This window comes from Theobroma cacao, chromosome 1 (assembly GCF_053813885.1).
Source record: "Theobroma cacao isolate CCN51 chromosome 1, ASM5381388v1, whole genome shotgun sequence".
NCBI lineage: Eukaryota > Viridiplantae > Streptophyta > Magnoliopsida > Malvales > Malvaceae > Theobroma > Theobroma cacao.
In genome coordinates, this window is record NC_142639.1 from 28499277 (window position 1) to 28643455 (window position 144179).

General features: G+C 35.3%; 2 protein-coding genes across 2 annotated transcripts; both read right to left on the minus strand.

Annotated features, from left to right (window-relative positions):
* Nucleotides 1-64305: 64305 nt before the first annotated feature.
* On the minus strand, nt 64306-64842 carry LOC108661395 (uncharacterized). Its single transcript, XM_018117855.2, has 2 exons — nt 64655-64842; nt 64306-64540 (listed from the first exon to the last, which is right to left on the minus strand). Exons 1-2 carry the CDS (start codon nt 64840-64842, stop codon nt 64306-64308), a joined length of 423 nt encoding a protein of 140 aa, XP_017973344.2.
* An 845-nt stretch (nt 64843-65687) lies between these two features.
* LOC18612964 (KDEL-tailed cysteine endopeptidase CEP1) lies at nt 65688-112732 on the minus strand. The gene is made up of 5 exons (XM_088808723.1): nt 112303-112732; nt 111159-111746; nt 105167-105717; nt 66141-66217; nt 65688-66027 (listed from the first exon to the last, which is right to left on the minus strand). Exons 1-5 carry the CDS (start codon nt 112730-112732, stop codon nt 65688-65690), a joined length of 1986 nt encoding a protein of 661 aa, XP_088664849.1.
* Between the last annotated feature and the right edge of the window lie 31447 nt (nt 112733-144179).

Sequence of the window (144179 nt, forward strand, 5' to 3'; positions counted from 1 at the left end):
CATTTCATAATCTATAGCTCTAATGTAAATTGACATCCTATTGCTCCAATAAGGATAGTTAGAGCCATCAAACAGAGGTGGTCTGTTTGTTGATTGTGCCTCAGCAACTATGGATTTTTGTTGAGCCATTTGGATCCTCCCAAAGGGTGTTAGACCTTAATAACAGGGAACTAGTTCTGATATCACTTGTTGGTCCCAATAATATGTGCTAGAGGGGGGGTGAATAGCACAATTTGGCTTTTCCAAAGGTTGTCACAAAGTCTAGATAAGGGCGAGACAAATGTAGGAAAGAAAATGAAACAAAACAAAGTAAATAAGAGACAGTAGAATTTAGAGTGGTTCGGTCCAAGACCTACATCCACTACCTTGATTATTCAACCAAGGATTTTCCCAACAAATCCACTATGAACTTGTGAAATTCACAAGCCCTCACCAAGCTTTACAATGGCTTTTACCAGGCTCAGCCAAAACCTTTTACACTAGTTTTTCACAGGTTAAACTAAAACCCAACACCTAACTTTTGATGGGTAAGTTAGAACCTTAACACTTTCAAGCAATCCTAGCTTGAAACAATCACTTAGAGTGACTCCCTCACTCTAAAAATACAAGAAAAGAAGTAAAAGAAAGTACCTATGATCACAAGTTGATCTAAATGGTACAAGGTTGAGTGCAGAATACAAGTACAAAGAATGGGCGTTAAGGTGCAGTAGGGTACAAGAGAGATTTTTTGGTTTTTCAGCTCTTATGTGACTCAAATCTCTCTAATTATTCTAAAAACTAGTTTTTAACTGTTAAGAGACCTTTTTATACTTGGAGAAACATCTCTGATGGGAGTTTGACAGTTTTTAGCCGTTGGAGATAGTTGGGAGTCGGCACTAGCTTTACTCTATCTTTTACTACAGATTTCAAACTTGCAAGAAAAATGCTCTTAGTCGACTAACTGATATCTTAGTTGACTAAGTCGTCTCTGTTTTCTGCTCCTTGTCTCTGGTAGTTCTGGTAGTGTGCACTTAGTCGACTAACCCATTTCTTGGTCAACTAAGTTGGTTCTGTCTCTCAATATTCTTCAGCCCGCCATTTCTCCAATTTAAACTTTAGTCAACCAACATTCTTCATTATTCAGCCAAAGATCTTTCTTCTTATTGATCAACCATTTTTCTTTATTTTTTATGATTTTAGATATACATATTTGAAGGGTTGATTCATTATATCCATATGACTTTTTGTCCTACACACTTAGATAGAAATGTTAGACATAAATGAAATGACAATATTTTATTATCATAAAAAACTAATGGAGCCAACAAATGAATTTTGGGCTTGTCAACTTGTTTGCACCAAGTATGCTTCTAAGTGACAAACTATTCGCCATGATAGATTTATAGCCTATATAAATCAACATATATGATTATTAGTCATTAACACAAATTATATACTCATAAAGACAAAGTTTTAAAATCTTATATGATTATTCTCAATATATTATCAAAATAATAGCCTTCCTCGACTATTTCAAGAAATTTAACCTTTAAACTTCTTATTAAGCTAGGACCTTTTTCATCCCACCATGACCTTGAGTGACTCAACAAGCCATAATGAAACTAATTAGGTAGGTAACTTAGCTTACTGATTGTATCTTATACAACTCCTAAATCAGTTAGATGACAACTTCTTGTCTAAACATATCATATACATTTTGCCTAACTATGCCTCTAATACTGTGCGGTTATGTGTGACACATCTGAACAACATGGTACTAGTTAAGTAAGACCCATCAATAACTCAAATGTACTCGTGTAAAAGTTTGGCCTTGAGTGACTCAATAAGCCTCCAATTAAAAAAGCAGCTTGGTTATCTTGTTATATGGTGAAAGGTAAATTTTTGACTCAATATATTAATGAGGGATTTTTATTTATTATTTCATTAATTAAGGTCTCATTGATTTGGCATTGTTGACATGCATAGCATTTATCGCATTTCACATATATCATATATATATACTGAAAAATAAATCTATCTTATGCCAACTACCAGGATGATTATGGACTTTACTAATTCTAATTTCCTCGAGCCATTAAAGAAATTAGTTGGTCAAATTCCTAGGGGATTTACACAAATATTGTCTTCAAGCTTTGCTTGTAATCTCCTTGAATCTCTATGGCGCCTTTGGATCTCCATCTTCAACTTACAAAAACTTTTCTATCCAACCCTAGTTTTACACTTTGATGTAACTAATTACATTTTATAATTAAGAAACCTCGAGTTACATTCAAGGGGAGTTAGGTGAGAAAAGAATTTTACAACTCAAAAAAAATAGAGATAAGGTGGGGTCCGCAGACCCTATTATAAAATAAATACCATAAGAAATAAATTTAACCATCCATGACCTAATCTTCTAAGGTCTAAGTTCATAATCATGCTCATGCTTTATAATCACAATCAATAGCATAGAAATAAATGCAAGCTCAATATCACTTGGTGGTCTTGTGTGTTATTTGAGAAAAGTATCAATTAATTCACTTAAAGTGCTAGACTCAAATTATTTGGTATTGTTTTATTTCAATTTAGTGTTTAAGAAATTCTTATTTTCAAAACACTTAAAGTAAACATTTTACTCCATATTTCTTATTAGAAATTCACTAAAATAAAACTTTCCTTTTTAAGACTTTCCATTTTAATTCTTTTCATAATTAAAACTCCTTTTAATCTTGGAAACTTCTTTATTTTAGGTAAACTTCGTAAAATATATCTAAGACAACATTTTAATTTCTAACATTTAGAACATGGATTAGTTTCCTAAATTGTATGTTGTTCAAGTTACCTAAATGGTGACTTAACAAATTTTTTGAAACTTCTAGTCAAACCAAAATTTTAAGGAAAGTTCAATGTTATCATATAACTTTAGGAATTTCTTTTGAAGTAGGAAACTATTTCCTATGAATTTCCCAAATTAAAAAAATATCCTTAATTTTAAGAATTTCTTTTAAAGTAGGAAACAATTCCCTATTTTATGAATCACCCAAAATTAAAATTCTATTATTAATTTTAGGAATTGCTTTTAAAGTAGGAAACAATTTCTTTTTTTGTGTTTTATGGATCACCCAAAATTAAAATAGATGGTATTTAAGTGCTTTTAAAACTCCATAAATCATGAGTCAAACTCATGAAAAAGCTGGTGAAAATTTCTAGCAAGTGTGTTTAACAATTAAACACAAAATTCATGAAGAATTAACCCACCAAAACCGATCATAGTTGTCCAAAATTTTCTGCATTGAATCTTTGTTGTTTTGGAACTCGAAAACATAATTTTTATGAACCTTTTTCATACTAAATCAAGTTTGGCTGAAACATGCAATAATTTCATTTGATAAAACTAGTTTTTAATAATTAAAAACTGCTCATAAACTTGGCACATTAGTCCCCAAAACACCTCAAAACTATTCAATTTTAACTTAGCCTTGCAAGCCTTTTAATCCATTCATTAATTCTTCAACTAAACAAGATTTTAAACCTTTTCAAACATGTTTTAATGAATTAATTATGTGCTGTCCAGATTTGAATTAAAAACAGAAAAACAAATTTTAAAGAAAACCTTTAAAATTGATATATACCAAAGCAATACACAAATCAATCCTATTGATTATCACCAAGAATCAAGCATGCTTATCACATGAAAACATCAAACATGGCTTTGATACCACTACTAGGATTCGACCTCGTGCTCAAACATGAAAATAATCAATAAATTAAAATTATAATGCAGCAGAATAATAAACTAGTATTAAATCAAAGAAACAGTCGAATCCTTCAGGATCAATGTTTGTGATTTCATGTAACTTTCAAATTAATTATGAACACTCATAAGTTTAAGAGTTACATACCTTGCTCTAGATATCGTAATCAAGAGCCAATTAAATCCAAAACTTTGCTTCTTCACCTTTAGGATTTGTCAAATCTTTAGCCACCCAAGTGTTTGGCCTCTAACAATAATCCACACAATGACTGAATAAAACCTTCTCAAAGGTAGGATTCTACTTGTGCTAGCAAGTTTTGTTTCTAAAACAAAAGGACCAAAAATTCTTGCCAGATCTTATTTTTTTCAGACAAAGAAAATTATTTTTCTTTTCTTATTTTATGAAACAGCTGAGAAGTGGTTTTAGGCTTAGTTTTTTTAGTTTGCTAATATAACATATTTATATAGCCAAACTAAGTTGTAACCTTAAATACAAGAATTGTATTTTAATTTAATTAAGTCTCTAAGAACTAATTAATTTGCCACTTTATTTTGGGCCTTTTCAATTAAGTCCAACTTAATTTAATTATCCTTATTTAATCCCAATCATGTCACTTAATATGTGTGACCCATTAGGCTTCTAATTTGTTGGCAACAAATATAAATCATAATCAAATATCAATTTGATAATTAATTTATATTTATAGATCATGAGCGGCATCTAGCAATACATCATGACCACCTAAATGTTAAAGAGTTAATTAAAAAATTTGACAAAGCCCTTCAGTGAAAGCCTCTCAGTGCAATATGGTCCTTTCATCAAATATCCCGGATATGTCATTAAGCATGGCTTGGTGTCTACTTATGACATTCTATATTAGTTCTCATAATTCATGACTAACCTTATGAATTTAGGAAACTAACTTTCCTCAAATTCATCATGCTTTGGCCAAAGACTTTATACAAGTTAATCAAGAATTAAGAACAAGTGAGATACATCCCCTCATATCACTTAGGGTGATGAATCCTCTCTTGACCACTCATTCACCTTAACATGATTCATGGAATACCTAAAAGCACCTTGTTTGGGCATCTGGTTGGTTCCAAACCGGTATGGGTGAAATCAAAGTATGTCATTCCCTATACAAGATGACCTAGTGTCTCAAGTCCAAGGACTAGTTACATGACTATCACATGAGAACATTTTCCATAGACACTTGAGTGAAATACCAAATGGAGTTCTCACAGCGGGTCATGTTCAGTGAACTTGTTCTTTAACAAGCACCTACATGTTATCCTCAAGTATCACATATACTTCAATCTATGAGATCAATTGCTTACTTCCCAAGTAAGAAGGCTTAACATGTACCAGTCTTTGAGCATTGTCAATGCCCTGTCTTGACAATACAATGACTAGGAACAATTTTAGGAACATGGCTTTGATGAATAGTGATCTCATAATTGTAACAACTTTACAATTCTCTTGGAAGGCCTTTATGTTCCATGGGCTTCATTCTATTAGTACTTAATAACTCTTTATTACTACACTAACATGAAGGAAAACCTCTATCACATATAATTATGCGATTAAATATGCATTAAACGAGGATATATATTCCTTGATCAATCCAATTAGCTCAAGGGCATATACCAACAATTTGATGTTTACTTTGTTTTCATTAATATTCTATTATATTTTTTTCATTTACAAATGATCTATAATAACAATTTTACATTAAAAAAAATATAAAAAAGCCAAACATGATCCAACAATTTCTATATGATTTACATACTTCCAGCAAACAACCATGATCAATGTTAGAGTAGTTTGTGTTTAGGAGTTGATAGACCTTTCTCAGCCACAGGCATTACTTAATCTTAATTTCCTAGCTATTGATGCAAAGGTAAACAAATATACTAGCAAAGTATATTATATATAAGTATTTAAAAAGTATTTCAGTTATTAACTATTGATGTTGTTAGCCCTAAAACGATTATTTCTTTAATAATGACAAAATGATCAAATTTTCTTAAATATTATTTGAGTGATCCTTGATAAATTCTTGAAAGAATTTAACTATTATACATGTGCTCTTACATAATTACAAACTTGATTGTTTTAAGTTGTGTGAATTTACATTCACTTTATAAATGTCTACAAGCTTGAATGACTTAGTTGTATGAGTGTCAAACTTGCTTGAATGATTTCTTTTCATGATCTCCTTAACAATTATTCTTGAGATGTTTGAAAGTGCAAAATAGATTTACAAGTGTCAGTTAAAATTCTACCTACGCAAGTATATGCATCGAAAATATAGTATAATAGTAAGTAGAGTATCAATCCCTCATAAAATTGTTTTAAAAATTTATTAAGAACTAAAATTAAAACAATTTATTTTTATTCAAACAATTAAAGTTTGGATAATTAAATAAACAAAAAATTAATCAACTAAAACTAAACTAATTAACAATAATTAAAAATTTAAGCAAAAATATAATGGAATAAAAATTAAATTGGAAAAGCCTAGGATTATAATATCCCTCACACTTTATTTAAATTTTACCTCTGTCTTATATCTTATTCCAATGGGTTGAATTGTTAACCTAGAGTCCTCAACTATTTATAATGCTTTCCCAAGTCTCTTATAAAAATATCTATTTTAACCAAAACACTATATTCCTATGTGAATTGAAATTAGAATAGATCCATTAAGTTCATGCTCTAATATTGGCTACATATGGCATACAGGTATATTCCTATTCTATACACAAATCAATTTATTCATCTAAGCAAATAAATATGATCATATGCTATTCTAATTTTAGTATACACTAAATTCCCTTTCCAAAATTTGTTTAGGTTTCTAGATCAATTTAGTTAGTGATGCGACAATTAAAAACATTAAGAGCAAATTGGTATAAAAAATTCAATTTCATTAAAAATAAGCTAGAAAAAGATTAAAAATTTAAACTACATGTCAGTTAAATTGCAATCTTAGAAAAATAAATTTAGCTACTCATAATTGCAAAAGTAAATAAAAACATATGAAGTTTAGCCATCAAGAATAACAAGAATAAAAGCTAAGGAAGAAAAATAAATAAATATTGGTAGCCTTGATCTTCAATTTTCAATCTCAACTTCTAGCTTCTTGAATCTCTCTTAGGATTTCTCTTCAATGTGTGTGTGGCTAACTTCTCCTTATGTAACTATTTATAACTAAAACTTAACCTAATTTTACCTAAACTAAACAACTTTAGCTTAAAAACTCTTAATATGGGTTTAAAATAAGTGTAGAGTCCAATAAGGACTTACTTAACCAAAAGCCTACTCTTTTCCACCTTGTTTCTTCAAGTTTTCCAGCTCGACGCCGTGGCACACACCATCTAAGCTATGGTGCTTCTTTTGCTTCATGCCTTCTCTTCTTGGCTGTTGCATTTTATCAACTTCCAATATCATTTTCTCTATCTTTAATGTAGAATTGGGCAAAGTAATTCCATGAAATTGTAGCTCTTTTTCTTATCTTTCCAATTGGTCAAGAATCGCATCATTTGGAGTTTTGGAATGAGAGTTATGCTCAAAATACCACGACATATATAAACAAGGGATGAACTCCGTAAACACCTTTCTTCACCCAATTAAGCCTTATTCTACTAGAGTTCTACAATAACATAAAAACTAATAAATAATAACCAAACTAAGATAATTAAACATAAAATTAGCATAAAAATAAAATAACTTAATAAAAATAAACTAATTAGAAAAATAACTAAAAATAGCTAAATTCTAACCTAAATTCAAGAACTTAGTTATCTTTCAAGAATAATTTGAGATAAAAATAATTCTATCTTATAAAATTAATTATCAACAAGTGGTGAAGTCTATCTTAAGGCATTAAAAAATGATTCATCTACACAACATCAAGCTTGTTTCAAGTAAAAAAGTTCATTCTCAACTCAACATTCGACTACAAGGAAGATACAACCAAGGACACATGCTAAAGTGTCAAGGAATCTTAAATAAACATAGATCCAATCTATCCAATGGCAGAATGTATGGAAAACTTAAAGAAATATTAAAGAAAACAAAGGCCCAGTCAATCTTAAAAAAGCTTTAGTCGATCCTATGGCAGAAAGGTCACAAAATCTCAAAAATGAACAGCCACAATTGATCTTAAAAGGGTCCCAATCGACCCTGAGGCAAAGAGGTCCAGAAAATTAAGATGTTTGGAAGCCCCAATCGATCCTCAAGGGCTCCTAGTTGGCTACTCAAGGCCAAAACTAAAAAATACATACTCTCGAGAATTGGTTCGAGTAAAGGACACTTATATTTGGTTATAGAAACCCTAATTTGAAGATTTGAAAAACCATAGTTAATCTTAGGAGCCTTGTAGTCGATCCTAGAGGCTAAACAATGGACAAAATTATATCAAACATGTGTCTAATGGCTAGATTCTTGTAAAAGTCATCTTCAACGGCTCCAAGACCTCTCCAACTATAAAAAAAACTCTTTAGAAGCATTTTAGCGGGTGGAAGAAAGTGAGAAAGAGGCAAAATCTTGAGCATCAAAATCTTGAAGTGAAAAGACAGAAAAACCAAGATAAACCAAGCAAAACAAAGTATTCTTTACTTGAGCAGAAATTTCATGTGTGCTTTCACTTCAATTTTTGTATCCATCATTTTGGCATTATTGCAACTTAGTACTAAACTAGCAAAATCCACCTCTTAGAGGCATTCTTGCTATTCCTTGTTTTCATCCTTGTATAGGTTCTAACTTAGCCTTGAAAAGTTAAAGTGTGTTATGGTTGCACCCATTTATAAGGAAAATTTGTGGTTCTGCTTGATCTCATTAAAAAGTGTTTGTAAGGGTTGTGGTTGCTTTCGAAAAAAGCTATTGTAAGGGTCTAATGCTTGATCCCGTTAAAAAGCACATTTCCTTAAGTGGATTTGAAACTCACTGGTGAGCCAAGGTAGAGGATGTAGGCATTTGAGAAAGCTGAACCTCTATAAAATACTTATGTCTTCATTTTTATTTTTGTTTTGGTTTTTGGCATTTCATTTCAAGAAAGACTAAATTGCTTGTGTTTTGACCTAAACAAACTCTTCTCATATTAATTTGCTTCTTATCAATTAAATTTCTACTGACGCAAGTGTACATATTGAAAAGATAGTATAACGGTAAGCAGAGTATTGATCCAATAGAAAATTGATTTAAAATTTTACTAAGTACTAAAATTATAACAATTTAATCTTATCCAAACAATCAAAATTAATTAATTAACTAAAACTAATTAACAAAAATTTAAACTAAAATGAAAAATCAAAGTAATAATAACTTGAGTAAAAATCAAATCAAATAAGCCTAGGATTACAATATCCATCACACTTAATCTAATTCTTAACTTTTTCTCTTAACTTATTTCAATGGGTTGAATTGTTAACCTAGAGTCCTCAATTATTTATAAGAGTTTCCCGACTTGTCTTATAAAAATATCTAATTTAATCAAAACATTATATCCCTATGTGAATTGAAATTAAAATAGATTGATTAAGTTCAAGCTCTAATCTAGCTACATATGGCTTATAGGTATATCCCTATGCAAATCAATTAATATGATTATATGCTATCACAATTGTAGTCTACACTAAACTCTCTTTCTCAAGTTTGTTTAAGTTCCTAAATTAATTTAATTAGTGATCAGACAATTAAAAGTATTAAGAATAAATTGGAATAAACAATTCAATTCCATTGAAAATAAGCAATAAAGAGATTAAAAATTCATATTACATGTGAGTTCAATTGCAATCCAAGAAAAATAATATTAACTACTCATAATTGCAAAGATAAATAAAAATATATGAAGTTTAACCATTAAGAGTAACAAGAAAAAAAAAAAACCTAAAAAAGAAAACAAAACAAATGTTTGCACCCTTGTTCTCTAAGTTTCAGCCTCAACTTTTAGCTTGTTGTATCTCTTAGGGTTGGCTCTAATTTCTCCTAAAAATATCCTATTTATACTAATGATCTTAACCTAAAAGTCTCTAAGTTAACCTACTGACACTAACTTTTGAGTTTAAAAGTGTAATGGGGTCCAAACATCAAATATCATCTTCAAAATTTCCATTCCAACAGTAGTACACCTTGTCATCTTTCGACATGATTGTCTTTATCTTCAAGGCAAAACTTGGCAAAGTATCTCATGAAAGTTGTTTCTTTGTCTCTTAGCTTTCCAATGGCATAAGAATCGCATCATTTGGAGTTTTGTAGTGAAAGTTATGGGCAAAACATTGAAGCATATGCAAGTAGAATTCTAGTGCCTTCAAACACCTTACTTTTCAAAATTAAGCCATATTTTATTAAATCCTACAAAAGCATAAAAACCAATAAATAATAGCCAAATTAAAGTATATAAACATAAAATTAAAATAACTTTATAAAAATAAACTAATTATAAAAATAACTGAAAATAACTAAATTATAATTTATAACTAAGGACTCTGCTAATATTTAAAAACAAAATTGGACTAAAATAATTCTATAAAATAGAGTTATCACTTCCTTGTCAAATCCTTCTCTACCATCATTACTTGTTTATCCCTTGGTAAAATGATTTCTTGAAATATTCTTTTTGAGTTACTCTTGCTTGATTTACATTTGAAAAATATTTTAAGTATTTCATAAGTGATCATTTGCCTATGTTTGATTGAGTATACTTACTTAAGATTTGCATATTCATCAAAGTCTTCTTTGGAACTTCTCTTATACGCTTTGAAAATGATTTTCTGATCTAGGCTCGATAATTGAGCCTTTGTATTTGACTACTAGTTTGTTTTTAACGACTTTGGAGTTGGTCTATCATAAGAACCACAACCATAGTTGACTGGAAGTTCATCATAGTTGACTATATGTGAGACCCTGTCAAGCTCGATTAAAAGACGGTATTGTACCGAGTGGTACAACTAAATTAAATTGAGGCTTGAACTAGTTCAAATAGAAATTGTAAGAGGAATTTGAAAATTTTGAAACCCATAGAACGGCTTAGAATAGTGATTCGGAGTTCAAGGTCCAGTTTGGAATCCATTAGAAAAATTAACCGATTAGGGACAAAACAGTCATTTTATCATTTGATTATAAAATGGAGATTTTTAGCCAAGATTTGATCACATTTGACCAAAAGTAATTATATGAGATATAATTATGATTATTGGAGTATAAAATGATGTTTAGCAGTGAAAAATTGTGATTCTCGGTATTTTTAGAGCACAAGGGCAAAATGGTAATTTTACCACTAGAGGACTAAACGAGAATTTTTATATAACGATTTTTGCCCCATTTGGTTAATATTGATAAATATTAGTGTTATTTGAGGTTGAAAAGTAGAAATAATGTGATTTCGGTACATTTCGGAGTATAGGGGCAAAATCGTAATTCTTCCGCTCCGAGGGTAAATCGGTAAATTGTTCACCCCAGCACTTGTCAAGACCAAGGAATTTTAATTGTGGTAGGATTGGATAAGTACCAGAATATTTGTGGTGGAAAATTAAGAAGAAAAAGTCAAAAACTTAAAAAATTGGGCCAATAAGCATGTGACACGTGGCATGCTTGATTATTTTATTATTTTCTATAGAAATCAGCCCATTAAATCCCCAATTCTCTCACCATATTCTGCCTAGGCAACCAGCAACAAGAAAAAAGGAAGAACAAAGGGAAAAACAAGAAAACCTAGGTGAAAATTCAAAGAAAAAGTGAAGAAATCAAGGAAACAAGCTAGGTAAGTTAGAATTTCTTTAATTCTCCTTGATACCTAGCTTACCCATGCTTTTGTTCTTGATTTCCATGGTTGAATATTGAGTTATCATGATGAATTCAATTCTGAAAAATGGGTATGGCAGAGGAATTGTTATTGGAATAATTTGATTTTAGACTATGTTAGTGTTTAGGGATAGTTAAGCATGGTTATGAACAAAAACACAAAAGAAATATTCAATTTCTCTAGGGTTCCTTGTTGGTCGAACCATGAGGGCTGAATATCAATGGGGGATTGTTTTTATTTAAAGGAAAATGGCTTGGAAAATGATGAATTAAGGTGAAATGGTTATGTAGAAAAAATTTCGGTGCTAGTGCACCAAATGATCGAATTTTTCTATAAGGAACTGTGAGGGTTCTAATGCTAAATTTGGCTTTATTTAAATGGTATGTGGTAAATTAAGGTATTAGAGGAGAATTCGATTAATTTGGAGGTGATTTGGACACAATCGCTAATTAATCGGGTGATCGGTTGAATTTAATCGATACTGCGATTAAGCTGTAATCGGACGTATTTTTGCATTTACATATCAAGCATTAGTAATTTAAATTAGTTTATATCAATTTACGGACAATATAGTAAATTCCTCGACTTTGTTATTTGACAAGGTAGTGAGACGTTCGGAAAAGGCAAAGGAATTGCGCCTGAGAACTATTAGTTCGAGTGCACTCGGAATCCGAATTTTCGACACTTGTGAGTGAATTTGTATTTTAAAATTTATTTGGGAATTCTAATTAAGTTGAAATGAAATGCGTGACTGATTATATCTAATTCCCATTGAAAAATGAATCTCAGGAACGAGCCTTTAGTGAAAATATTTCTGTGACGTTAAATATGATTGCGATGCATTTGTGTATATCTGTATGATGCCTACATGTATTATTGAGAAATTGTGTGAAATTAAGTGTACTAAATCTGTGTACCTTTATATTATGCTGATATGCATTATGAATAAATTATGATGAAATTGATGCAACAGTGCATGTGCGGAATGGGAAGTGCAATGCCAGTTGAATGACAAAGGATGTGATAATTACGACCGTGCATGGGCGGAGTGGGAAGTGCAATGCCAGTTGAATGACAAAGGATGTGATAATTACGACTGTGCATGTGCGGAGTGGGAAGTGCAATGCCGGTTTAATGATAAAGGTTGTGGGGATGACGATACGTAACGCCCACAATTTCCTAAAAATTCAGAGGTGTGCAAAAAGGGATACTGAGTGATAACCCTTACCGAGTGCTCCGATAGTTATTTCTTTGTACCACTAAGAATGGTGAAGACTTGGCGGTGTATATAATTGCTCATATCTTTGTGTATATATATTTGATTGTGTGGTATGTGAAACCCTTGTTTGTGACGGTTTGTGATAAACCGTTAATTTTGCTATCTTGCTTGATAGAACAATTAGTGAATGAAATTGTACGTGATACATATGCATATATGAATCGTACGGGTTGTGAAACCCTTATTGTGTGATGATTTGTAAATAACCATCAGTTTTACTACTTTGCTAGAAGGATCGGTGTAAATTCAAGGATGTTTAATCCTTGAATGCGTAATAAATTTCTAGGTAAGGGAAAAAGGTTTGGAATAGTAGTTAGATGAAAATGGCTTTATTTTCAACCGGTGCATCATGATTATCAAATTTCCTGGTTGAGATTGCTTGTTCCCTTCTAATATTCACTCACTGAGTATTGTACTCACGTTTTATAAAAATTCATGTTTTCAGATCAGGTGACTGTTGGATCCTAGATCGAGGAGTCCCGGTAGTGCATCTCCTGGGTATGTGTCCGACATTCGATAGTAATCCCTTTTATTGTAAATGTCTCCACTGAAAGTCATGGGTCCTTTGTATTATGAATACAATCTAACAATGTGAATATGTGTATGCAATGTAAATTGCTAAATACATGATTGGTATAGTGCATGTATATTATTATCGATAATGCCATTGTGTTTTGGCTATGTTCACACCCGGGAAAAGGTGTGTCTGTATGCATGATATGATAAATTTGTTAAGCAAAGGTAAATGGATAGGCTTGCTTGGGCTTAGTGAGCTATGCTCATTGAGCTCATGTGCCGGTCATGGCCCGAAAAATTAGGTCGTGACATTATAGCTAGTTGAATTTCATTCTGTAAATTTTTTAAAATCCAGTTCACTCATTTTTTGGATATTTTTGTCACTTATTCATCAAGCTAACATATCTAACATATGTTTCTTTTTTTACATTCATAGAAAACCACCATGCACTTCATTATTAGAAATTTTGATGCGAAGTTGTTTTATCTTATCCTAACATTAGGGACTAACAATGATGATATTATACTATATGTTTGATTTCATTGGACTTTTTAAATTGATGACTGATGTTCAATATGTTCGCTTGAATAACAGAACTAATGATGTTGATAAAAGTGATTTGTACATAGAAGATTTGACGTAACTAATAATATTAGCAATAATGAGGTTTAAAGTTTTTTTTTTTGTGGGCTTTTTTAGCTAAATTTAGTAGATCTGATTATGGGTTTTGATGCACACAAAGTTTGGGTGTTGGGAAAATGTGGGGAATTAGAAATTAGTTTGAATCTGAAACTTTCCATTTTGCTCTTGCATATCTTTAGATTTCTATTTCTATTGCTTTGGAATCTTATATTTTCCATTTTTGCTATAGCTTTTATATACTTTGGATTGGGATATTTGGTTTGCATATATTGGATATGGGGAAATGTAAAGGTTGCTAATAGAAATTTAGTTTGAAATGTAACATATTTTGTTGCCATTTGATTTCTAGGAATGAAGCAGATCATTAGGCATTCTTTGAATTTTGAATGTTGTTTTTTTCCTGATTTTTTCTCTAGGTGTATTTGATTAGATATGACTTTGCTCTTGCTTCATGTAAATGCGTTAAATTTCATACTTGAGGCCATAGTGTTCATTTTTTAAAATCTTTAATGACTTTGTCCAAGTCATTTTCATTTTTCTCAACCGATGTGTGCACAAAATCCAACTTGCAGTCAATTCAGCAACCTAACTTGAGGTGCTAAGCTTCGATACATACTTCTTAAAGTATTACATTAAAGCAAATTATAAAGGGATTTTGGAAATGTTGAGGTGAGAAAAATACTTTTTTTTTCCTTCAAGAATGTTAGAGATTGAGTCATCTTAGTTTTTTCATTTTCTTTTTCTTTTCAATTTTTTTCACCCATCTGGCATGGTAAGATTAATTTATAACAAACCAGCCAGTGTAAATAAGCAACTGATACAAATTATACAACTATAACGGCTAAGTAAGCACTTGAAGATCTGTTGCGTTTTGAGCCCCACGAAAGATCCAATTTAACAATCTTTCTTTAGAACCCAAGAAGCACCACAGTAGCTTCATGCTCAGTTACCAAGATCTACATTGATTTAGATATATTAGAAACATTGGTTCTTCAAATAGGTAAGACTTCAATGCTTGCAATGAATGTAGAATAGCCTTGCGATTTTGTGTCGATAAATATTAGTCTATAAATCACGATAAAAAAACTCCACTACTCACATAAGCATATTATTTCTTATGTTTTCCTCGATTATCTCTTTACTTTTTGAAGTCAACATTTCAATTCTTTCTTGAATATAGTTTAATGATTTCTATATAATTTCTTTTGTTTACATTTTGTAACTTTTTATTATCAAATGACATGTTTTATCTATTACCTTACCTTAGATAGAATTTTAATTGTATATATGCCAAGTTGTAAAGGAACTTTTCCCAAAGCCAGCACTAGAGAAAAATCTCACTCCTACCTAGCAAAAGAATCATCACTCGAAAGATCCAAAATTTGGTATGAAAACCTCTAACTTAAATATTTCCTTTACATCACCATTGAAGAAATATAACAAGTTATTCTTTACTACAATATAGGATAAACTCAAGGAAACCATAATGACAACCCACCAAAGTTGTCATATAACTTTTTGTTGTCTTTCGATGTTTGGAGCGTTGCACAGAATTCTTTTGTTATTTTTTGTATATTCTAGCACACTTTGTACATAGCCCTTCTATGCTTGTTTTTAAATTTTCACCAAAACTAGCACCGTCAAATAGGGCAATGTGAAGAAATCACATGCTCATAAGCCAACAAACGCTGATGCTAAATATGTAGTTGCTAAACTAAATTTGATAATTGATTTAACCTGAAGAATATCATTACTCACATTTCTATCTACACTTAAAATATATTTTATGTCTCCACTTTCTTATAGGTTTCTCTTTAAATATCAAATCATAATTATAAATATTTACAACTAATATGAATAACAAATTATTTCCATCCTAAAGCAATGCATGAGCCACATTCTAGTTTATCATTAAATCCACATTTTCTATCAAATATTTTAATTCGAAACTATCTGAGTAAATCTCAATTTCCACAATTCAACTCCAATAAGCTTTTAACTTCAAATCCACAATCTTAACAACACTATTTAACAAGTCTTTACTTTTGGTCAGCAAATTCGAGGAAAAACCCATCAAAGCCCTTAGTTGAAGGTTAGATAGTAATTGTAATTGTTGCTATTCTTATTTTTTCTTTAACCGTAGCAAGATCACCCATTCCATGAGGTTTGACTTTTGTTGTTGACATAAAAACATCCTTTTCCATGTTAGATAATAGGAATTCTTTACTTGTTTTACTGTTTTGTTATCAGATTTGTAGTTTCACCCTTTTTTTTCTTCCTCTTGATGTGATGCAAATTGGAGTTCGCCTCTGTAACACCCCATGACCTAAAACGGTAGTTAATACGACTTTAAGGACAAGATTAAGCCCAATTGAGATTAATTAAGGAGTTTAAGAGAGTAAAAGAGGACAGGAATATTTTGGAATGAAATATTCCATGCGTAATAAAATAATCATATTTTATTAAGGTCATCGTTATGAGTAAAAAGGAGCGATGGAGCTAAACCAGGATAAATTAAAATGTTTTGGAAACTCGGAAGCCAGATGAAAAATTTTGGAATTAATTAATATTTTATTAATAAAATATTATTAAAATAATATTGAGATATTTCTGTTGTGAGTGATGGACAAACCCACATAATTTGAGCATTGAACTTAAGTGGGGGAGTTATAATATAATTTTGATGATTTGATGAATAAAATATTATTTTATTGATTCTCGAATATTAATTTAATAAGTGAAATTTTATGATATAAGTATTAATAATAGTATATGTGAGTTTGGAAGGAATGGAGACATGGAGAATTAATTGAGATAATGAGGATATGTGGGACAATGAAATGTGCATGTGGATTCATTGTTACATTGTGAGACCTCGACCTCTATAGGCTTGTAACTAAGTGTAGACGCAACAACACGGGCCAAGGGTAATTTCGTCATTTCCTTAGTGAGCCCCTAGAAGTAGGCTTTCAAACATTATTAAGACCTAAGTAGGCCTAAGGCATAAATGAATGATGAAAATAAGGGTAAAATGACAAAGGAAATAAAAATAAAATAATGATGATTTTCAAGGTAGGGGCAAAATGGTCATTTTTCATCTCGAGTCAAAATTTTAATTTTTCGTGAACCCGAGTATTTCTAGACTATTATGGACTTTGTCCTAGTGTCAAAAGAGTAAAATGATTGCACCAAGGATTGGAGGAGAACAAGCCAACTTGTTAAAGGCATTTTCGTGATTTGAGTAGAGATTGGATAAGCTTTAGCTATAAATATCATTTTTCCAGCAGCTTCTTTATTTCTCCAGCAGCTTCTTCTTCTTCTTCCTTCCATCTCACGTTTCTTTCATCCTCCATGGAAGCTTGTTTTGGAACCTCCATAACTTCTCTCAAGCTAGCTCCAACTTTCATGCTTTTGTGCACCCTTGCATAGAACCTTTTGTGCTCTTTCACTCTCTCACTTTAAAACCCTTGAAAGGTCTTACTTCCATACTTCCTCTCACTAGCTAGGTGTTTTAGAGAGAGAAAGAGGGAGCTTCTATAATAGCTTGAGAATTTTGAAAGGAAATTCAATTACAAACCCACCAAGGTGAGTGAACTTGCATTCAAATGTTTTGGGATTAGGGCATATATGTTTGATTAAATCCATTGAAATATTTTATCTATCTTTCTCTAAAATATGCATGGGAACAAGCTTCTAATGAAACATTTTGCATTGTGGAATGCGATTGTGATGAATCCATGTGCCTTGTGTTATGTTGATATATATATATATATATTTAAATATATATGATATGTATTGATAGTAATATTGTTTGTAATTAAAACCGAGCATGTTACTGATGTGGGGGAGCACATGCCGATGATGACGGGTGCGGGAGTGTGGATGATGATATTGCCTGTGCGCGATGTAGGGGATGCACATGGCGGTATTAATTGTGCACGATGTGGGGGATGCACATGATGACTCCAACTATGTGTGCGATGTGGGGGTTGCACATGAGCTGGGTGAGGCGGTGGTGGTATTGGTGGTTATGTATGTATATATATGTATATATATTTATGCAATAAAAAGTTCATGAATATGGTAAATGGTTGTAATGTATGTGAGATCTTGCATGTTGAACCTTGGAAATTGTTGAGTATTTTCAAGTTGATTTTTTCATTGCAGCAGGATGGCCTTTGCTTGACATAATGAGAATTTTTCTTGGTGTTCTATTTCTCGCTGCAGCGAAAAACTCTCGGGTTGGGAGGCTAGCTGCAATGAGAAACATTCTGTTATGCTTGTTACCTTGTTTGGTTGCTGCCCTATTTTCCACTTCTTTAGCACCATAGTTGATCATGGACTTTCAACATCAAGGAATCAATTAATTAAGTTTGAAATGAGGGGTTTTAATGAGAAACCCTCGACTAGCGAGAATGCCTTTTTGCTGCAGCGAGGACCCATCATTTCACTTGACTTGCTTGAATGCTACTAAAGTTTTCACTCTTCAAATTCTTTGTTATGTATGGATCCTTCATCATCAAGTGATTAACCAATTAAGGGTTTAATAAGGGGTTTTAACAAGAATTAAACTAAATTGGATTGTTTTTGAAAATAAGTGCATCATGATTTCTTAAAATTTTCTTATCGTTTGCTTGTTCCCTTCCTTTGTTCACTCACTGGGTTTATACTCATTGTTTTGAACTTCATGTTTTCAGATTAGGAGACAGTTGGTAACTAGGTCGAGGTGTCCTCGTAGATTCATCTCTTTGGTAGGTATCTCGACATTCAATAGCTGTACTTTCGCCCGAGTCTCTCCCCTGGAAGTCGAGTATCCCTTTTGTTGTATATAGACAAACCCAATGTAAATTATTAAGATGTATGTTTTAGACGATATATGTATATTTTGATTGGTAATGCCACTATGAATTGGCAATGGTTAGTATTATTTTGAATTGGAATTATGAAATGTGACTTTAGCAACTTTTGATGGAATGATGAACAGGTCATATAAATAGGCTTGCTTGGGCTTAATGGGCTACATCCATTGGGCCTATGCGCCAGTTATGGCCCGAATATTAGGTCATGACAAACTTGGTATTAGATCCCTAGGTTGTTTAGGTCCTAGGACTTCCTTTTGTTGGTCCAGTAGAGTGTCGGGTCTTTATGTGGAAACTTCGGTTATAATGTGTGAACCGCGGCACATTTTACAACCAAGGGACCGCATAGATTCCCTATCTTAGAAATCACCTTCTTCCTTAGATACGATTATATTACAAAATGTATTTAATAACAGGTGTTTGACCCTTGTGCACAAGTGAGCTCTAGCTAGAGAATCTTTGGGTCGTCGATAGGCTGTTAGACGTGGCTAGGCCACGGTTTGTGATATATACGCGGCAAGGCCACTGGTTGATATATGTGGCTAGGCCACAAGTTGATATACGTGGTTGTGACCACATGATTTTTTCGATATCGACCAACATCGTCGAGACTGCCATGGTTGTGGGAATCTAATAGAGAGGGGCCTCTCGGATGTTATTACGTGGAAACGGGTCCACAGGTTTATTATTTATGATTACCTACTCGAGAGTGATATCTCTTTGGGTTTTGAAGTACATATTCTTTCGCACGGTAAAAAAATTAGTTTTTTCGCAACTCCCTTATTTAGATGATGGTTTTGTGTTTAATACCTCAAGTATGAGTTCATTCATATGCTTGCGTATAAGCATAGACATTGCTTGATTTTATATGAGCATGCGTGCTTATGTTAGTTCGATTTTGAGTAAAGGACATTAAATGATTTCATCGGTAGAAATCTTTTAATTGCACTGATTTTAATATATTACATGAAATGGTTACTTTGCATCACAATTCTTTGGTATTTATGTAAGGCACAAATGTTCCATTTGAGTTCAAATTATTTATATATTCATATGTTTTTAATATTCAAAATTTCTATCCCTGGCTTGTTTCCCATCTGCGCCCTGTTCATGGAGCCGATGATTATTGAGTCTGTGAGACTCACCCCCTTATCTTCCCCTTTTTGCAGATAAGTGATCAGCTCACGTGTATTGCCTCAGCGTATTTTGACTCGTTGAGACATAGGTAATGGCTTCTTTTAGACTTCCACTCCAAGTTGCTCCACTGCATAGAGGTCATGTTTGTGTAGGATGGTTAGTTGTATAAAAAAAATTAGTTTATCGGAATTGTATCACCGAACAACCTTGATGTTGTGTATCGGATGCTAAGTGTGATGTTTGAATGTATTTAGAAATTTGTTAGATTTGGAGATTGATATCTATTTGCCGATTTTAATTGAAGCTTCTTATTTGGTTTAAGTAAATAATCATATTTATACAAGTTAGTAGAATTTTTAATAGTCGTCACAATGTGGACCGTTATAAGGAAATTTGAGCTGATTAATTTACACATTAAAATGTTCCATTTAGTTATCAAGAACCTCAACTAAGGCTTGTTTAGGATTTGACGGGTTCTCTCGTAAGTCTAGGACGTCGATAACGATTGGGAAGAGGGTCGTTACAACCTCTTACATTTTTATTGTTTTGTTTTAATTTAGGATGAAGTCAAAGAAGGGATGTTAAGAATCTACCAACCTTGTCACAAATTATTTTGTCAATACATAATTATGAATTGAGTGTTGTGTAGAACTTTTTTCGTTGTTCTTGACAAAATACATTACTCACTATAAGTTATCCATTGAAGCTGTTTTTAATTTTTTTTACAAAAGTAGCACTCCTATCTAGCAAGCCTCTTATGATATTTTTTTTGAAACACTAATGTCCACATATTGCAGCACTAAGTTTGTTTTCAACCTTGAAACATGCTTTGACATTTTTGGAAAGCCACCACTATGGTCATGCTTAGAATAGTCCTCTGAAAATATATGTTAGTATCTACTCTGATGGATTACAATTTTAAATACATTAAATAAATTTGTTTGTACATATACTAATTACAGAAATTTATGTTAAACTCACTTTAACACTATTATTTTAGTGCACATTCTACAAATTTCCTATTCGATTTTCATGTTTATTAAATGTAAAAGCTTTGTTATATCACTTTGATTAACGTCCATAGAATAGCAATTTCCCACTAGCATAACACGCAAGAAACACACCGGTGAGTATAAAAGGTGTCCTATTATGAGAAATGAGAAATAGACTTGTTTTTTGTTAAAGCATTCATAATAATTTCATTCATAGCAGTTGGAGTATACAACTCCCTTTACAGCCATATAGCAAGTAACACAACCCAGAAAAAGAAATATCAGTCAGTATTCCCTTTGTTGCTTGTGGCATACTATCACGACCTAAATCCGGGGGGTCCGTGACCAGTGCACAAGCCCAGCAAGCAAATCAGAATCCGATGACATTTATCTAAGCCTTTCCAAGGCTATCTCACATTGTATGCAAATCAAATCAATGAGTGGTCCTCCCTTGGACATAGTTAGATCACGCTCGGCGGCCAACTGGCAAAGAATTAGATCATGCTCAAAGTAAAGCCACTAGCAGAGAAATAGATCACATGCGTGCCAAAGCAATGGGCGGAGAACAAGTCACTCACAGTGCCGAAGTAGTTGGTGGAGAATAGGTCACACATAGCACCGAAACAACTGGTAAGGAATAGATATTGACTTGGTAATCTCTTGACGTTGGCATCACCTAGAGTAATCTCAACGGATGGCATCAAAGTACAGTAAGCGGGAATCACAGGCAGGATTAATGCCATCATCCTTGCTTACCACCATCCCTGCAGGCACACACATAGCCACAGGGGGATAAAAATCCGCTCAACCATAAATCAGATCAATGTTCGAAATTCATCCTTCGAACGGAAACACAAATTCCACAAATAAGGCCATCATGCCTTTTTCATTCACATTTTTTCTCATCAAACCTCAATTCACAATTAACGAGCTTCAATCATCTTTAAGCCTAGTTAGGTTCTAAGTGCCTCTAAATCTCTAGGGCATCATTCAATCAAATCATCTCAACATAACACTCATCTAGGGTAATCCATTCTAGGAGTTCATCATAGCCTCTAGACGTCTTAGTCTACGCATACACAGCATAGGCCACCCAACATAGCACATAATCACACACAATTCACATATGTAGATATACACATATATTATTCTCTATCCTAGGTTTATTTGTCTAGGCACACACATTTCATTCTCATACCAATGCATCGAATCTTTCATGTGTCATGCATTACATGCATATAAAGCTAAATCCACTCATAGTGACAAATTAAAGATAATCCCACCGTTGAGCTTAACTTTAGCCTCTAATCGTTCTCTAGCTCACCAACAAGTCCACTTACTTCGTTTCCTCCTTAGAACACATAAAAACATCCAATTGTTAATTAAATCCTAACTTTTGAAAAATGCCAGCTTTCCCACAATTATCCAATTCTTAGCAATTGAACTAGTTAAGCTTAAATTTTTCATTAACGAGCTAAACCCATACCTTAAAAGCTGGATTGCAAGAGTCTTAGCTCTAAATTCCCCAATCCAAGCCAAAGAGTGGAAAATAACAAATCTAGAAAAGATTGAATTTCGAAGTTATTAACCAATTAAATAGAAAAATAATCAGTAAAAACGTTAAATCTTACCTCTAGGATGGTTTCCAAAGCTCCAAATGGCCTCAAACAACTTAGAAATTCAATTTATGGTTAGGGTTTTTGGTTTCTAGAGAAAGAAAGGGAAAGAAAAAGCTGAAAGAAAAATATAAGGTGAAATGGCCCACAATCCCTTTTTATTTTTATCTTTCCTTTCTGATGTATTGATACATTTGCCCTAATTTTAAATGAATGTATTGATAAATTGGGGTAATATATCGATACATTTCAAGCAGAATACTCCCTACCCAAACATGTATTGATACACATGCAAAACTTATTGATACGTTTCCCCTTGGGTGCTCTTTGTTTTAAATGTATCGATTCATGTTCATATTTGGCCAAATCTATTGATACATTCTCAAAAGTATCAATAGAATATTCTTCCTAAGGCCTTTGTTGTTCATCCTGCCATGAATGTATCAATACATTGGGGTGTGTATTGATACTTTCACCCCTATAAGCAGTTCTAAGCTTCCAAAAAAATCCAAAAATCCAAGTTTAACATTTCAATATTATTCCCGGTTGATATTACACCTCAAATCATTAATTAAACTCAATTCCATACACATAAATTCATAAACATAAAATCAAACCTTGATCAAGACCTTAAACTATGGGATTTATCATATATTTCCTCAAAGTTTTGCCTAAGTGTCAATCTATACGCTCTTAAACACTTGGTGTACATAGCATATCATCAAAGACCTTAAAACTTTACACATTCATAAATCATCTTTAGTTTACATAAAAAATAAGGGGTGTTACATTCTCCCCTCCTTATAAGAAATTCATCCCTGAATTTCAAATCATGTACCTCTAATTAAATTACATATATCAAACCTCAAAAAAATGTGGGGATCGTTGTCTCGCATATCCTCCTCGAGTTCCCATGTGGTTTGCCAAACCGAATGGCTTTGCCACAATACTTTCACCATAGCAATATCCTTGGAGTAGAGCCGTCTTACTTGGCAATACAATATGGCTATGGGTTGCTCTTCGTAACTAAGTCCATCTTGTAACTGGACTTCATCATATCGTATTAGATGCGGAGGGTGTAGTGTAGTACCCCGTATTTTGATACGGTAGCTAATAAAGTTTACGGATGCTAATTGAGGTTGATTATTGAGTTAAAAGGGTAATTCAAAAGTGAACCTATGAAATCTCGATCTTCATAGGCACATAACTAGAAGTAGACGCGATAATGAGGATTAGGGGTAATTTCGTAATTTCTCTTGGTGAGCTCCTACTAGTGGGTTTTTTTTATGCTATTAAGGCCTAAATAGGCCTAAGGAATGAGTGAATGATGTTTATGATGGTAAATAAATGAGAAAGATAAAAATAATGATAATTTCCACGATAGGGGCAAAATGGTCATGTTGCATCTCAGGTCTAAATTTTTATTTTTTCATGAACCCGAGTATTTTTAGACTATTATGGACCTTGCCCCAGTGTCAAAAGAGTAAAAGGTTGCACAAAGGATGAGAGGAAGACAAAGTCACCATGTTAAGGGCATTTTGGTAATTTAAGTGAGAAATGGATAAACTTTAGATATAAATATCTAAAGCTTTAGCAATTTCCAACGGCTTCCAACCATTTCTTCTTCCTTCCCATCTCACGTTTCTTCATCTCCATGGGAGCCTCCCATAAAGCTTCCATAACTTTCTCTCTCTAGCTTCAATTTTCAAGCTTTTGAACACTTCTTCATCAAAACCTTTTGTTCTTTTTTACTCTCTCACCTTAAAACCCTTAAAAAGTCTTTGTTCAGCACTTTATCTCACTAGTTGGAAATTTTAGAGAGAGAGAGAGAGAGAGAGAGGGATTTTCCATGATAGCTTGAGTATTCTTGAGAAAGAATTCAACTACAAATCCACCAAGGTGAGTAATGAATGAGGATTGATTTTAGGTTGTTGATAATGGCTAGTAATTGGAGTTGTGAGTTGTTTTATTATTGAGGTTTGTTTATTTATTTCTAGTGATACTAGAGTAGAGAGAATAGATAGGTAATCAAAAGGTAATTGGAAGCTAGTTAGGAATAACAAGTAGAGCTTCATTTAAGAAATAGCTTTTAGAAATGTATTTATGCAAATTGGGTTGGTAGTGATGTTGTGTGTGTGTGTGTGATAGGTTCTAACGAGGCCTCACATGTCCGTTTGAAGCAATAATCGAAGTTAGAATCGATTAAAGAATCAACAAGACCGGTGAGTGAACTTACATTTCAAAATTATTTTGGGAATGTGAATGTATTTGCACAAAACATTTGAATGATTTTAACCAAATTTTCTTTAAAAATGTGTGCCGTGGAACAAGCCCTTGATAAAATATTTTGATGTTGCTAAAATGTGAAATGTGCAAAAGGATGAATCCATGTGCTCCTATATTATGTTGGTATGTATATATATATATGAATATATGTTGTGCATTGATGAATAATTTTGTGTGATGATATTGACCCTGCTATGTGTGAGTAGGGAGTGCGCATAAGTCGATGATGATGATGACCTGGCTATGACAATGAATGAAGTGGGGTGGTGTACTTGTTGATATATGTTTATATATGTATATGTGATAGCAAGTTTATGATTATAATATGTCATTGTTTTGAATGTTGATAACTTGATTATTGTCAATGTGTTCACTTTGATGTGCAATATGGTAGGGATGGATTTTGTGTCATGTGAAAACCCATTATTAGTTAATTGCCCTGAATTTCGCTGCAGCGAAAATAAATCTCGCTGTAACGAGAAACTCTCAGGTTCTAATGCAGTGCTTTCACTTTGATAAAAGTTTTTACCACCTTTCCATCCAAACTGGTAAAAGTTGTAAACGTCAAAGTTCTAACCCTATCTCTTAGCTTTCTAATGGTCCAAAAATCAGGTCAATTGGACTTCTGTAACTGGAGATATGCTTGAAAAACTAAAATACATGTAAACTGACACTAATTCTCACTGCTGCGAGAAACTTTCTGTTTTGGCCCCTCGAATCTCGCTGTAGTGAGAATGAATTTCGTTGCAACAAGAAACTTGCTGCCATGCTTGCTACCTTGCTTGATTTTGACCTACGTTTCACCCATTTAACTTCATGGATTGATCATGGGTTTGTGAAACACTATGAGGGTATTAATCAAGGTTTGAAATAAGGGGTTTTTAGTAAGAAATTAAAGCAAGTGCATTGTTTTTGAAACAAGTGCATCATGATTTCCAAATTCTTCCTATTGATTGCTTGTTCTCTTTTTATGTTCACTCACTGAGTTTCATACTCACGTTTTTAAAATTCATATTTTCAGATTTGGAGGTAGTTGGGACCTAGATTGAGTCACATACATATGCTCGTCTTCTTGGTAGGTACTTTGGCATCTCAGTAGCTGTATCTTCACCCAGAGTCACTCCGCTGACGATCTTGAGTCTATTACTTGTGAACATGTATATGTAATGTAAACTACTAAGAGTCATGTTATAAATGAAGTATGTATATGTTGGATTGATGATGACAGTACTTTAATATAATATAAAAATGAATATTCAGTTGTTATAAAATATTACTAGAACATTTACTTTTGAGAGTTACAACACTTCATTTTAAAGATGATGAATGGGAATGATAATCGGAATTTCATAAAGAGGCTTGCTTGGGCTTAGTGGGCTATGTCCATTGGACCCATGCGTCGGTCATGGCCCAGGAATTTGGGCTGTGACATGTAGAACATACTTCCTAAGCATGGACACATGAATAGTCGAATGGACATTAGACAAACCAGGCAGTAATGCCAAATGATAAGCAACTATGCCCATGCACCCTAATAGCTCAAAAAGTCTGATGTATCTAGGGCTTAACTTCCCATTCTTTTCAAATCTCTTTACTTTTTTGGTCAGCAAAATCTTCCAAAAAAACATGGTTGCCAACTTGAAATTCCAAAAGCCTTTGCTTGTTATCCACATAGGACTTTTAGCGACCTTAAGTTGTTGGCTCCATTAGTTTTGATGATAATAAAACATTCCCATTCATTTGTGTCTAATATCTTTACTTGAGTGTGCAGGAAAATTAATATATGAAATTAATCATTTAACTCAAAGAGTATATCAAAAGAAAAAGAGGAATAAAAATAACAAGATTTAACTATCTAACAAGGAGGAAGCTTATTAGTGAAACAAGGAAGAATGTTGATTGACCAAGTCTCAAAATTGGAGGAATGGTGAGCTAAAGAGTTTGAGAAACAAAACCAACTTAGTCGATCAACTCAGTCGACTAAGTGCTCTCTACCAAGATCTGCAAACCAGAAATAGAACCAACTTAATCGACCAAGTCAGTCGACTAAGAGCTCTCTGTCTGCAATTTGAACCTGAGCACTACAAGACAAATTAATAGTTAGAACTCATCCTCAACTGTTTCCAACGGCCATAAACTGTCAAACTGCCATCAGAGTTGCATCTCCAAGTATAAAGGACCTTCCAACAATTAGAAACAAGTTTTTTAGAAGCCTTGAAAGGGATTTGAGCTATAGAAAGTTGAAAAACGAAAAAAGCTTCACTGCACTTGTCTGCACTTAAATGCCTACTCCTTGCATTTGTATTTAGCACTCAATCTTGTACCACTCAGATCAACCAGTGATCATTGGTACCTTCTTTTACTACTTTTCTTGTATTCTTAGGGTGAGGGAGTCACTCTGAAGGGTTGTTCAAGCTTGGGATAGCTTGATTGTTGAAGGTTGTGGTTGAGCCTTAGAAAACCGCTGTAGGTTTTAGATGAGCCCATGAAAAACTAGTGTAAAAGGTTTTGGCTAAGCCTGGTAAAAGCCATTGTAAAGCTTGGTAAAAGCTTGTGAATTTCACCGGTGTTTAGTGAATTTGTGGGAAAATCCTTGGTTGGATAATCAAGGTAGTGGATGTAGGTCTTGGACCGAACCACTCTAAATTGCTGTGCATCTTATACTCTTTTTGTATTTTCTTAAGTTTTGAAAATTAGTTTCCATCATTGTTAAGAGCCAAATTGTGCTATTCACCCACCCTATAGCATATATTATCGGGACCAACAATTGGTATCAGAGCTAGTTCCCTGTTATTAAGGCTTAACATCCTTAGGGAGGATCCATATGGCTCTCCAAAAATTAGTAGTGGTTGAGAGACAATCAACAAACAGACCACCTCTGTTTGATGGCTCTAATTACCCTTATTGGAGCACAAGAATGTCAATCCATATTAGGGCTATAGACTATGAAATGTGAGACGTCATAACTGATGGACCTTTTATGCTCTCAACCGTGAATGTAGTGACAAATGAGTTGATGCCCAAGCCAAGGTCTGAATGGACTAAGGGTGAAACTAAGAAAGTTTAAATAAATTTTAAGGCCATCAACACATTGCATTGTGAATTAACCCCCACTGAATTTAACAAAGTCTCAAGCTGTACAATAGCTAAGCAAGTGTGGGAAAAACTTAAAATAATTCATGAAGGGACTTCTTAGGTAAAGGAGTCCAAAATTGCTCTGTTAACCCATAATTATGAAATGTTCAAAATGGAGCCTGGTGAAGACATCACCAGCATGTTTGATAGGTTTACAAACATCACAAATAAATTGAGTTAGCTAGGCAAGCCTATTCGTGAACATGAATTTGTAAAAAGACTATTTAAGAGTCTACCAAAAAATTGAAAGCCTAAAGTGACTGCCATTAGAGAAGATAAAGATCTGAACATCATCACACTTGATGAGATTTGTGGTTCTCTTCTCACTCATAAGCTGGAGCTTAAGGAAGAAGAAGAAGAAGACTAAAGGGAAGCAAAGGAAAAGAAAAAGAGTATTGCACTTAAAGCCAGCATCCTTGAAGAAAAGTTGGAAGAGCTTTCTTGTGATGATGATGAAGAATTAGCTTTGGTTGCAAGAAAATTTAGAAAGCTAATGAGCAGAAGAAACCGAAAGCTAGCTAGAAGAGGTTTCAGGGAAGACCAAGGTGCCTCGTGGAAAAACAGAAACAAAATTGACTCCAACAAAAAGGAGGAGCTCATCTGCTACGAGTGCAAGAAACTTGGTCACTTCAAGTCTGAGTGTCCATTGCTGAAAGATGAAACTCCCAAGAAAAATAAGAAATCTAAGAAAGCAATGGTGGCAGCGGCGTGGTTAGACAGTGACACATCAAGCTCTGAAACTAATGATGAAAAATCAGAGGAAATAGCAAACATCTGTTTAATGGCACAAGATGATGAAATAAAGGTATCTTCATCCCCTTGCATTAATTCTTATGATGATTTACAAGATGAGTATGAGTGCCTTTATGATCAATTTGAAAAACTTTTTTGAAAATACAAATCATTAAAGAAAAAGGCTGCATCACTTGAAAATGATTTGGAACAAATCAAACAAGAATTTACTTCTGTTTTTTAGCAAAGAAATATTTTGCAAGTTGAGTTAGAACACTCAAAAACAGACTTTGAGGTTTTAAAACAAGAGCTGGAAAACAAGTCTGAAGCTTTGCAAATAATTCTTGATGAAAACACAGCTATTAAATGTTTGAAAAATGAATCTTCAAAAAGGAATGTATACCACAATAAAAATTCAGCTAAACCATTACCTAAATGTTATAATTGTGGTAAACATGGTCATTTATCATATAACTATTTTAAGAAAAGAAGAGTGCAGAAAATGAAGAAAATTTGGGTTCTTAAGGGATCTTTTGTTGCAACTAACACTCAATGACCCATCAAAGTATGGGTACCTATAAAGAAAAACTGAAATTCTATTTTGTAGGTTGAGCTGGACTTAAAGGAGACATGTTAAAGAGCTCAACTCAAGAAGAAATAGCCTTGGTACATGGACAGTGGCTGTTCACGACACATGACAAGACATGAAATGCTGTTTGCTTAGCTGGATAAGAGAAAAGGAGGAACCGTATCCTTTGGAGATGATTCAAAAGGAAGAATCCATGGTATAGGTACAGTTGGTAAGAATTCCCAAACTCAAATTAGTCATGTGTTGTTGGTTAAAGGCTTAAAGCATAATTTACTAAGTATTAGTCAATTATGTGATAAAGGATTTAAAGTATGTTTTGATTCAACTAAGTGTGAAGTAATAGATATGAGTATAAAGAAAATCTCATTTATAGGAAAAAGATTGAAAAGTATGTATGTAGTTTTTCTTGAAGATCTTGAAGTAAATAGTGAGGTATGTCTTGTTGCAAATGCTGAAAATGATAACTGGTTGTGGCATAGAAGATTAGGACATGTAAGTTTGCATATTATGTCAAAATTGATTAGAAAGAATTTAATAGTTGGGTTGCCGGATTTACAATTTAAAAATGACAGAATATGTGATGCTTGTCAACTAGGAAAACAAGTTAGAACATCCTTTAAGACTAAGAAGATAGTGTCAACATCTAGACCTCTTGAATTGTTACACATTGATCTATTTGGTCCAATAAGAACAACTAGCTTAGGAGGAAAATCTTATGGCTTTGTAATAGTTGATGACTATTCTAGATATACTTGGGTGTATTTTCTTGCTCATAAGAATGATGCTCTACAAGCATTCTTAAGTCATTGTAGAAAGTAGAAAATGAAAAAGGACTAGCTATAGTTAGCATAAAGAGTGATCATGGAGGATAATTTGAGAATGATGAGTTTGAAAAGTTTTGTAATGAAAAGGGCTTGGATCACAATTTTTCTGCACCTAGAACACCCCAGCAAAATGGAGTTGTAGAGAGGAAAAATCGAACCTTCAAAGAAATGGGTAAAACTATGTTATGTAAGAACAACCTACTTAAATATCTTTGGGCTGAGGCAGTAAATACAATAGCTTATATTCTTAATAGAGTCTCAATAAGACCCTTGATTTCAAAGACTCCATATGAACTTTATAAAGGTAGGAAACCAAATATTTCTCACCTTAGGAGTTTTGGTTGTAAGTGCTTTGTATTGAACAATGGAAAACAGCCCCTAGGGAAGTTTAATGCAAAGAGTGATGAAGCAATATTTTTAGGATATGCCTTAAACTCAAAGGCCTATAAAGTTTTTAACAAAAGGACCTTAACCGTTGAAGGTTCAATTCATGTAGTTTTTGATGAGTCAAATGCTTTACAAAAAGAAGTTCATGATGATGATGATGATGTAGAAGTCCTAAAAAAACAAATGGAGGAAATGGGTTTAGAAAAAAACAAAAATAATGAAGAAAGCTCACCTAGAAGAGAAAATGAAACTCAACTTATAGAAAATCTGCAAAGAGCAAAAAATCAGCATGATGATTTACCAAAGAGTTGGAGATTTGTAAGAGATCACCCACAAAATCAAATAATAGGTGACAATTCACAAGGAGTTGAAACTAGGAAATAAACTAGAGACACTTGTGAGTTTTCAGCTTTTATATCTCAAATTGAACCTAAAAACTTTGAAGAAGCTGAAAAAAAGGAAAGTTGGATAATGGCCATGCAAGAAGAACTTGATCAATTCACCAGGAGTCGTGTATGGTCATTGGTACCTAGACTTTCAAATCACCTTATTGTTGGTACAAAATGGGTATTTAGAAATAAGGTAAATGAGAAAGGAAATGTAGTTAGAAACAAAGCTAGGCTGGTTGCAAAAGGATACAACCAAGAGGAAGGAATAGATTATGATGAGACCTTTGCCCCCGTTGCTAGGATTAAAGCCATAAGGTTGTTGCTAGCTTTTGCATGTTTCATAAATTTTAAATTGCTCCAAATGGATGTAAAAAGTGCATTCTTAAATGGATTAATTCAAGAGGAAGTATATGTGGAACAACCACCTGGTTTTGAAGACTTTGAAAAATCTGATCATGTTTTCAAAATTCATAAAGCCTTGTATGGATTGAAACAAGCTCCTAGAGCTTGGTATGAGAGGCATTCAAAATTTCTAGTTGAAAAAGTGTATGATAGAGGCAACATTGATATTACAATGTTCATTAAGAGATATCTAAATGATTTAATTATTGTGCAAATATATGTAGATGACATTGTATTTGGTGCAACTAATGAGGCTTTATGCAAGAACTTTGCTAAGGAAATGTAGGGTGAATTTGAGATGAGCATCATGGGAGAGTTGAGGTACTTCCTTAGTCTTCAAATTAAACAGAGTGAGGAAGAAATCTTCATCAACCGAGAAAGATACACTCAAGATATGCTCAAGAAATTTGATATGCTGAAGCTGAAATCAATTTCCACACCAATGAGTCCAGCCACCAAACTCGACTTAGATGGAAAAGGTAAGGATGTAGATCAAAAGCTCTATAGATGTATAATCGGCTTCTTTTTCTACTTAACAGCAAGTAGACCAAATATTTAGTTTAGTGTGTGCTTGTGTGTTAGATTTCAGTCACAACCTAAAAAAACACACCTAACAACTGTTAAGAGAATTTTTAGATACCTCATGGACACTCAAGGACTAGGAATATGGTACTCTAGAGACTCAACTCTTAGCTTAGTTGGATATTTAGATACTGACTTTGCTGGGAGCAAAACTGATAAGAAAAACACTAGTGGAAGTGTCAATTTTTAGGAAGCATGCTTGTGTCTTGGTCTAGTAAGAAGCAAAATTCAGTGGCACTATCTACAACAGAGGCTGAATATCTATCATTAGGTAGTTGCTGTGCATAAATCCTTTAGATCAAGCAACAATTAAAAGACTATGGAATAATTGCGCATAATGTACCAATATATTGTGATAACACAAGTTTAATCAATATATCAAAAACCCATGTGCAGCACTTTAGGACAAAGCACATAGAAATTAAACACCATTTTATTAGAGATCATGTAGTGAAAAATGATATTAAGATAGAATTTGTGAATACTTTACATCAATTAGCAGACATTTTTACAAAACCTCTGAGTGAAGATAGATTCTGTGAGATTAGAAGAAATTTAGGGATGATTAGTGTGAAGGAAGTATAGGAAAACCTTTGGCTCACACACAGAAAACAAAATGCATTCAGTCGACTAAGGAAATCTTAGTCAACTAAGAGTGGTCTGACAACATTAAATAATAAGTCTCAGTGAGTTTAGAGAAAGAGGAGTAAAATGAGGTAAAAATTTGGTTTACCGAGTGCCAAACGAAAGAAAAAATACTGCCAAAGGTAAATAACCAAAATTTTAGAGGGAATTTTGAAATTATAAAGAATGAAAGTAGGGCAGCTCTTAAGGGAAGGTGAGTAGTTTTTCTAAGAAATAATTGCTGACAACCTTTCTTCTTCTCTCCACTGAAACTTGTTGCTCTAAAAACAAAAATCCAAATCTTCCTGTTTGCCTCTGAAATCGACTTAAACCCTCAAAAATTTTTGGAACCAAAATGGCTAGAAAATCTCAGAGTAAAGAGATATCAGAAAGGAAGAAAGGGAAAAGGCCAATGAAGGAAGAACAAGAATAGAAAGTCTGAAGAAGAAACAGAAAATCATGCCTGCTTCAGTCAAAGAAATATCTGAGAAACTAAGAGAAAAGAAGCAAAAAACTGACAAGAAGAAAGAAACAGAACCCTTACTTCGCAAAGATTTAGGAAACTTGCTAGAAATAGAATGCAAAGAAAGAGAGTATGAGCTCGCTGAAAAATATGATCCATCCTCATTGTGGGAGATCATCACTAGAAGGAAAGAAAAATATTCTTCAAAAAGCAATTCAGGTCTGATAATCAATCCTCATATTAGGATTTTACATTATTTTACAATAGCCAACATTCAAGGTAGAAGTAGAAGCCTTAGCTACATTAGCCTCCAAGACCTCTAGCTGATGGAGCATGCCTTCCACGAGGTACCTCTGAATCTGGGAAGATTTATGATTAAAAAAATGAGAAGTGCCTACAGATTTGATAAGGTTAATCTACCGTATGGGAATATAATTACATCGTTTGAGCAGAAAAAGGGAATATGGGCAAAAAGGTATGATATGGACCTGGTAAAAACAAGAGATCAAGCTATTTATTATGGGAGCTTGGTTAAAATGGGGTATATACTCGATGGGGAAAGATTCATTGAGACCCTCAAGATTGGTCCAAGAAAAGAACACAGCCTACCTACTCAACCTGAAGAAGCCCCTTCCATATTCTCAAACAAAGTTATTTTTTAATTTTCTCATGAAGATTGATGGAAAGCTAACTGACCAAGGAGAAAAGATACAAAAAATTAAAGAGAAAATCACTGAGTTGGAAAACAAGCTGAAGGAGAAGGAAAGCATTCCATCTGAACCTGTGGTTGCAGACAACTTTGCAATATCTAGCACTGCACCAACACAATAAGGTGTTGAAGGTTCAACTAAGCTAGTAGAAAAATCTTCTCCTCATGTTGAAAGTTCTAGCTTTCAAGCTAAAGGTTCTACTTATAAGTCTGTCAGTCCTGTTCTGCAAACTGAGGACTCTCCTCAAGGGGTTGATAAGCCAGCCAAGACATCCTCTCTTGAACCTCAAAACAAAAATGATTCAGAACAAGGGATAGAAGTGGTTGGTTCAAAGACAAAGAAACAACAAACCTCTCCTCCAAATTCAGAGGAAGTTTCCATCATGGATATCTTCTACCAAATGGTTAAGGAGAGACAAGCTGAAAAAGACACTGCCAGGATAGAAACTCAAAAGGATGGTGAAGATGTAGGAAAAGGAAAGAAACTTGCATCAGCTACCAAAGTAAAGGCAAAAGCAGAAAAAGCCAAAGCCACTACAGCATCACCAATTGAGGCAAAACCACCAACCAAAGGCAGGAAGACTATGGCAACCAAGATAGCTTTTTTCAAGAGAAGAAAGTCTTCTCGGTTGCCAAAGAAATCCAGATAGTTTCAATCTCTTCTCCTCAGAGTCCAATCCCTAACTCAAACAAGTCCTTATCAGAACCTTCCTTTAGACAATCATCACCTCTCCGAGAGCCCTTTCCTTTTCCCCTAAACCCTTTCTATGACACTAAATCCTCACCCTTTGACACATCAGATGAATAGAAGCCCCTTCCCTTGATGTTGACAAAAAGGGAGAGTAGAATGGGTACAGGAACCAGAGAATGGGTGCAGGAATTAAAAAAAAATGTCAGGGTGGAGGAACTAAGAACCTAGGAAAGAAAAGAAAGTAGAATCAAGAACAGGAACTTAGAAAAATAGGAGATAGGAAGCAAAATTGTCTAGGGGCAATTTTAGAATATTTTTAATTAACTACTATTTGTGCCATAGTTGTGATACCCCAACTTCTATAGGCTTGTAACTAAGTATAGATGTAATAATATGGGCTAGGGGTAGTTTCGTCATTTTCTCTAATAAGCTTCCAGAAGAAAGTTTTATGATATTTTAAGGCCTAAATAGGCATAGGACAGTATAAATGATGTGTGCTGATGAAAACACGAAGAAAACTAAAAGTTTTAACAATTTTCATAATAGGGGCAAAATGGTCATTTTTCACCTTGGGTTAAAATTTTAAGTTTTTATGAACTCGAGCATGTTTAGACCATTATGGATATTGTCCCAGTGTTAAAAGAGCAAAAAGATTACATAAAAGATTAGAGGAGAGTAAGTTAATTGGTGGAGGGGTATTTTCGTAATTTTAAAGGAGAGGATAAGATTGCCTATAAATACCTTGAATTTCTAGCTGCTTCTTGAATTTTCCAGCAGCTGGTCTTCTTCTTCCCTTCTCCTCTCTCACATTTCTTTAAACTCCATGGAAGCTTGATTTTTAAACTTCCACAACTTTCTCTCTCTAGCTCCAATTTTCATGCTTTTGGTGCACCCTTCCATAAACCCTTGTGCTATTTCATCTTCTCACTTCAAAAACCTTGAAATATCTTGTTTTCATACTTTCTCTCATTAGTTGGGCCTTTTAGAGAGAGAAAGAGAGAATCACTCCATTGATTTAGAAGCTATTGGAAGAGAATCCTACTACAAAGGAACCCTAGGGTGAGTGATGCACCAAGTTTGATTTTAAGCTACAAACAATGGCTAGTAATTGTGATTTATGAGCTATTTTATTGTTTAGTATGTTCATTACTTTTTAGTGATTAAGATAGTGAACATAGATAGCCATTTAAAGTGGTAATTGAAAACTAGCTAAGAGATAGCTTTCAGAGTTCATAGTGTGTAAATTAATCTATTGTTTATGTTAATGTGATCCTAGGTTTTTAAGGAAGCACCATCATTCTAATTGGATCATTAGGGGAATTTGAGTCAACTAAAGGTTCTACAATGAATTGGTGAGTGGACTAGCTTCAAAACTGATTTTGGGAATATGATGGATTTGACAAAGTGTTTGAATGATTTTATACAATTTTTCATGAAAATGAATGCCTTGGGAACAAGCTTTTGAGAAAAGGTTTATGTTATGAAATGTGATTATTATGGATTTCTATGTGGCTGCATTATGTTGATATACATATATGCTTGAGTATAATGTTATGTAATTATATTGACTCGGTTATGTGCGAGTAGGGAGTACGCATAAGCCGAGGATGACCCGGTTATGTGCGAGTAAGGAGTACGCATAACCCGATAATGACCCAACCATGTGCGAATAGAGAGTGTGCATGAGCTGGTGATGATGATGATGGGATGGTGTGATGATGATGATGGGTATATATGTATATATATATATATATGTAAATATGTGTGTTATAGGAAATTGATGGATAATGGGTTATGGTTGTAATGCATGTGAAACTTGACATGTTAAACCTTGAGAAATTGTTATGTGTTTTCATGTTGGTTTGGACCTTTTGGCAGGGTGGTTTTTCCTTTGAGAGAAAGGTAAATTTTGCATTGATGCCCTGTATTTCGCTGCAGTGAGAAACTCTCGAATTTGGAGGGGTACATTGGCTGAAAACTCGCTGCAGCGAGGATGCATTTTCGCTGCAGCGAGAATGAAACTGTAGCTTCTCGCTGTAGCGAAATGCATTCTCGCTGTAGCGAGAAACTTTCTGTTTTCTGGGTTGCAATTTCACTGTAGCCAGAAACACTCTGTTTCTGGGTAGAAATTTCGCTGCAGTGAGATTGAATTTCACTGCAGCGAAAAACTTTCTATTTTGGTCTCTTATCTTGTCCAATTGCTGCCCTATCTTTCACTTCTTTGCTACCATATGGGAGCATGGACTTCCAACATTAAGAATTAAAAGAGTTAAGTTTAAAATGAGGAAGTTTAGTGAGAAACCCTCGGTCAGTTGAGAAACCCTTGTTCGGTTAATAACTAAATTCCAACGTCGCTGGAACGAAAATTCATTCTCGCTGCAGCAAGAATGCCTTTCCGCTGCAGCGAAGATTCGTTGTTGTATTTGACTTGCTTGTGCAATATTGAAGCTTTCATTCTCCAAATGATTCGCTATGTATGGGTTCATGATTTTCAAATGATTAATCACTTAAGGGCTCGATAAAGGGTTTTACTAAGAATGAACCAAATTGCATTGTTTTGAAACTAGTGCATCATGATTTTAAATTTTCCTTTGTTGTTGCTTGTTCACTCACTGGGTTTATACTCACCATTTTCAAATTCATGTTTTCAGATCACGAGGTAGCCGGTAACTAGGACGAGGTATCCTTGTAGACCTGTGTCCATATTTTGGTAGGTGTCTCGACATTCAATAGTTGTACATTCATCCGAGTCCCTCCGCTGGAAGTCAAGTGTTATTTTGTTTTGTATAGACAAACTTCATGTAAATTATTAGAATACATGTTGTAGACATTGTATGTAAATTTTTAAGGAGTAATGCTAGTACGAGTTGGCAATGTATATCACTATTTGATTCAAAAGTATGAAATATGACTTAGCGATATTTGATGGAATGATGAGTAGGATAAATCGATAGGCTTGCTTGGGCTTAATAGACTATGTTTATTAGGCCCTTACGCCGGTCATGGCCTAGAAATTTGGGTGTGACAATAGTGGCACTTGAACACTTAAGTTTAATTCTGTTGTTTATATTGTTGTGTGTGAAAAGTGAATGTTGAAATGTCTATGTTGTTTAACTGCTACAAATTGAAGTCTGCTGATATTTTGTCATCTTGGCATTTTTACTGTCATGAACAAAATCTGCTAATGCTATGCTGATATTGATGCTGATAAATGATTTTTGTTATGGCATTATGAATATTTTTATTTTTGTAAATAGATATAGATGGGGTGCAAAGTATATCAATTGAAACATGAATGATGTAGACAAAATTTGAAATCAATAAACTGCTGACAGTTGCTGGAACATTTATGAAAATCTGTCTACACGTACTGCTGAAAGTTTAATGATGATCTGCTAATACTTACTTGCTGCAAATCACTCCATATTGCTGCACATATGTACAATGTCATTTTCTATATGACAAAAATAAAATTTGATGGAATAAAGTAAGCAAAATATGCACATACTTAGGGGGAATATATACTTAAGGGGAGCAATCCTCATTTTCTGTAGAAAACAAAAAAGACTAAAAGGACACTATGCTGTCAATCAAGGAATGTTTTGTCATCATCAAAAAGGGGGAGATTGTTGGCTCCACTAGTTTTTGATGATAATAAAACATTCCCATTCATTTGTGTCTAATATCTTTACTTGAGTGTGCAGGAAAATTAATATATGAAATTAATCATTTAACTCCTCGAAGAGTATATCAAAAGAAAAAGAGGAATAAAAATAACAAGATGTAACTATCTAACAAAGAGGAAGCTTATTAATGAAACAAAGAAGAATGTTGATTGACCAAGTCTCAAAATTGAAGGAATGGCGCGCTAAAGAGTTTAAGAAACAGAACCAACTTAGTCGATCAAGTCAGTCGACTAAGTGCTCTCTACCAAGATCTGCAAACCAGAAACAGATTCAACTTAATTGACCAAGTCAGTCGACTAAGAGCTTTCTGTCTGCAATTTGAACCAGAGCACTATAAGACAGATTAACGGCTAGAACTCATCCTCGACTGTTTCTAATGGCCATAAATTGTCAAATTGCCATCAGAGTTGCATCTCTAAGTATAAAAGGGTCTTCCAACAATTAGAAACAAGTTTTTTAGAAGCCTTGAAAGGGATTTGAGCTATAGAAAGTTGAAAAACCAGAAAAGCTTTGCTGCACTTGTCTGCACTTAAACCCCTGCTCCTTGTATTTGTATTTAGCTCTCAATCTTGTACCACTCTGATCAACCAGTGATCATAGGTACCTTCTTTTACTACTTCTCTTGTATTCTTAAAGTGAGGGAGTCACTCTAAGGGGTTGTTCAAGCTTGGGATAGCTTGATTGTTAAAGGTTATGGTTGAGCCTTGGAAAACTACTTTGGGTTTTAGTTGAGCCCATGAAAAACTAGTGTAAAAGGTTTTGGCTGAACTTGGTAAAAGCCATTGTAAGGCTTGGTGAAAGCTTGTGAATTTCACCGGAGTTTAGGGAATTTGTGGGAAAATCCTTGGTTGGATAATCAAGGTAGTGGATGTAGGTCTTGGACTGAACCACTCTAAATTACTGTGCATCTTATACTCTATTTTTATTTTCTTAAGTTCTGGAAATTAGTTTCCATCATTGTTAAGAGCCAAATTGTGCTATTCACCCCCCTCTAGCACATATTGTTGGGACCAACATAAGTTGTTAGCATCCTAACTCTAATCACATGGATTCCTCGCTCTGTTTCTTTGACCATTTTTGGCCCTAAAAGTTTTCGTTCACCAACTATAAACCAACCATTAGGTGACTTACACCTTCGCCCATACAAAGCCTTATACAGAGCCATACAGATCTTGGCTTGATAGTTATTATTATAAGCAAACTCGGCCAAAGGCAAATAATGATTCCATGATAGTCCAAAGTCGAGCACAATTGCCCTTAACGTATCCTCAAGCATGTGAATGGTGCACTCGGATTGAACATCTGTCTATAGGTGGAAGGCTGTACTAAATTCAATGTTGTGCTAAGGACCCTTGGCAATTTCCTCCAAAATTTGTTCATAAATTGCGATCCTCTGTCGGACATTATCGTTACTGGAACACCATGTAGCTTTACAATCTCATTCATGTAAATTTGGGCATACCGAGCTACTCGACCCTTAGTCATGAGTGGTAAAAGGTGAGCTGACTTAGTTAGTTGATTAATTACCACCCAAATGGCATCATAACCACCTTTAGCTCTTGGTAAACCCATCACAAAGTCCATTGCTACATGTTTCCACTTCCATTTGGGGTATCGGTAACGGTTGCAATAGTCTTGATGGTCTCTGATGTTCAGCTTTCACTTGTTGACATGTCTAACACTTAGAGACATATTCTACCGCATCTCTCTTTAATCCTGGCCACCAATAAATAGACTTCAAGTCATGATACATCTTGGTATCTCCACGATGTATCGCATAGGCTTCCACATGTGCCTCTTCCAAAATCTCATTCCTCAGATTATCCATATTCGGCACATAAACTCGTATTCTATATCTCATCAAATCATTTGTGTCGTACATGAAGTCTCGAGTTTTGTCTTTACTCATATCCTCAAATATTCTTATCAAATATTCATCTTGATCCTAGGCATCCTTAATTCGATCTAGTATCATGGGTCGGACTCTAAAGTGCACCATCAAGGCATTTGAATCATTGACCTCAAAGTGTACTCCCATGTTACCCAGATCATACAACTCTATACCAAAGACTGTTTCTCTATAGTCACATGTGCCAAACTCCTCATCGACTTCTGGCTTAAAGCATCCGTTGCTACTTTAGCTTGGCCGGGATGGTAAAGTATGGTGCAATCATAATATTTTAATAATTCTAACCACCTACGCTGTCTCAAATTCAAATCACTTTGCTGAAATATATACCTTAAGTTCTTATGATTGGTATATATTTCACAAGTTTCACCATAGAGATAATGGTGCCAAATTTTCAAAGCAAATACAATTGTGGCCATCTCTAGGTTATGTGTAAGGTAATTCTGTTCATGCCTCTTTAATTGTTATGAGGTGTATGCTACGATGTTTCCATGTTGCATCAACACGTAACTTAATCCAATCTGTGATACGTCATAATACACAGTATAGCCTCCGAATCCTCATGATAAGCTTAACACAAGTGTGAAAGTGAGACAAGCTTTAAGTCTCTAAAAATCGACCTCACAATCATTAGACCAATTGAATTTGACTTCGTTTCGAGTTAGTCTTGTCAAAGGGGATGCAATCTTAGAAAAATCTTGCACAAAATGTTTGTAATATCCGACTTAACCTAAAAAACTTCTGACTTCAGTTACAAATGTCTGCCTTGGCCAATTTTCCATAGCTTCCACCTTATTAAGATCCACTTGCACCCCTTGCTCAGACATAACATGTCCCATGAAACTGACTTTACTCAGCCAAAACTTACATTTCAAAAACTTAGCATATAATCTATGCTCTCATAAGGTCTGTAACACAATTCTTAGATGCTGTGCATGTTCCTTCGGACTCTTAGAATACACCAATATGTTGTCTATGAATACGACCACAAATTTATCCAAATACAACTGAAAGACCTAGTTCATCAAATCTATAAACGTTGCGGGTGCATTAGTGAGTCCAAATGACATTATTAAAAATTCATAATATCCATAACGTGTGTGGAACGCTATCTTGGGCACGTCACATTCTCTTATTCTCAACTGGTGATATCCTGAGCACAAATCAATCTTAGAGAAGTACACAGCTCCCTGTAACTGATTAAACACATCATTGATTCTCAAGAGTGGATATTTGTTCTTCATAGTGACCTTATTCAATTGCCGATAGTTAATATATAACTGAAGTATCTCTTGTCGTCGTCATCGTCAGATGTATCTTGTCATCGTTACGTACCTTTAGCCTTCTTACCTTTGCATCGATTTGGCAGTTACATCTAACACAGCTCCTACAAACATTAGGCTACCATGCCCGTATATCACAAATGAAGGTTTTCTTGGAAATTTAAATTTCACCAATTTACGGTAGTAATCTACCTTGGCAAAATAGGACGTTAGCCAGTCCATGCCCAAAATCACATCAAAGTCCAAAGTTAGAAGCCACACTAGGTCTGCTAACGCATTTTTGTCCTTTATACGGACCACACATAATTTATATACATACTCCACCATAAATATCTCCTTTAAGAGAGTAGTCACAATTAGGGCTTCCTCCATATTACTACAAAATCAATTTAATTTCGACACAAAGTGCGGGGACACAAAAAAATGTGTCAATATAGGATCAAACAGAACTAATGCTTTGCTACCACATATAGGAAATGTACTTGTGACCACTGCATTGGATGTCTAAGCATTTTGTGCTGTTAAAGAAAATACACGTGCTTGACCTCCACTTTCATTACTTGGTTGTATCAATCTACCATGAGATGATAAGGCCACATCCTTGCCTTTGCCACCTTTGGCATTCTTTCTAGTTTGTGTTGTTTTAGGCAAGGTAGTCGCCATTTGTCTCACATAACCATGTTCACCTTCTACTGACTACCTCTGTATTGGGCAATCTCTTATCAAATGCCAATCTAACCATATCTAAAACATAATCCTGTGGCCTTGTGGCACAATCCACCATGTGCCTTACCATAATAATTTCATAAAACACCCCTCTGTCTAGGGCTTAAACTAGATGCTCCGCTAGACTGCTCTAATCTAAATGGTGGGCTAAACGAATCATTATTCCTTGGTGGCCTACTCGTAGGAGTAGTTCTCTCACAACTCTGATGGTGTATGAATGTGGGACTCCTAGTTACGCTAGAGTCTCTTTGACCTTGATGGCCTTGTGTCTGAGCTGTTCAACCCCTACCTCCTTCCATTCTAGATTTCAATATCCTGGTTTCAATCATTCTAGCCACATCCACCACTACTACATATGAGGCAAACCTCTAGGTTGCTAAGACTCTAAACAGTGGCTCAATTAATCCTCAAATCAATCTCTTGATCCTCTTTTGTTTTGTTTGGACCAAGTCAAAAGCATATCTTGACAATAGGGTGAAACGAACATCATACTTTGTCATCGTCATGTTTGGGGTTTGTCTCAAAGTCTTAAATTTTTGTACCTTTTCGTTTTTCACATTTTCAGGCAAGAAATGATCTAGAAAAGCTTGGACAAATTCCTCCCATGTTATTGGGGATGACCATGATGGTCTACTTTTCTTAAGTGTGATAAACTAGATTCTGGCCACATCTTTAAGTCTAAAACCCACCAATTCCATTGACTGATGTGTGGAGCATCCCAACACAAAACAAATACACTCCATATCTTCCAAACATCTCTACAGATCTTCCTCCGCGTTTGAACCAGTAAATGATAGTGGCTTTAATTTCATAAATTTTGCCAAAGTGACCTTCATAACCCCTCTCTAGTGTCACATTAAGGCATATAGTTTGAGTCTTATGAACTAGAATTGACCCATTCCTCAGATGGAGCCTCACTTCTATTGCGAAGCTCAGTAAATCCATGAGCCCAACTTTGCAACCCTGTTGCCAAATCCTCTAGAGTGGCACCTCTTCTTGTAGGGTAGTCATCTCCAATTCCCAAATTTCACTCATCAGTGTACATATAGCTTGGTTTCACATTTCAAGTGCATCTCGTCCTTCTACTTCTACCACGACTTCTTGATGTTGACACTCGTGGTGGTTCCATATGCTCATCCGAGGCATCTTGCTTTCTTGTGGCCCTTGAGATAGCTCTCGTCTTAGGTTGCATCTTGTACCAAGACAAGCAAAAACATGTTTAAAGTCATAATTCCAAAATTCAAAGGGTAGGCTTACTAAAACTTTAGGAGTTCATGCAGCCTCTTGTTCATAATTAGTGTTGTAGTTACTAACTATGAACAAGACTTTACATTAATCCCTAACACTCCGCTAACACATAAATTTACCTAGGACTCCTTAACCTAGGTGCTCTAATACTTACTTTGTCACGACCCAAATCCGAGGGTCCGTGACCAGTGCACGAGCCCAACAAGCAAGCCCATTAGACCCGAGCAAGCCTTAGAGTTCACATCCATATAACTCAAAGCCAAGGGATTACATAATCAAATATTCATAATAAAACCAAATATATTACATTATCCCTAGCATATAATTCATACAAATATTTATAGGGCCATATGTTGGCCATCCAAGACGAGTTTGTACATAATAACCATTACATAAGGTCATATGGCACATCGTGCCTACATACACAACAAATTAAATACGGAGCAAAAGTTCATGACAGACGCAGGGGAGTAACACAATGAATGGGAACCTACAGGATGCCAAAATCGGCTTGTCATTGGATGACCTTTACAACTTGGCTCTATGGCCTATTTATCTACACATGGTATACAAATGGGGTTTAATATAATACTTAGTGAGTGGTGTAGATAAAAAAAATCATATATATTTATATAAAATACATATATAAAATATATGCACCTTCCGTGCAACTAGATGTTCTAGCAAACATCTCCAAAATACAAGGCATATCATTATCCCTAAATCTCCAATATGAGGGCATGTCATCATCCTCAATGTCTTCAAGGATCATTGACATATCATTAGGCTTACCCTCGAAGTGAATCAAAGTCATTTAAATCATTCTCCATGGCACACTTTAATTGCTAGAGTATCACCTTTATCTAAGCCTCTCCACAGCTATCTCACGTTGTATGCAAATCAAATCAACGAGTGGTTTTCCCCTGAACATAGTCAGATCACTCTTGTCACCAACCGATAGAGAATCAGATCATGCTTAGGGTGAAGTTACTGGCGGAGAAACAGATCATGCTCATGCTGAAGCAATGGGGGGAGAACAGATGACGTACAACATTGAAGCAGCTAACAGAGAATGGATCATCAACTGGACTAATCTCTTGACATCGACATCACTCAAAGTAATCTTAATAGATGGCATCAAAGCACTGCAAGCGAGAATCATGAGCGGGATTAGTGCCACCGTCCTTGCTTACTAACATTCTTGTAGGCACACACATAGTCACAAGGGGACAAAAATCCACTCAACCATAAATTAGATCAATGTCTGAAATTCATCCCTTGGATAGAAACACAAATACACAAATAAGGCCATCTGCCCTTTTCATTCACATTTTTCTTCATCAAACCTTAATTCACAATTAGTGAGCTTAAATCATCTTTAAGCTCGATTAGGTTTTAAGAGCCTCTAAATCTCTAAGGCATCATGCAATCAAATCATTTCAACATATTACTCACTTGAGGTATTCCACTCCTAAGGGTTCATTGTAGCTTTTAGATATCTTAGTCTAGGCATACACAGCATAGGCCACCTATCATAACACACAATCACACATAATTCAAATATATACATATACACATATATTATTCTTTATCCTAGGTTCATTCGCCTAGGCACACACATTTCATTCTGATACTAGTGCATCGCATCTTTCATGTGTCATGCATTACATGCATATTAAGCTAAACCCACTCAACAATGACAAATTAAAGGTAAACCCATCACAAAGCTCAACTTTAGCCTCCAATAGTCCTCTAGCTCACCAACGAGTCCACTTACTTCGTTTCCTCCTTAGAACGCTTCAAAAATCCACTTGTCACAATCATCCAATCTTAGCAATCTAACTAGTTAAGCTCAATCTTTCATTAATGAGCTAAACCCATATCTTTGAAGCTGGATTCATGAGTCTTAGATCCAAATTCCCCAATCAAAATCAAAAGAAAGAAAAATACCAAATCTAGAGAAAAGTGGATTTCAAAATTATTAATCGATTAAATAAAAATAATCAGTAAAAACACTAAATCTTACCTCCATGATGGTTTTCTAAGCTCCAAATAACTACAAACGACTTAGAAATTCAATTTGGGAGTTAGGGTTTCACGTTGCTAGAGAGATAAAGGGAAAGAAAGAGTTGAGAGAAAAAGATAGGGTGAAATGGCCCAAACTCCCTTTTTATTTTTACCTTTCCTCTTTGATGTATTGATACAATTGCCCTAATTTCAAATGAATGTATCGATAGATCAGGGCAATGTATCGATACGTTTTAGGTAGAATGCTCCCTGCCTAAACATGATGCTTTTTACTTCAAATGTATTGATACATATTGATAATGTATCGATACATGTTTATCTTTGGCCAAATCTATCGATACATTCTCAAATGCATCAATGAAATATTCTTCCTAGGGCTTTTGTTGTTCATCTTGCCATGAATGTATCGATACATTGCGGTATTTATTGATACTTTCATCCCTATAGGCGATTCTAAGCTTCCCAAAAACTCTAAAAATCCAAAACATTCCAATATTATTTTGGATTGATATTACACCTCAAATCATTCATTTAAGTAAATATCATTGTTGTTAAATTTTCTACCCATGCAACTATACGTATCGAAAAGATAATATAATTATGAGTAAAGTATCGTTTCCACAGAGAATTGTTTTAATTTTTATTGTTAAGTACTAAAATTGGCACAAAATAATTTTATCCAAACAATTAAAATTATAATTAAAACTAATAAACTAATAAACTAAAAACAAAACTAATCTAAAATCTATTAGCAAATTTACTTTATTAAATTCGAGTGACTACTAGACCTAAGATTATGATATCCCTCAATACTTCATCTGATTATTGTCTCTCTCTCTCTCTCTTAACTTAGTTTAATGGATTATGTTGCTACCTTAGAGTCTTAAATTATTTACTAGCCTTTGTCAAGTTTCTCATAAAAATACATTTCCTAGTTAATTTACTATATGTCTATACAAATTATATTGAAGAAAGATTCATTAAGTTCGTGCGCTAATTTTGGCTACGTATGGCTTATAAGTGTATGTCTACCCTATATGCAAATCAAATCACCTAATCAACTAAGTGTATTCGATCATACGCTATTCTATTTAAGGTCTACCTAAATCTCCTTCATCAAGGTTTAACCGAGGTTTCCAATTCAATCTAATTGGTGATCAGGCAATCAGAAGCATTAAAAACAGAATAAAATAACAGCTTTTTTTTTTAAGTGAGAAATTCTCGTAAGGCCCAACTACCCTGTAGTCATTTTATTAATAATCGAAAAAATTAAGTACATTAGGGAGGGGGACATAAACCGAACCTCCAAAATTACATGAGATCGAGGAGAGTTTAGAAAAGTACCTAAAGTTGAAAGTTCCATTCTATGTGCATAATTATAAATGCTATCATAAAATGGAAACCTTTCCCTATTACAAGAGTCTAAATAATCATCAAAATAAAAGTAGCAAGAATAAAGTAGGAGTACTACTCCTTTACATTTATTTAAAACGAACATAAGGTAAATTTATTTTATTTAATTTGAGAATGCCTTTAAGCTGACCTTTTGCTTGTGAAAATACTTGTAGGTTCTAATGTGTATGCCCTTGATTAGAGAGATAATCTGCAGCCTAGTTCCCTTCTCTATGAATATACAAAATCTGAAAAGAAAAACCACTCAAACATCTACGGATGGAAGCCAACATGTACTGAGTCCGAGAAGAAACTTAATGTCCCTCATGTATCATTTGTACTACTACTTTTGCATCCATTTCTATCCAAAGTCTAGATACATTGTACTCAATACATAAAAGCAAACCCCTTTGTAATGCCATCAACTCTGCTTGTAAGAAATTATAAGGTCCAAAATTTTCAAAAAATCTGAAAATCATAAGACTTGTATGGTCTCGAAGAAGTCCACCTCCCGCAGCATTTTGAAAATTATGTTTAGAACTACCATCAACATTTAACTTGAACTCACCTGCTAATGGTTTGTGCCAAGACAATATTTTTGGTGGAATTGGGGATGCCTTCTGAAAAATTAGACCACATGCTTGAGTAATCTGTAAATCACCCTTCCATTACCATCGTTGGAATCACCTCCCATGGAATAATTGGTGAATAAGCTGTAAAACTCTCCACACCACTCTATTATAATACATGCCTAGGTTCATATGCTTCGCATCATTTCGTTCAACCCATAGAAACCAAAAAATAAATAAAGGCATTAACGTACGGATGTGCCCTTTTTTCATATAATCACCAGAGTAAAACCATGCCCAAATAATCTGATGAACATTCTTTGGATGAGTAATGTAGATTTGAAAGAATTTTGCAAAATACTTCCAAACTTGTGTAGCTATTGGACATTCCCACATGACATGCAAAAAAGACTCCTCTGAGTTGCAATGTTGGCATTTGGAGGCTGATTGGAACCCCTCGGTTTTCAACCTCAAATCAACTAGAATCCAATCCTGTATAACCTCCAAAGGAAAAAAGAAATAGTAAGAGGAATGCTTCTATGCCAAAGTAAATTAAATACAGGATTTACTGCCTGGCGTTATTGTATTATCTCCCAAGAGGATTTAGTAGTGAATTAACCATTCGAAGTGGGGACCCAATATGCCATATCTATACTAGATGTGTCTATCAAAATTTGTAGAATTTCCGTCACCACCTCTTTCGGTAATACATTATTCAGCTTGTCTACATCGCATGCACCATTATCATAAAAATAGCAAAATCGTGTTATAGAAAATGCGAAGGATGGAAAATGACTGACCAATGGTTCTTAACCCATCCAACAATCATGCCAAAAAAATAACTCACCCTTCCCAATCCACCACCTTATGTGTTGTTCCGTAACCGGACAACAAGCTAACATCCGTTTCCAAGTTTGTAAATCATGGGGCTTCAGTTTCACATACCTTGAAACTTGACCAACACAATATCTAGTTCTCATGAATTGCGACCAAATGCTATTACAAGTCTAGAATCTCCACCAAAGTTTCATGCTAAAAGCCTCAAATACATCACCTAAGTCTCGAATGTCTAATCCACCCTCAGTAGACGGTAGTGTGATTTTGTGCCAAGGTGCCCAATGGATTTTCCTAGTACCTGCCGAACCTCCCCATAAAAAATTATGAAACATTCTTTCAATTCTTTCAATGAAACATATAGGAGGTTTAAGGACCTGAAGCAAATAAATAGGTAGAGAAGATAATACAGTACATAGTAGACTAATTCGACCACCCGAAGATAGAATTTTATTATCCCATCTACCAATACACTCCTGAATCTTTGCCACAAGATCATCAAATAAAATTACCTTTTTTGGTCTTTTGTATAGAGGCACCCCCAAATATGTGTTTGGCAATAACTTATGCAAGAATCCAGTGACTTGAGAAATGATCTATTTCCGAGAGTTTACCACATTTCGATGAGTAATGAAGCAACTCTTATGATGGTTTATTCGCTGCTTAGAAATCACCTCATATTTCTACAAGAACATTAAAATTTTCTGCAAGGCGGATTTCGCACCATTAGTAAATATAATAACATCATCTGCAAATGCCAAATGGCTTACTGACATTGAGCAATCAAAAAAATAATGACGGGATGCATTTTAGTAAACAAAGCATTCAAATAAAATAGCTTAAATCCATCAAAATAAGTAAAAGAGAGATAAATAATTCAGACTACATATTGAGTTTAATCATAATCTTAGATAAAAAATTTAATTCCTCATCAAGTCACACATCATAATCAAATAAAATTTAAACATTAAAAGAAAAACTAAGAAAATAAAAGAATAACGAAAAGATAGAAAAACTTAAGAATTGCATTCTTGATCTCCAAATCTCCTTGAATCCTTCAAATTCTTTTTAGTGTCAATGACTTTGTGGCTTGACTCTCAATTGTCCATCTAGTGTTTCATTTTTTTTCCTCCTCTTTTTTAAAAGTCTTCCGAAAAGTTATTTTTATAGGGCTTTGAAGTTAGGCTTTGTTGGGTGAATAAAGGAGTCAAATCCAATTAGGATTTCCTCATCAGACTACGTGGGCCACAACCTTGCCCAATTAATTAACAGAAATCGTAATTGCTCTAGGACTACTATAGTGTGTCAACTTCGATATAATTTTTGACCACCTTCCAGGTCAAACTGGACAAAGTGGTAATATAAGAGTTGTAGATTTTTCTCTTATCTTTCCAATGGTCCAAGCATTATCTCATTCGGAGTTTTGTAGAGAGAGTTATGTTTGAAAAACCGAAACATATGCAGTTCAAGTCTATACCTTAAAATTGCTCTCCTTCTTGCATCAAACACCTACAAAAGCACAAATAAATTAGTAACAACCTATCTTAACCACATTAACACCAAATTAAGGATAAAATTAACTATGATTAGATTGACTCACCTAAAATAACTAATTTAAAATAATTAAATAAAACTTACTAATTTCTATGTATTACTATAACAAATAAGCTAAATTACTATCAAAACTAAGTCCAAATAAATCTATATCATCGAGTTGTCATACCCCAAACTTAATATTTTGCTAGTCCCCGAGCAAAAAATAGAAAAGAAACTAACTTACGAAAATAAATTCAGTTGATGAAAACTAAAATAAATATAGTTACTACTATTACTACTATTACTACTACTACGACTACTAGAGATAAAGTGCACCAGCTTAATGATTCCACATAATTTCGTCAAAAGTATGTCTATCAATCATTAACCTAAGGGAAAATATAGGCATCATTTAAATTCATGTTTCAATTTCAATGCAAGCACATTCTTGAATGGATTTTCGTGTGTGTGTGAAGTCTTTTACTAAGAATATCATGACATCCGGATGAGTTTATTTATGCCAACATGAATTTCAAACTAGTACTAAATTCCATAGGTTTACTTTTCATCTCTCTCTCCACTGATGTAGACTAATACCAAGCTAGGGATTAATAGGACTTTATAAAGCTTGTAATATATGGCTACGGTCAAGGTATGATAAAGGATATTAATGTGGCTCAAATCAACCTAAGCACATAATTATTCTAGGACATATATATAGATCTCTATTTTCATTCTCTAAGTACACCTTTTCTTGCACATTTGAACTTTTTGTTTTCTTTCAACATATTTTTTTTCATAATTTCACAATTTCACACCCCCAAACTTATTTTCTTTGTATTGTAGGTAGTGGGGTTGTTTATCATATTTTGAATTTTTTTTTCACATCAACATCACCTTTCCACCTTTTTCAACATTTAGCTTAATTTAAATTCCTAAAACAGTATACACGTTCAGGAGTGAGGGTTGCAAAAATTAGAAATTTTATTTTAAGGCTATGCTAAATTATTATATAGTTAAACAAAGAAAAGAGAAATTAGGCTAAAAAGGGGTATACTAATGATAAAAATTTATCAAGGTTAGCTTTTTAGGCTCAAACAGTCCCAAGATAATCTAAATCATCTCCCTAACTAAGTATTGCCTAGGATTTTGCCTTGAGAGAAAATCAAGCAAATTCTAGAATTCATGACATAATCTAAATTTACATCAATATAAACCTTTTCTATATATTCAGAATAATTCAAAATAAAAGATATAGTGCTCAAAATTGTGGAAATCACATCCTAACAGTGATACTTAAGAAAAGACTTTAGCATGAATCCAAAAAAAAAAACTTATTAACCAAAAGCTAAGAATTCAGGACAATTAGTTATCATCATTGGATAGAGAAATCATAGAAAAAAATTAGCACAACTTTACTCTAAATTCCTAAAATTTAAACAAGAAATAAATTCATTTACCAACTAATCCTAAATTATTTATAAATGTAGATATATATGCAAATAAAATTAACTCTAAAACTTCCACAAAATACTCACCACCAGAAACTAAATTCACCCCCCAAACTTAAACTAAACATTGTCCTCAATATTAGTAAAAAAAAAAGGTAAATAATACTCCCTTGATTATTGGATGAATTTGGTGAAGCTCTAGTCCTCACCTTCGTCCTCATCATCCTCATTGTCAATTGTAGGAGAAATTTTTTTTACAGAAAAAAATAAATAGAGATTAATGAAAATAAATAATTAAATAAAATAAGAATAACTAAAAAATAAGAGTTTCGAAAGCTTGGGTTGCCTCTCAAGAAGCGGTTTTTTATAGTCAATAGCTTGACTTTGATTGAGGTTTGAGTTTGTATGGAAAGAGCTTGAAGTGTGAAAGTAGCCTCCTCCTAAAATGAGGTTGTAGTGCCTTTAACTCAAGATTTGATGCTTGCTTAACCCAAGGTGGTGGAAAAGGCTGACTTTTATTCAACTTCTCAAATTGATTTCTTCTTGAAGAATGCGCTTTTGCTATAACCTCCTTAGGTAACTCATCAACTGTATCCAGAAAAGGAATGGGAGGCACATATGGCTTGACTTGTGGTGATGTAGATATTTCCTCTTCTAGCTTAATTTCTTCATCTTGAACTTGATTGCTAGAAATAGTTCCTTGATTTACTTTATCTCCATCATTTTTTTTTCTTCTGAAAGATGAGTTTTTATTGAAGATAAACTATAATGCCATGAGGAGTCTTAAACGTGGAGACTCTTGTTAACATAATGCTATCTTAAGAAGAGCATGTTCTGTACAATTACAAAAGTAGCAGCTGTTCAAAGAGCACTTGGCAACATCTCAACATGTATAATCTCAAAAGACAAGCAGAGTTCTGAATAAAACCCCTAAACAAAAGTCTAAAACTAGTAAAACTCAACCAGAGTGAAAAATGGTGAGTAGCCTCTGTGCCCCAGACCAAGAAACTCCCTATTCGAACAAATGAATTATTTCAGTAGAAACCCCTACGAGTCATCAAAGGTAGGCAAATAGGGATCACGCCAATAAGCCTCCAAAAGTAATCTTCCCTTTTACTTTCTTGATATTCTACCCTTATGTGTCCCACGAATAGCCATGAACCTAACTTCTCCCAACACACCCAAAGTTTCCTCCACAGTGTGTTCTCACTTTTGTTCTTCGGGCTCATTTTGGCTGACCTAGGGATCTCTGATCATCTTTGAACTATCATGAATTCTAAGGAATCAACATGGAGCACTTCCACCAAAAACACAAGGAAAACACAAGACAGTCGTTTCTAAAGCGAAACAGGAAAACAAGACAAAAAACACAACGAAACAAGAAAAAAACATAGACCCCCCTTCTAGTGGAAGATCAAGCAGGGGAACGAGCACACCAACGAAATCATGAACCATAACTTAACACATCGTTCACCCATTGATCAATTAACAAACCTTGCACATACCAACTACCAAGAAAACCAGCATTTCATTTTTCAACCATCATGGATGTCTTTAATCATCGGTTATGTGTCATGGCTCCCTCAAAAAGTTCACGAACCTTGAGAGATAATTGCCTCGCACAGCTTCTTTGAAGTGCAGCATCCAGAATCAAAACCTCCACAAAACGATGACGCGCAGTCTAAAGCAAACCGTGAGACTCAAGTAGGAGGACCACAATGCTTGATAGGCCAAACCTTGCCTTGGACTATTCAAATTGAAACAGTTGGGTTCCTTTAACACACACAAAGAGCATAGTGGCTTAAGGAAAATGATAAGGATAAACTCTTATCTTTATCCCTATCCATTCCACTCCTCTTCTTATTTACTTTTCCTATCTCTTTTTTATTTATTTTTTTATTATATTATTTATATTTAATTTTTTTACTTCATTTTTTTCTCGTTTTTTTCCTTTTTTTTCCTTTTCCACTGTCTTTCCTTCCATTTGATCATAACAAATTTTTCCTCTCCCTTTTTTCTCTTTTTTTCTCTCTCTTTTCTTTTTTTTTATTTATTCTTTTCCTTTTCGTTTTATCCATCCCAAGAGCTAAGATACCAAAGTTGTTGACACAGTGTTTATGAACTAAAAAACTCTTAACCTAATCTCAACCTCACCTTCAGGAAGACTAAGATAGAAAACTAAAGCAGAAAACGAAAAAATCAAAAAGTAGGTAAATCTCTCATAATCCCACTCTCCCTATTAAACCACAGCAATTGATCAAACAAGACTATCCTCTCCACTCCTAAACTTGGAGGAATAATCCATGACAAACAGACAACACAAAACCAAAAGGAAGGAACTCAACCCATAGAACCACTCACCTTTCCCAACCAGACAAACACTCCCGCAATGAGCTCGAACCCCACCCTAACTCACCCACTTACATAGGAAAAGATATGGGACCCTTTCAACTTTGCCCTGAAACATTTGTAACTTTTCCTATTCATTTTCTTTTTTTCTTTTTAATATCTTTTTCTTTCTCTTGTTTTTTCATTTTTTCCTCTCCTCTCTTTTTTTTTTTTTTTTTATCCTTCCTAGTTGTTTTCCTTTTTTTTTTCCAAGACTCTTTATGCCATATTATTCCATAGGAACCATCACAGAAATTGGAAAACTCTTTTAAGAATTGGATCCAAGTGATAAAATCTCCTTCACCCAAGGAATTGCTTCAGATAATAAAATCTTCTCCACCTTGCCAAAGAAAGAGCTTGGCTCCTAGCAAACCACCTTCACACATCAGCCATGTTAGAAACTACACACCTGAGCATGGTAGGAAGAAAAAGAAAAAATCATAGTACGAAAAAAGGTAATGGAAGGGAAAAAGAGTTAGCAAACTAAAAGACAAAAAGAGAAAAAAATAGGTGTGAAGCAAACCAAAAAAGAACCACTTCCTCCAAAAACCTTTCCTTATTCTCTAACCTCCTTATTCGTAAAAAAAATAGCAACTCCTCTTCCCTCGTAACTCCTAACTTTGCCAACTCATCAGCCATGCTATTATTTTCCCTACTAATTTTGTTGACCTTACACTCACCTATTCTCCTCTTAATCCCCTCTAAGATCAACAACTCCCTTCTTAACTTCCATGGTGCTTTTTTGGGGTTGTGGAACCAACTCACTGCATTACTTGAGTCACTTTTGACAATTAATGCATGACTCCTCACCCACCTAGAAGCTCCAAAAATCTTAAAGGCCTCTCTAATTACAAGAACCTCTACTGTGTTTGCATCCGCTATTTCAATAGCTTTTGAGAACAACACTTTGATAACCCCCAATTCATCTATAAGGACTCTTTTATAGCTGCTTACCCCGGCATACCCCTTGCTGCACCATCGACATTAAACTTGAGGGATCCCTTGTCTGACGGTTGCCACATCATCTTTTCTTTCTTGTTCTCATTTCTAATTCGAGCTTTATCAAGATCAAGGTTCCTAGAAAGTTCCACTGTTTGATGGTATTCCACTGGCCATTTAGCCTTTGCCCACTAGTGACTCTAGTCATTACCAAGTCTAAACATTGCTCTTTATCCCAAACCTTACCTTGGAAGACTATGTCATTTCTCATTAACCAAATAGTCCAAATAATGGCAAAGAAAGCTAGATTCCAAATTCTCTTATCCCCATTTCTAACCAGCTCTCCCCAATCAAGGAAGAAGAAATAAGCCTTTGAGTGTGTTGCCCATTGAATCCCCCATTTACGCCCTTATTCAGTCCAGACTTTCCAAATCTCTTTGCATTCGAAGAAGAGGTGATCAACTGTTTCCTCCCTTTTTTGGCGAAGCATACAAAGAGCTAAATCTTCTCTTAATAACCCTTTCTTCACTAGTTCAGCTTTAACCACTACCCTCCCTCTGATTACCCTCCAACAAAAAATTTCAACTTTCAATGGAGCAACTCCGGTCCATACCTTTTTCTAAATATCATCTGAGGTTCTATCCCTATATGCCATTGCTCTATAAAATAAGCTCACCGAATACTCTCTGCTTGTACTCCTTTTCCAAATCACTTTATCATCGTACCTATTTATCACTGGGTTCTCCATTCTAACTTTCAATAGATTTTCCCACTATTCTTTCTCCCACTCAAATAACATGCGTCTCAATTCAATTCTCCACTGCCATGTGCCATCAACCCAAACACCAAACTCTTTCACTCTGCCCTCTTTATTAGTAGGAATGCGAAAATCCTTCAGAAATCTTCTTTCAAAACCCTCCCTTCTATCCATTCCTCCATCCAAAAACGCACGTTTTCACCATCTCCTAGAATGAAGCTAATTCCTTCCCTCAGAATTCTATGCTCATCACCTTCAAGTGTTATGGGCTTTGTAATGTTTCCCCAGATATAGGATTGTTTGCTTGCATTTCCTCATCCAGGGAAAAGGTCACCATGGTCGCCACCCTTTTTGTTTACCAAAACCCTCCTCCACAAGTTGTCTTTCTCATTGTCAAATCGCAAGATCCACTTATTGAGCAAAGCCTTATTTTTAAGTTGTAGATCGACCCACCCTAATCCTCCAAACTCCTTATAAATGCAAATGGAAATCCAATCAATATAATGGATCTTTTTAACATCTTGGGTCCTACTTCAGAGAAATCTTCTTTGTATCCTTTCCAATTCCTGTCTTACCCCTATTGGCATCTGAAAAAGAGACATGTAAAAGTTAGGAAGGCTAACAAGCACAGATTTGATAAGTGTTACCCTACCCCAATCGAGAGCATTTTGCCTTTCCATCTTGCAAATCTGGCCTCAAATTTCTCCACCACTAGTTTCCAAAGTTCTTTTGAGTTACTTCTAACTCCCAAAGGTAAGCCTAAGTAACTCGAGGGGAATTTTTCCACTTTGCATCGAATCCTACTCACCCATTTAGCCACCAAGCTTTCCTTCATTCCTACTCCAATCAGACTGCTCTCTTGGAAATTTATCCTCAACCCAAAAATTAATTGGAAACTCATCAAGATTCTTTTGATGTTGTGTACTAACTCCCACTTTGGTCTACACATAATAATCGTATTATCTGCAAATTGCAAGTGAGAGATGACCAGTTTCCTATGTCCTACCTCAATTCATTTGCACAGTCACAAACTCACTACATTACTCATCAATACACTAAGGTTACGTTTGGTATAAGGGATGTAAAGTCACATTCCTTGCAATGTGCCCAATTAAATTACATTACAGTGTTTGTTTTGTAACAGACCAATGCAATGTAAGATTGCAATGCAATCACATTGCAGCCAATGGATGTAATGTGATTACAGTCCAATACCAATGCAATCACATTATATTGCACTCTGAAATGTCTTTAAGGACATTTTTACCCATCATCTTTTAAAAAAATTACTCAAAAACCCGAAGCAAAATCATCGTTTTTTGGGTTTCTGCTGCTTCTTCTCCATTTTGCTAAAGTCGCTCATCCTTATTCTAGCTCTACTTCTTCATCATCTGAAATTGTGGGTTAAAATCTCCCATTCTTCTTTTTCTTTCTCCTTTTTTAATCTTCTTCTTATATTCTTTAATTTAACTTTTTGTGTTAATTTGGGTTTTCTTCTTATTTGTATTTTAGGGTTTATCGCTGAAACAATTTGGCCCTTGATTGGCAAGAGAGGTTGGATTTTTGGGCTAATTTTCAACAAAAGGCAACGGTAATTGTGATGAAATGAAATGCTACGTGTTTGGTTGCAATTTTTGGTTTTTATTCCCTCAACAAAATATGGGTAATCAAATAGTTTTCAAGTTCTATCCAATTAGAAATGCTGAAAGCAGCAGAATTCATACCTAGCATTGCCAAATCCATGGATCTTGGCTTTGAGCAGAACTCGTACCTAGCATTAACGTGTAATAAAATGTTTTTGAATATGTCGTGTAACAATAATATTTTTTCAACATGGCATGTAACAACAATATTTTTTTTTTCAACATTGTGTGTAACAACCTTTTTTAACTATGGAGTGTAACATGTTTTTATGCATGCCGTGTAGCAACAATATTTTTTTTCAACATGGCGTGTAACAACCTAACCATGACTTGTCACATGTTTTTGTATATGACGTGTCACATGTTTCTGTATATGGCGTGTCACATGTTCCTTTACATGGCGTGTCACATATTTTTATACATGGCGTGTCACATGTTTTTTTACATAGCGTGTCACATGTTTTTGGCTTGTCACATGTTTTTGTACATGGCGTGTCACATGTTCTTGTACATGGCGTGTCACATATTTCTGTATATGGCGTGTCATATGTTTCTGTACATAGTGAAAACATCTTATCTTTAAAAATGCCCCGTTGGTTTATATAGGAATCTTTTCCCCTACTCAACTTCAAAAGGTCGTAACTTTGCGCTCGGTTGTCCGATCGGGGTATTTTTGTTTTGAATCCATGTAACTTTTCGAGATCTACGCATTGACAAATAGCCGAAGGCGGTTTGCTGCCGTTTTGACCCCAAAAAACCTAATTTTAACCCTGAATTTGAATTTTTACTCTTTTTTTACCTTTTTTTAAAGATTTGACCTCCCATTTTTTTTATTTTCTTTAGGGTAAATTTGGTCTTGACAGTAGAAAACCATTGCAATTTTTTTTTAGATTTTAGGGTGCAAGAAAAGAGTGCAAAAAGTTAACTTAAAAATAATGAAAATGTATTTATATAATGTTTTTATATAAATTGAGTATTTGTAAGGTGGACATGAAAAGTTAACTTTGTGCTTACTATATGCTATTTTTATATAATGTTATATTTCATTATTTTAATTATTTTTTTATATTGTTAGTTCACACAATGGAAGGGTTTTCTCAAGAGCAAACTGCAACGATCGTGTTTGCTATTGCATTAGCCATTGAGCTGTTCAACATGATACTTTTAGCTAATACTTTGGTTCAAGGATGTTATCATATTTTAATGTATACTAGAAAGCGTAAAAGATACAAAACTAATACTTGTAGGAGACATATTATTAGGCAATTGAATTTTAGGAGAATGGTGTTTGATTCTGATTTAACATGCATTGAAAATATTAGAATGGATAGAGCTGCATTTTATAAACTATGTAATATGCTTCAATGCATTGGTAGAATTACACTAACAAAAAACATGAATGTTGAGGAAATGGTGGCTATCTTTTTGTACATCATTTTTCATCATGCAAAGAATAGGATCATAAAGAGAGAATTTGCTAGAAGTGGTGAGACAGTGAGTAGGCATTTTGGTTTAGTTTTGAATTTTGTTTTAACATTGTAATCAATACTACTAAAGAAGCCAGAGCCTATACCCGAGAATTCAACTGACTTCAGATGGAAATGGTTTAAGGTAAACTAAAATTTCTTAAACATTTATAGCTTGAGTATAAGAAACTATTAAAAATGCAACTAAAGGATAATTTTTGTCATTATTCTATTGGAAACAATAGAATTGTTTAGGTGTTTTAGATGGAGCTTACATTAAAGTCAATGCCCTGGAAATTGATAAGCCTAGATACAAAACAAGGAAGAATGAAATTGCTACAAATGTTTTAGGGGTATGTTCACAGGATATGCAATTCATATATATCTTACTCGGATGGGAGGGTTCTGCTTTAGACTCTAGGGTTCTTCGAGATGCAATATCTAGAAGAAATGGATTGAAAGTCCTAAAAGGTATGAGGAAAATATACATTCAATTTTTAACTATTTTAGAGTGATGGACTAAAAATAAATTTTTTATCATAGGTTTTTTCTACTAATGTGATGCTGGGTATACAAATGGAAAGGGGTTTTTAACTCCATATAGAGGTCAGCGTTATCATTTGAATGAATGAAGACAAAATTGCACTCCTCGTTCAAAAGAAGAATTGTTTAATTACAAACACTCTGGTGCTAGGAATGTTATTGAAAGATGTTTTGGATTCCTTAAGATGAGATGGGCAATACTTAGAGAGAAGTCTTGGTACCTAGTGAAAACAAAATTATCATACCCTGTTCTATAAAATAATTACGACGTCATTTACATGCTCAATAGAATGGTTGCATATTTAGGAAGTTTGAGAAATCGTTAAAAGACGATATTGCCCCTAATGGTATCATTAAGTCGATTAAGCCTCGAACTAGTTCAAATAGGAATTTTAAGGTGAAATTAAGAGTTTCATAGTCCAGGGATGACTCAAAATGGTAATTCGGAGCTCGAGGATAGATTTGGAGTCAAACCGAAATTTTCACTATCTAGGGGCAAAATGGTCATTTGCCACCTGGAGATAAAATGGGAATTTTAGAAAAGATTTTTTGGCCCCATTTGACTTATTGGAGTATGATTTGAGGTTTATAAGTGAAAAATTTTAATTTCGATATATTTTGGAGTATAGGGACGAAATGGTAATTTTGCCACCTCGAGGGCAAATCTGTAAATTTTCACCCCCTACACTTGTCAAGACCAAGAGATTTTATTCATCATAGAAATGGATAAACATGAGAAATGTGTGATGGAGAATTAAAGAATTAAAAGTCAAATATTTAAAATTTAAACCAATAAGGAAATGGCATGTGTCATGCTTTTATTATTTTATTGTTTCTTTATAAAAAAAGGCATAAAAATCAGCCCATTTCTTTCATATGGCAGGCCAAACCAAGAGCAAAGAAGAACAAAGGGAGAAAAGAAAAACAAAAACCCTAGGTGGAGAAATTTAAGGGAAAATTGGTGAAAATTCAAGGAAAAAAGTGACAAAAGGTAAAATTTCTTGATTTTGACTTGTGATCTACCTTTCCCATACATTTCTCCTCATTTTCATGGTTAAATTACATGTTTTCATAATGAATTCATGGCTGGTTGGAATGGGTATGGAGAGAGAATGATGTTAGATTGATTTGATTATAAGTTATGTTAGTTAAGCATGTTTAAAAACAAAACAACAAGAAAAGAATCCATTTTCCCCATGAACCTTCAATGGTCGAACCCTATGTGAAGTGTAGAAGTAATAAATTGATTTTGTGATCAAATGAATTGGTTGAAAAATTGATGAAATGATGATTTATGGTGAGAAAATGGAATGGGAAAATTTTTAGTGATAGTGCACCACAATGGCCGAAATTTTCAAGAAGAATTGTGAGGGTTGTTTGGCTGAATTTTAGATTATTGGAATTGTATTTAGTGAATTGAAATATTAGAAATGAAATGGAGCAATTTGGAGCTAAATTGGACATAATTGTCATTTAATCAGGTAATAGGCCGAATTAAGTCAGCACCGCATTTAAGCGGTAGTCAGATAAGTTGCATATCATATCATGCATATACACCGAGCCTGAATTGATTTTATAATGGTCAAGGATTAATGTGGTGAATTATGTATTGTACATTGTGAATAAGTGGTGAGTAAATTATACTGGTAAAAGTACAAAGATTGTGCTTGGAGACTGGGATTAGGAGTACATCGACTCCTAGAACTGTGAGTAAACTTATTATCATCTTAATTATCTAGAGTGATTTTATACAATTGTGTGATTTTATAGAAAATAGGTTTAAATGGTAAATTGCTATGTTTTAGGTGAAATTGTTATTTTATAAAATAATTTTATAAATTTTCTAAAAAATTGAATACTGGTTTTGAAAATAGAGTAATTGGAGACTGCTTGCTTGTGTTGTAAATTTATGGTTTTAAATTGAATGGCTTATGACAATATATGAGCATGAATGGCTAAACTGATTTTTGGTGTTAGAATTATTTGTACTGTGTATTCAGCCTTGAGAGGCTAGGTTGCGATAAATTGTCATGTCATGCAGAAAAAGATTTTATAAATCAGGTGGTAGATAAAATAATCCATAGTCACTGCAGTGGTGGGGGTTTCCGTGGACTGCCTATGAGAGGGGCACAGTAACCCAATTATATATTTACCTCCGAGGGGAGATGTTGGATGAAGTATCTCCTGAGGTAAAGATTTGAGTGCACTTCACATGGACCACCGCGTGAGAGTGAGACTCAGCCAACACCAAGGCATGGCTAAAATTTTGGATGTAAAGACGTTTAACAGCCTTGGCGAACTTGGTTGGGATAACCCTCGATCAAGGTATCCCTGATAACTGAGTATGAGAATGATTTTTGGCACGAGCCAAGCTTTTTAAGAAATCATAAGCCTAGTTGTTTATTTGGTTGAAATGAGTTGAAAGGTAATGAAATTACAGTATGATGACTCATTTTAATTCGTCTCCATTTACTCGCCTTTAGATAGTTTAGATGGTATATGTTTACTCACTGGGATTTTATAATCTCACCACCCTCAATTCCCCACGTTTCAGGCTCGGGATAGCCGGTAGATAGCCGATTGCATCAAGGACTTCAGTTAGCCTTGCATCGACAAAATTATAGGCTCACAGACTTGCACCTTATTGGTTAGTTGGGGGCCCATGTGTCACTGTAAAAGTAATTTTATACTTCAGTTATCTGATTTAAAGTATGGATGAACATATTTAGCTTTTACACCATGTTTTTGGCGGGTTTCGATATTTTTGAAGAAAAATGATGAAAATGCCCCTGTGAGCCAGAAAATAATATTATATCGTTTTGATTTGGAAACGACTTATGATTTCTTGAAATGTGAGATTTAATAACTGTCGCTTATTGGGGAGATGCGAAAGCAGATGTTAAGCTTTGCGGGGTTCCAATCGGCATTTCGGGTAATAAGTGCCTATCGGGACGTCGTGGCAATTGTCATGGGCCCGATGGGAGTTTCAAGTCGTGACAAAAATGTAGAATTATCTCTGCTTGTGCATTGTTACACAATCACATTAGGAGAGAAATGACACATGATCGACTTGAGGATGAAATGGATGAAGAGTATACGGAATCAGAAGCGATGGAAAATGCAGATACGATCCAATACATTGAGACATCAAATGCATGGACTACTTGGAGAAATAACTTGGCACAAGAAATGTGGAATGTTTGGATAGCTTCTAGAAATGAAACTTAATTTTTTATTTGGTTCAACAAATGTTGTATGCTTTATTTGTAATAACTCAAATTTGTGTTGATTGAGACATATTTGTATTTGTTCTTAATTAGATAAGTTATGTTTCTTCTTTAATTTTTAATTAACTATTGTATACTATATATTTGTTATTATGTCGTTTCTATATTATGTTTTATACTTGTAGATGGAAGTTGCATCATCTCAAGGATTAAGGAGGACAAGCAAAAGATCCACCCATCAGTGGACACCTACTAAAAATGGAGTCTTAATTGACTGCTGCATCAATCTTGTGAATGAAGGAAGTTGGGGTAGAGATAATGGAACATTCAAGCCTGGTTACATGCAACAACTTGAGCAATGGATGAAAGAAAGGATCCCAAACTGCAACATAAAGGCTATCCCCCATATTAACTCTAGAATGAGGTTGTTGAAGAAACAATATAGGGAAATTGCTGAAATGATATCGCATTCCGCTTTTGGATTTGGTTGGGATTATGTCAAGAAATGTGTTACTTGTGATGACGATGTTTGGATTGGTTGGGTTAAGGTAATGATTCTAATTTATTTTACAACATTGTTATATTCTAAAGTTAGGCATATATTTAGTTGTGCATGGTTTTTTGATGCCTTGTATTTGGTTATAGATATAGAGTCACCCAGCTGCTGCAGGACTTAGAAACAAGCCTTTCCCTCACTTTGATCAATTAGCCATTATATTTGGGAAGATAGAGCAACTGGGGAAGGAGTAGAGTCACCAGCTGATGCAGTGGAGAACATAGACACTGAGGAAGTTGCATTTGCAGCAACAAGGGTAGCTTCAGAAGCTTTCAATGCATTGAATGTTGATCAAGATGACAATGGTGATGATGATGTTTCTCCTGCTCAAGCTACCAAAAGTGAGGGATCCACTGCTGTTAGAAGAAGGACTACAGAGCAAGGTGACAGAGAGGTGAGTCGTAAAAAAACTAAGACAAAAAGTAATGGTGACAACATTGTTCATGCATTCCAATCTAGTGTGGATAAAATTGGAGAAATCTGTCAAGGTGCAAGGGAAGGAATTGATAAATTAGCAAGTTGTTTTCAATTCATGGTTGAAGATGCGAGGTTGAAAAACCGTGTAATTGAGATAGTTCAGGGAGTTGAAGGTTTGACTCCCGAAGAAATTGTTAAGGGTGGACATATCATCTCTAGTGATATGTGGAAGATAAATTATCTATTTTCATTGTTAGAGGAGTTGCAGAAATTTTATGTGAAGGCTTTGCTTAGTGGCTCTATCTAAATGATGGGTATTGTTATTGCAAAGAACTAGTTATCAATTTAGGGTGAACTTTAACAGTGTTATTAACTTTGAACTCTTTTGTATTTTAACAATGGTGTGTCCATCCTTTAAGTGACTTCAACTTTGGTTTATTAGAACTTTATGACTTTTGATTTAGAGCATCAATCAAGGAACTTCATTTATGATTTTCAATTATATTGTTTTGGTGATGTTATGCTTGATATTTTGTTTTAGCTTGATAGCAAGTTATTTTGAATTTATGATATTTTCAAAAGAAATTAATTGGAGATTGAGAATTATGGGTATTTTATTGCCAATTTGCTATTGGTTACAAGAGAGGAAGCTATCACATTAATGTATACATATAAAACGTATTAAGAAATAAAAATAAAATATTATCTTCTAAAGAAAAAATTTAAAATAAAATATACAATATAAGAAATTATATTAAAAATAAAAATAAAATATATACTTGTAATAAGAAATGAAAAAAAATATATTTAATTAAAAATATATTTAAAAATGACATTATATAAAAATTAATAATAAAAAAATACATGTTAAACTTGTATTTTAATATATAAGGGTAGTTTTGGAAATTAACATTACATACCTTGTAAAGTACTTGTAAAACAAACACTGCAATGTTATCTTCTCTGTATTTTAATCATTACATTACTTATATATCAAACGTTGCAATGTTATCTTCCCTGCAATCACATTGCTTGCAATCACATTACTTATAATCACATTACATTGTAAAGTACCAAACACTACCTAAATGCCGTAGCGACACAATTGAATAAAAATGGTGACAAGGGACATCCTTACCTTAAACCTCTTTTCATCCTAAATCGTCGTGTCGATACTTTGTTAACCAACACGGATATCTTGGCAGTGGAAATACACACCTTTATCCACTCTCTCCATCTCGCCCCAAACCCCATTTTACTCAAAATGAAATAAAAAAAACTCCAACTCACTGTATCATAAGCTTTTCTTTAGTCCACTTTAAAGAACACACCTCCCACTTGATCTTTTCTCATGATATCAACAACCTCGTTTGCAATGAGCGCACAATCCACCAATTGCCTTCCAAACATGAAAGCAAATTGTTGGTTCCCTATCACCTCCCCTATTACCTTCTTCATCCTATTGGCCAACACTGTAGTAATGATTTTGTAAATGTTGCCAACAAAGCTGATGGACCTACAATCCCTAATGCTCTCAAGGGAACTACATTTTGGAGCAAGTGTGATGAAAGTTGTGTTGATGCATCCCTCAATGAACCCTGTCTAGAAAAAGTTTTCAATAAAGCTCATTACCTTCCCTTTTATCACCTGCCATTACTTTTTGGAGAAATTCAAATTAAAGTCATATGGCCTGGGAGCCTTATTCCCGTCACATGACTCAATGGCCTCCCACACCTCCTTCTCTATCGTCGCTCTTTCCAACTCCTTTGCCTTTATTTTGTCAAGAACCTTAAACTCACCATTGAGTTCCCTCACATTTGTAACTTTCTCCTCCTTGTAAATCATTTCAAAATACTCAACTATTCTGTCTTTGATTTCTTGCGGTTCCTCACAAACCCTACCTTCTACTTTTAAACTTGAGATAAAATTATATCTCCTCTTACATAAAGCTATAGTGTGAAAAAACCTGGTGTTCCTATCCCCCTCAAGGTACCATTTTATTCTTGATTTTTGGTGCCATTCTCTTTCTGTAATCCTGTGCACTGTCCACAATTCTCCTCTTTTATTCGATATCACCTTCTTCCACCTATGATCCCTACCCCCTCCTTTAATCGCTTCTTCCTCTGCCTTCTAAATTTCACTTTCAATCTCACTTATTCTTCTCTATGACTCTCATAATTCCTTTTGTTGCCAATTCTTGATGGCCTGTTTGACTCCTAGTAGGCTCCCCTAAATACCTCTACAGCCACTCCCTATAACTTGCATCTTTTCCCATGCTTTCAAGAATATAGAGCTAAAGGACTTCTCCTCCAACCAATGGTTGAAGAATCTAAAAGGTTTAGGTCCCCACTCCATAATAACTTCCTTAAGAGGATTGGATTATGATCGAAAAGTGAAGCAGGTAGCCTTTTTTGAATAATCTCTCTAACTTTGTCAACCAACACCCTTGACATTAGAAACCTATTAAGTCTACTAAAAGCCTCATCTTCGCTAAAGTTTCTATAGGTGAATCTCCCACCTTGCATAGGTAAGTCCATAAGCGTCGTCTCTTCAACAAAATTTTTTATATGAGCCATTTCATTAAGATGTTCATTCCTACTAATTCGTTCTCCCAAGTTGAGTGTAACATTGAAATCTTCTCCTAGGCACTAAGGAACCCCTACCAAGTTCATTAACCTTTATAGCTCAACCTAAAGTTCTCGTCTTTCATTTCCTAAATTTGGAGCATATATGTTCTCGAACCCACATTTGAGATTCAATTTCTTAATGCATTCCACAAGCAGAATAAAATGGCGGGATTCAAAATAGTACTCAAGATTAAAGAAGTCAGCTTTCCAAACACTCAAGAGTCCTCCTGAAGTTCCTAGTGACTGGACGAACTTGATCATACATTGTTCACTACCCCATATTGCTCTAATCACACCAACTTCTAACTTTTCTAATTTTGTTTCCTGAATGAGCAACATATCAGGTCTTTCTTTTCCAACTAATTGCCTAACCACTCTTTTCTTTTCTCTACTACCCAAGCCCCTAATATTCCAAGTAATAAGCTTTATTAAAAAAGAAATAGCAACAAACACAAAGAAAAGAGCAACTAACCAGCCCAAATTAAGGGTCAGCCATTATCACTGTCTCTCCTTCACCTCTGTCCAAGTTTTCCATCACTACTATGCTTTGCAAAACTGTTTCCTTGTCCTCTTGAAAGGTCAAACCCAAATTCCTGCTCATTTCCCAGATTTCCTCAACCTCACTCTAAAAAGTCGGATGGCGATGTCTGTAGTTTAAGTCCTTCATTGGGCTTGTGTCATGGACGTCCTACTCCATATCTGTGACTCCCTCTTCCTCATCTAGCATATCCCTTATCCCACTTCTTCTATCTTTCATCTTGCTGTACTTTGAAGAGGTAGTTCTGACTTTCTTGGTTAATTTAATTTTCTTTACTCTATCTTTCCATTTTTGTGAGCTCCCTTGACTATTTTCTTGCTCTAGTGAGTATTTTCTATTACTACTTCTTCCTCTACAACTCCTTCTCAAGTTGTTGGCCGACCATTCCTCTCGATTTGTCTCAAAACCCTTGACTTCTTCCCCATATGCCATTTATTCTCTAATCTCCTCACCCTTCATCCTGTTTATTTCATTTATCCCTAATCTGCTCTCTTCCTTTCCCGTGACATGTTCCCTTTCCTCTTGGTCCTTCTGTGACCTTCCCTTTTTTTCTTTTTTGATTCCAACCCATCTTTCCCCTATCGATTCACTATCTTGTTGTATTTCTACTTTGCCATCCACTGTCATGGGGACACATCTTGGAGGGGTTCCTTCATCTTGAATTGTGAATTTGTTTTTTTCAATCATGGAATCTGCTATTTGTGTTATTACTGGGCTTCTAAAACCTTTTGGTGGCTGTGGGCTTTCTATAAGTTCATAATTTACACATGGGCTTCTCTCACTAAAATGCTCCCCTAGTCGATGCAAAATAGGCCCTAGAACTTCAAAAACTCCTAGTTTATTGGCCCAATCAATTTCAACATTGACAACTGCCTTTTCTTTTTCTTGTGGACCCTTTCTTTGGTTTGAAAAGTGAACTTCCTTTTGCTTTTGGCTATCTATTTGTCTTTCAATGACCAGTTCGCTTATCTCTCCATTTTCTTTTAACTTGTAGAGTTTGACATTTCCCTAACCAGGACTTCTTTCTCTGTCCACTTCCTACTATGTTTCCACTTTTCTGCTCTAGTGTTATTTTACTTGTAATTTTTCCTTCACCAACCTTTTCTATTTCCAAATTTTTTTCCCTCTCTGTCCACTTGCAGGTTTTTTTCTTGTTTCTGCTATCCTTGCACCCCGTTCTTTTCGTACAACTATTACAATGGTAAACTTTCTAGGCTATTGCTTCTGTCACATCCTAAGTTTTTCTTTAATTTGAACTCAGCTGACATAACCGTACCTCCATCTCTCTTTCCTAGGCTGCTCGTTGCTTTGGTTTGTACCTTTCCTTGCTGTACCACCTCTGTGTTAGTTCCATCATGCCTTTTGCCGTGTTGCACTTTTCCATGGGCTGGCTCGCTTCCCTCTTGCATAATCTCCTTGCCTTTTAAGTACTCAACTAGGTCATCCACACCTTCTCCACCCACGATGCTTACTCAGATGGTGTACAGCTTCCCTCTTGCTTCAATAGTCGCATGGTTGGGGATTAAAAGCCTGCTTTTCACTAACACCAATACAAAAGCTTGGTTTAGTCTTTCTTTCTTGTATGTGCTTCTATCAACTCCCTTGAACACTCCCTAACACTCTGCAACCGCCTTTAAGGTGTTAAAGTGCTACAGTTGAAATGGTACCTCTTCAAGTCTTAACCACACACATATGTCTCTTTCATTGTCAACTTTGTCTGCTGGTGTGAGGACTTCAAACAACCTTTCAAAAACTTCCTAGTAGTTCTCTATAAGTGTGGTCATCATATCGTAGTCTTCAAAGGTTACCAAGGTTGATAGTCCATCTAGCACCCTAACTTGTGTGGAGATACCTTCTTTCAAAGCTTTGACTGGATGATCTCAAAACTAACCTTTTGGCGTAATCTACCGATTGCACTACTTTTTGTCCATAACATTTCTTCATCCTAGATAGTTGTGTTGATCGTAATCTTCCTACTTCCTTGTTGAGCTTGTTGCCTTTGATTGTTAGGGGCGTTAATTGGCTTCGGATCCAAAGCCACGTTATCTTGTGCACTCACCACCCCACGACTATCTCCCTTCTTCACACGATGCATTTCACCCCAATACCCCTAGTTTTGCCCAAAACAACATCCTTATATGTCTTTTTGTAAAACCCGACCCTATAAACACATATCATGACATACATGCATTGAGTAGCATGTTATTATGCTAGGAAAGCCCTTAAGAATAGACGAAACCCGGTATTATACCTAACGGTACACTTGAGTTGATTTAACCCCGAACTAGTTCAAATAGGAATCATAGGATGAAATTTAATATTTTACAGTCAATGAATGATTAAAAATGATTGTTCGGAGTTCAAGGGTTCATTTAGGGAAAAATTAAAAATTTTGATGTTTAAGGGCAAAATCATCGTTTTACCACCAAAGATAATAATTTGATCATGAAGTAAAATTTTTGACCAAGATTAACTATTTGTAGTATAAATTAATGATAGAAAGTGAAAAATTTTAATTCCGGTAATTTTCGAAACATAAGGGTAAAACGGTAATTTTATCGTCCTGGGGTAAAACTATGAGACCTTGTCAAGCTCAATTAAAAGACGGTATTGTACCGAGTGGTACAACTAAGTTAAATCGAGCCTTGAACTAGTTCAAATAGAAATTCTAAGAGGAATTTGAAAATTCTACAACCCACAGAATGACTTAGAATAGTGATTCGGAGTTCAAGATCCAATTTGGAGTCCATCAGGAAAATTGACCGATTAGGGACAAAATGGTCATTTTACCATTTGATGATAAAATGGAGATTTTTAGCCAAGATTTGATCACATTTGACCAAGAATTATATGAAATATAATTATGATTATTGGAGTATAAAATGATGTTTAGTAGTGAAAAATTGTGATTCTCGGTATTTTTGGAGCACAAGGGCAAAATGGTAATTTTTCCACTAGAAGACAAAACGAGAATTTTTATAAAACGATTTTTGCCCCATTTGGTTAATATTGATCAATATTAATGTTATTTGAGGTTGAAAAGTAGAAATAATATGATTCCAGTACATTTCAAAGTATAGAGGTAAAATCGTAATTTTACCGCCTCGAGGGTAAATTGGTAAATTTTTCACCCCAGAACTTGTCAAGATCAAGGGATTTTAATTGTGGTAGGATTGGATAAATACCAGAATATTTGTGGTGAAAAATTAAGAAGAAAAAGTCAAAAAGTTAAAAAAATTGGGCCAATAAGCATGTGACATGTGGCATGCTTGATTATTTTATTATTTTCTATAGAAATCAGCCCATTAAATCCCTAATTCTCTCACCATATTCGGCCTAGGCAACCAGCAACAAGAACAAAGGAAGAACAAAGGGAAAAACAAGAAAACCTAGGTAGAAATTCAAAGAAAAAGTGAAACAATCAAGGAAACAAGCTAGGTAAGTTAGAATTTCTTTAATTCTCCTTGATACCTAGCTTACCCATGCTTTTGTTCTTGATTTCCATGGTTGAATATTGAGTTATCATGATGAATTCAATTCTAAAAAAAATGGGTATGGAAGAGGAATTGTTGTTGGAATAATTTGATTTTAGACTATGTTAGTGTTTAAGGATAGTTAAGCATGGTTATGAACAAAAACACAAAAGAAATATTCAATTTCTCTAGGGTTCCTTATTGGTCGAACCATGAGGGCTAAATATCAATGGGGGATTGTTTTTATTTCAAGGAAAATGGCTTGGCAAATGATGAATTAAGGTGAAACGGTTATGTAGGAAAAACATTTCGGTGCTAGTGCACCAAATGACCGAATTTTTCTATAAGGAACTGTGAGGGTTCTAACGCTGAATTTGGCTTTATTTAAATGGTATGTGGTAAATTAAGGTAATAGAGGAGAAATGAATTAATTTGGAGGTGATTTGGACACAATCGCCAATTAATCGGGTGATCGATCGAATTTAATCGATACCGCGATTAAGCGGTAATCGGACGTATTTTTGCATTTACATATCAAGCATTAGTAATTTAAATTAGTTTATATCAATTTAGGGAGAATATGGTAAATTCCTCGACTTTGTTATTTGTCAAGGTAGTGAGACGTCCGAAAAAGGCAAAAGAATTGCGCTTGAGGACTACTAGTCCGAGTGCACCTGAAATCCAGATTTTCGACACCTGTGAATGGACTGCCTTCAAAACTTGTTTTGGAAAATATAATGAAATTACCACCCATTGGAATGAATTACCAAGCTTTTCATGAAAACAAGTGCCTTCGGAACAAGCTTTTGAAAAATGGTTTTATGTTGTAATATGTGATTGACATGGATTCATGCACTATTGTATTATGGTGATATATATATGTGTGTTGTGCATGATGAATGATATTGTGTATAATGACTGTAACCATGTGTGTGCATGATGTGAGAAATGCACATGCCGGTGATGATGGTGACGTGAGAGATAGATGATGATAGTGCCCGTGTGCACGATGTTGGGGGATGTACACGATGGCACTGATTGTGCACGATGTGGGGGATGCACATGATGGTGTCGGCTATGTGCACGATGTGGGGGGATGTACATGAGCCGGGAGTGATTATGATGATATTGATGTTTGTCTATGTAATTATGCATATCTAGATTTATGACATGAAAGCTCATGAATGTGATATATGGTTGACATATATGTGAAATTTGACACATTGTACTTTCAGAATTTTCATGAGTTTTATGTTGATTTTGTTAGTTTAGCAGGATGGCTTTTTGTTGAGTGAGGGAAAATGTTTCTCTTGTTGCTTTATTTTCGCTGCAGTGAAAGTCATGCTCGCTGCAGTGAGAAACTCTCGGGTTTAAGGACCTTTCACTATAACTGGTTCTCGCTGCAGTGAAAAACTTTCTATTTTGTCTCCTATCTTGTCCAATTGCTGCCCTATTTTTCACTTCTTTGCTACGATATCTGAGCATGGACTTCTAACATTTAGGACAAAATGAGTTAAGTTTAAAATGAGGGGTTTTTAATATGAATGGAACTAAATTGCATTGTTTTGAAACAAGTACATCATGATTTTAATTTCTCCCTTGTTGTTGTTGCTTGTTCCCTTCCTTGTTCACTCACTGGGTTTATACTCACCATTTTCAAATTCATATTTTCAGATCACGAGGCAGTCGGTAACTAGGACGAGGTGTCTTTGTAGACCTGTGTCCATCTTTTGGTAGGTGTCTCGACATTCGGTAGCTGTATATTCATCTGAGTCACTCCGCTGGAAGTCGAGTGTTATTTTGTTTTGTATAGACGAACTTAATGTAAATTTTTAGAATACATGTTGTAGACATTGTATGTAAATTTTTAAGGAGTAATGCCAGTATGAGTTGGCAATGTATATCACTATTTTGATTCAAAGTTATGAAATATGACTTAGTGATATTAGATGGAATTATAAGTAAGATAAATAATAGGCTTGCTTGGGTTTAGTGGATTACGTCCATTGGACCCTTGCGTCGGTCATGGCCTGGAATTTGGGTCGTGACAATGTTGGTATCAGAGCCCTAGGTTTGTTTAGGTCCTAGAACTTCCTTTTGTTGGTCCAGCAGAGAGTCGAGTCTTTATGCGAGAACTTCAATTGTAAAGTGTGAACCGCGGCACATTTTACAACCAAATGACCGCATAGATTTCCTATCTTAGAAACCACATTTTGCCTTAAGTATGATTATAATATGTGTTTAATATCAGGTGTTTGCTCTTGTCTATGTAAGAATGCTGCCTAAGACACAAGCCGCCTCAAGACAAATGAGGGAGCAAGATGCTCCTATTGAGATGGCAAATAGGCCACGGGCATCCACCCAGAGAGGCCGAGGTAGACGTGGCAGGGCCACTAGGCTAGTAAGGTCGGATACGCCTGTGAGTAGGTAAAATGAGGGACAGTCCTCAGGTGATGTAGATAGACACCCAGCTGGGGGTATTACTATTGAGGATTTAGCTGCAGGCCTAAAGGGAGTTAACCGGGTTGTAGAGATGATGGCGACCCGTATGGAGGATATACAGAGGGTAGTAGAGGGGAGACCTACAGTACAAGAATCTTCTAGCTCCCAAAGACAGGCCGATCGCCAATATCGTGAGGTTGAGAGGGGTCATTTAGAGATTTCTCTTCCCGATTTCCTAAAGCTTAAGCCTCCATCATTTTCAGGGTCTGATGCATTAGAGAAACCCCAGGTTTTCTTGGATAAGATGGAGAAGCTATGTAAAGCTTTGGGATGCTCCAATGTTCGGTCAGTTGAATTAGCCGCTTTCCGATTAGAGGATGTGGTGCAGGAGTGGTATAGCTCTTTGTGTAGAGGTAGACCGACGGATGCAGCGCCATTGGCTTGGAGTGAGTTTAGTGCAGCCTTCTTGGATCAGTTCCTACCACTCAGTGTACGTAATGCTAGAGCTCGGGAGTTTGAGACTTTGGTACAAACTTCGAGTATGACGGTGTCGGAGTATGACATCAAGTTCACACAGTTGTCTTGGTATGTTCCCTACCTCGTTTCTACTAAGGAGATGAAGATTCAGAGGTTTGTGGATGGGTTAATAGAGCCACTGTTTAGGGCTGTGGCATCTCGAGATTTCACTACCTATTCCGCAGCAGTAGATTGTGCTCAACGCATTGAGATGAGGACCAGTGAGAGTAGGGCTACAAAGGATAGAGCAAAGAGGGCCAAGACAGAGGGTTATCAAGGCCATAGAGATTTCAGTAGTGGTGGTTTGTCTTCTAGCCGTCAGGGTCCACAGAGAGATTCACGATTATCCCAGCAGAGGAGTGACCTGCCTAGTGCTAGTGTTGGGACGGGACAAAGAACTTTCAATGCTAGGAGGCAACAAGATTCGAGACAAAGTAGTCAAGTTATCCACCCTTGTAATATTTATGGGAGGAGACATAGTGGACGATGCTTACGTACTGCGGCCGTTTGTTATGGGTGTGGCCAACCCGGGCACATTAGGAGGAATTGTCCGATGGCTTATCAATCACAAGATTCGGCACGTGGTTCCACCCAGCTAGCTTTGTCTGCTCCTTCAATTGCTGCCTCATCTGGCCGGGAGACTAGTGGATCAAGAGGTAGAGGTGCTGGTACTTCCTCTCAAGGTAGGCCATCTGGGTCCGGACATCAGAGTTTTGTTAGTAGAGGCCAGGCAAGGGTGTTTGCTTTAACACAGCAGGAGGCCTAGACATCCAATGCCGTGGTCTCAAGTATTCTTTCAGTTTGTGATATGAATGCTCGAGTCTTATTTGATTCTGGTGCTACCCATTCTTTTATCTCTCCATGTTTTGCATCTCGATTGGGTAGAGATCGTGTTAGGAGAGAGGAAGAATTAGTGGTGTCTACTCCTTTAAAGGAGATATTTGTGACCGAATGGGAATATGAGTCCTATGTAGTACGAGTCAAGGACAAGGACACTTTGGTGAATTTGGTGATGTTAGACACCTTAGACTTTGATGTGATCTTGGGGATGAATTGGTTATCACCCTGTCATGCTAGTGTGGACTGTTATCATAAATTGGTTAGATTTGATTTCCCTGGTGAACCATCATTTAGTATTCAGGGGGATAGGAGTAATGCTCCAACCAATTTGATATCGGTCATTTCTGTCAGAAGATTATTACGACAAGGTTGTATAGGTTACTTGGCCGTGGTAAGAGATACTAAGGCGAAGGTTGGAAATGTAAGTCAAGTGTCGAATATGAAGGAGTTCATGGATGTATTTCCTGAGGAGCTACTAGGTTTACTTCCCGAGCGGGAGATTGAATTTTGCATAGATTTAATTCCCGACACTAGACCTATATCCATACCCCCATATAGAATGGCACCAGAAGAGCTTAAAGAGCTTAAGGATCAAATAGATAATTTGTTGGATAAAGGCTTCATCCATCCTAGTGTATGCCCATAAGGAGCACCGGTGTTATTTGTAAAGAGGAAAGATGGGTCACTTAGGCTGTGCATTGATTATCGACAGCTTAATAAAGTGACGGTGAAGAATAAGTATCCTCTCCCAAGGATAGATGATTTATTTGATCAACTACAAAGAGCACAATGTTTCTCTAAGATAGATTTGCGATCTGGGTACCATCAGTTGAGAATCCGAAATGAAGATATACCCAAGACCGCATTTCGAACAAGATATGGGCACTATGAGTTCTTGGTGATGTCATTTGGGCTCACAAATGCTCCTACAGCCTTTATGGATTTGATAAACAGAGTGTTCAAGCCTTATTTGGATAAGTTCGTGGTGGTGTTTATTGATGACATCTTGATATATTCGAAGAGTCGAGAGGAGCATGAGCAGCATCTTAAGATAGTGCTTCAAATTTTGAGAGAACATCAATTGTATGCCAAGTTCTCCAAGTGTGAGTTTTGGCTCGAAAGTTTTACATTCTTGGGGCATGTGGTATCTAAGGATGGGATACAAGTTGATTCAAAGAAAATTGAAGCAGTGGAAAATGGCCAAGGCCAACATCAGTTACGGAGATTAGAAGTTTTGTGGGTTTGGCTGGCTATTATCGTCGCTTTGTGAAGGACTTCTCCAAAATAGTCGCCCCTCTGACTAAGCTGACACGTAAGGATACAAAATTTGAGTGGTCTGATGCTTGTGAGAATAGCTTTGAGAAGCTTAAGGCATGTCTCACCACAGCTCCAGTGTTAAGCCTACCGCAAGGCACGTGGGGTTATACGGTGTTTTGTGATGCATCAGGGGTTGGTTTAGGATGTGTATTAATGCAACATGGGAAGGTGATTGCGTATGCATCTAGGCAACTTAAAAGGCATGAGCAGAATTACCCCATACACGATTTGGAAATGGCAGCAATCGTGTTTCCTTGAAAATTTGGAGACATTATTTGTATGGTGAGACTTGCGAGATATACACGAACCACAAAAGTCTGAAGTATATATTTTAGCAAAGGGATCTTAACTTGCTGCAACGTAGATGGATGGAGTTGCTAAAGGATTATGATTGTACTATTCTTTACCATCCCGGTAAGGCCAATGTAGTGGCGGATGCCTTGAGTTGAAAATCAATGGGAAGCTTGGCACATATTTCTACTGATAGGAGATCATTGGTTAGAGAGATCCATAGCTTGGGAGACATAGGTGTGCATTTGGAAGTTACGGAGACAGATACATTGCTAGCACATTTTAGAGTGAGGCCTATCTTAATGGATCGAATCAAAGAAGCACAAAGTAAAGATGAGTTTGTGGCTAAGGCCTTAGAGGATTCTCAGGGAAGGAAAGGAAAAATGTTTACCAAAGGCACAGATGGAGTGTTGAGGTATGGAACCAGACTTTATGTGCCTGATGGTGACGGGTTGAGGAGAAAAATATTGGAGGAAGCTCACATGGCAGCTTATGTGGTACATCCAGGGGCTACAAAGATGTATCAAGATTTGAAAGAGGTGTGTTGGTGGGAAGGACTTAAGAGAGATGTAGCTGAGTTTGTCTCCAAGTGCCTAGTTTGTCAGCAGGTTAAGGCTGAGCATCAAAAGCCTGCAGGGCTACTACAACCATTACCAGTACCCGAGTGGAAATGGGAACATATTGCTATGGACTTTGTAACGGGTTTGCCTCGAACCAGTGGGGGATATAATTCAATTTGGATAGTAGTAGACCAGTTAACAAAGTCAGCTCATTTTCTTTCGGTTAAGACTACTTACGGGGCTGCCCAATATGCTCAAGTTTATGTGGATAAGATAGTACGACTGTATGGTATTCCCATTTATATAGTATTTGACAGAGGAGCTTAGTTTACTAGTAGGTTTTGGGGAAAATTGCAGGAAGCATTGGGCACTAAGTTGGATTTCAGCATAGCTTTCCACCCTCAGACTGATGGACAGTCTGAATGGACCATACAGACATTGGAGGATATGTTGAGAGCTTGTGTGATAGACCTTGGTGTCAGATGGGATCACTATCTACCCTTAGTGGAGTTTGCCTACAACAATAGTTTCCAAACTAGCATCCAAATGGCACCATTTGAGGCATTATATGGACGGAGATGTAGGTCACCCATTGGATGGCTAGAGGTGGGAGAAAGGAAACTTTTGGGGCCTGAATTGGTGCAGGATGCAACCGAGAAAATACGCATGATCCGTCAGAGGATGTTAACAGCACAAAGTAGACAGAAATCATGTGCTGATAATCGACGGAGAGACTTGGAGTTCCAAGTAGGAGATCATGTATTTTTGAAAGTTTCGCCAACTAAAGGGGTAATGAGGTTTGGCAAGAAAGGGCAGTTAAGTCCTCGGTATATAGGGCCATTCGAGATCTTAGAAAGGGTTGGAGCGGTGGCTTATCATTTGGCATTACCACTAGACCTTTCAAATATTCATCTCGTGTTTCATGTGTCCATGCTTAGGAAGTACAACCCGGATCCATCACATGTAATACGGTATGAAACCATTCAGTTGCAAGATGATCTAACCTATGAGGAACAACCGGTAGCTATCCTTGATAGGCAAGTTAAAAAGCTTCGTTCAAAGGATGTAGCCTCAATGAAAGTGTTGTGGCTGAATCACACTAGTGAGGAGGTAACGTGGGAAGCTGAGGATAAGATGCAGACAAAGCATCCACACCTCTTCAATATGTAAAGGTAAGCTACTCTACATTGAATTTAAATTCGAGGATCGAATTTTTATTAGTGGGGGAGAATGTGAGACCTGTCAAGCTCGATTAAAAGACGGTATTGTACCGAGTGGTACAACTAAGTTAAATCGAGCCTTGAACTAGTTCAAATAGAAATTCTAAGAGAAATTTGAAAATTCTAAAACCCATAGAATGGCTTAGAACAGTGATTCAGAGTTCAAGGTCCAGTTTGGAGTCCATCAAGAAATTGACTGATTAGGGACAACACGGTCATTTTACCATTTGATGATAAAATGGAGATTTTTAGCCAAGATTTGATCACATTTGACCAAGAATAATTATATGAAATATAATTATGATTATTGGAGTATAAAATGATGTTTAGCAGTGAAAAATTATGATTCTCGGTATTTTTGGAGCACAAGGGCAAAATGGTAATTTTGCCACTAGAACACTAAACAAAAATTTTTATAAAACGATTTTTGCCCCATTTGGTTAATATTAATCAATAATAGTGTTATTTGAGGTTGAAACGTAGAAATAATGTGATTCCGGTACATTTCGAAGTATAGGGGTAAAATCTTAATTCTTTCGCCTAGGGGGCAAATCGGTAAATTTTTCACTCCAGCACTTGTCAAGACCAAGGGATTTTTATTGTGGTAGGATTGGATAAATACCATAATATTTGTGGTGGAAAATGAAGAAGAAAAAGTCAAAAAGTTAAAAAAATTTGGGCCAATAAGCATGTGACACGTGGCATGCTTGATTATTTTATTATTTTATATAAAAATCAGCCCATTAAGTCCCCAATTCTCTCACCATATTCAGCCTAGGCAACCAGCAACAAGAACAAAGGAAGAACAAAGGGAAAAACAACACAACCTAGGTAGAAATTCAAAGAAAAAGTGAAGCAATCAAGGAAACAAGCTGGGTAAGTTAGAATTTCTTTAATTCTCCTTGATACCTAGCTTACCCATGCTTTTGTTCTTGATTTCCATGGTTGAACATTGAGTTATCATGATGAATTCGATTCTGAAAAAAATGGGTATGGAAAAGGAATTGTTGTTGGAATAATTTGATTTTAGACTATGTTAGTGTTTAGGGATAGTTAAGCATGGTTATGAACAAAAATACAAAAGAAATATTCAATTTCTCTAGGGTTCCTTGTTGGTCGAACCATGAGGGCTGAATATCAATGGGGGATTGTTTTTATTTCAAGAAAAATGGTTTGGAAAACGATGAATTAAGGTGAAACGGTTATGTAGGAAAAACATTTTGGTGCTAGTGCACCAAATGACCGAATTTTTCTATAAGGAACTGTGAGGGTTCTAATGCTGAATTTGGCTTTATTTAAATGGTATGTGGTAAATTAAGGTATTAGAGGAGAAATGAATTAATTTGGAGGTGATTTGGACACAATCGTCAATTAATCGGGTGATCGATCGAATTTAATCGATACCGCGATTAAGCGATAATTGGACGTATTTTTGCATTTACATATCAAGCATTAGTAATTTCAAATTAGTTTATATCAATTTAGGGACAATATGGTAAATTCCTCAACTTTGTTATTTGTCAAGGTAGTGAGACATCCGAAAAAGGTAAAGGAATTGCGCTTGAGGACTCTTAGTCCGAGTGCACTCGGAATCTGGATTTTCGACACCTGTGAGTGGACTGCCTTCAAAACTTGTTTTGGAAAATATAATGAAATTGCCACCCATTTGAATGAATTACCAAGCTTTTCATCAAAACAAGTGCCTTGGGAACAAGCTTTTGAAAAATGGTTTTATGTTGTAATATGTGATTACTATGGATTCATGCACTATTGTATTATGATGATATATATATGTGTGTTGTGCATGATGAATGATATTGTGTATAATGATTGTAACCGTGTGTGTTCATGATGTGGGGAATGCACATGCCGGTGATGATGGTGGGGTGAGAGATAGATGATGATAGTGCCCATGTGCACGATGTGGGGGGATGTACACGATGGCACTGATTGTGCATGATGTGGGGGATGCACATGATGGTGTCGGCTATGTGCACGATGTGGGGGGATGTACATGAGCCGGGAGTGATTATGATGATATTGATGTTTGTCTATGTAATTATGCATATCTAGATTTATGAAATGAAAGCTCATGAATGTGATATATGGTTGACATATATGTGAAATTTGACACATTGTACTTTGAGAATTTTCATGAGTTTTATGTTGATTTTGTTAGTTTAGCAAGATGGCTTTTTGTTGAGTGAGGGAAAATGTTTCTCTTGTTGCTATGTTTTCGCTGTAGCGACAGTCATTGTCGCTGCAACGAGAAACTCTCGAGTTTAAGGACCTTTCACTAGAATTGGTTCTTGCTGCAACGAAAAACTTTCTGTTTCTGGGTAACAATTTCACTGCAGCAAATTCATTCTCGCTGTAGCGAAAAACTTTCTATTTTGTCTCCTATCTTGTCCAATTTCTGCCCTATTTTTCACTTCTTTGCTACCATATCTGAGCATGGACTTCCAACATTTAGGACAAAATGAGTGAGTTTAAAATGAGGGGTTTTTAATATGAATGGAACTAAATTGCATTGTTTTGAAACAAGTGCATCATGATTTTAAATTCTCCCTTACTGTTGTTGCTTGTTCCCTTCCTTGTTCACTCATTGGGTTTATACTCACCATTTTCAAATTCATGTTTTCAGATCACGAGGCAACCGGTAACTAGGACGAGGTGTCCTTGTAGACCTGTGTCCATCTTTTGGTAGGTGTCTCGGCATTCGGTAGCTGTATATTCATCCGAGTCACTCCGTTGGAAGTCGAGTGTTATTTTGTTTTGTATAGACGAACTTAATGTAAATTATTAGAATACATGTTGTAGACATTGTATGTAAATTTTTAAGGAGTAATGCCAGTACGAGTTGGCAATGTATATCACTATTTTGATTCAAAGTTATGAAATATGACTTAGTGATATTAGATGGAATTATAAGTAAGATAAATAATAGGCTTGCTTGGGTTTAGTGGATTACGTCCATTGGACCCTTGCGCTGGTCATGGCCCGAAATTTGGGTTGTGACAAAAACCGTAATTTTCACCACCCAAAACTTGTCAAAATCATAGGATTTATTTATTTTTGGTATGAATAACTATGGTATTTTAAGTGGTGAAAAAAATTGAAGTTTAAAGGACAAAATTTTAAAAACAGGTCAATAGAAAAGTGATACATGGCACTTTTTAATGATTTAATATTATTTTAAAGGAAAATCAGCCCATTTAAACCCCACATCAGGTGATGGTCGGCCATAAGGAGAAAATAAGAGAGAAAATAGAGAGGAAAGGAAGAAAAGAGAAAAACCAAAGGAAAACTAGAAAATTCAAAGGGGAATTCGCGTTTTTTGTCTATTTACGCGTCTAACGGTAAGATTTTTCGACTTTAGCTTGATTTCTACCTTTCCTATGCCTTTGTTTCCATTTAGCATGCTTGAGGAGAGAGATCAAAAAGTGATACTAAGGGCTGGCTGAATTTTAAGGGGAAGGATTTTAAAATTTTTATGTTTTGATTCTTAGTTAAATTGGTAGTTTTAGTTAGTTAAATGTGTATAGAAATCAAATAAGGCAAGAAAGCATGAAATTCTCACAATACCCACCCTTGGCCGAATATTCAGTGATGTACAATGATGATGAACTTATTTTTATTTTAAGAGAAATGAAGAGAAAATGATAAAAAATGGTTAAATGTGATAGAAAAACAAAGTGGAAAATTAACCGAGTTAATATCTCATTTTTTGACCGAATTTTCCAAGGAGGAAAGTGAGATGATTTTGGTGATTTTAGAGGGTTATTGGCTGATATTTAATGGTTAGAAATGTTGGAGAGAAAATGAGACAATTTATAGCTAAAATGGAGCGCGTTAGCAATTTATCGGGTAAAGTGCCAAAAAAAGGTTAATACCGCGTTTAAGCAGTTTTAGGCTATTGCATTTCATACCATGCATTAGTATAGGATTTAAATCAATTATATAGTGATTTAGCATCAATGTGGTGAATTGTGTAATTTTTGCAATGTGTCTAGGAGGAGAGCCTTCCGGTAAAGGCAAAGAAGTCGTACCCGACGAACAGTGATAGGGGCACTTATAAAACATTTAATTGTTACAAACTGTGAGTAAACCTATTATTATTGTAAATTATCTAGAGTTTATTTTTAAATGCTCTTTATGTATTTTATGAAACGAAAATGAGATTAAAATGGGACTTTTGATGTTTTAGAAATAAATGTGACAAATAAATATATTGTGTTGATTATCTGAAATAAGAAACTTTTGATCATGAAATTGAGTAATTGGAGGCTGTCAATTGTCTTGAAAAATATATTTTCCTATGAATGGCTTATGATATATGAGTATATGTGGCTATATTTTCTAATTGCATTGGGAATTTATGTAAGCTGTCTTTTACTATGCAGGCTAGATAAATAAATAAAAGCCACGTTATACTGTCAAAATTTTATTAAAATTGGTGGGTTTAGTCACTGCAGTGATGGGTTTTCGTGGACTGCCTATTAGAGGGGTACGGCAAACCCGGTTGGATAGTTACTCCGATTGTAGAGGCGATGAGGGTAACTCCTGGGGTAGTGTTAGAGCTCACTTCACGTCGAACCCCCACATGAATATGTAACTCAGCCAACGCTAAGGAACGGCTTGTTTCCAAAACTAACATGTGTTTAACATGTAAATATCTTAACAACCTTGGTGGACTCGGTTAGATGCCTCGGCCAAGGTATCCCCGAGGAATAGTTTTTGGCTTGAGCCCTGTTTCTAATAAAAGTCATAAGCCTTAACAACTGTTTTGGTAAATTACAAATATTTTATGGTTTAAGAAATAAATTGAAAACCTTATGAAATGATTTGTGATTTGTTGTTTAAACTTGCCTCCATTTTACTCGCCTTTAGATATTTATAATAATGTCTGTTTACTCATTAGGATTGTAAAATCTCACCCACCTCTTTTCCAAATATTTCAAACCTGTGATAGCTTGTAAATACCCGATTTTGTTGAGGATTCCAGTTGACCCTTCTATCTCACAAACAGTAGATTACTATCACCAACACTTGGTGTATTTATGGGCCACTTGTCATTGTAATTATTATTGTACATTATAACTTTGTAAATTATTGTATATATGAATTTATTTTACTTCCACGTTATAAAAGATTACTTACACGTGTTTCTATAAATATTATTTTATATAAAATACTATATTTTAATCAATATTTTGAATAGTAATTGTTTAAAACGGAATGTTTAACAACGATTGCTCACAGGAAAGGCAAGAAACTAATATGTAAGCCTTGCAGGGTTTTGATTGGCATTTCGGGTAATGAGTGTCAATTAGGATGTCGCGGCGGTTGTCATGCGCCCGAGGGAGGTTCCGGGTCGTGACAATTCGGTTGGTATCAGAGCTTTCGATTTAAAAGCTTATGGTTTTGAAAGAAGTTTTTGATTTTTAAAGTTCTTTGATTTAAAGTTATTTTAAAAAAATTTACAATGTCATTGTGGCCCAGTTAAGATTAGTTAGTTACATGTAGTTGCATATAGAGTCTTAAGTCGTCTAAACCAATTTCGTTCTTTTTGTAGATCATTATGCCTCCTCGACGTGAGCTACCACCTATCACTAGATCTACCGGTAGGGGAAGAGATTGCCCTAGACAAAGTCGACCGAATTCTATAGAAGAGGAGTCGGCTGGTTCTCTTTTTAAAGCAGCTCCTATTGTTGAGTCTACTGACATTCTTGTACCTCCTCCACCACCTGTTGCTGCTCCTGGCGTACTTGCCATGTCACCCGAGGTAGCTCAGGCATTAGTGGCTTTCTCTCTACTCTTACGGGTCAGGCTCAGGCTGGTCCAGTTCCACCTGCTGTTTCCCCTGTAACATCCCCAGTACCACCACCTCTTATTCTACCCCAAACACCGGACGTCTCTATTTTTAAGAAATTGAAGGAAGCTAGACAGTTAGGTTGCGTCTCGTTTATTGGTGAGTTAGATGTGACCGCAGCTAAGGATTGGGTTATTCAGGTATCAGAGACACTAGCAGATATGGGATTAGATGATGAGATGAAATTGAAGGCAGCTACACGGTTATTTGAGAAGAGAGCCCGTACCTGATGGAGTTTAGTAAAATCTCGCTCTCCTATACCGCTGACTTGGATGAATTTCCTCCGAGAGTTCGATGGTCAGTTCTACACCTATTTCCATCAGAAAGAGAAAAAGAGAGAATTTCTAAGCTAGAAACAAGGGAACATGACCATTGAGGAGTATGAAACTCGTTTTAACGAGCTGATGTCTTATGTACCTAAGTTGGTGAGATTGGAGCAAGACCAGGTAAACTACTTTGATGAAGGACTCCGTAATGAGATACGGAAGCGTATGATAGTGACTAGCAATGAGTCATATAAGGAAGTTGTGCAGATGGCCTTACGGGCTGAGAAGCTCGCCACTGAGAATAGACGGATCCGAGCTGAGTTTACAAAGAGAAGGAATCTACTTACGTTGCCGGGTCAATCTTCAAAGAGAGGCAGAGATTCGACATCTACTGCAGGAAGTACTACCTCAGCGTCTATGGCATCCACTAGACCTCCATCTCAGTAGTCACAGTTGAGATCTTCTAGATTTGATCGGCCAGTGATGAGTAGTCAGGGGGGGACTTCAGGAGGATTGGACAGATGCCGTAATTACGGAGGATTTCCATGTTGGGTCATGTAGAAAGCTTGTAAAGTGTTTTCAATGCGGCCAATAGAGGCATATCAAGAGAGATTATCCTCAGTTAAGACAGGATACAGTAGCTACTTCTACTTCTCTGACTCGTCTTAGTATACTGCAGAGAGACACTTCAAGATCACAGTCCAAACAAGGCCTAGTGATACGGTCAGGCATGGGGAGTAATGCCCTAGAGTAGCCTTCTTCCAGATCACAGCCCCAGATTTCGACCAGGGTTTTTGCAGTGACTGAGGATGAAGCTCGGATTCGACCTAGCACAATGACAGGTACTATGATTGTGTTTGATAGAGATGCACATGTTTTGATATATTCGGGCTTCGATAGATCATACGTGAGCATATCATTTGCATCATTCTCAAATAGGAACCTGTCACCATTAGAGGAAGAGATTGTAGTGCATACTCCTTTGGGCAAGCGATTAGTAAGAAATACGTATTATAGAGACTATGGTATTAAAGTTGGGGAAGAAGAATTTATGAGTGATTTAATCCTTTTGGAGATTCGGGACTTTGATTTAATCTTGGGTATGGATTGGTTATCCACTCATCGAGCAAAGGTGGATTGTTTTAAGAAAGAAATGATTCTCCAGAGTTTAGAGGGAGCAGAAGTTGTATTTACGGGGGAGTGTCGAGTATTACCGTTTTGTGTAATCTCGGCCCTCAAAGCTTTCAAATTGGTGTGAAAGGGATATCCGGCATACTTGGCTCACGTGAATGATATATCAAGGGAGGAACCTAAGTTAGAGAATGTCCCTGTAGTAAGTGAGTTCCCTGATGTATTTCCTGATAAATTACCAAGACTTCCTCCCGATCGTGAGTTTGAATTCACCATTGACTTACTTTCGGGTACTACCCCTATCTCTATTCCTCCATATAGAATGGCTCCGGTAGAGTTGAAGGAGTTGAAAGTACAGTTGAAAGAGTTAGTGGATAAAGGTTTTATACACCCTAGTACATCTCTATGGGGAGCACCGATTTTATTTGTGAAGAAAAAAAACGGTACACTTCGGTTATGTATAGATTACTGACAGCTTAACAAAATGACCATTAAGAACAAGTATCCGTTGTCGAGGATTGATGATCTTTTCGATCAATTACATGGAGCTACAGTGTTTTCTAAGGTTGATCTGAGGTCTGGGTATCATCAGTTGAGGATTAAAGAACAGGATGTACCCAAGACAGCGTTCAGGACTCGGTACGGTCATTATGAGTTCTTGGTCATGCCTTTCGGGTTAACTAACGCACCGACAGTTTTTATGGATCTCATGAATAGGGTGTTCCACCCTTACTTGGACAAGTTTGTTATTGTATTCATTGATGACATCCTGGTTTACTCGAGAGATAATGATGAGCATGCTTCCCACTTGCGTATAGTATTACAGACTTTTCGAGAAAGACAATTGTATGCAAAGTTTTCGAAGTGTGAGTTTTGGTTACAGGAAGTGGTATTCTTGGGACACGTAGTATCGGGAGCTAGAATATATGTTGATCCCAAGAAGATAGAGGCAATTTTACAATGGGAGCAACCTAAAACAGTGACGGAGATTCGTAGTTTCCTCGGATTAGTCGGTTATTAATGGAGATTTGTTCAGGGGTTTTCTTTAATAGCAGCTCCTTTGACCCGTCTAACTCGTAAGGGAGTTAAGTTTGAGCGAGATGATGTTTGTGAGAATCGATTTCAGGAGGTAAAGAACTGATTAACCTTCGCTCCCGTTTTAACACTTCCTGTGAGTGGTAAGGGATTTGTAGTTTATAGTGATGCCTCAAAGTTGGGGTTAGGGTGCGTACTGATGCAGGATGAAAAAGTTGTGGCTTATGCTTCTAGACAGCTAAAGAGGCATGAAGCAAATTACCCTACCCATGATTTAGAGTTAGCAGCTGTGGTGTTTGCTTTAAAAATCTAGAGGCATTACTTGTATGGTGAGCATTGTCGGGTATTTACGGATCACAAGAGTTTAAAATATTTGCTCACTCAGAAGGAGCTTAATTTGAGGCAAAGGCGATGGTTGGAGTTGATAAAAGATTATGACTTGGTGATAGACTATCATCCGGGAAAGGCAAACGTTGTAGCTGATGCCTTAAGTCTAAGTCTTCATCGTCTTTAGTCGCACTTTAGAGTTGTTATTTTCCAGCATTATTAGAGATGAAATCTCTTAGGGTCCAGTTGAGAAATGGTGAGGATGGATCCTTATTGGCAAGCTTCATTGTGCGACCTTCGTTACGAAATCAGATCAAGGACATTCAGAGGTCTAATGAGGAGTTCAAAAAAGAAATTCAAAAATTGACCGATGGGGGAGTCAGTGAGTTCAGATTAGGAGAGGATAACATCTTGATGTTTAGAGACCGAGTTTGTGTTCCTGAGGGAAACCAGCTAAGACAGGCAATCATGGAAAAAGCCCATTCATCTGCCTATGCATTACATCCAGGAAGCACCATGATGTATAGGACTATCAGGGAGAATTATTGGTGGCCAGGTATGAAGCGAGACGTAGCAGAATTCATAGCAAAGTGTCTCGTATGTCAACAAGTTAAGGCAGAGCATCAAAAGCTAGCAGGTACACTTCAGTCTTTACCTATTCCCGAGTGGAAATGGGAGCATGTAACTATGGATTTTGTTTTAAGACTGCCACAGACACAGAGGGGAAAAGATGCGATCTGGGTGATCGTAGATCGGTTGACTAAGTCCGCTCACTTTTTAGCTGTCCATAGTACATACTCTATTGAGAAGCTGGCTCAGCTCTATATAGATGAGATTGTGAGGCTACATGGAGTTCCCATTTCTATAGTGTCAGACCGAGATCCTCGATTCACTTCTCGATTCTGGCTGAAATTTCAAGAAGCTCTCGGAACCAAATTGAAATTTAGCACTGTTTTTCACCCACAGACGGATGGTTAGTCAAAGAGGACTATCCAGACTATGGAGGATATGTTGAGGGCTTGTGTCATGGATTTTCTTGGAAGTTGGGATAGACACTTGCCATTAGTGGAATTTGCTTACAACAACAGCTTCTAGTCTAGCATTGGTATGGCACCGTACGAAGCTTTATATGGAAGGAAATGTCGTACTCCACTTTGTTTGGATGAAGTGGGTGAAAGAAAGTTAGTTAGTGTGGAATTGATCGATCTAACTAATGACAAGATCAAGGTTATACGAGAAAGGCTTAAGGTACCCTAAGATAGGCAAAAGAGTTATGCATATAAACGGAGAAAAGACTTGGAGTTTGAGATCAATGATAGAGTTTTTCTTAAGGTTTCTCCATGGAAAGGCGTGATTCGATTTGGAAAGTGGGGAAAGCTTAACCCTAGGTATATTGGACCATTCTAAATCATTGAAAGAATTAGACCAGTGGCTTATCGATTAAAACTACCTCCAGAGTTAGATCGGATCCACAACGTTTTCCATGTCTCCATGCTTAAGAAATATGTACCAGATCCCTCTCACATCCTTAAAGCACCTCCGATCGAGTTGCATGACGATTTGAAGTTCGAGGTGCAACTTGTGAGTATCTTGGATAGAAAGGATCGAGTATTGAGGAACAAGAGTATGTCAATGGTCAAAGTGTTGTGGAAAAGTGCTCGACTGGAGGAAATGACATGGGAAGTAGAGCATCAGATGAAGAACCAATACCCGCATCTATTTGTCGAATCTGGTAAGTGAAATTTTGAGGTCAAAATTTTATTTTAAAGGGGGTAGAATTGTAAAACCCTACCTTATAAACACATGTCATGACATACATGCACTAAGTAGCATGTTATTATGCTAGGAAAGTCCTAAGAATAGACGAAACTCGGTATTGTACCTAACGGTACACTTGAGTTGATTTAACCTCGAACTAGTTCAAATAGGAATCGTAGGATGAAATTTAATATTTTACAGTCCAGGAATGACAAAAAATGATTGTTAAGAGTTTGAGGGTTCATTTGGAGAAAAATTAGAAATTTCGATGTTTAGGGGTAAAATCGTCATCTTGCCACCTAAGATAATAATTTGATCATGGAGTGAAATTTTTGACCAAGATTAACTATTTGGAGTATAATTTAATGATAGGAAGTGAAAATTTTCAATTTTGGCAATTTTCGAAACATAGGGGCAAAACGATAATTTTGTCGTCCCAAGGTAAAAACCGTAATTTTCATCACCCAAAACTTGTCAAAATTATAGGATTTATTTATTTTTGGTATGAATAACTATGGTATTTCAAGTGGTGAAAAATAGAAGTTTAATGGATGAAATTGTAAAAACGGGCCAATGGAAAAGTGACACATGGCACTTTTTAATGATTTAATATTATTTTAATGAAAAGTCAGCCCATTTAAACCCCATATTAAGTGATGGCCAACCATAAGGAGAGAACAAGAGGGAAAATAGAGAGGAAAGGAAGAAAAGAGAAAAACCAAAGGAAAACTAGAAAATTCAAAGGGGAAATCGCGTTTTTCGACCGTTTACGCGTCTAACGGTAAGATTTTTGACTTTAGCTTGATTTCTACCTTTCTTATGCCTTTGTTTCCATTTAGCATGCTTGAGGAGAGAGATCAAAAAGTGATATCAAGGGCTGGATGAAATTCAAGGGGAAGGAATTTGAAATTTTTATGTTTTGATTTTTAGTTAAATGTGTATAGAAATCAAATTGGGCAAGAAAGCATGAAATTTTCACAATACCCACCCTTGGCTGAATGTTCAATGATGTACAATGATGATGAACTGATTTTTATTCTAAGAGAAATGAAGAGAAAATGATGAAAAATGGTTAAATGTGATAGAAAAACAAAGTAGAATATTTACCAAATTAATGTCCCATTTTTGGCCGAATTTTCCAAGGAGGAAAGTGAGCTGATTTTGGTGATTTTAGTGAGTTATTGGCTGATATTTAATGGTTAGAAATGTTGGAGAGAAAATGGGACAATTTAGAGCTAAAATGGAGTGCGTTAGTAATTTATCGGGTAAAGTGCCAAAAATAGGTTAATACCGCGTTTAAGCCGTTTTAGGCTATTGCATTTCATACCATGCATTAGTATAGGATTTAAGTCAATTATATAGTGATTTAGCATCAATGTGATGAATTGTGTAATTTTTGCAATGTGTCTAAGAGGAGAGCTTTTTGGTAAAGGCAAGGAAGTCGTACCCAACGAACAGTGATCGAGGCACCTAGAAAGCATTTAATTTGTACAAACGGTGAGCAAATCTATTATTATTGTAAATTATCTAGAGTTTATTTTTAAATGCTCTTCATGGATTTTATGAAACGAAAATGAGATTAAAATAGGATTTTTGATGTTTTAGAAATAAATGTGACAAATAAAAATATATTGTGTTGATTATGAAATCGAGTAATTGGAGGCTGCCAATTATTTTGAAAAATATATTTTCCTATGAATAGCTTATGATATATGAGTATATGTGGCTATATTTTATAATTGCATTGGGAATTTATGTAAGTTGTCTTTTACTATGCAGGTTTGGTAAATAAATAAAAGCCACATTATACTGTCGAAATTTTATTAAAATTGGTGGGTTTAGTCACTGCAGTGACGGGTTTCCATGGACTGCCTATTAGAAGGGCATGGTAAACCCGATTATATAGTTACTCTGGTAGTAGAGGCGAGGAAGGTAACTCTCGGGGTAGTATTAGAGCTCACTTCATGTCGAACCCCTACGCGAATGCGTAACTCGACCAACGCCAAGGAATGACTTATTTTAAAAATAAAAATATGTTTCACATGTAAATATCTTAACAACCTTGGCGGACTCGGTTAGATGCCTCAGTCAAGGTATCCCCGAGGATTAGTTTTGGCTTAAGCCTTGTTTTTAATAAAAATCAGAAGCCTTAATAACTGTTTTGGTAAATTACAAATATTTTATGGTTTAAGAAATAAATTGAAAACCTTATGAAATAGTTTGTAATTTGTTGTTTAAACTTGCCTCTATGTTACTCGCCTTTAGATATTTATGATAATGTCTGTTTACTCATTGGGATTGCAAAATCTCTCCCACCTCCTTTCCAAAAATTTCAGGCCTGTGGTAGCTTGTAAATACCCAATTTTGTCGAGGATTCCAGTTGACCCCACTATCTCACAGACAGTAGGTTACTATCACTAACGCTTGGTGTATTTAGGGGCCACTTGTCATTGTAATTGTCACGACCCGAAACTCCCATCGAGCCCGTGACAACAGCCGCGACGTCTCGATCGACATTCATTACCCGAAATGTCAACCGGAACCCCGCAAGGCTTTAATATCAACTTCTCATTTCCCCTGTGGGTAACTATTTCCAAATACCACATTCTAAAAGATTTTAAACTATTTTCAACTTAAACAAATAAAATAATAATTTTCGTCTCATAGGGATATTTTGGTCATTTATCCCAAAAATCTCAAAATCATCTAAAAATATAGTATGTAAGTGGAAAACACATATTTCATAATCAAAAATAATTTTGGATGTCTAAAACATTCGTTTAAAATGGAATTATGACTGTTATAATACAATAAAAATATTAAATAAAATATTCAATTTTCACATAAAACGATATTTTAAGAACACTGCATAAATAATTTTTATAGCGTAAAAGCAAAATAAATTCTTACATACCATAAAACAAATAACCAAAGTATAGAATTTAATTTACAGTGACACGTGGGCCCACGAATGACCAAAAGTATCAAAAGAAATGAACCTACAGTTTTTGGATGTGGCAAGTTCAACTGTAATCCTCGCCGATATCAGTTATCTACAATCTATTCTAAGCCTGAAATGGGTGAAAATGAGGGTGGTGAGATTATAAAATCCTAATGAGTAAACAAACATCACTCAAAATATCTAAAGTCGAGTAAAAGGAGACTTTTAAAACATTTCATCAAACTGTGATTTATCATCTTTCAACTTATTTCAACCAAATGAAATCAATTTATTTAAAGCAAGTAATCAGTATGGCTTATGAATTTCTTAAAAAGCTTGGCTCATGCCAAAAATTATTATCATACTCAGTTATCTGGGATACCTTGGCCGAGGGCTATCCCAACTGAGTCTGCCAAGGCTATTAGAAAGTCATGTTTTTATTTTGAAAACATAGTCATTCCTTGGCGTTGGCCGAGTTCCCCTTCACGTGGTGGTTTGGCGTGAAGTGAACTCTAAAAGTTATACCTCAAGAGTTACCCTACTTGCCTCTCCAACCGAGGTAAAAATATAACAGGATTCTGTGCCCCTCTAATAGGCTAGTCCACAGAACCCAGCCCACTGCAGCAGGTCAAACCCACCATACAATAAAATTTTGACAGCATGACAGGGCTAATATATTACTACCCAGCCTGCAAAGGTAAAATAAAGCAATTCATACAATTCATAAAAACACAGCCCAGCCAGTCATGCCAATACAATAACATAAGCCATTAATTCAATTTTAAATTTACAACATATCAGTGGTCTCCAATTACTCTATTTTCAAAATCGTTATTTCGTTTCAAGACAATTTATAAAATATTTTCATTTAAACTTATTTTCTTTACAGAACATAAAAATTTACCATTTGAACTCATTTTCATAAAATTCACCAAAACCGAATAAAAACATACTTTAGATAATTAAAATGATGGTAAGGTTACTCACCGTGTCTAAAGTGGGGATTTTCGAAATACTCAGACTACTGGTCCTCGGGTGCAATTCCCTTGCCTTTATCAAAGGACTCACCACCTTGACATAGTACAAAATCGAGAAATTCACCACATTGGTACTAAATTGAAATTAAACTAATTTAGACTACTAATGCTGGATATGGAATGCAAAAATGTCTAAATTTTTGTCTAAATACAGTGTTAGCCTATTTCGGTCTTTTACCCGTAAATCGATATACGGGTCCGTTTAAACTCCAAATTAATTCTTTTCAGTTTCTATACCTCAATTGCATCCAAATTGACTTAATGTCCCTCAGTGTGGTGCAAATTATCAGTCCCGATAGCAAATTACGAAAATACCCCTAATGGGTAAAAATTTGTATTTTTGCTCCGAAAATTCCCATTATTTTTCTAGGCTCATAATTCATCATTATTCATCATAATTCCTCAAATAAACATCAAGATCAGCAGCCAATATTCTCCTAGAAAATTCGGCATAATGGGTTTCAATGGGAGAAAATTATATCTCTAGCTTATTTTTGCTATATTTCAATATAACTTAACTAAAATCACTTAATTCAATTAAAATCAACCATAAATCAAGCTCAAAACTCATCCATGGAGGTTTGGCCAGCATGGGTGTCCATACCCACTTTCTAATTTTGCATGGAAATGAGAAAAAAATGCATGGGTAGTGAAAATCACAAGGAAAATCAATGAAATTTACCTTTTCAATGCTTGATTTCTTGATTTCTCTTGATTTTCCCTAGATTTTCAGGTAGGGTTCTTATTTGTTTTTTTCCCCCTTTTCTCCCCTGGTTTGGACAGCTGAAGAAGATGAGAATTCTGGAATTTTTACCTTTTTAAAGGCTAAAATAATATAATATTATTTTATTCATTTTTTAATGTTTTATTAATTCCTTAAATTCTAGCCATCCATTTGTTTCCAAATTTTCACCATACACTTGTCCCACATATGCATAGCTTAGATAAAATTCTCAGACTTATCCAAAGTCTTGGTGGAGTAATTTTTAAAATTTACACTTTTGCCCCCGTAAAAGTCAAAAATTACATTTTTGTCCCAAAAATTGAAAAATTGCCCATAGACATATTTTTCATCCCTTATACTCATACCATTCTCCAATTTGTCAAATTTGATCTAAATTCTCTCAAAATCTCAAATTTTGTCCGTGAGTGGTAAAATTACGATTTTACCCCTACACTCTATAAATCACCGGAATTAAACTTTTTCACTGCCAAACCCTCAAATTATACTCCAATACTCAAATCATACTCCAATAAGTCAAATGGGGATAAAAAAATTCTTTTCTAAAAATTCCTATTGTGTCCTTGGGTGGCAAATGACCATTTTGCCCCTAGATAGTAAAAATTCTGGTTTGACTCCAAATTGATCCTCGAACTCCAAATCACCATATTAAACCATTCTGGGACTTTAATATTCTTAATTTCATTTTAAATTCTCTATTTGATTTAGCTCGAGGCTTAAATTAACTTAATTGTACCATTTGGTACATTATCGTCTTTTAACGATTTTTCTTTCGGGGCTTTCCAAGTATGCAAGCATATTGTCAATCATATGAATGACATGGAAAGTATTTTATAAGGTCGGGCTTGACAGTAATTATTATTGTACAATATAACTTTGTAAATTATTATATGTATGAATTTATTTTACTTCCACTTTACAAAAGATTATTACACGTGTTTCTATAAATATTGCTTTATACAAAAATGCTATATTTTAATCAATATTTTGAATAGTAATATTTGTCTATAAATCTTTTTAAAATAATTTTATCTTTTGATTTACTTGAGCTGAAAACGACTGGTAATTGTTTAAAACGGAATGTTTAAAAATGATTGCTCACAAAAAAGGCAAGAAACTGACATGTAACCCTTGCGGGGTTCCGATTGGAATTACGGGCAATGAGTGTTAATCGGGACGTTGCGGTGATTGTCATGGGCCCGAGGGAGGTTCCCGGTCCTGACAGAAAGCCCCTAAGAATAGACGAAATCCAATATTGTACTTAACAGTACACTTGAGTTGATTTAACCTCAAACTAGTTCAAATAGGAATCATAGGATGAAATTTAATATTTTACAGTCTAGGAATGACTAAAAATGATTGTTCGGAGTTCGAGGGTTCATTTGGGGAAAATTTGAAAATTTTGATGTTCAAGGGCAAAATCGTCATTTTGCCACCTAAGATAATAATTTCATCATGGAGTGAAATTTTTGACAAAGATTAACTATTTGGAGTATAAATTAATGATAGGAAGTCAAAAATTTCAATTTCGGTAATTTTCAAAACATAGGGGCAAAATGGTAATTTTGTCACCCCAAGGTAAAACCGTAATTTTCACCACCCAAAACTTGTCAAAATCATAAGATTTATTTATTTTTGGTATGAATAACTATGGTGTTTTAAGTGGTGAAAAAAATTGATGTTTAAAGGATGAAATTTTAAAAACGGGCCAATGGAAAAGTGATACATGGCACTTTTTAATGATTTAATATTATTTTAACGGAAAATCAGCCCATTTAAACCCCACATCAGGTGATGGTTGGCCATAAGGAGAAAATAAGAGAGGAAATAGAGAGGAAAGGAAGAAAATAGAAAAACCAAAGGAAAACTAAACAATTCAAAGGGGAATTCGCATTTTTCGTTCGTTTACGCGTCTAACGGTAAGATTTTTCGACTTTAGCTTGATTTCTACCTTTCCTATGCCTTTGTTTCCATTTAGCATGCTTGAGGAGAGAGATCAAAAAGTGATACCAAGGGCTGACCGAATTTCAAGGGGAAGGATTTTGAAATTTTTATATTTTGATTCTTAGTTAAATTGGTAGTTTTAGTTAGTTAAATGTGTATAGAAATCAAATAGGGCAAGAAAGCATGAAATTCTCACAATACCCACCCTTGGCCGAATATTCAGTGATGTACAATGATGATGAACTGATTTTTATTCTAAGAGAAATGAAGAGAAAATGATGAAAAATGGTTAAATGTGATAGAAAAACAAAGTGGAAAATTAACCGAGTTAATGTCCCATTTTTTGACCAAATTTTCCAAGGAGCAAAGTGAGCTGATTTTGGTGATTTTAGAGGGTTATTGGCTGATATTTAATGGTTAGAAATGTTGGAGAGAAAATGGGACAATTTAGAGCTAAAATGGAGCGCGTTAGCAATTTATTGAGTAAAGTGCCAAAAATAAGTTAATACCGCATTTAAGCCATTTTAGGCTATTGCATTTCATACCATGCATTAGTATAGGATTTAAGTCAATTATATAGTGATTTAGCATTAATGTGGTGAATTGTGTAATTTTTGCAATGTGTCTAGGAGGAGAGCCTTCCGGTAAAGGCAAGGAAGTCGTACCCGACGAACAGTGATCGGGGCACCTAGAAAGCATTTAATTTATACAAACTGTGAGTAAACCTATTATTATTGTAAATTATCTAGAGTTTATTTTTAAATACTCTTTATGTATTTTATGAAACGAAAATGAGATTAAAATGGGAATTTTCATGTTTTAGAAATAAATGTGACAAATAAATATATTGTGTTGATTATCTGAAATAAGAAACTTTTGATCATGAAATTGAGTAATTGGAGGCTGCCAATTGTCTTGAAAAATATATTTTCCTATTAATGGCTTGTGATATATGAGTATATGTGGCTATATTTCTAATTGTATTGGGAATTTATGTAAGCTGTCTTTTATTATGCAGGTTGGATAAATAAATAAAAGCCACGTTATACTGTCGAAATTTTATTAAAATTGGTGGGTTTAGTCACTGCAGTGACGAGTTTTCGTGGACTGCCTATTAAAGGGGTACGGTAAACCCGGTTGCATAGTTACTCCGGTTGTAGAGGCGAGGAAGGTAACTCCCGAGGTAGTGTTAGAGCTCACTTCACGTCAAACCCCCACGCGAATGTGTAACTCGGCCAACTCCAAGGAATGGCTTGTTTCCAAAACTAACATGTGTTTAACATGTGAATATCTTAACAACCTTGGCGGACTCGATTAGATGCCTCGGCCAAGGTATCCCCGAGGATTAGTTTTTGGCTTCAGCCCTGTTTCTAATAAAAGTCATAAGCCTTAACAACTGTTTTGGTAAATTACAAATATTTTATGGTTCAAGAAATAAATTAAAAACCTTATGAAATGGTTTGTGATTTGTTGTTTAAACTTGCCTCCATTTTACTCGCCTTTAGATATTTATAATAATGTCTGTTTATTCATTGGGATTGCAAAATCTCACCCACCTCCTTTCCAAATATTTCAGGCCTGTGATAGCTTGTAGATACCCGATTTTGTCGAGGATTCCAGTTAACCCCTCTATCTCACAGACAGTAAATTACTATCACCAATACTTGGTGTATTTATGGGCCACTTGTCATTGTAATTATTATTGTACATTATAACTTTGTAATTATTGTATGTATGAATTTATTTTACTTCCACGTTACAAAAGATTACTTACACGTGTTTCTATAAATATTGTTTTATATAAAAATACTATATTTTAATCAATATTTTGAATAGTAATTGTTTAAAACGGAATGTTTAACAACGATTGCTCACAGGAAAGGCAAGAAACTGATACGTAAGCCTTGCAGGGTTCCGATTGGCATTCTGGGTAATGAGTGTCAATTGGGACGTTGCAACGGTTGTCATGGGCCCTAGGGAGGTTTCGGGTCGAGACACTTTTCGTCAATGGTCTTCTGTCCTTGCTCACCTTGTGGTCTTTGTCTACTCTTCCCGCTGTTGCCTGGGTCCCTTAAAGGCACTACTTTCTTTACAACTATCCTCTTTCCATCATTCCACTGGTGGTTCCCTCAGTGCAGCACCTTCTCCATTTCCTGTTTCTGCCGGTAGTGAACAAACGCGAAGTTAGTCCTTCTGTTTCTATCTTGACTAACCTTCCTCAGAACGTGAACGTCAACAACCCTACCATACTCTTCAAAAGCGACCTTACTCAGGTTATCAACGTAATTCGAAAATAAACTCTCAAGCCACCACCTCTCTCCCATTTCCGCTACAATATGCTTAGAGATTAATGTTAAGATTTAAACTAACGAACTTATCAATTGAGTTAAGTCTCCTCATCAATAGACTTGCTCTTTATCCTTATCTATTATTAATGGCATTAGCTAGTTCACCCACTTATGTCTCAAGATTTCGGATTGATTCTGCTTGACTTTAAATGATGGTATCAGTCTTTGTCATGAATAGCATGAACATATCGTCTATTGAAGACTTTTTCTCTAGTATAGGAGCTTTAACTTGTGACTAAAAACCATCATGGAAAATAAGCTGTGATGAATATATAGGACCATGATCATTACTCCATGAAAAAGTTTCGTGATTCCACCTTGAGTTGTAAATGTTGGAGTATGACTTATTTTGCTGCCCATCGAAGCTTCCATCAAATTGCATTCATTCATAATAGGCTGGATAATAATCACTTGAATGCCTATCTCCACAAAGCTCACGTGTCACAAAAAGACTTTGAAAAGCATTAACACCCCAAATGTTAATTTTTTAAGACAAAGCATCTACTTGGGTGGCTAAATCACTGAGTGCATCCAATGCATAATCACTAGCAACCCTCCAAGGCAAAAATTGTTCAGATCACCATTGATAGTTCATCACGTCAATCAAAAGTATACGAAAATAAAAAGAAAGTTTGAGGTAAGATTAGGAATGCTTGGTATTAATACTAATAAGAAAGAATTAAAAATCAATTCCCTGGCAACGGTACCAAAAACTTGTTGTTCAATTTTTTACCCACGCAAGTGTACATATCAAAAAGATAATATAATGATGAGTAGAGTATCGTTCCCACAAAGAATTGTTTTAATTCCTATTGTTAAGTACTAAAATTGACACATCTTAATCTTATCTAAACAATTAAAATTATAATTAAAACTAATAAACTAATAAACTAAAAATAAACTAATCTAAAATCTATTAGCAAATTTACTTTATTAAATTCAAGTGACTACCAAACCTAAGATTATGATGTTCCTTAATACTTCATCTGATTATTGTCTCTCTCTCTCTTAACGTAGTTTAATGGATTAAGTTACTAACCTAGAGTCTTAAATTATTTACAAGCCTCTTTTAAGTTTCTGATAAAAATACCTCTCTCAATTAATTTACTATATGTCTATGCAAATTACATTGAAAAAAGATTCATTAATTTCGTGCTCTAATTTTGGTTATGTATGGCTTATAAGTGTATGTCTACCTTATTGAAAAGCAAATCACCTAATTAACTAAGTGTTTTCGATCATACGCTATTCTATTTAAGGTTTACCTAAATCTTCTTCGTTAAGGTTTAACCTAGGTTTCCAATTCAATCTAATTGGTGATCACGCAATTAGAAGCATTAAGAACATAATAAAATAAGCAGCATAAATCCATCAAATATAAGTAAAAGAGAGATAAATAATTCAGACTACATATTGAATTCAATCATAATCTTAGATAAAAAATTTAATTCCTCATCAAGTCACACATCATCCTCAAATAAAATTTAAACAATAAATACAAAGCCAAGAAAATAAGAGAATAAAAAAAGATAGAAAAACTCAAGAATTGTATTCTTGATCTCCAAATCTCCTTGAATCCTTCAAATTCTTCTTAGCATCAATGACTTTGTGGCTTGACTCTCAACTGTCAATCTGGTGTTTCGTTTTTTTTCTCTCTTTTTTAAAAGTCTTTTGAAAGGTTGTTTTTATAGGGCTTTAAAGATAAGCCAAGTTCGGTGAAGAAAGAAGTCAATTCCAATTAGGATTTCCTCATCAGACTACATGGGCTACAACTTTGCCCAATTAATTAACAAAAATTGTAATTGCTCTAGGACTACTGCAGTACATCAATTTCAACATGATTTTGACCATCTTGAAAGTCGAACTGGACGAAGTGGTAAACCCAAAAGTTGTAGCTTTTTCTCTTATTTTTCCAATGGTTTAACAATAATCTCATTTTGAGTTCTGTAGAGAGAGTTATGTTCAAAATACCAAAACATGCGTTGTGTAAGTCTGCACCTTGAAATTGCTCTCCTTCTTTCATTAAAATTCTTTTTTCATCAAACACCTACAAAAGCATATATAAATCAGTAACAACCTATCTTAACCATATTAACACCAAATTAAGCATAAAATTAACTAAGATTAGATTTACTCACCTAAAATAAATAATTGAAAATAATTAAATAAAACCTATTAATTTTTATGTATTAATACAAGAACTAAGTTAAATTACTATCAAAATTAAGTCCAAATAACTCTATATGATAGAGTTATCACTTATACACATAAATTCATAAACATAACATCAAACCTTGAACTTGTCTTCAAATTATGGGATTTATCACATATTTCCTCAAAGTTTTGCCTAAGTGTCAATATATATGCTCTCAAACACTTAGCGTACATAACATATCATCAAAGTCCTCAAAACTTCACATATTCATAAATCATCGTTAGTTTACATAAAAAATTGGGGATGTTACACATACCCCCTAATATTTCCCCACATAATATGTACGTAAATTGTCCTAAGAACACCTTGCCAACTTCAAACAAAAGAAGTGAAACAAAATAAGGCCTTCACCTTGACATTATACACTTTCAAACAAAAGGCCTTAAAAGAAAAAACTCCTCACATCCTTGTGTGCAAAAATCTGCTATCGTAAGATTCACCTATACAAAAAAAAGCTATCAAATGTGTTCCCATAAGCCCTAATAAATTTCCAAACTAGTATAAACTTTGCCTATGGAAAACTCGCCTCACTGTAACCGTCAATTGTAGCTTACCTATCATAGGTCAGCCATATCGTTCATATACTTTCAAAATATCAATTTGTAGATACAACCCTCCCTTAGCTAAAGTGTCAGCTCTTTGATTTGCTTCCCTTATCACATGATTAATTTCTTATCCCATTGGTTTTTCTTTTAGTCTCTCTATCTAGATCATCTGTTTTTGCATCCTCTAAGGAGTTGTATTTAGTTGTCGTATCCACTTAACAACATAGGCTAAGTCGCTTTTAGTCACTAACTTATGCTTGTTTCTCCACCTTGATGCCGTAAAGATTGCAAATGCTTCCCTCACTGCTAATATTTTGGCTAAATTTGAATTAGCCAATCTAATAGATTTGGAGAATACAACATTAGCTTCTTCAGTGAATTCCTTATTATATTGCCAAGTTTTGTAGGCCTCGGACATCCTCTTGCTGCCTCATCAACGTTAAACTTCATTTGACCTTGTTGCAACATTTCCCATTTTATCCCCATTTTGCTTTGGCTTTCTTTTTGATCTATTTTGACTCAAGTAACTATTTGTACATGTCAAGGATAGATGGGAATTCCTTTGGCCATTTTGCCTTCATCCATACAGCCACCCTTAACCTTACTGAATCTAAGCATTCCTCACTATTCCACTTCTTGCCTTCAAACACCACTTCGTTTTTGCATTTCTAAATTGTCCATACTACCACTGAAAATGCCATTTTCCATATCCTTCTGTCTTTCACACCCATTTAACATCCATTCTAAGCTTCAAAAAAAGGTCTGATATCGTTTGGTGAGCTCCATTGCACCCCCCCATGCCTTACACCACCCTACTCAAATTTTCCATGGCTCTAAACACGCCACAAATAGATGCTGACTTGTTTCTCTTTCATGGTTACACAACACACATTGCTATGCATTATTCATAAGCATTCCCCTTTTGCTAACTTATCCTTAATTGCAATTTTACCGTGCAGGAGCTGTTAAACAAAAGTCTCCACTCTAAAGGGTGCTAAGTCTACCCATACTTGTTTCCAAATTCCATCCACAATTTTAGTTCAGATTAGTGCACACTTGCAAAATGATTTGGTAGTGTAAATTCTACTTGCTTCCCTTTCCCATACCAGCTCATCAGTAAACTTTTTACTAAGTTGAAATTCACAAAGGACTTCTCCCAATTGTTCCCATTGCTCAACGTCCCATCCAAACAATTGTCTTCTCAAATGAATATCCCAGACCCAATTCTCACTTTCTTATTTTCCATCTTCAACTATCCTGTTAGATATGTTTTGTGCCAATGCAAATATTCTTAAGAAAGTTAGAGACAAAATGACTCCTTCTATTCATTCTCCTTGCCAAAACTTCATGTTTTCATCATTTCCCACAACAAAACCAAGGTTAGAGTAAACCTACAAGAAATACTTGTTAGTAAAAGTCAATGGACTAATGATTCGTTTCCAAAGTGTTGAAACTCTCATGTTTGCACTCACACTCGATAAGAGCATTGAAGGATCACTAACAGTTTTCTCCACAAGGACTTTGCTCCATAAGTTATCTTTTTCCTTTCCATATCTCAAATCCACTTGTTTAGTCAAGCACAGTTTTTCACCTTTATGTCTGTGATCTTGATACCTCCACACTCCTTGTAATTACAAACTGTCCTATCTCACATAGTGGATCTTTCTTTTCAAATTAGCTCCCATTCATAAAAAGTTTTTTTGAATTCTTTCAAGCTTATTCTTCACTTGGATTGAAACTTGAAATAACAACATATAAAAAATCAACAAGCTTGCCAATACCGATTTCAATAAAGTCACTCTTCCCCCTAGTGATAATGTTTTGGCCTTCTAGCTTGCCAATTTATTCCCTAATTTATCAAGCACCGGTTTCTAATATTTAATGGAGTTATAATTGAATCCCAATGGCAGCCCCAAATACGTGGCAAGGATTTTTCCTACTTGACATGGAATCCTCTTTGTTCAATTCCCAACAACATTCTGCTCAACCCCTATTCCAATCAAGTGACTTTTATAGAAAATAATCTTTAGCCTAGATACACTTTGAAAGCATCTAAGGACTTTTTTCACCCTCATCATGTACTCTAGCTTCGGTTCACGAAAAATGATAGTATTGTCAGCATATTATAAATGTGAAATTGAGACCCTGTCGTTCCCTACCATAACTGTCACAACCCGGAACCTCCCTCAGGCCCATGACAATCGCCGCGACGTCCCAATTGACACTCATTATCCGGAATGCCAACCGGAACCCCGCAAGGCTTACATATCAGTTTCTTTCCTTTCCTGTGAGCAATCATTGTTAAATATCGAGTTTTTAGAGAATATTTACTATTTTAGATCAAAAACAATCAAAATAAAATTTTCGCCACACACTTGTCTCATATATTCATAGCTTAAATAAAATTCTCAGACTCATCCAAAGTCTCGGTGGAGTAATTTTTGCAATTTACACTTTTGCCCCCGTAAAAGTCAAAAATTACATTTTTGCCCCAAAAATTGAAAAATTGTCCATAGACATATTTTTCACCCCTTATACTCATACCATTCTCCAATTTGTCAAATTTGATCTAAATTCTCTCAAAATCTCAAATTTTGTCCATGGGTGGCAAAATTACGATTTTGCCCCTACACTCCAAAAATCACCAGAATTAAACTTTTTCACTTCCTATCATTAAATTATACTCCAAATAGTTAATCTTGATCAAAAATTTCACTCCATGATCAAATTATTATCTTAGGTGGCAAAATGACGATTTTGCCCTTAAATATCAAAATTTCTAATTTTACCCCAAATGAACCCTCGAACTCCGAACAATCATTTTTAGTCATTCCTGGACTATAAAATATTAAATTTCATCCTACAATTCCTATTTGAACTAGTTCGAGGTTAAATCAACTCAAGTGTACCGTTAGGTACGATATCGAGTTTCGTCTTTTCTTATGTGCTTTCCTAGCATAATAACATGCTACTCAGTGCATGTATGTCATGACATGTATTTATAGGGTTGGGTTTTACAATTCTACCCCCCTTAAAATAAAATTTTGACCTCAAAATTTCACTTACCAGATTCGACAAATAGATGCGGGTATTGGTTCCTCATCTGATGCTCTACTTCCCATGTCATTTCCTCCATTCGAGCATTTTTCCACAATACTTTGACCATTGAAATACTCTTGTTTCTCAGTACTCGATCCTTTCGATCCAAGATACTCACAGGTTGTACCTCGAACTTCAAATCGTCATGCAACTCGATCGGAGGTGCTTCGAGGACGTGAGAGGGATCTGGTACATATTTCTTAAGCATGGAGACATGGAAAACGTTGTGGATCCGATCTAACTCCGGAGGTAATTCTAACCGATAAGCCACTGGTCCAATCCTTTCAATGATTCGGAATGGTCCAATATATCTCGGGTTGAGCTTTCCCCTCTTCGCAAATCGAATCACACCTTTCATTATCCAATAAAACACCATAATTTATCATGATAGTATAATCAATAAGATTTAATACTTCAAAGTATTCAAATTATTACCTTTCCAAGGAGAAACCTTAAGAAAAACTTTATCATCGATCTCAAACTCCAAGTCTTTTCTCCGTTTATCTGCATAGCTCTTCTGCCTATCCTGGGCTACCTTTAGCCTCTCTCGTATAACCTTGATCTTGTCATTAGTTAGCTCGATCAATTCCACACTCACTAACTTCCTTTCACCTACTTCATCCCAACAGAGCGGAGTTCGGCACTTCCTTCCATACAAAGCCTCGTATGGTGCCATCCCAATACTAGACTGAAAACTGTTATTATACGCGAACTCCACCAATGGCAAATGTCTGTCCCAACTCCCAATAAAGTCAATGACACAAGCCCGTAACATATCCTCCAAGGTCTGGATAGTCCTCTCTGACTGACCATCCGTCTGTGGGTGAAAAGCAGTGCTAAATTTCAATTTGGTTCCGAGAGCTTCTTGAAATTTCGGCCAGAATCGAGAAGTGAATCGAGGATCTCGGTCTTACACTATAGAAACGGGAACTCCATGTAGCCTCACAATCTCATCTATATAGAGCTGAGCTAGCTTCTCAATAGAGTATGTACTATGGACAGCTAAAAAGTGAGCGGACTTAGTCAACCGATCTACGATCACCCAAATCGCATCCTTTCCCCTCTGTGTCCGCGGCAATCCCAAAACAAAATCCATAGTTACATGCTCCCATTTCCACTCGGGAACAGGTAAAGACTGAAGTGTACCTGCTGGCCTCTGATGCTCCGCCTTAACTTGCTGACATACGAGACACTTTGCTACGAATTCTGCTACGTCTCGCTTCATACCCGGCCACCAATAATTCTCCCTGATAGTCCTATACATCTTGGTGCTTCCGGGATGTAATGCATAAGCAGATGAATGAGCTTCTTCCATGATCGCCTGTCTCAACTGGTTTCCCTCAGGAACACAAACTCGATCTTTAAACATCAAGACGTTATCCTCTCCAAATCTGAACTCACTAACTCCTCCATCGGTCAGTTTTTGAATTTCTTTTCTTAACTCATCATCAGTCCTCTGAATGTCCTTGATCTGATTAAGTAACGAAGGTCGCACAATGAAGTTTGCCAATAAGGATCCATCCTCACCATTTCTCAACTGGACCCCAAGAGATTTCATCTCTATTAATGCTGGAAAATAACAACTCTGAAGTGCTGCTAAAGACGATGAAGACTTACGACTTAAGGCATCAGCTACAACGTTCACCTTTCCCGGATGATAGTCTATCACCAAGTCATAATCTTTTATCAACTCCAACCATCGCCTTTGCCTCAAATTAAGCTCCTTTTGGGTGAGCAAATATTTTAAACTCTTATGATCCGTAAATATCCGACAATGCTCACCATACAAGTAATGCCTCCAGATTTTTAAAGCAAACACCACTGCTGCTAACTCTAAATCATGGGTAGGGTAATTTGCTTCATGCCTCTTTAGCTGTCTAGAAGCATAAGCCACAACTTTTTCATCCTGCATCAATACGCACCCTAACCCCAACTTTGAGGCATCACTATATACTACAAATCCCTTACCATTAACAGGAAGTGTTAAAACGGGAGCGGAGGTTAACCGGTTCTTTAGCTCCTGAAATCGATTCTCACAAACATCATCCCACACAAACTTAACTCCCTTACGAGTTAGACGGGTCAAAGGAGCTGCTATTAAGGAAAACCCCTGAACAAACCTCCGATAATAACCGGCTAATCCGAGGAAACTACGAATCTCCGTCACTGTCTTAGGTTGCTCCCATTGTAAAATTGCCTCTACTTTCTTAGGATCAACATATATTCCAGTTCTCGATACTACGTGTCCCAAGAATACCACTTCCTGTAACCAAAACTCACACTTCGAAAACTTTGCATACAACTGTCTTTCCCTCAAAGTTTGTAATACTATACGCAAGTGGGCAGCGTGCTCATCATTATCTCTCGAGTAAACCAGTATGTCATCAATGAACACAATAACAAACTTGTCCAAGTAAGGGTGGAACACCCTATTCATGAGATCCATAAAAGCTGCCGGTGCGTTAGTTAACCCGAAAGGCATGACCAAGAACTCATAATGACCGTACCGAGTCCTGAACGCTGTCTTGGGTACATCTTGTTCTTTAATCCTCAACTGATGATACCCAGACCTTAGATCAACCTTGGAAAACACTGTAGCTCCCTGTAATTGATCGAAAAGATCATCAATCCTCGGTAACGGATACTTGTTCTTAATGGTCATTCTGTTAAGCTGTCGGTAATCGATACATAACCGAAGTGTACCGTCTTTCTTTTTCACAAATAAAACCGGTGCTCCCCACGGAGATATACTAGGGCGTATAAAACCCTTGTCCACCAACTCTTGCAATTGTACTTTCAACTCCTTCAACTCTGCCGGAGCCATTCTATATGGAGGGATAGAAATAGGTGCGGTACCCGAAAGTAAATCAATAAGGAACTCAAGCTCTCGATCAGGAGGCAGTCCCGGTAAATCATCAGGAAATACATCAGGAAACTCACTTACTATCGGGACATCCTCTAACTTAGGTTCCCCCTTTGAAGTATCAATCACGTATGCCAAATAAGTCGAATACCCTTTCTGCACTAATTTCGAAGCTTTGATGGCCGAGATTACACAGGACGGTAATACTCGACGTTTCCCTACAAACACAATCTCTGCTCCCTCCGAATTTCGGAGAATAACTTCCTTTCGGAAACAATCCACGTTCGCCCGATGTGCAGTTAACCAGTCCATACCCAATATTAGATCAAAATCCAAGATCTCTAGAGGAATTAAGTCACCCCTAAATTCTTCCTCGCCTACCCTTACCCCACAGTCTCTATAACAACTATTTCTAACTAGCTTTTCTCCTAAAGGGGTGTGAATTACAATTTCTTCCTCTAATGGTGACAAGTTTCTATCAGCAATTGATGCAAATGTGGTGCTCACATAAGACCTATCTGAGCCAGAATCTATCAAAACATAAGCATCTTTATCAAATAAAGACATAGTACCTGTCACTGCTCCAGGTCGGACTTGTGCCTCATCTTCCGTCACAGCGAAAACTCTTGTCGAGGTACGAGTCTGTGGTCTCGAAGGTGGATGTGCCGGGGTATTACTCTCCACACCGGACCGTATGGCTACTCCCTGTCTCGGTGGCAACCCAGAAGAATCTCTCCTCTGTATATCAGTGCGAGCTGGTGAAGATGATGCAACTACCGTGGCTCGTCCTAACCGTGGGCAATTACTCCTAATATGACCCGTTTGTCCACATTGGAAACATCTTGTTGGCTCTCTACATAGCCCACTATGATAATTCCCACAATTTCTGCATCTGTCAGAACCTCCGAAACTCTTCCCAGAACCAGTCATAGCAGATCTGCTAAACCTCGAAGGTCTCTGTTGTGATGGTGGAAATGGAGGTCGAGGAGATGTCACGGAAACAGAAGTAGTACTCCCTGAAATCGCTGAGTCCTTGCCTCTTTTTACTGGCTGACTAGAAGACATACCAGGATTCCTCCTTTTTGCAAACTCAGTCCGAATCCTCCTATTCTCAGTCGCGAGCTTCTCAGCTCGTAAAGCCATCTGTACCACCTCCTTATGCGGCTCCCTACCAGTCACTGTCATCCGCTCTCTAATCTCATTACGGAGCCCTTCCTCGAAATAACTGGCCTGATCCTGCTCAGATTTCACCAGATCTGGTACATATAACATTAACTCGTTAAAACGAGTCTCGTACTCCTCTACAGTTAGATTTCCCTGTTTCAAACTCAGAAATTCTCTCTTCTTTTCTTTCTGATGGAAATAAGTGAAATACTGACCATCGAATTCCCTGAGAAAATCAGACCATGTCTGAGGAGTAGCGGAACAGGACTTCACCGAATTCCACCAAGTACGAGCCCTCTTCTCTAATAATCTCGTAGCCACCATCAGCTTCATGTCGTCGTCTAATCTCATATCAGAGAGTGTCTCTGAAACCTGATTAATCCAGTCCTTTGCCACAGTGGCATCCAACTCACCCGTGAAAGATACACAACCCAATTGCCTAGCCTCCTTCAGCTTCTTGGAAATGGATACATCCTGTACTGGTGGTGGAACTAAAGGAGTAGTTGGAGGCAGTACAGGTGGAACTTGACCAGTCTGAGCTTGACCAACCATTGCTGCAAAGAAAGCTGCCAATGCTTGTGCTGCCTCAGTAGGCATGGCGGGAATACCCGTAGGTGGCTGAGGAGATGGAGGATGTGGAGGACTATCGGCCTGCTCAGCAGCAGGTGCTGCCCGAATGGTAGATGCAGCTGATTCCTCCTCTACTGTATTTGGCTGATGACGTTGGGAACGACCTTTTCCCCTCCCAACCGATCTAGTGAGAGGTGGACGTCCGCGTCGAGGAGGCATTGTAATCTATAAAAAAAAATACGAGCAAGTTTAGGTAACCTTAGGCTCTATATGCAGATGCATGCATTCTATTCAACCTAACCTAACTTAACTTAATCCGTGGCCACACTGATATTGTAAATTTTTAAAACAACTTTAAAACTAAAAACTTTGATCTTTAAAACCAAAAGCTCTGATACCAATAGAATTGTCACAACCCGGAACCTCCCTCAGGCCCATGACAATCGCCGCGACGTCCCAATTGACACTCATTATCCGGAATGTCAACCGGAACCCCGCAAGGCTTACATATCAGTTTCTTTCCTTTCCTGTGAGCAATCATTGTTAAATATCGAGTTTTTAGAGAATATTTACTATTTTAGATCAAAAACAATCAAAATAAAATTTTCGCCATACACTTGTCTCATATATTCATAGCTTAAATAAAATTCTCAGACTCATCCAAAGTCTCGGTGGAGTAATTTTTGCAATTTACACTTTTGCCCCCGTAAAAGTCAAAAATTACATTTTTGCCCCAAAAATTGAAAAATTGTCCATAGACATATTTTTCACCCCTTATACTCATACCATTCTCCAATTTGTCAAATTTGATCTAAATTCTCTCAAAATCTCAAATTTTGTCCATGGGTGGCAAAATTACGATTTTGCCCCTACACTCCAAAAATCACCAGAATTAAACTTTTTCACTTCCTATCATTAAATTATACTCCAAATAGTTAATCTTGATCAAAAATTTCACTCCATGATCAAATTATTATCTTAGGTGGCAAAATGACGATTTTGCCCTTAAATATCAAAATTTCTAATTTTACCCCAAATGAACCCTCGAACTCCGAACAATCATTTTTAGTCATTCCTGGACTATAAAATATTAAATTTCATCCTACAATTCCTATTTGAACTAGTTCGAGGTTAAATCAACTCAAGTGTACCGTTAGGTACGATATCGAGTTTCGTCTTTTCTTATGTGCTTTCCTAGCATAATAACATGCTACTCAGTGCATGTATGTCATGACATGTATTTATAGGGTTGGGTTTTACAATAACACTTTTATACATGCCTAATACTTCAGCTTTCCTAAGCATACCACTCAAAACCTCCCCCACCATATTGAACAGAAAAAGAGTTAACGGGCATCCTTGTCTTAAGCCCCTCTCCATTTTGAATCCATTCACCAAAATCAATAACTTTGTTGTAGTGATACACCTCTATATCCAATTTATCCATTTTTGTGCTAAACCCAATTTTTGTCATGCTGAACTCAAGAAATTTTCAAGTAACACAATCGTAGGCCTTCTTAAAGTCCACTTTAAACAACATCCCTCCCTCTTTGTTTTTTGCGCATCCAATCCACTATCTAAGAAATAGACTCGTAATTGTTATTCTTGGATAAGAGCCAAGAATAGCTATTAGGGGAGGATGGGTAATAAGGGAGAATTGGCTATTCCCTTAAATAACCATTCTTTGAATCAAATAGCTGAATCACTATTTAATATAAAATAAGGCGAATGTAATGATCATTCCCCTCTACTAAGAATGAAAATCTTCTTCCCTTATTTGGTGTCTCTATTAGTGCCTCTTTATTATAACGCCATATGTCTATTCTTTTGTTTCTTAACGTTTTATTTGGATCTAGGCTTTACTGTCGTTAACTTTTAAATAGAAAATGTTTTCATTTTAACTTCTGGACTGACCTACGTCAACTACTTCTACTTCTTCCATTTAGTGTTTTTTTCTTTCGTCCTTTAACTTTATATATATATTGTTAGTTTTTTTCTCTGTCTCGTTCTCCAACTCATACCTAGTACTCTTTTTGTAATTCTTAGTAAACTATAAATTATCAAAAATGAAAGAAAAAAAGTATAAACTTTGAGAGTGAAAGTATCTGTGTTCTTTGGACAAAAATATTTGTATTTTATTGTAAGTTTCCATTATTTCAACAAGGTTGTTTTGAACTTACTAAGGATGGATTGGATCTTGCTGGTGCTCTTGTGATCAGACGGACTGATTTTGGTTTGTGAATTTCTGTGGATTGATTGAAATGGTTTTGGTATTGAGGCTTGTGTTTGGAATTGTAGTCTAGGTGATCTTGTTTCTGCATGCTGCGGACATTTTCTATTTTCTAGGTCCTATATGGTGACTGACCTCTAAGGGAAATTCCAAGTTAAGGTATGTAAAGTCTTTTGTATAAAACCTCTAAACGTGGGTGAGTTTTTGTTCCCTGGTTGCGTCGGTCCGTTGCATTTTGTAATGTGGCTTTTAGACTAATATGCCCTGTCTGTTATGGGTAGAAGAGTATAAAAGTCATGGGTCTTATGCAAGGGCGGAGTTAGTCAACTTTTATTTTGAGGTCAAAGACCAAAGGTAATAATGCATAAAATATAAATAATTAAATACGATATACGAGATTAATAATTCTTCTTATATAATCAGTATTGTTTAGAGACTAAATCCTCAAAAATAATTTCCTTTCAATTAAATATAAAATATAAAGCACATAAAAAAATATCTTATATAATCAAGATTAATAAAAAATGATATATTGATGAAATTTTAATCAACAATTAATAATGTAACCCTACAACTTATATTTAAGAATTACATAATAATTTTTTAATTTTAAAAGACAAAAGTCATTGGGAACACATAACAAATAAAAAGAACATGGCAAGTAAAAGACATAACTACATAACAAAAAAGAAAAAAAAAAGAATATAATTAATGGTTCATAGAAATTTGGAGAACAAAATTTATAGAAACTTTGAACATATGACTAAATAGAATAGAATTAAAAAAAATTAATAATAATAATATAAATAAAAAAAGATAGATAAAAAAAAGTTTACCTTTTTATAATTTTACAATGAAGGGACAAAAGAGAAGAGAGAGAGAAAAGAAGGAGATGGAAAGAGGCATGAAGAAACTTAAAAGAGTTGAGAAAAATTTAAGAACTCGGGTAAATGTTAAATGGATTTGTAGGATTATTTTATTATTTTTTATTTGTATTAACAATTTAATAAAAAATTGTTTTGAGAGCTCATTAAATATATATATATATATAATATAAAAAATTTTAAAATTTTTGGGATGCTCCGCCCCTGGTCCTTTGGTGTGAAACAAGTCACCTTTAGTAATGAAATTCATCTTGCTATTGGGTCTGCTGAGAAAAGCTTATTCCTGACTCGAGTCTTGAACAATTCAAGTTTGCTTCGTTCATGTCTGTAACTCTAAGCTGTGATCATCATGTTATTGATGCTAACACTGATGGTCATGAATGACTGAAAGCTTTCAAAGGCTACATTGAGAATCCATAATCAATGTTGCTCTAAATAAACTGGTGGTTCTTGTTTCTTTTTGTTTTACACACATTTCCTTGTTGTCATCAATTTGCATGAGGGCTTGAATGCGATCCCAACAGTTCATCTGAGTTCACTTACCTTCTGCATGTCTTCCTGAGCAATTTTCTTCGGCAATAACCCCTCCTATATAGGTCTCTATGAATGCTTTGAATGAGTTTTGGGATATGCTATTGCTATCTCATCACATTTCTAAAAGAAAAAGAAATCCATCTTTTAAAAAAACACAATAGTTGAGACTGATGATGAGACAAATTGGTGTTTTGAAAGAGGAAGAGCGAGTAAGAAACACTAAACTTTGGACACCAGAAGCCTCAAAGCCAAATTGAAAAGAAAATCATCCATTGAAATGTTTTTTTCACCATACAGGGGAAACACCGGAGAAGACCAAGGACAACCCAGTCTGATGGTAACGTGAAGGGTGGGTAATTCAGCACCAAATATAGAGAAAGCATCCCCGACCTCACCCCCCCGTTTCCTCTGTTGAAAAGTTAACGGCCATAGACTCAAACTCAAGGAAACCGCGTTTACAAATAAAAGATGCTTCGTGCTTGGCCGAATAATGAAAAGGGCACCAATAGAGGCATGAAATGGGGACACGAGATTTTTTGTTCCTCAACTAAACCATCCATTAATTTATATCAACGTCTTATTGTTTTCATTAATCGTATTACTTTCACTTAGTTTATCCCGTCCATTTGACTTGATTGGAACGCCTGTTGTGTGATGGTTGCACCAAATTGTTTTCCATAATTTGCTTCATTTAATTTTTAATCTTATTACTTTTACATCCCTGTCACAATTTTAACTTGAATTAGAACATGAATATACCATCCAGAGAGCTGTGAAGCAAACAGCCATCGTCCAACAACTCCTAGGCTAATTCCCTGAAAGCCTGTTCAACTCTTAACAGGGTAACTAGCCTCCATAGCAATCCCGCAAATGCCTCTCTTATCAGTGAAGTCACGTTGCATCCTTATATAGCCAGATTCACCCCAGCTGGTGCCCCACGAATTCTTCACCAGCCAGTACTTTCTTCCACCATCTTCTCCATAGCCAACTACTGTAACTCCGTGGTTGAGTTGATTTCCACAAAATCCAGTGAAGATACCCTCAGAATACAGCTGAAATTCATACCCTCCAGCATCGATGGCAACAGATGCAGGTTGATGGGCAACTGCATCTTGTAGACTTCTCTCATTGTTCACAGGCACTGTTTTGTATCCACTTATTGCTACCGCACGATTTCTAGCTTTGATTTCGTCGCAGATGCCATCTTCTCCAATGTATGGATAATTTTCCTCAGTGGTGATTCCACCATTCTTTATTATGAACTCGTATGCTTTTTCCATGTATCCACCTTTGCAGCCTTGGTTTTCGTTGTTCACGTCACAATCAATAAGCTCTTGTTCTGAAAGAGATGTCAATTCTCCTGTTTTAATTTTACCGATCCCTTCTATGGCTGCCACTGCAGAGAATGCCCAACAGCTCCCTGTATCAAAAACGTAAGTGATGTTAAAACATGTCTGTTTGACCCTTGACATAAGGGCACACGTTAACTCAAATTTTAAAGAGAGCCATCCATTAACCCAGCGAAGAATTGCTACAAGTAATGCATATAGTGGTAAGGTTCAATGTAATGGCAATAGAATCTAATAATTCTGCTCCTAAACGTAATTAAAACATTCAATGTTAGTCCTTTCATAAACGGATTGAATTCGGAAAGCTGCCGAGGCACTTAACAGTGCAAATGTGGTGTCTATATATGTCGCTGCCACCTGGCCTTCATATTTTTCTATACATTTTTTTTTTAAAACAAGTCCAGCTGTTTTAATTTTCTTTTGTTCGTCGATCTCCTACTTTCACTATATGTTTCCCCTCGCTTTAACTCTGATTCAAGAGGATATACTTAGTGCAAGAAGCAAATGGTCGAATCATAGTCTGGAAACTATATATTAATGATATGATGTCTTGAATTAGGTAGAATTGACAAGAGGAATAAAAATTTAGTCTCTATCTAATTATATTAATAGCATTTCAAGTCATACCACATTGGCCTTGGTCTTTGATTGGAGTTACAGCACCTTTCTCTCTCCAGTCTATGTAAGTTGACAAATTGTAATGTTTGTCATGCTGGAACTCGTCGCTCTCTCTTGGAGATCTTCTGCTCCAGGAACCCAGATAGGCAGATCTGAACTCAGCATTTGTCATGTCTGCAAATTTGTTGTCAGTCAGCTTGAATGATAGGTTTTGCGAATTGATAGAGTCAATGAATTCAGAATTGGATTTATAAATGCCAAAGCGCAATGTCATTTCCTCCTTATCCTTGTACTGTCGCCCATGCTGGACCAGCCATCTCTCATATCTTTCTTGTATGTTTTCTGGATCACAGTTTTCAGGCCTGTTGTTTCTGGACCATACTCCTGAGGACATCCATAAGGCGCAGACAAGTACAAGAGTGAAACCAGCATTCTCCATGTCAAAAGCTGGGATGCAGATAGAGAGAAGGGCAATTTATCTTATCTTGTTCTTATAGATAAAAGGCTTGAGTGGCAGATTTTATACTTGTATTGGATACGTATTTTGGTTCATTTATTATGCGTTTATATATGCTTTTATTTCATGAATTTCAGTTACGTTTTGTGCACTTGTGAATTTCACTGCGGCAAGTCTCCTATGCTTTGAGAGAATAAAGCTATTTTTGTTGGATTGCATTGCTGGCTTGCTAAAGAAACCTTGGGCAAAGCCATTAGGATCATAGCAGGTTCACTGGGAATTCTTACTCCGAAGCAACACTGTTGCTGGGTGAGACAAAAGTGGAGGTGACGTCTACAATTTGTGCTCTGATTCCCCAGATTTTGCGCTACTGGTTGGATTGGTATTTGGTGGCTCGACAGTGTAGTCTTAGTTAGCCTAACGTTTGTGCAGCTGCAGCTGAAAGTACCAATTCAGCAAGCCAATATTCATCCTAAATTGATGAACCTACAAAAGCCCAAAACGGAATTGATTATGATGATAATTTCATTTCAATTTAATCCTCTGTGATTGTGCTCCTTTGGATGATTTATCATTCAGGGGAAGAAGGGTGTTTGTGATGATTCATTAACAGCAAGTGAATTGTGAACACTGAAATATTGATATTATCTTGAAAATTTGATAATTTTTTGTTGTTCGGATGATTTTGTGAAAGATATTTGAAATTCCTTGTGTGGGCTTTTTAAAAATTTTGCACTCTTGTTAAAATGGTGATATTGACAGAACTGTTAGACTACTTTTAAACATATTAAAATATTCAAATCATATTTATTATTAATAATAAATAGTAATATTTTTATTAAATACTAAATGTTAAAAAAATTCTTTAAATAATAAAAAGGTATTATTTATTACATAAACATTCATTTTTTTTATTAACATAGTAATACAATAATATTTGTTATTGATAATATACAAAATATTATTATTTATTATTAAAATATTAAAATATTTTTATTTTAATATTTAAAATACATTTATCAATTAAAATTAAATAAAATTAAACATTTATTTATATAATAATATTCCTGGCCTTAGAAATACTAGGGATGTCAATGGGTAGGGTACTTGTTAATTTTTAGGTACTCAAACCTAAACCCTATAAAAATAAACTGTCACGAACCGAAACTCTCATCGAGCCCATGACAACCGCCGCGAAGCCTCGATAGACATTCTTCGCCCCTAATGCCGATCGAAACCTCGCAAGGCTCTTGTATCATCTTTCACACTTCCCCAGTGAGCAATAGTTATCAAATATCGTAATTTGAAGGATTACAAGTCATTTCCAAATTAGAACATAACATATTGTTTTCTGGCTCACAGGGGCATTTTCGTCATTTTTTCATCGAAAATCTCAAAACTTGCTAAAAATGTAGTAGGTAAGCAGAAAATATATATTTAGTGATTTAAAACAAATTTAGTATCTAAAACATTCATTTGAAGTGAAAATTTGACCATTTGAATATAATAATAAATATTCAATAAAATAAATTATTTTCTTGTAAAATAATTTTTATAAAGCTATCGGTAAATAATTCTTATAGCGTAAAAGTTAATTATATTCATATATACTATGAAGCAAATAACCAAAGCATAAAATTACTTTTACAATGACACGTGGGCCCCCAACTAACCAATAAGGTGCGAGTCTATGAACCTACAATTTTGTCAATGCAAGGCTAACTGAAGCCCTTGATGCAATCGGCTATCTACCGGCTATCCCGAGCTTGAAATGTGGGGAATTGAGGGTGGTGAGATTATAAAATCCTAGTGAGTAAACAGTCACCATCTAAACTATCTAAAGACGAGTAAATGGAGACGAATTAAAATAAGTCATCATATTGTAATTTTATTACCTTTCAACTCATTTCAACCAAATAAATAAATAGGCTTATGATTTCCTGAAAAGCTTGGCTAGTGCCAAAAATCATTCTCATACTCAGTTATCAGGGATACCTTGATCGAGAGTTATCCCAACCGAGTCCGCCAAGGCTGTTAAATGTCTTTACATCCGAAATTTTAGTCATGCCTTAGCGTTGGCTGAGTCTCACTCTCACGCGGTGGTCCACGTGAAGTGCACTCAAATCTTTACCTCAGGAGATACTTCATCCAACATCTCCCCCCGGAGGTAAATATATAATTGGGTTACCGTGCCCCTCTCATAGGCAGTCCATGAAAACCCCCACCACAGCAGTGACTATGGATTATTTTATCTACCACATGATTTATAAAATCTTTTTCTGCATGACATGGCAATTTATCACAACCTAGCCTCTCAAGGCTGAATACACAATACAAATAATTCTAACACCAAAATCAGTTTAGCCATTCATGCTCATATATTGTCATAAGCCATTCAATTTAAAACCATAAATTTACAACACAAGCAGGCAGTCTCTAATTACTCTATTTTCAAAACCAGCATTCAATTTTTCAGAAAATTTATAAAATCATTTCATAAAATCATAATTTCTCCTAAAACATAGCAATTTACTATTTAAACCCACTTTTCATAAAATCACACAATTGTATAAAACTACTCTAGATAATTAAGACGATAATAAGTTTACTCACAGTTCTAGGAGTCGATGTACTCCTAATCCAGTCTCCAAGCATAATCTCTGTACTTTGACCAGTGTAATTTACTCAACACCTATCCACAATGTACAATACATAATTCACCACATCAATGCTTGATCATTATAAAATCAATTCAGGCTCGGTGTATATGCATGATATGATATGCAACTTATCCGACTACTGCTTAAATGCAGTGCTGACTTAATTCGACCTATTATCCGATTAAATGACAATTTTGTCCGATTTAGCTCCAAATTGCTCCATTTCATTTCTAATATTTCAATTTACCAAATACAATTCCAATAATCTAAAATTCAGCCTAACAACCCTCACAATTATTCTTGAAACTTTTGGCTATTGTGGTGCACAATCACTAAAAATTTTCCCATTCCATTTTCTCACCATAAATCATCATTTCATCAATTTTTCAACCAATTCACTTGATCACAAAATCAATACATTACTTCTACACTTCACATAGGGTTCGGCCATTGAAGGTTCATGGGGAAAATGGATTCTTTTCTTGTTGTTTTGTTTCTAAACATGCTTAACTAACTAAAAACACTAACATAACTTAGAATCAAATCAATCTAACATCATTCTCTCTCCATACCCACTTTGACCAGCCATGAATTCACCATGAAAGCATGTTTTTCAACCATGGAAATTAAGGGAAAATGCATGCATAAGGTAAGTCACTAGCAAAATCGAAGAAATTTTACGTTTGCTTGATCAAATCCTTGAATTCCAGCACTTTCTCTTTGATTTTTCCCACCTAGGGTTTGTTCTTCCTTTGTTTCTCTTCTCTTCTTGTTTGGCTGACCACTATGGGAGAAATGGACTGATTTTTATGCCTTTTTTATAAAAAAAAATAAAATAATAAAAGCATGACACATGGCATTTTCTTATTGGTTCAAACTTTAAATATTTGACTTTTAATTCTTTAATTCTCCACCACACATTTCTCATGTTTATTCATTTCCATGATGAATAAAATTCCTTGGTCTTGACAAGTGTCAGGGGTGAAAATTTATCGATTTGCCCCTGAGGTGATAAAATTACCATTTCGCCCCTATACTCTAAATTATACCGAAATTAAAATTTTTCACTTCTAAACCTCAAATCATACTCTAATACTCAAATCATACTCCAATAAGTCAAATAGGGCCAAAAAAAATCTTTTCTAAAATTTTCATTTTGTCCTCAAGTGGCAAATGACCATTTTGCCCCTAGATAGTGAAAATTTCGGTTTGACTCTAAATTGATACTCGAACTCTGAATTACCTTTTTGAGTCATCCCTAGACTGTGAAACTCTTAATTTCACCTTAAAATCCCTATTTTAATTAGTTCGAGGTATAAATCGACTTACTTGTACTTCTAAGCAGCAATATCGACTTTCAAATATTCTTCCGGGGCTTTTCAAATATGCAATCACTCTATCAATCTGATGTGTAACATGGTAGATAATTTAGGGCTGGGCTTGACAACACTACCTATCACGACCTGGAACTCCCCATCGAGCCCGTGACAACCGCTGCGAAGCCTCGACAAACATTCTTCACCCCGAATGTCGATCGAAACCTCGCAAGGCTCTCGTATCAACTTTCGCACTTCCCCGATGAGCAATAGTTATCAAATAATCAAAATACGAAGGATTACAAATCATTTCCAAATCATAACATAACATATTATTTTTTTTTGGCTCACAGGGGCATTTTCGTCTTTTTTTTTTCGAAAATCTCAAAACTTGCTAAAAATTTAGTAGGTAAGCAGAAAATATATATTTAATGATTTAAAAACAAAATAAGTATCTAAAACATTCATTTGAAAGCAAATTGTTAACAACTAGTACTATTCAAAAATAATCAATAAAATATTCTATTTTCTCATAAAATAAATTTTTATAGAAATATTCGTAAATAATTGTTTTCGCACATGAAAGTAAAGTAAAAATTGTATGAATAGAAATACAGATAACCAAAATATAAGTTTTGATCTGCAATGACACGTGGGCTCCAATTGACCAAGAGAATGTAAGACTACGAACTCTTACTTTCTATAATGCAGTTCTGAGCTTAGTTCTCGTCCTACTCGATTATCTACAAACTATCCTGAGCCTGAAAAATGTATAGGAAGAAGCGGTGAGATTTTATAATCCCAGTGAGTAAACAGATACCATCTAAAGTATCTAAAGCCGAGTAAATGGAGACAATTAAAATAAGTCATCATACTGTAATTTCATTACCTTTCAGTTCATTTCAACCAAATAAAATCAATCCATATAAATCGAGTAATCAACTTGGCTTATGAATTTCTTAAAACTTTGGCTCGTGCCAAAACTCATACTCGGTGATACCTTGCGCATGGCATCCAACCGAGTCCGCGAAGGTTGTTAAAATTTTGTATACACTTAAAATATATTTTTAGTTTGAGAAAAATACAGCCGTTCCTTGGCATTGGCTGAGTTCCCCTTCACGTGGTGGTTTGGCGTGAAGTGAACCCTAAGCTTTACCCCAGGAGATACCCTACGCGCCTCTCCGTTCGAGGTAATAATATAATGGAGTTTACCGTGCCACTCTAATAGGCTGGTCCACGGAACCCCTGTTGCAGTAACTAATTAATATATAATCCATCAATCAATAAAATTCATTCTAGCATGACATGGCAATTTATCGCAACCTAGCCTCTCAAGGCTGAATACACAGTATAAATAATTATAACACCAAAATCAGTTTAGCCATTCATGCTCATTTATTGTCATAAGCCATTCAATTCAAAACCATAAATTTGCAACACAAGCAGACAGTCTCCAATTACTCTATTTTCAAAACCAATATTAGATTTTTTAGAAAGTTTATAAAACCATTTTATAAAATCACAATTTCTCTTAAAACATAGCAATTTACCATTTAAACTCATTTTTCATAAAATCACACAGTTGTATAAAACTACTCTAGATAATTAAGACGATAATAAGTTTACTCACAGTATTAGGAGTAGAAATACTCTTATCTTCCGCCCTCGGGTGCAGTCTCTTACCCGAAACAATTGACTCACCACCTATCCATAATCCATGATACAAAATTCAATAAATTGTGTCAATTTATCATAAATTATTTCAGGCTCTTATCCATGCGTATGCACTAGATAGGATTTGAAATGTTTAGACAATCGCTTAATTGCGATGTCCGACCTAACTCGCCTATACACGATGTAAAGTCCTAAAATCCCCAATTCGACTCCAATTCTATCCATTTCAATTTCAATTATCCAATTATAACCACAATACCTCAATGACTGTGAATTTGGTCCAATTTATCAGTCCGGACTATAAATTACGCTTTTACCCTTAGTGGGTAAAATTTTCAATTTATTGCACCGAAAATTCCCATTTAATTTCCAACCTCATAATTCATCATTTTTCCACCCAATTCTCTTAAAATAAAGTCAACCTCATCCTCACATACCACTGGCTAGATTCGACCTAGAGAAATTCATGGAGAAGATAAATATTTTTCTTGTTGTTTTACTCATAAACAAGCTAACCTAACACTAAACACTAACATAACTCAAAATCAAATTTATCTAACAACTTTCTCTCTCTAAACCCATATGACCAGAATTGAAATCATCCTCAAATCACATGATTCAACCATGGAAAATGATGGGAAATGCATGGGAAAGGTAAAGCACAAGACAAATTTAAGAAATATTACCTTTTTTTCACTTGATTTTTGAATTTCCACCATTTTCCCTTTAAATTTCTTGGATAGGGTTTTATTTTCTCCTTTCTCTCTCTTGTTTCTTGCTTGGCCGAATGTTGAAGGAGAAGAATGGGTGGGCTGATTTTTTTTATACTTTTTTAATTAGTTTAATGAAATAATATTATTTTATTCATATTTTGAATATTTTATTAATTCATTTTTTTTCTAGCCATCTACTTGTCCTACTTTTTCACCATGCATTCCCTTTGACTTATCCAAGTCTTAAGTGAAATTTTCAGATTTTTCTAAAGTTTTGGTGGGGCAAATTTTTCAAAATTACACTTTTGCCCCCGAACTTTTCAAAAATTACATTTTTACCCCAAAAATTGAAAATTTTCCATAATGCATAATTTTCACTCCTCATACCCATTTCACACTCCAAATAATTAAATTTGATCAAAATCCTTTCAAAAATTAAATTTTTGATTTCGGATGGCAAAATTACCATTTTACCCTTTTACTCCAAATTATACCGAAATTAAAATTTTTCACTTCTAAACCTCAAATCTTACTCCAATAAGTCAAATGGGGCCAAAAATCTTTTCTAAAAATTTCCATTTTGTCCCCAGGTGTCAAATGACCATTTTACCCCTACATAACGAAAATTTTGGTTTGACTCCAAATTGATACTCGAACTCTAAATCACCATATTAAATCATTCTGGGACTTTAAAATTCTTAATTTCATCATGAATTCTCTATTTGATCAAGTTCGAGGTTTAACTCAACTTTGTTGTACCTCTAGGTACAATACCGACTTTTGTAAATTTTTCGAGACTCTCCTAGCATGCAAACATGCTATCTATCACATGTATGTCATGATAAATATTTTTATAGAGTCAGGCTTGTCATCTTCTCCCCCACTTGGATCAACCATATGATCCTTCTTCTTGATTGACTTCGACATCAGGCTAAATATTAATATTTTAATATTATTTTATTTATAAAATATTATTTTATTCTAAAAATTTTATCTTGTCTCCTTGGTACCCAAAATACCTTATTATGCCTCACTTGACTTCCAAATCGCCTTTTATCTCACAAATTCTCCTCTGATAAAATTATTACTATTTTACTATTATTTTCTCACTTGCGAAATATTTTATCCTAAACTACTACTTTCATCTTTTATCACTTCTAAACATATTAATTGACCTCAATTTGTATTCGATCAACTTTATTTATTACCATATCAAAGTATGGGGTATTTCACTACCCCCCTTAAAATAAAATTTTGTCCTCAAAATTTCACTTATCAAACTCAAAGAAAAGGCGGGGTATTATCTTTTTATTCGATGCTCAACTTCTCCTGTTATCTCCTTTATAGGGAATCTTGAGTTGCTCCTCGTATTTATTTCCAACTCAACTTGAATACTTTACTTATATCTATTATTACCCTTTAGAATTTGATTAGCAATAATCCTCTCAATCATGAGTCTTTATGTCATTTAGGATTATACTAGGTGGTTTCCCAAGATAAAGAGTCTACGCAGTCTCCTATCTATAATCGGTGCTGCAGTCACTGACTATAAACAAGACTCTACGTCAACTTCACTATTTCGCTGTTTACCACAAGAATTGCTTCATTTAATCATTTTTAATTCAATTGAGTTAATACAAGAATTATATATCCTTGTAGTAATCCTTTATAGTACTCATTTTCTATGCCACCATCGTAATCCTTTATTCACAAATTCGTTACTTAACATTGATGTCCCTTCTCATTAATCTTCCATCCTCTTTGTTCTTAAGATTTGACTTTGATCAATACATTATTAATCTTAATACTCCACAAGGTAATTTATTTCAATGTAGCCGTCGAAATCTACTTAATTAAAACAAATCTTTTACTTTTGGAGTTACTACCTTAGTCGTTCTTAACGGCTTGACTCATTTTTGAGTCTATACCACAATTAGCAAAGTAAATTTTCTATCACAAATGCATGATCGGGATACTGACCCCAACATATCTATATTATTTACGTGATATGCCACAGTTATGCCTTAGGGCATATTTCATTACCAATATTCACATATCTTTACCATGATAATTTCTCGAATAAATTAAAACTTGTGGGGGAAAACATACTTTAGAATTTATATCTCCCTCTATAAGCATCTCCAAAAATCCTCATGTCCTATGTCCCACCTTAGGACAATCTTCCCATATGGTTCAATAGATCACAACTTCATCACACACCTAATGATTTTATAGCATCCCACTATTCTCATAGTCGTAACCGATTATATTTCTCATCTTAAAATTTTATGGTATCATCTTCTAATTGCCTCCATACTCAAATTTATAATCCTTGACTTAACCCGTTAATTTGTGATCAATTCATAGTACTACAAGGTTTAATCATTGTTGAATCTAATAATTGCTGGTGTAAAGCCCGACCTTATAAAATACTTGTCATGACATACATGTGATGGATAGCATATTTGCATGCTAGGAGAGTCCCGAAAAATTTACAAAAGTCGATATTGTACCTAGAGGTACATCAAAGTTGATTTAAGCTTCGAACTAGATCAAATAGGAATTTTAAGGTGAAACTAAGAGCTTCACAGTTCAGGGATGACTCAAAATGGTAATTCGAAGTTTGAGGATTAATTTGGAGTCAAACTGGAATTTTCATAACCTAGAAGCAAAATGGTCATTTTGCCACCCGAGGTTAAGATATGAGTGTTGGATGAAATTTTTGACTAAGATTGATCAAGATTGACTATTTAGAACATAATTTGAGGTTTAGCAGTGAAAAATTTTAATTTCGGTATAATTTAGATTATAGGGGTAAACTGGTAATTTTGCCACCCTAAGGGCAAAATTGTAATTTTCCACCACCAGGACATTTGTCCAGCACATGGTCTCCCCTTATCCTCATTTTGACCTTTAACTAATCTTGTGGTGGAGATAAAAGGTTTAAAATTTTTAAAGTTTTAAAAATGGACCAATAAGAAAATGACAAGTGTCAAGCTTAGGATATTTTATTATTTAACTTAAAAATAGCATAAATCAGCCCATTATCTCTCCAAAAATTTGGCCAAGCAAGGAAGAGAGGGAAAGAAAGGAAGAACAAACCCTAGGTGAAGAAATTCAAGAGAAAAAGTGTGAAAAATCAAGGAAAACAAGTGAAAAAGGTAGGATTTTTCAACTTAAGCTTGAAATCTATTTTCCTTAAGCATTTCTCCTTATTTTCCATGCTTAAATTACATGTTTTCATGATGAATTCATGGCTGGTCAAAATGGGTAAGGAAAGAGAAAAATGTTGGATTGATTTGATTTTAAGATATGTTAGTGTTTTTAGTTAGTTTAGCATATTTAGAAAGAAAACAACAAGAAAATAATTCATTTTCTCCAACAACCATCAATGGCTGAATTTACCATGTGTTGAGTGAGGATGAATTTGATTTTTATTCTAGGAGAATTGGTTAGAAAATGATGAATTATGGTGTGGAAAAGTAGTAGAAAAAATCATGGTGTTAATGCAGCATTATTGGCCGAAAATTTTAAGAAGAAAAGTGAAGATAGTTTTGCCAAATTTTAGGTTATTTGATTTGAGTTTGGTGAACTAAGATATTGGAAAAGAATTGGAACAATTTGGAGTAATTTGGGATTAAATTGGACACGTTAGTAATTTAATCGGGTGATAGGACGAATTAGGCCAATACAAAAATTTAGATGGTTATTAGTGCATTTTGCATTCCATATCATGCATTAGTAGTCTAAATTAGTTTAATTTTGATTTAGTACCAATGTGGTGAATTTCTCGATTTTGTACTAAGTCAAGGTGGTGAGTCGTTCGATAAAGGCAAGAAAATTACACCCGAGGACCAGTAGTCTGAGTATTTCAAAAATCTGCACTCTAGACATAGTGAGTAACCTTATTATCATTTTAATTATCTAAAGTATGTTTTTAATCGATTTTGATGAAATTTTTTGAAAATGAAATTAAATGGTAAATCTTGAGTTTTACAAACAAAATGTGTCTACATGAAAAGATTTTATAAATTGTTTTAAAATTGAATGATGATTTTGAAAAATAGAGTAATTGGAGATCACTTGTTATGAATTAAATTTATAAATCTAATGGCTTATGACAATATTTGCATGAATGACTGAATTGGTATTGGTGTTGAAATATATGAAATGTGTATTTAGCCTTGAAAGGCTGTGAGTTATAATAATTGCCATGTCATGCTAGAATGAATTTTATTGATTGGTGGATTATATATTAATTAATCACTGCAGTAGGGGGTTTCTATGGACCAGCCTTTTAAAAGGGCACGGCAAACCCCATTATATTCTTACCTCGAATGGAGAGGCGCGTAGGGTATCTCCTAGGGTAAAGCTTAGGGTTCACTTCATGCCAAACCATCATGTGAGGGGGAACTCAGCCAACGCCAAGGAACGACTGTATTTTTCTCAAACTAAAAATATGTTTTACGTGTATGTGAATTTTTAACAGCCTTGGCGGTCTCGGTAGGATGCCCAGGCCAAGGTGTCTCCGAGAATGGATTTATGGCACAAGCCTAGTTTTTATGAGATTCATAAGTCTCTTTACGTATTTTGAATGAAATGTGTTCTAATACTGTGACCCAGTTTACGAGGATTTACTTTATTGTCTCCATTACTCAACTCTAGATGTTTATGATGATGTCTGTTTACTCATTGAGATTTTATAATCTCACCACCCTTCTTTCCATCCATTTCAAGTTCAGTATAGACTGTAGATAGCTAATCTCATCATGGACTACCATTGGATCTGTATTTTCCAAACTGTAGGTTCACAGTCTTCTTTACTTTTGTTTATTCGGGGGCCCTCTTGTTATTGTAAATTAAATTAAATAGTTTGGCTTACTGTATTATAGTATGTATAAATTTATTTAGCTTTTAAGCTACAAAAATTATTTACAGATAACTCTAAAAATATTATTTCATAAGAAAATAAAATATTTTACTTAATATTTCCTTTATTTTTCTATTATATCCAAATAAGCATAATTTCATTTTAAATGAAGATTTTAGACTTTAAAACTCGCTTTGATTATGAATTATATGTTTTGTACTCGTATATTACATTTTAGCTGGTTTCAAAACTTTTTGGGAAAAATGACTAAAATACCCTTGTGAGACAAAAATTATTATTTTATTTATTTTGAGTTGGAAACAGCTTAAAATCTTCTAGAACATGATTTCGGCAACGGTTACTCACGAGGGAAATGAGATACTGAATTAAGCCTTGTGGGTCCCGGTTGGCATTCCGGGAAATGAGTGTCTATTGAGGTACCGCTGCGATTGTCACGAGCTCAAGGGGAGTACCGGGTCGTGACAGTTGGAACCATTAATGGCTTCCTATTTCAACCTTCAGTACTTATTTAAAATAATTGATCTTGCCACTAAGATAATTATTCATCCTCAATACTTATATTACTAATCTACCTTTGTCATACTAAAAGATTTTTATACTCCTTTTGTCATTTAAATAGCTACTCCATCATCCATTTATATTATACAAGACAAAAGTCAACTCTTAAGCCTATTATACAAGGGATTATTATCCTTCTTATACTACATCTGCCTAAGATTACAGTATTACAAGCTTTAACAAGGCACTTAACATCTTTAGGATCATTATCATCTTGATCCTTTTTTGAGTCCGTTTCAAGTTTTCCCTTTTTCTTCTCTTGCCATTTACTTACATTGCTCCCACAGCTTAGGGGAGAATGTCTAACGACAATCACTTAATCTCTTATACACCTTGAAATCAAAGAGGTCTCTATATGTAGACTCATGCATTCTATTCGACCTAACCTAACTTAACTCAGGGCCATGCAGTGTTAGTGTAGATTTCTTAAAAGAACTTTAAAAACAAAAACTTTAAAATTCAAAGCTTTAAAACCAAAATCTCTTATCTTTAAACCATGCTTGATACCACTATAATTGTCACGACCCGAAACTCTCATCAAAGCCTGTGACAACAGCCGCGAAGCCTCGACAGACATTCTTCACCCCGAATGCCGATCAAAACCTCGTAAGGCTCTCGTATCAGCTTTCATACTTCTCCGGTGAGCAATAGTTATCAAATATCGTAATTCGAAGGATTACGAGTCATTTCCAAATAAGAACATAACATATTGTTTTCTGGCGCACAGAGGCAATTTCGTCATTTTTTCATCAAAAATCTCAAAACTTGCTAAAAATGTAGTAGGTAAGCAGAAAATATATATTTAGTGATTTAAAACAAATTAAGTATCTAAAACGTTCATTTGAAGTGAAAATTTGACCATTTGAATATAATAAAAATATTCTATAAAATAAACTATTTTCTTGTAAAATAATTTTTATAAAGCTATCGGTAAGTAATTCTTATAGCGTAAAAGTTAATTATATTCATATATACTATGAAGCAAATAACCAAAGCATAAAATTACTTTTACAGTGACACGTGGGTGCCCAACTAACCAATAAGGTGCGAGTCTGTGAACCTACGATGTTGTCGATGCAAGGCTAACTGAAGTCCTTGAGGCAATCGGCTATCTACCGGCTATCCCGAGCCTGAAATGTGGGAAATTGAATGTGGTGAGATTATAAAATCCCAGTAAGTAAACAAACACTGTCTAAACTATCTAAAGGCGAGTAAATGGAGACGAAATAAAATAAGTCATCATACTGTAATTTCATTACCTTTCAACTAAATAAATAAATAGGCTTATGATTTCCTAAAAAGCTTGGCTAGTGCCAAAAATCATTCTCATACTCAGCTATCAGGGATACCTTGATCGAGGGTTATCCCAATTGAGTCCGCCAAAACTGTTAAATGCCTTTACATCTGAAATTTTAGCCATGCCTTGGCGTTGGCTGAGTCTCACTCTCACGCTGTGGTCCATGTGAAGTGCACTCAAATCTTTACCTCGGGAGATACTTCATCCAACATCTCCCCTCGAAGGTAAATATATAATTGGATTACCGTGCCCCTCTCATAGGCAGTCCATGGAAACCCCCACCACTGCAGTGACTATGGATTATTTTATCTACCACTTGATTTATGAAATCTTTTTTACATGACATGGCAATTTATCGCAACCTAGCCTCTCAAGGCTGAATACACAGTACAAATAATTCTAACACCAAAATCAGTTTAGCCATTCATGCTCATATATTGTCATAAGCCATTCAATTCAAAACCATAAATTTACAACACAAGCAGGTAGTCTCCAATTACTCTATTTTCAAAACCAGTATTCAATTTTCCATAAAATTTATAAAATCACAATTTCTCCTAAAATATAGCAATTTACTATTTAAACCCACTTTTCATAAAATCACACAATTGGATAAAACTACTCTAGATAATTAAGACGATAATAAGTTTACTCACAGTTCTAGGAGTCGATGTACTCCTAATCCAGTCTCCAAGCATAATCTCTGTACTTTTACCAGTGTAATTTACTTACCACCTATCCACAATGTACAATACATAATTCACCACATCAATGCTTGATCATTATAAAATCAATTCAGGCTCGGTGTATATGCATGATATGATATGCAACTTATCCGACTACTGCTTAAATGCAGTGCTGACTTAATTCGACCTATGATCCGATTAAATGACAATTTTGTTCGATTTAGCTCCAAATTGCTCCATTTCATTTCTAATATTTCAATTTACCAAATACAATTCCAATAATCTAAAATTCAGCCTAACAACCCTCACAATTATTCTTGAAACTTTTGGCTATTGTGGTGCACAATCACTAAAAATTTTCCCATTCCATTTTCTCACCATAAATCATCATTTCATCAATTTTTCAACCAATTCACTTGATCACAAAATCAATTCATTACTTCTACACTTCACATAGGGTTCGGCCATTGAAGGTTCATGGGGAAAATTGATTCTTTTCTTGTTGTTTTGTTTCTAAACATACTTAACTAACTAAAAACACTAACATAACTTAGAATCAAATCAATCTAACATCATTCTCTCTCCATACCCACTTTGACCAGCCATGAATTCACCATGAAAGCATGTTTTTCAACCATGGAAATTAAGGGAAAATGCATGCATAAGGTAAGTCACTAGCAAAATCGAAGAAATTTTACGTTTGCTTGATCAAATCCTTGAATTCCAGCACTTTCTCTTTGATTTTTCCCACCTAGGGTTTGTTCTTCCTTTGTTTCTCTTCTCTTCTTGTTTGGCTGACCACTATGGGAGAAATGGGCTGATTTTTATGCCTTTTTATAAAGAAATAATAAAATAATAAAAGCATGACACATGGCATTTCCTTATTGGTTCAAACTTTAAATATTTGACTTTTAATTCTTTAATTCTCCACCACACATTTCTCATGTTTATTCATTTCCATGATGAATAAAATTCCTTGGTCTTGACAAGTGTCAGGGGTGAAAATTTATCGATTTGCCCCTGAGGTGATAAAATTACCATTTCGCCCCTATACTCTAAATTATACCGAAATTAAAATTTTTCACTTATAAACCTCAAATCATACTCTAATACTCAAATCATATTCCAATAAGTCAAATAGGGCCAAAAAAAATCTTTTCTAAAGTTTTCATTTTATCCTCAAGTGGCAAATGACCATTTTGCCCCTAGATAGTGAAAATTTCGGTTTGACTCTAAATTGATACTCGAACTCTGAATTACCTTTTTGAGTCATCCCTAGACTGTGAAACTCTTAATTTCACCTTAAAATCCCTATTTTAATTAGTTCGAGGTATAAATCGACTTACTTGTACTTCTAAGCAACAATACCGACTTTTAAATATTCTTCCGGGGCTGTTCAAATATGCAATCACTCTACCAATCTGATGTGTAACATGGTAGATAATTTAGGGCTGGGCTTGACAACACTACCTGTCAAGACCCGGAACTCTCCATCGAGCCCATGACAACCGCTGCGAAGCCTCGACAAACATTCTTCACCCCGAATGTCGATCGAAACCTCGCAAGGCTCTCGTATCAGCTTTCGCACTTCCCCGATGAGCAATAGTTATCAAATAATCAAAATACGAAGGATTACAAATCATTTCCAAATCATAACATAACATATATTTTTTTTGGCTCACAGGGACATTTTCGTCATTTTTTTTTCGAAAATCTCAAAACTTGCTAAAAATTTAGTAGGTAAGTAGAAAATATATATTTAATGATTTAAAAACAAAATAAGTATCTAAAACATTCATTTGAAAGCAAATTGTTAACAACTAATACTATTCAAAAATAATCAATAAATTATTCTATTTTCTCATAAAATAAATTTTTATAGAAATATTCGTAAATAATTGTTTCTCACATGAAAGTAAAGTAAAAATTGTATGAATAGAAATACAGATAACCAAAATATAAGTTTTGATCTGCAATGACACGTGGGCTCCAATTGACCAAGAGGATGTAAGACTACGAACTCTTACTTTCTATAATGCAGTTCTGAGCTTAGTTCTCGTCCTACTCGATTATCTACAAACTATCCTGAGCCTGAAAAATGTATAGGAAGAAGCGGTGAGATTTTATAATCCCAGTGAGTAAACAGATACCATCTAAAGTATCTAAAGCCGAGTAAATGGAGACAATTAAAATAAGTCATCAGACTGTAATTTCATTACCTTTCAGTTCATTTCAACCAAATAAAATCAATCCATATAAATCGAGTAATCAACTTGGCTTATGAATTTCTTAAAACTTTGGCTCGTGCCAAAACTCATACTCGGTGATACCTTGCGCAGGGCATCCAACCGAGTCCGCGAAGGTTGTTAAAATTTTGTATACACTTAAAATATATTTTTAGTTTGAGAAAAATACAGCCGTTCCTTGGCGTTGGCTGAGTTCCCCTTCACGTGGTGGTTTGGCGTGAAGTGAACCCTAAGCTTTATCCTAGGAGATACCCTACGCGCCTCTCCGTTCGAGGTAATAATATAATGGAGTTTACCGTGAACAAACCTTATGAGGTAATAATATAAGCTTTACCCCAGCTCCTGAAATCGATTCTCACAAACATCATCCCACACAAACTTAACTCCCTTACGAGTTAGACGGGTCAAAAGAGCTGCTATTAAGGAAAACCCCTGAACAAACCTTCGATAATAACAGGTTAATTCGAGGAAACTACGAATCTCCGTCACTGTCTTAGGTTGCTCCCATTGTAAAATTGCCTCTACTTTCTTAAGATCAACATATATTCCAGTTCTCGATACTACGTGTCCCAAGAATACCACTTCCTGTAACCAAAACTCACACTTTGAAAACTTTGCATACAACTGTCTTTCCCTTAAAGTTTGTAATACTATACGCAAGTGGGCAGCGTGCTCATCATTATCTCTCGAGTAAACCAGTATGTCATCAATGAACACGATAACAAACTTGTCCAAGTAAGGGTGGAACACCCTATTCATGAGATCCATAAAAGCTGTCGGTGCGTTAGTTAACCCGAAAGGCATGACCAAGAACTCATAATGACCGTACCGAGTCCTGAATGCTGTCTTGGGTACATCCTGTTCTTTAATCCTCAACTGATGATACCCAGACCTTAGATCAACCTTGGAAAACACTGTAGCTCCCTGTAATTGATCGAAAAGATCATCAATCCTCGGTAACGGATACTTGTTCTTAATGGTCATTCTGTTAAGCTGTCGGTAATCGATACATAACCGAAGTGTACCGTCTTTCTTTTTCACAAATAAAATCGGTGCTCCCCACGGAGATATACTAGGGCGTATAAAACCCTTGTCCACCAACTCTTGCAATTGTACTTTCAACTCCTTCAACTCTGCCGGAGCCATTCTATATGAAGGGATAGAAATAGGTGCGGTACCCGAAAGCAAATCAATAGGGAACTCAAGCTCTCGATCAGGAGGCAGTCCAAGTATATCATCAGGAAATACATCAGGAAACTCACTTACTATTGGGACATCCTCTAACTTAGGTTCCCCCTTTGAAGTATCAATCACGTATGCCAAATAAGTCGAATACCCTTTCTGCACTAATTTTGAAGCTTTGCTGGCCGAGATTACACAGGACGGTAATACTCGGCGTTTCCCTACAAACACAATCTTTGCTCCCTCCGAATTTCGAAGAACAACTTCCTTTCGAAAACAATCCACGTTCGCTCGATGTGCAGTTAACCAGTCCATACGCAATATTAGATCAAAATCCAGGATCTCTAGAGGAATTAAGTCACCCCTAAATTCTTCCTCGCCTACCCTTACCCCACAATCTCTATAACAACTGTTTCTAACTAGCTTTTCTCCTAAAGGGGTGTGAATTACAATTTCTTCCTCTAATGGTGACAAGCTTCTATCAGCAATTGATGCAAATGTGGTGCTCACATAAGACCTATCTGAGCCAGAATCTATCAAAACATAAGAATCTTTATCAAATAAAGACATAGTACCTGTCACTGCTCTAAGTCGGACCTGTGCCTATCTTCCGTCACAGCGAAAACTCTTGTCAAGGTACGAGTTTGTGGTCTCGAAGGTGGATGTACCGGGGTATTACTCTCCACACCGGACCGTATGGCCACTCCCTGTCTCGGTGGCAACCCAGAAGAATCTCTCCTCTATATATCAGTGCGAGCTGGTGAAGATGATGCAACTACCGTGGCTCGTCCTAACCGTGGGCAATTAGTCCTAATATGACCCGTCTGTCCACATTGGAAACATCTTGTTGGCTCTCTACATAGCCCACTATGATAATTCTCACAATTTCTGCATCTGTCAAAACCTCTGAAACTCTTCCCAGAACCAGTCATAGCAGATCTGCTAAACCTCGAAGGTCTCTGTTATGATGGTGGAAATGGAGGTCGAGGAGATGTCACGGAAACAAAAGTAGTACTCCCTGAAATCGCTGAGTCCTTGCCTCTTTTTACTGGCTGACTAGAAGACATACCAAGATTCCTCCTTTTTGCAAACTCAGTCCGAATCCTCCTATTCTCAGTCGCGAGCTTCTCAGCTCGTAAAGCCATCTGTACCACCTCCTTATGCGGCTCCCTACCAGTCACTGTCATCCGCTCTCTAATCTCATTACGGAGCCCTTCCTCGAAATAACTGGCTTGATCTTGCTCAGATTTCACCAGATCCGGCACATATAACATTAACTCGTTAAAACGAGTCTCGTACTCCTCTACAGTTAGATTCCCTTGTTTCAAACTCAAAAATTCTCTCTTCTTTTCTTTTTGATGAAAATAAGTGAAATACTGACCATCAAATTTCCTGAGAAAATTGGGCCACATCTGAGGAGTAGTGGAACGAGACTTCACTGAATTCCACCAAGTACGAGCCCTCTTCTCTAATAATCTCATAGCCACCATCAGCTTCATGTCGTCGTCTAATCTCATATCAGAGAGTGTCTCTGAAACCTGATTAATCCAGTCCTTTGCCACAGTGGCATCCAACTCACCCGTGAAAGACACAACCGAGCTGTCTAGCCTCCTTTAGCTTCTTGAAAATGGATACATCTTGTACCGATGGTGGAACTAAAGGAGTAACTGGTGGTACTATAGGTGGAACTTGACCAGTCGGAGCTCCACCAGCCATTGCAGTAAAGAAAGCTACCAATGCCTGTGTTGCCTCAGTGGGCATGGTGGGAATACCCGTAGGTGGCGGAGGAGGTGGAGGATGTGGAGGACTATCGGCCTGCTCAGCAATAGGTGCTGCCCGAATGGTAGACGCAGCCGATTCTTCCCCTACTGCATCTAGCTGACGACGTTGGGAACGACCTTTTCCCCTCCCAACCGATCTAGTGAGAGGTGGGCGTCCATGTCGAGGAGGCATAATAATCTATAAGAGAAAACGAGCAAGCTTAGGGAACCTTAGGCTCTATATGAAAATGCATGCATTCTATTCAACCTAACTTAACTTAATCCGGGGCCACACTGATATTGTAATTTTTTTTTTTAAAACCACTTTAAAACCAAAAAATCTTATCTTTAAAACCAAAAGCTCTTATCTTTAAAACCAAAAGCTCTGATACCAATAGAATTGTCACGACCTGAAACCTCCCTTAGGCCCATGACAATCGCCGCAACGTCCCTAATTGACACTCATTATTCGGAATGCCAACCGGAACCCCGCAAGGCTTACATATCAGTTTCTTTCCTTTTCTGTGAGCAATCGTTGTTAAATATCTAGTTTTTAGAGAATATACACTATTTTAGATCAAAAACAATCAAAATAAAATTTTCGCCACACAGGGGTATTTTGGTCATTTTTTTCTCAAAAATTACGAAACTGGCTAAAACGTAATATACAAGTACAAAACACATAATTCATATTCAAAATGAGTTTAAAAGTCTAAAATCTTCATTTAAAACGAAATTACGGTTATTTGAATATAATAAGAAAATAAAAGAATTATTAAGGAAAATATTCTATTTTCTTATAAAACAATATTTATAGAGTTATACATGAATAATTTTTATAGCGTAAAAGCTAAATGAATTTATACATACTGAAATACAGTAAGCCAAAATATTTAATTTAATTTACAATAATAAAAGGGCCCCCGAATAAACAAAAGTAAAGAGGACTGTGAACCTACGATTTGGAAAATGCAGATCCAATGGTAGTCCTCGATGAGATCAGCTATCTACAGTCTATACTGAACCTGAAATGGGTGGAAAGGAGTTGGGTGAGATTTTGCAATCCCAATGAGTAAACAGACATTATCATAAATATCTAAAGGCGAGTAAAATGGAGGCAAGTTTAAACAACAAATTTCAACCCATTTCATAATGTTTTCAATTTATTTCTTAAACCATAAAATATTTGAAATTTACCAAAACAATTGTTAAGGCTTATGTCGTTTATTAAAACAAGGCTCAAGCCAAAACTAATCCTCGGGGATACCTTGACCAAGGCATCTAACCGAGTCCGCCAAGGGTGTTAAAATATTCACACGTGAAACACATTTTTATTTTTAAAAACCAGCCGTTCCTTGGCGTTGGCCGAGTTACACATTCACGTGGGGGTTCGACGTGAAGTGAGCTATAATACTACCCCAAGAGTTAACCTCCTCGCCTCTACAACCGGAGTAACTATATAACTGGGTTTACCGTATCCCTCTAATAGGCAGTCCACGGAAACCCGTCACTGCAGTGACTAACCCACCAATTTTAATAAAATTTCGACAGTATAACGTGGCTTTTATTTATTTATCCAGCCTGCATAGTAAAACAACTTACATAAATTTTCCAATGCATTCACAAAATATAGTCACATATACTCATTTCTCATAAGCCATTCCTAGGAAAATATATATTTTTCAAGTCAATTTGTAGCCTCCAATTACTCAATTTCATAATCAATACAATATATTTTTATTTGTCACATTTATTCCTAAAACATCAAAAATCTCGTTTTAATCTCGTTCTCATTTCATAAAATACATAAAGGGCATTTAAAATAAACTCTAGATAATTTACAATAATAATAAGTTTACTCACCGTTTGTACAAACTAAAAGCTTTCTAAGAGCCCCGATCACTACTCGTCGGGTACGACTTCTTTGCCTTTTCCGGAAGGCTTTCCTCCTAGACACATTACAAAAATTTACACAATTCATCACATTGATGCTAAATCACTATATAATTAACTTAAATCCTATACTAATGCATGGTATGAAATGCAATAGCCTAAAACGGCTTAAACGCGGTATTAACCTATTTTTGGCACTTTGCTCGATAAATTGCTAACGCGCTCCATTTTAGCTCTAAATCATCCCATTCTCTCTCCAACATTTCTAACCATTAAATATCAGCCAATAACCTTCTAAAAACAACAAAATCAGCTCACTCCCTTCCTTGGAAAATTCGGCCAAAAATGGGACATTAAGTCGGTTAATTTTCTACTTTGTTTTTCTACCACGTTTAATCGTTTTTCATCATTTTCTCTTCATTTTCCTTAGAATAAAATCAATTCATCATCATTGTACAACATTGAGCATCCAACCAAGAGTGGGTATTGTGAAAATTCAATGATTTCTTGCCCAATTTAATTTCTAAACACATTTAACTAACTAAAACTATCAATTTAACTAAAAATCAAAACCTAAAATTTTCAATTCCTCTCCCCTAGAATTTCGTCCAGCCCTTGATATCACTTTTTGATCTCTCTCCTCAAGCATGCTAAATGGAAATAAAGGCATAGGAAAGGTAGAAATCAAGCTAAAATCAAAAAATCTTACCGTTAGACGCGTAAACGGTCGAAAACCGCGAATTTCCCTTTGAATTTTCTTGTTTCTCTTTGGTTTTTCTTTTTTTCTTCCTTTCCTCTCTATTTCCTCTCTTGTTCTTCCTTATGGCTGGCCAGCACTTAAAATTTGGGTTTAAATGGGCTGACTTTTCATTAAAATAATATTATATCATTAAAAAATGCCACATGTCACTTTCCCATTGGCCCATTTTTAAAATTTCATCCATTTGTTTCCAAATTTTCACCATACACTTGTCTCATATATTCATAGCTTAGATAAAATTCTCAGACTCATCCAAAGTCTCGGTGGAGTAATTTTTGAAATTTACACTTTTGCCCCCGTATAAGTCAAAAATTACATTTTTACCCCAAAAATTGAAAAATTGCCCATAGACATATTTTTTATCCCTTATACTCATACCATTCTCCAATTTGTCAAATTTGATCTAAATTCTCTCAAAATCTCAAATTTTGTCCGTCGGTGGCAACATTACGATTTTGCCCCTACACTCCAAAAATCACCAGAATTAAACTTTTTCACTTCCTATCATTAAATTATACTCCAAATAGTTAATCTTGGTCAAAAGTTTCACTCCATGATCAAATTATTATCTTAGGTGGCAAAATGATGATTTTGCCCTTGAATATCAAAATTTCTAATTTTACCCCAAATGAACGCTCGAACTCCGAATAATCATTTTTAGTCATTCCTGGACTATAAAATATTAAATTTCATCCTACAATTCCTATTTGAACTAGTTCGAGGTTAAATCAATTGAAATGTACCGTTAAGTGCAATATCGGGTTTCGTCTATTCTTAGGTGCTTTTCTAGCGTAATAACATGCTACTCAATGCATGTATGTCATGACATGTATTTATAGGGTCAGGTTTTACATAAGCCATTCAATTCAAAACCATAAATTTGCAACACAAGCAGACAGTCTCCAATTACTCTATTTTCAAAACCAATATTCGATTTTTTAGAAAATTTATAAAATCATTTTATAAAATCATAATTTCTCTTAAAACATAGCAATTTACCATTTAAACTCATTTTTCATAAAATCACACAGTTGTATAAAACTCCTCTAGATAATTAAGACTATAATAAGTTTACTCACAATATTAGGAGTAGATAGGATTTGAAATGTTTAGACAATCGCTTAATTGCGGTGTCCGACCTAACTCGCCTATACACGATGTAAAGTCCTAAAATCCCCAATTCGACTCCAATTCCATCCATTTCAATTTCAATTATCCAATTATAACCACAATACCTCAATGACTGTGAATTTGGTCCAATTTATCAGTCCGGACTATAAATTACGCTTTTACCCCTAGTGGGTAAAATTTTCAATTTATTGCACCGAAAATTCCCATTTAATTTCCAACCTCATAATTCATCATTTTTTCACCCAATTCTCTTAAAATAAAGTCAACCTCATCCTCACATACCATTGGCTAGATTCGGCCTAGAGAAATTCATGGAGAAGATAAATATTTTTCTTGTTGTTTTACTCATAAACATGCTAACCTAACACTAAACACTAACATAGCTCAAAATCAAATTTATCTAACAACTTTCTCTCTCTAAACCCATATGACCAGAATTGAAATCATCCTCAAATCACATGATTCAACCATGGAAAATTATGGGAAATGCATGGGAAAGGTAAAGCACAAGACAAATTTAAGAAATGTTACCTTTTTTTCACTTGATTTTTGAATTTCCACCATTTTCCCTTTAAATTTCTTGGCTAGGGTTTTATTTTCTCCTTTCTCTCTCTTGTTTCTTGCTTGGCCGAATGTTGAAGAAGAAGAATGGGTGGGCTGATTTTTTTTATACTTTTTTAATTAGTTTAATGAAATAATATTATTTTATTCATATTTTGAATATTTTATTAATTCATTTTTTTTTCTAGCCATCCACTTGTCCTACTTTTCCACCATGCATTCCCTTTGACTTATCCAAGTCTTAAGTGAAATTTCCAGATTTTTCTAAAGTTTTGGTGGAGTAAATTTTTCAAAATTACACTTTTGCCCCCGAACTTTTCAAAAATTACATTTTTACCCCAAAAATGGAAAATTTTCCATAATGTATAATTTTCACTCCTCATACTCATTTCACACTCCAAATAATTAAATTTGATCAAAATCCTTTCAAAAATTAAATTTTTGATTTCGGATGGCAAAATTACCATTTTACCATTTTACTCCAAATTATACCGAAATTAAAATTTTTCACTTCTAAACCTCAAATCTTACTCCAATAAGTCAAATGAGACCAAAAATATTTTCTAAAAATTTCCATTTTGTCCCCAGGTGTCAAATGACCATTTTACCCCTACATAACGAAAATTTTGGTTTGACTCCAAATTGATCCTCGAACTCTAGATCACCATATTAAACCATTCTGGGACTTTAAAATTCTTAATTTCATCGTGAATTCTCTATTTGATCTAGTTCGAGGTTTAACTCAACTTTGTTGTACCTCTAGGTACAATACCGACTTTTGTAAATTTTTCGGGACTCTCCTAGCATGCAAACATGCTATCCATCACATGTATGTCATGATAAATATTATTATAGAGTCAGACTTGTCATCTTCTCCCCCACTTGGATCAACCATATGATCCTTCTTCTTGATTGACTTCGACATCCGGCTAAATATTAATATTTTAATATTATTTTATTTATAAAATATTATTTTATTCTAAAAATTTTATCTTGTCTCCTTGGTACCCAAAATACCTTATTATGCCTCACTTGACTTCCAAATCGCCTTTTATCTCACAAATTCTCCTTCGATAAAATTATTACTATTTTACTATTATTTTCTCACTTGCGAAATATTTTATCCTAAACTACTCCTTTCATCTTTTATCACTTCTAAACATATTAATTGACCTCAATTTGTATTCGATCAACTTTATTTATCACCATATCAAATTATGGGGTATTTCACTACCCCCGTTAAAATAAAATTTTGTCCTCAAAATTTCACTTATCAAACTCAAAGAAAAGACGGGGTATTATCTTTTTATTCGATGCTCAACTTCTCCTGTTATCTCCTTTATAGGGAATCTTGAGTTGCTCCTCGTATTTATTTCCAACTCAACTTGAATACTTTACTTATATCTATTATTACCCTTTAGAATTTGATTAGCAATAATCCTCTCAATCATGAGTCTTTATGTCATTTAGGATTATACTAGGTGGTTTCCCAAGATAAAGAGTCTACGCAGTCTCTTATCTATAATCGGTGCTGCAGTCACTGACTATAAACAAGACTCTACTTCAACTTCACTATTCCGCTGTTTACCACAAGAATTGCTTCATTTAATCATTTTTCATTCAATTGAGTTAATACAAGAATTATATATCCTTGTAGTAATCCTTTATAGTACTCATTTTCTATGCCACCATCGTAATCCTTTATTCACAAATTCGTTACTTAACATTGATGTCCCTTCTCATTGATCTTCCATCCTCTTTGTTCTTAAGATTTGACTTTGATCAATACATTATTAATCTTAATACTCCACAAGGTAATTTATTTCAATGTAGCCGTCGGAATCTACTTAATTAAAACAAATCTTTTACTTTTGGAGTTACTACCTTAGTCGTTCTCAACGGCTTGACTCATTTTTGAGTCTATACCACAATTAGCAAAGTAAATGTTCTATCACAAATGCATGATCGGGATACTGACCCCAACATATCTATATTATTTACGTGATATGCCAGAGTTATGCCTTAGGGCATATTTCATTACCAATATTCACATATCTTTACCATGATAATTTCTCGAATAAATTAAAACTTGTGGGGGAAAACATACTTTACAATTTATATCTCCCTCTATAAGCATCTCCAAAAATCCTCATGTCCTATGTCCCACCTTAGGACAATCTTCCCATATGGTTCAATAGATCACAACTTCATCACACACCTAATGATTCATTATTTATAGCATCCCACTATTCTCATAGTCGTAACCGATTATATTTCTCATCTTAAAATTTTACGGTATCATCTTCTAATTGCCTCCATACTCAAATTTATAATCCTTGACTTAACCCCGTTAATTGGTGATCAATTCATAGTACTACAAGGTTTAATCATTGTTAAATCTAATAATTGCTGGTGTAAAGCCCGACCTTATAAAATACTTGTCATGACATACATGTGATGGATAGCATGTTTGCATGCTAGGAGAGTCCCGAAAAATTTACAAAAGTCGATATTGTACCTAGAGGTACATCAAAGTTGATTTAAGCTTCGAACTAGATCAAATAGGAATTTTAAGGTGAAATTAAGAGCTTCACAGTTCAGGGATGACTCAAAATGGTAATTCGAAGTTTGAGGATTAATTTGGAGTCAAACTGGAATTTTCATAACCTAGAAGCAAAATGGTCATTTTGCCACCCGAGGTTAAGATATGAGTGTTGGATGAAATTTTTGACTAAGATTGATCAAGATTGACTATTTAGAACATAATTTGAGGTTTAGAAGTGAAAAATTTTAATTTCGGTATAATTTAGATTATAGGGGTAAACTGGTAATTTTACCACCCTAAGGGCAAAATTGTAATTTTCCACCACCAGGACATTTGTCCAGCACATGGTCTCCCCTTATCCTCATTTTGACCTTTGACTAATCTTGTGGTGGAGATAAAAGGTTTAAAATTTTTAAAGCTTTAAAAATGGACCAATAAGAAAATGACAAGTGTCAAGCTTAGGATATTTTATTATTTAACTTAAAAATGAGCATAAATCAGCCCATTATCTCTCCAAAAATTTGGCCAAGCAAGGAAGAGAGGGAAAGAAAGGAAGAACAAACCCTAGGTGAAGGCATTCAAGAGAAAAAGTGTGAAAAATCAAGGAAAACAAGTGAAAAAGGTAGGATTTTTCAACTTAAGCTTGAAATCTATTTTCCTTAAGCATTTCTCCTTATTTTCCATGCTTAAATTACATGTTTTCATGATGAATTCATGGCTGGTCAAAATGGGTAAGGAAAGAGAAAAATGTTGGATTGATTTGATTTTAAGATATGTTAGTGTTTTTAGTTAGTTTAGCATATTTAGAAAGAAAACAACAAGAAAATAATTCATTTTCTCCAACAACCATCAATGGCTGAATTTACCATGTGTTGAGTGAGGATGAATTTGATTTTTATTCTAGGAGAATTGGTTAGAAAATGATGAATTATGGTGTGGAAAAGTAGTAGAAAAAATCATGGTGTTAATGCAGCATTATTGGCCGAAAATTTTAAGAAGAAAAGTGAAGATAGTTTTGCCAAATTTTAGGTTATTTGATTTGATTTTGGTGAACTAAGATATTGGAAAAGAATTGGAACAATTTGGAGTAATTTGGGATTAAATTGGACACGTTAGTAATTTAATCGGGTGATAGGACGAATTAGGCCAATACAAAAATTTAGATGGTTATTAGTGCATTTTGCATTCCATATCATGCATTAGTAGTCTAAATTAGTCTAATTTTGATTTAGTACCAATGTGGTGAATTTCTTGATTTTGTACTAAGTCAAGGTGCTGAGTCGTTCGATAAAGGCAAGAAAATTACACCCGAGGACTAGTAGTCTGAGTATTTCAAGAATCTGCACTCTAGACATAGTGAGTAACCTTATTATCATTTTAATTATCTAAAGTATGTTTTTAATCGATTTTGATGAAATTTTTTGAAAATGAAATTAAATGGTAAATCTTGAGTTTTACAAACAAAATGTGTCTACATGAAAAGATTTTATAAATTGTTTTATTATTTTAATGGAAAGTCAGCCATTTAAACCCAAATTTTGAGTGCTGGCCGGCCATAAGGAAGAACAAGAGAGGAAATAGAGAGGAAAGGAAGAAAAAAAGAAAAACCAAAGAGAAACAAGAAAATTCAAAGGGAAATTCGCGGTTTTCGATCGTTTACGCGTCTAACGGTAAGATTTTTCAATTTTAGCTTGATTTCTACCTTTCCTATGCCTTTATTTCCATTTAGCATGCTTGAGGAGAGAGATCAAAAAGTGATATCAAGGGCTGGACGAAATTCTAGGAGAGAGAAATTGAAATTTTTAGGTTTTGATTTTTAGTTAAATTGATAGTTTTAGTTAGTTAAATGTGTTTAGAAATTAAATTGGGCAAGAAATCAGTAAATTTTCACAATACCCACTCTTGGCTGGATGCTCAATGCTGTACAATGATGATGAATTGATTTTATTCTAAGGAAAATGAAGAGAAAATGATGAAAAACGATTAAACGTGATAGAAAAACAAAGTAGAAAATTAACCGACTTAATGTCTCATTTTTGGCCGAATTTTCCAAGGAAGGGAGTGAGCTGATTTTGTTGTTTTTAGAAGGTTATTGGCTGATATTTAATGATTAGAAATGTTGGAGAGAGAATGGGATGATTTAGAGCTAAAATGGAGCGCGTTAGCAATTTATCGGGCAAAGTGCCAAAAATAGGTTAATACCGCGTTTAAGCCGTTTTAGGCTATTGCATTTCATACCATGCATTAGTATAGGATTTAAGTTAATTATATAGTGATTTAGCATCAATGTGATGAATTGTGTAAATTTTTGTAATGTGTCTAGGAGGAGAGCCTTCTGGAAAAGGCAAAGAAGTCATACCCGACGAGTAGTGATCGGGGCGCTTAGAAAGCTTTTAGTTTGTACAAATGGTGAGTAAACTTATTATTATTGTAAATTATCTAGAGTTTATTTTAAATGCCCTTTATGTATTTTATGAAATGAGAACGAGATTAAAACGGGATTTTTGATGTTTTAGGAATAAATGTGACAAATAAAAATATATTGTATTGATTATGAAATTGAGTAATTGGAGGCTACAAATTGACTTGAAGAATATATATTTTCCTAGGAATGGCTTATCAGAAATGAGTATATGTGGCTATATTTTGTGAATGCATTGGGAAATTTATGTAAGTTGTTTTACTATGCAGGCTGGATAAATAAATAAAAGCCACGTTATACTGTCGAAATTTTATTAAAATTGGTGGGTTAGTCACTGCAGTGACGGGTTTTCGTGGACTGCCTATTAGAGGGGCACGGTAAACCCAGGTATATAGTTACTCCGGTTGTAGAGGCGAGGAGGGTAACTCCTGGGGTAGTATTAGAGCTCACTTCACGTCGAACCCCCACGTGAATGTGTAACTCGGCCAACGCCAAGGAACGGCTAGTTTTTAAAAATAAAAATGTGTTTCACGTGTGAATATTTTAACACCCTTGGCGGACTCGGTTAGATGCCTCGGCCAAGGTATCCCCGAGGATTATTTTGGCTTGAGCCTTGTTTTAATAAAAGACATAAGCCTTAACAACTATTTTGGTAAATTACAAATATTTTATGGTTTAAGAAATAAATTGAAAACATTATGAAATGGGTTGAAATTTGTTGTTTAAACTAGCCTCCATTTTACTCGCCTTTAGATATTTATGATAATGTCTGTTTACTCATTGGGATTGCAAAATCTCACCCAACTCCTTTCCACCCATTTCAGGTTCAGTATAGACTGTAAATAGCTGATCTCATCAAGGACTACCATTGGATCTGCATTTTCCAAACCGTAGGTTCACAGTCCTCTTTACTTTTGTTTATTCGGGGGCCCTCTTGTTATTGTAAATTAAATTAAATATTTTGGCTTACTGTATTTCAGTATGTATAAATTTATTTAGCTTTTACGCTATAAAAATTATTCACGTATAACTCTATAAATATTGTTTTATAAGAAAATAGAATATTTTCCTTAATATTTCTTTTATTTTCTTATTATATTCAAATAACCGTAATTTCGTTTTAAATGAAGATTTTAGACTTTTAAACTCATTTTGAATATGAATTATGTGTTTTGTACTTGTATATTACGTTTTAGCCAGTTTCAAAATTTTTGAGAAAAAAATGACCAAAATACCCCTGTGTGGCGAAAATTTTATTTTGATTGTTTTTGATCTAAAATAGTATATATTCTCTAAAAACTCGATATTTAACAATGATTGCTCACAGGAAAGGAAAGAAACTGATATGTAAGCCTTGCGGGGTTCCGGTTGGCATTTCGGATAATGAGTGTCAATCGGGACGTCGCGGCGATTATCATGGGCCTGAGGGAGGTTCCGGGTCGTGACAATTCGATTGGTATCAGAGCTTTTGGTTTTAAAGATAAGAGCTTTTGGTTTTAAAGATAAGAGTTTTTGGTTTTAAAGTGGTTTTAAAAAATTACAATATCAGTGTGGCCCCGGATTAGGTTAAGTTAGGTTGAATAGAATGCATGCATTTTCATATAGAGCCTAAGGTTCCCTAAGCTTGCTCGTTTTCTTTTATAGATTATTATGCCTCCTCGACGTGGACTCCCACCTCTCACTAGATCGGTTGGGAGGGGAAAAGGTCGTTCCCAACGTCGTCAGCTAGATGCAGTAGGGGAAGAATCGACTGCGTCTACCATTCGGGCAGCACCTACTGCTGAGCAGGCCGATAGTCCTCCACATCCTCCACCTCCTCCGCCACCTACGGGTATTCCCGCCATGCCTACTGAGGCAGCACAAGCATTGGCAGCTTTCTTTGCAGCAATGGCTGGTCAAGCTCAGACTGGTCGAGTTCCACCCGTAGTGCCTCCAACTACTCCTTTAGTTCCACCACCAGTACAAGATGTATCCATTTCCAAGAAGCTGAAGGAGGCTAGGCAATTGGGTTGTGTATCTTTCACGGGTGAGTTGGATGCCACTGTGACAAAGGACTGGATTAATCAGGTTTCAGAGACATTCTCTGATATGAGATTAGACGACGACATGAAGCTGATGGTGGCTACGAGATTATTAGAGAAGAGGGCTCGTACTTGGTGGAATTCGGTGAAGTCCCGTTCCGCTACTCCTCAGACATGGTCCGATTTTCTCAGGGAATTTGATGGTCAGTATTTCACTTATTTTCATCAAAAAGAAAAGAAGAGAGAATTTTTGAGTTTGAAACAGGGGAATCTAACTGTAGAGGAGTACGAGACTCGTTTTAACGAGTTAATGTTATATGTGCCGGATTTGGTAAAATTTGAGCAGGATCAGGCCAGTTATTTCGAGGAAGGGCTCCATAATGAGATTAGAGAGCAGATGACAGTGACTGGTAGGGAGCCACATAAGGAGGTGGTACAGATGGCTTTACGAGCTGAGAAGCTCGGACTGAGAATAGGAGGATTCGGACTGAGTTTGCAAAAAGGAGGAATCCTGGTATGTCTTCTAGTCAGCCAGTAAAAAGAGGCAAGGACTCAGCGATTTCAGGGAGTACTACTTCTGTTTCCGTGACATCTCCTCGACCTCCATTTCCACCATCACAATAGAGACCTTCGAGGTTTAGCAGATCTGTTATGACTGGTTCTGGGAAGAGTTTCGGAGGTTCTGATAGATGCAGAAATTGTGGGAATTATCATAGTGGGCTATGTAGAGAGCCAACAAGATGTTTCCAATGTGGACAGACGGGTCATATTAGGAGTAATTGCCCACGGTTAGGACGAGCCATGGTAGTTGCATCATCTTCACCAGCTCGCACTGATATACAGAGGAGAGATTCTTCTGGGTTGCCACCGACACAGGGAGTGGCCATACGGTCCGGTGTGGAGAGTAATACCCCGGCACATCCACCTTTGAGACCATAAACTCGTACCTCGACAAGAGTTTTCGCTGTGACGGAAGATGAGGCACAGGTTCGACTTGGAGCAGTGACAGGTACTATGTCTTTATTTGATAAAGATGCTTATGTTTTGATAGATTCTGGCTCAGATAGGTCTTATGTGAGCACCACATTTGCATCAATTGCTGATAGAAACTTG

Bases quoted from the DNA above. Each gene is read 5' to 3' on its own strand.
- LOC18612964 (XM_088808723.1), bottom strand. From the start codon at position 112,732: ATGGAGAATGCTGGTTTCACTCTTGTACTTGTCTGCGCCTTATGGATG. The intron at 111,747-112,302 runs GTATGACTTGAA...TTTTTGATACAG, and splicing joins CAAAGACCAAGGCCAATGTG to GGAGCTGTTGGGCATTCTCT. The intron at 66,028-66,140 runs GTGAAGGAGAGA...TTGGAATATTAG, and splicing joins GATGGAAAACTTGGACAGAG to GGGCTTGGGTAGTAGAGAAA.
- LOC108661395 (XM_018117855.2), bottom strand. From the start codon at position 64,842: ATGATTTACAAGGAGGAGAAAGTTACAAATGTGAGGGAACTCAATGGT. The intron at 64,541-64,654 runs GTAATGGCAGGT...TCCAAAATGTAG, and splicing joins AATTTGAATTTCTCCAAAAA to TTCCCTTGAGAGCATTAGGG.